Source organism: Rosa chinensis, chromosome 4, assembly GCF_002994745.2.
Source record: "Rosa chinensis cultivar Old Blush chromosome 4, RchiOBHm-V2, whole genome shotgun sequence".
NCBI classification, from domain to species: domain Eukaryota; kingdom Viridiplantae; phylum Streptophyta; class Magnoliopsida; order Rosales; family Rosaceae; genus Rosa; species Rosa chinensis.
In genome coordinates this window covers 63,931,273-64,063,259 of record NC_037091.1, presented here as the reverse complement: position 1 = coordinate 64,063,259, position 131,987 = coordinate 63,931,273, and the positions used below count along the sequence as shown (strand labels likewise).

The following is a 131,987-nucleotide window of genomic DNA, read 5'->3' as shown; positions in this document are numbered from 1 at the left end:
GGAACATATGGATGTCTTAATGAAAATAGAGAATCAAGTACATGCTGTGAGGAGGGGACGAAGTTTGTACTTAATCTGCCTAGGAGGAACAATTCTTAGGTTCATCCCTTGAGTGAATGAGTATTTTCACCATCTCTTGCGATTAAGGCATAATAACTTTATAATTTTCTAATTAAATCATTCATGTTGTATAACGTAATACAAAGATTAGCTATGTAAAAAACCAATTAAATTGAAGATATTTTAGTTATTCATTTCTATGAAATATATGGAGGGTTCATCATAATAGTAATAAGTGTTGTTAGAACCATCTATTTGTTTGATTCAATTAGATAATTAAATGATTTTTGATTCGATTGATTTTTTACAGAGATGATCTTAAACGATATTTAAGATATGGGTTGTTGGATTATAAATTTATTAAGTAAAAGTATGTTAATCGACAATGGGGATGAATATGCTCGTTCACCCTAGGGGTGAACCTAAGAATTGTCCAATCAAGACAAATAGAGGAGTATGATCATGATGATACAACGACAAAAAAATAACGAGCTCAGACCATTCGGTTAATTTCTGCCCAAGTTGCCTTCGGTGAGTGGCTATATAAAGGAGCAGAAACGCCTAATGCAATGAGCGCTTCACAAATATCCTTTCCCTCCGCAAGCTTCGAGCTCAGACAAAAGCTTTACAAACAACCACTATGACCACAGCTCTGAGCTCAAGTACCTCTGCGCCAATGGACGACGAAAGCAACCCAAACACAGAGTCCGGCATCAACCTCCACCTTCCGGTGACTAGACTCACTAGAGGAACCTTGGTCATCTCCATCAAGTTCGTTCCAGCAGCCACTCCGAGCTCCACCTCTGCAAATGCTGGTGTACACATGGTTCCGGCGATCTGAGCATTCTCAGGCTTTGGTTTCAGCCCCTCAGAGGTAAAATTTTGCTTTTTATAGAAATACTCCTCTTTTACAAGTGCCCGCTCAAGCACTGCTACAGTGGAGGCCGACATGGTTCCCGCCACTGGAGCCGTCGCTGACATAGAGAACGGCATCAACCTCCACCTTCCTGTCACCAGAGCAATCTCTGACACCAGAGCTCTCCACTCAAAACAAGTCTCATGATAGAGTCCTCTATAAGTGTGTACACAATAAACATTTTTCAATTTTTACTATTTGAAGACTGTGGGTGATTTGCCTTGTAGATTGCCAATATTATGCCTTTTCGTTTTCTTTTTTGTGATTTTGGATAAAGACAGACAAACATTTGTATTCGTTTTCATTTTTTGGATAACATATAGTTGTAACTGTTCTTTTGATTTTAAAATGAACAGTCACAATCTTTATCTCCAATTGTTTTGTCAAAAGAGTTTTTTTTTTCCCCCTATCTTTTTGTGGTTTCAGATGAAGGCAGACGAACATTTGTGTTCGTTTTCATTTTCATTGCAATTGTTCGTTTGAACAATTGCAATCTTTGTCTCCAGCTGTTCTGTTAAAAGACTTTTTCTTTTTCCTTTTTGTGATTTCGGATAAAGGTACACGAACATTTGTGTTTGTTTTTGTATCTGGTAACATACAGTTACAACTTTTCTTTTGAATTCAAAACAAATAGTTGCAATCTTTATCTCCAAATGTTCTAGTAAAATAGTTTTTCTTTTCCTTTGTGATTCCGGATAATAGAAAATGAACACTTGAGTTCGTTTGAATTCAAAACGAACAGTTACAATCTTTATCTCCAATTATTCTATATTAACTGTATAAAATATCAGCAAAGTTCCTTAATCGATACATCCGTATCAAGACCCACAAGAGGCGGGCTGTGTCTCTGGGTTTGCAAATGAGAAGAAGAAAAAGAAAGAGAGAAACTGAGGAAGAAGAAGAAGAAGAAGAGAGAAAGTAGGCAAGAAGGAGCTCTGAAAATTGAAGAGAGGGCGGTGGCTCTTTTCGTTTCTCTGTACATATCTTAAATATGTGACTTGAGGCGAGCACATGGCCTCAACCAATGGGATCACAAAAAAGCCTCTAGCTTGCCAGCTCTACACCCTTCTAGGCCCTACCCTTATCGTTATTCCGCACGTGCGTTTTTTCAAACCACTTCACAATTCCTCCGAACATTTATTGCTCTTTGACAATGTCGTGATGCAAAGGCCCAACATTTTTTGATAACTGACTTCTTAACAGCCGTCAGATCATGAAGAGGTCCAAATGAATTGACCGCTCCATCACCAAGTGTTTGCTTGGATAGTAAGTTAGAAAACGGACACAACTTTTATCATGCTTCATACTATGTTAGAGTGCTGAAATTGCATATGTATGGATGGATAAATTAATAATTGTATGCTGTGTTTTTAAATCTAATTTAGCGACTTCCAACTCTAAAATTTTAATATTCGGAGATTTACGAAACATTGTTCCAGTTAAGCTTCTTTTTTTTCTTCTTATTATGAGTCATGCTTCTCTTTTAAATTCCTCATTTTTAATCTACTTCTCCACGCAAACACCAACCGTTCAATTATGAAGAGCGATCAATTTTGATATAGACATAAATTTTCGTTATACACTTATACAATCATATGTGCTTTCTAAAGCAGCTAGTCATTACGTTTCTTTATGCTGTAACATACTGTAATTGAGCTGCTTTATTTCTTTTCTGAACTAATTAATTAAATTTCTTAACTAGTAAATTCCTGTCTGGATATTTCATGAAAAGGCTTGGACAGTTGGAAATTATATAAATGAGAATTGATGAATTAATTATTATTTCCGGTGTTTGAACATAAATAATAATTAATTTCGTACCTTAAACTAAGTTACGGATATCCTTATATATATATATTCGGTTCGTTCGTGTAAATTGCAGTTTTGGATGCCTTAACGATCATCAATTGGCTGAAAATTTGCAGAGATGATTTACTCATATATACCTAAAAACTGAACGGTTAAGATGTGAACATGTGATCTAAAAGTTGTCAAAATATGGAAATCCGTACCTTAAACTAAGTTAAAGACTTCCTTAGCAGAGCAAGATTATATATAAATATACACACACACACACACACACAACAAGGTTCCAAAGACGACGTCCGTGATATACTTAATCTGTGGATGGGTCCTTCTCAGCCGTCCATTGCTTTAAATGAAAATGAACGGCTCAGATCGAGATTCTCCATAAACAATCGGGGGGTCGAAGTAAAAAGCCTCAGACACACTGTAGAGTCTCCACTCCCAGCGATGCAGCCAAAGTCTTTAGTTCTCTACCCAAATTCCAGGTCTTCTGGTCTCCACGACAAAACGCTCTGACCCAAAACCATTAACAGTGCCCAAGTGATTCCTCCGGCGACGCCCAATATCAGTGCCCGCCGGACCTCGTCATCTCCTTAGTCCTCCTCACTGCTGCCGTTTGAGTTCGACGATGATGCGGTCAACGAAGCTCATCACCGATGAAGACTCTGATGAAGGTCCCCAAGTCACCGTTTGAGTTTTCTGAGTTTGAAGATTTGAGATTTTTCAGATTTCAAATTTTGTTTCTGGGATTACTGATTTTTCTGCGATTATCTACAGGTGACTCCTGATGCACATTTCCAAAAAGATTTGGGCTTAGATAGCTTGGATAATGTGGAGATTGTAATGGCTCTAGAAGAAGAGTTCAAGCTTGAGATTCCTGACAAGGAAGCTGATAAGATTGATTCTACAAATCTGGATATTGAGTACATCTATAACCATCCAATGGCTTGGTAACTACCTTTAGCAGCAGGCTTGTCTCATTATGTGAGCTGTTGAAACATATTTTTGTTATCGATCATATGACATTTGTAGGAATTTGCTCATCATGTGGGCTGAAAATAATTTGCATTTGTCTGAAAGAGAGTATTCTTCCTGGAACTGTTGTTTAAACATCTTTGCAATGTTTTGATTGTAAACAATGACATGTTCTATCCAATCAGTTTTCAGGATTGGTTGTGTTCCTGCTCATGTTTTAAGTGCTATTTTTCATTATATGGTTGTACTTGCTAGCTTGTGGTTAATGTGTCTTGGAGTTGAATGTGCGTCAACTCCAATTAGAGTTATGGCCTTGGCTGGCCCCAATTTGACTACATTTTTCAAGAGTACTAGATGGACTACTTATGTTGAGTTTTCTAGTGATCCATTGAAGTGTTATTAGAACAGTTGCCAAAACCGTGCATTATGGTCCAGTTTGAGAGAGCTTATAGTTATGTAAAAGTCATTTATTTGTTAGAAGCACATGAAATTTCAATAGAGCTTCTAGGATACTGATTTGGTGTGTGTGATTTTTTAGGTTTTGGATTTGCAAGATGATGTTAGGTTGGCTATTGGCTTGATTGATTAGCTTCTGTGCTGGTTTCGATATTGTTGAGAAATTGTTGCTGTTATTGGTGAATTAGCTTATGAATTTTGTGATGTGTTTGATTTTTCAAGCTTTGGATATGAGTGACGATTTCTATCTGAGCCAGGTGGATTGGTTGCTGCATGATGTATTGGCGGTGGAGTGGGAAAACTGTGTTTAATTGTGGAATGTTTGTAGTAGTAAGGTGACCTCTTAGCTTTACTAAATCAATGTATAGAACATGTGAATGTAATGTGCATTTTCTGGAATCACAAAGCTTTGCTCTTGCTATGCTGGAGAAGGTTCATTTATACAGTCTTTAGGTCCTAATGTATAGATCACTTCTGCAAAATTTCAACCAAATTGATGATCTTTAAGGTATCGAACTCGATTAAACCCATGAACGAACCGAAACTGTTCGTGTTCATTATTGTAAATTGCAGTTTTGAATGCCTTAATGATCATCAATTTGGTTGAAATTTTGCAGAGATAATCTATACATTAGGACCTAAATATTGAACGGTTAAAATGTGAATATATAATCGACAAGTGGTCAAAAACTTGAAATCCGTTCCTAAGATAAGGTAAGAACATCCTTAGCCAAGAAGGATTGATATAATATAATATATATATATATATATATGTACCAAGAGAGAAGACTTGTCTGTCTCTGTGGGCACTAAGCTTCTATGGCCTTGGGCTTTATTTCGACTTGAGCACCATGAAATAAGAAACAAAGATTTGTCGAAATCTGCTAGGAAATCCTAAAAGTATGCCAAATACGGGATGAAATCAGCTGTCCCCATTATTCTATCTCAATTCTGTCACCTCAATATGATTGGTCCACAGAGATTAAAAAAATATTTTCTTAATCTTTTGTTCTCTTTTTTAATCTCTGTGGACCAATCATGTTGAAGAGACATAATTGAGACACAGAAATCTAGGACAGCTGATTTCATCAAGCCAAATACATGGATTTGATTCATCTCTGCTTAACTACAGGAAAAAGCACCACTATGGTTTTGGCCTTTTGGGGTACAAATTAACTCGCAGACTTGCAAACAACAAGGAGTTCAACATTTAGACGGCATATGAGAAATTTGGAATGAAATAACACAGCAAAATGTTTAGGGACATTTCATAATTCCCAAAGATTTAAAAATCATAGATAGTAAACAAGACAAAGCAAGATCCAAAAGCCAGCTTCCTTATCTCCAACAACTTTTTTTTTTTTGAAAAATGAAAATTTTGGCCCAGTTTGGGATTGATTCCCAACCTGCTTTTGAGCCTAAAAGTGCTTTTGGGCCAAAATTTACCAAACACCATGTCCTAAAGCTGATTTTGGGGGAAGTGAATTCTCCGAAAAGCTAGTTTCTGAGAAGCAGCAATTTGCTGCTTTGCAAAATTGCTTCTGCGGAACCTCTCCCAAAAAACACGGAGGGTTTAATGAAACTTATTGAACTGTCTATTTTGTCATTGTTTTTTTCCTAAAAATCACACTGAACCCAGCAGCCTTATCTCTTCCCTTCATTACAGATGGTTTCCTCTCTATCATTCTCCTCTCCTGCTCCTTTCTTTGCTGTCAAATCCTTAACCCTAATCCTCATCGGCACAAATTGGGAGAGAAGCTCTCTACTTCTCCTCCCTTCGTCTCTAAGAAGCATCATCAGAAATACGAGAGGAGCTATTTCTGATTGTCTTCCCATCACGGTCATCTATTCAAGCATTCTTCTGGTCTTCTTCAAAAACTTGGTAGTGCAGCATTGTTCTCCAATTCTAAAGTGTAAGACCTCATACCAACTCTTTTACATAACTATCTTTGTTTGGTTTTAGATTTGAGATTTTTGTTCATAGATCTGTTTGGTAGATTTTGGGCGTATGCTCTGATCCATGGAAAACCATTGTTCTTCGATCTCTTGATGCATGTTTTGAATTATTAGATTGTCATACATCATTTTGCTACGATCCCCATGTCAGGACGCTTGTCTTCAAAAACTGGATATGGATGCTCCAAACCATTTATCAGATTGGTGGTTGTCTGTGTATCACTTTGGTTGCATCTTACCTTTCTCAAAAGCACGTTTCATTTTTATTTTTTAATCCAACTTAGATGGAATGAGGCTATGTCATAATTTGAGTGCTATTTGATAAGGCCAATTTCTGCACAAGGAAGATCTTCATCTTATTGTCACCGACGCATTGACATTTTGATTCAAAAAGCAATGATGGGGTCCTTATTAGGAGGAAGTCTTTCCCTTTTTGGTTGGGTGTCAATTTGAACCAGATTGTATATATGTGTTTGTTTCATGTGAATCACTACTAGAATACCAGCTGAAAGAAACGATTACAAATAGAGAAAGAATATTAATTTATTAGTCTTTTGATTACTTTCATTTTGTAGGCCATTTGAGCTTGACTATTGTTCTCACAATTAATGATCTTTCTCACGATATGAGCTCGACAAAGACACAACACATGAATGCATGGCACGAGTATGAACATATATATGCCACAATTTGTGTAAACCTTAAAAGCAAAAGAGAGTATTTCAAAGACCATTCCGAATAACAGTTTCATAAATAAAAATAATCTGATCAATTAATATTTAGTTAACTTTTCTATATTTGTTTTTATAAAGTTGTAAGAAAACTACAGTAAAATTTGCAGATTCGTACTAGTTGTTGGAGGTGATCATTACCATACGAACTTTATAGAGGAAACAATAATATGTTTGGGGTTTACCATTATCTTTTTGGCTAACTGGGATACCATCATTTTTGAACTGAAGAATATGTAGCTTTCCCCATTTTTGTGTTTACTGTTGTTTCTTCTGTGGGTTTCTATTTTTGGCTTGTTATAATCATGAAATCAAACTGGTAAACCACTAATGGCTCTGTTAAAATGAGTCATGGCTATGTTATTTTTTCTTTTTTCTTTTGTGGTTACCTTGCTGGCAATGAATAGCCTGTATTTGGAGTCTAATGTTTACTTTGTATGTTAATTTTTAGCAGGCTGTACTCGGGTGTTGTTGCTGGAGCTAGGGAGGCATTAATAAGTGGAGTGCCCTCTTTATCTATTTTTCTGAAGTGGTGAGTTTTCAATCCCTTAGAATTGATGCTCAGTTGCTCTTTGCATATAAATATTTAGGTACAAAGTCAAAATTGGGAAAGGGAAAAAGTATTACACAATGATTATATGTGTCTTGCTTGATGTGTGTTCTGGGCCTTAAAATAAAGAATTCCTCGGCATAGCTACTACTCAAGGCTAGACAATTTAGTGCAGATTTCCATTTCAAAGAAAATTACATTAAGAAGTTTTACTGCTTGAAAAGTGTCCAGAAATTTTATGAGTCATCTATATATTATTATACTTATGATGTTTCTTGCAATTTTGATTGGTTTATAATTCTGGAAAGTATACCGTTGTTTTGTATGACTTCTCACTTGTTTAGCGTTTGCCTTTGTATGCAGAATATACTCCAGGAAACCCCAAAATAATGACAAAATGTTCTCATCATTATCATCTTGGTTGTATATATGAGTGGATATGGAGAGAAGTGAAAGTTGTCCTGTTTGTAGCAAGGTAACATTACCAATGTTTTTCCTTAAGCAGACTTTGTTCGTACTCATGAGTCATGATAATATTTCAGCAGTCATAGTTTCTAGTAGGCATGCATTTCTATTATATTGTTATAATGTCCCAGAAATATTTCTTAATTTCCCAGATATATCTTATATGGCCAAATAGTTTCTTAGTTGTAGTTTAGTGTTATTTTGTTATATAATAGGGAAATTCCTTTGCCACAACATATGTGAAGGTTAAATTTAAAAATTGTAACTATATAGTTCTGTCCTGGAGTAGATCTTTCTTTGTCTCACCAACACAATACTCGAGCTGCAAGATCAAGCAATTTGGTTTTATATTGTTGAATATCTATGATTTCTGCTCAATCAAGGTACAATCAAGCAGGCAGATTTACTTGGGATCAAAATTGAAAGTTTTACACTACCCTGCTCTGTCTTGAAACTCTATCGATGTTCTGTAGTGTAGAGGGATGCATGCTGATATCAAGTATCAACTTTAGAAACTAAAAATGCTATTTAAAGCTATATATCTAGGATTTCTTTTGATATCAAGATAGGAATGAAAAATGTCTTTATTCATGAATGCATAGAGTCTAAACTCTAAACTGTGGAATTATCGTTTGGCTTTTGTAGGTCATGGCATTTGATGAAACGACTTAATCTTGATTGATGAATCCAGCAACATCAGGAAGATAGAATACTAAAGAAAGTGATACCAATGTGAATACCGCATGTTAAAAAAATAGTGTCATCGATAGTACATATAAACTTAATTTCTGATAACCGATGTTGTAAGTACAGTTTATCCAAATATTTTTCTCCTTTGGAAATTTTTCTTTGGAAGAAAAAATGTGATAGTTCTTGCAATTTTACTTGCATTTGGCAAAAGTCATTTAAGTATAGCATTGCACCAGTAGAGAGAAAACTTTCTGTACAACTTATTTATGTTACCAGTGTTCTTTCTCTGGGTGTTATTTTGCTGGTTGGTCTTTCAGCCTTTTATATAGATGGAATTTACTCATCGACGCCCTCAAACCCTGTTTAAGTTGAAGTAAGGTTTTGCTCAGCAAAGACTTGTTTCAGAGTCTTGGCAATCATTTTAGTCATTGTAATCTGGGTTATTTTTCATGTAAGCTCTGCAGTTACACTCATGTCCTCTACTTCGGTTTGCAATGAAGTCCAAATTCATATCTCTCATCTATGCAACAGATTTAATATTCTACTCATTTACTATACCATAAAAGGGGTGGTTTTATACTTATATGAACAATGTTCTCCTTTACAAAATTTCTGTTTAATATTCTTGTTAGAGTGAATATATATCAAGGTCATATATGTAGACCTAATTACAATGCTAATTTACATTTTGGTTACACAACAAATTTACACTTAATATACAACAGATGACTTTCTAGCAAAGTTATGTTTACATGTACACAATTACATGAGAAATTTTTTTTATTTGGTATGGTTACATAATCAAAAAACAAAATTATGTATTTTAGTAGCATATCTTAGCATGTATGCCCATTTTGGTAATTATATCTTGCCAAAACACTTTTGCCTTACAACTTACCAAACATCTAGAAATTGCTTTTCGTTCTCACAGCACTTTTAAAAACAGTTTACCAAACACTTCAGCTGCTTCTTCTCATAGCAAGTTCGGAAGTGCTTCATCTCACAGCAAGTTCGAAAGTGCTTATTCTCACAGCACAGCAATCCCAAACTATCTCTAACAACTTACAGCCCATCCACATCTACTTTGGTAGTAGTAGTACAACCAAAGGTCACAAAGACAAATTATTTGCTGCAAAGGTAAGGAAACGACTTGGGTGGTGGTGGTACTAGCTTCAAGAATTCTTCTTCCAAAGAGAGTACTTTCGAGAACATTCTTGAGATTTGATGCCACGTATATTGATTGATAGCATGCCCAATTTCAATGAGTGAGAGGTTGTTATATTCGTTCACGGTAAAAGTGGTAGGCAACCAAGGATCTTTTTTTTTTGAGAATGAATGATTCATTTATTCAAAGGAAACCAGATTACAAAATATGGGAGTAACCGGTGGTGGACATAACATCCCCACTCACCTCCCTACTACCTAAACCAGTTATGGGTCCATCACCAACGATGACTTCCATGAGCCAAGAGGGCCCAACCCCTAACCAAACATGTCGCCCACTATTACGAGCTACAAAACCTGCCACTACATGAGCTGCCACATTAAACCTTCTGGGAACAAAGTGAATACCTTGAATACCCATAGAACCCATTAAGAACCGAATTCTATCAACCACCAATCCTTCAGCAGCAAGGCAACCAAGGATCTTGAAGATCAAGGACATTCATAAAGTGCAACCACTACGGTACGTTCAGAGTTACATAAAGTAAAGAAACAAAATCATGTCTTACATTCATAATTAAGAAAATCAGGTGGGACGCGGACCCACCTAGTCCCAAGGTACAATGATAAAACCAGATTAGTGCTAAAGGTTAAAAACGCAATTCTCAGACGTCGGTGGAAAACCAACTTCCGGTCACCCTGTTTCTTTGTTGCAATTTCTTAGGTAGGGTTTTCCCGTCGCTCCATCGGAAACTCTTTTCCTGAAGTGAGCCATGTTAAGTCTTTTAATTGAGTTTTTTTTTTTTTCTTTTTTTTCTTTTCTACATTCTCTCAAAAAGTCTTTTAATTGGATTTCGCTCTTCATTTTTCTTATATTCAAAGGATTAAGCTTGCTGATATTGTACAAAACTCCAACAACTCAACTAGTGCAATTTAAATTGGTGATTTCAAGGTCAAAGAGAGCAGGTTCTTTGGTGGATTGGTTTACCTTGTGCCAACGCATATTATCTAAAAATAATTTTGCGTTGCTCTTGATGATTGTTTGGAGTCTTCGGAAAGAAAAAGATTATCGGGTCTGGTCTGATAATAAATTTCTCTCCGGCCATGAATCAGATTCTCTTTCAATTGAATTCTTTCTATACGGCTCCACGGGCTGGTTGGCTTAAGGTCAATACAGATGCTGCATTCTCAGGAGGTCTAGGAGTTGGGGCGTTGTGGTGCGTGATAGCAGTCATAGCACTGGTTTGGTTGTTGTAGGAGCCTGCATGTGGTCAACGTGCCTTTGTGCAATTTGCAATGGTGAAGCAAGTAAATGGGTTTCAAGGGTTTGGGTTGAAAGAGGACGCCTGTTTTCTCTGCATTCGAGGGCCTCCGACCTAAAGCACCGAGTGGTTTCCTCGGCCGTGCGAGTACTGAGCACTGGTTTTACAATTCTCTGAGATCGAGCTCCATTTTGATCTTCATTAATTGTGGTCTCACCAATGTATGATCTGTAGGGAGTACGTAATAAGATGCATTTGCAGAGATAGGTGGAAATATTGGAGTATTTATGAGGCAAAATAAGTGACTACATAGGACAATCCCTACCCAAGTTTTGCTCCAACGTACTCCTCCAAGTTTTGTTCATGATTAAGACATGGATATCCTCTTTATTTCGTTGTCAAGAAATGGTCTAGTTTGTTCTTGTTTCTTTGTTTTAGAAAACACCAATATGGGCTAATTGGGCATTCCATGTGTGGGCCTACTTCACTCCACTCCGGGGAAGAAACCGCCATTTTCATATGTAAAGGTAGTGTCAGTGGCTTTCTGAGAATAGTGTTCCACTAACCTCTTCTCCCGCTCTCTCGATTCCAACAGTATAATATATCCTATCGTCTTCCACTGCTCTAGTCTCTTCTATTCTAAAACGCCACCCTCCACCATCAGACTAAAAATAAAAACGATTGCATAAGAAGGGTGTAGAAGAATGCTAAACTTGGAATCGAGGGAGACAGAAAGGGCAATTTTGCAGATCAATGAACAGTAAACCAAGCTTTAGATATATGTATAATTGGCTTTACCCATCAAGGTTAATTAGGCATGCTTATTCAAAGTTTCAAAATTCTTGATGTTCCAATGTTGTCGCTTACAACATATGCATACATGCAACCGTGTTGGTTCTAACTATTCTTATTCTTAATTAGGGTTCTAAATCATTTGAGGAAGATGACAAATTGTCAAATAAGGTTTCCCGGTGTCTTGTTCATGAAGATGATTTAATCATTGATTTTGGGTTTAACTCTTCCAGTCCGTGGAGGATAAGATTTTTGGTTCGTAGTAGCCCCCCAAAAGGATCAAGTTGAAGATTTCTTATTTATACATATATGCATGGCAAAACCTAGCCTATTTACACTGAAATACCTCCTAAATCCTTTTTTTTTGGTCAATCCTATGTCCTAATCCTAGTATGAGTAGTATCGGTGGGAGTTAACAGAACTCTCTATAAACAAAAAACTCGATCGATTTTTCTTTCTTCCGGAACTTCTTGTTAGTCTTCTTCTCAAGCTGAGATGATGGATCGATGTATGTATTTTCACCTTTTTCTTGTTAATTGTTGTTTTTAGCTGGATCATCAATTATACTTAGAATATTGTTCACGTCATATATTTGAAGGCACCAATATCGATGAAAAGGAAAACCAAATACAGATAGATCTGTCGGCCGTCAACACTCACATGTCTGACTTACCCGATCTTGTTATTGACATAATCCTTGGACTCATTCCTACTAAAGCTGCGTTCCAGGTGAGCTTTCTTTGCAAGCAACGGCAAGATGTAGTCTCCTCATTCCCTGTACTCAATTTCAACGAGGATGATGATTTTGACCGCCACAACCTTAATCGTTACCGTCACTACAAACATCAACACAAAAGGTTCATCAATTTCTTGAAGGGCTATTTAGATTATCGTAAAAAGAAGGACCAGAAAGAGCTCCTGAATAAATTAAGTCTTCACATGAGGATGTTTTCGCGTCGAGATTCATCTACCATAACCGAGTGGTTGAAATATGCATGTGAGAGAGGCCTCAAAGAGTTGGATATCAGTCCTAAAATGAGTGTTGACCCAACGAGTTGGATTGTCGGTGAGCGCCCGCCGGAAAGTCTCTACCTCTTCTACATCTTGCCTTGGGTGGCGATTGCTGGTGCAAAATCATCCTTAACTTGTCTAAAGTTGGAGTGTGTGAGAGTTCCGCATCTGCTGCATGTGAGAGTTCCGCACGCTTATGAGCGACTTTTTCCGTCCTTGAAAACTCTATCCCTGAAAACTTCACGGGTTGTTGATCTCGATTCTCTTCTATTTGAGTGCCCATCCATGGAGTACCTGTCATTAACTCAATGTTCGATTGGAAACTCCGAGTTTTATGTTCAATGCTCAAGTCTTAAGTCCTTGGAAATTAAGTATTGCCGTCTTCATGTTATTCGAGTTGATCAAGCCTTCAATCTTGAATCTTTTACATTTCTCTCACCGCCGACATATTCAAGATGTGAAAAGATGATCTTGAAGAATGCCTTCAACTTGAAACATATCAACATTTGTGTTGATTACCTCCGGGAATTTTCTTTATTGGGAAGCCATCGTGAACTAGAGGCCACAATTGACCGATATGTCCATTTGTTCGAGTTCTTTGATGGTTATTTGAATGCCAACGTTTCTGTTAAAGCCTATGAGGCCACAATTTTAGTTGGGGAACTTTTGGACCAAGAATGGTTCTCGTCATATTCGACACATTTTCCGAAGCTGATGACCTTTCTTAGAAAATTTAGAAGCTGCTCGAAAATAAACCTCTACGTTCAGGCTCTCATCATTCCAAAGAATTATAGAAAGATGACCTCCGTTCCACCATTGCCGGAAACTTTCACTTTGCAGGCATGGATGTCGAATCCACCACTAGTGGGAAGTAAAGTCTATTTGGAAATGGAGGACTCCTTGCAATGGATGGCACCACTGGCACAGATATTGATCATGCCGGTGGACGTTGAAGAAGATAGAAAGAAAGTATACGAGCGAGCTAGTCCTGTAGGACATGGACGAATGAGAATGGTATAGAAGATACAAGGTTATGTTCTCCAGTCTGCTTTTGAAGCATTGGTGACTATTTTTAATTTTCCTGTAACACACTGTACTATTGAGCTGCTTATTTCTTTTCTACTCTAGATTTCATGATTCATAACTTCCTGTACTGAAATTGAAGAATAAGAAGCTTAGATATGGTTTGCATGAGAACTTAGTTTTTGTTGATGTGCCCTTTTTATGTTGAATTCCTTTTAATAAAGAAAGAAACCCACTTAAGGATTCTGTTCATAAGATTTTGAGGTGGTATTTTTTTTTTCTTTTTGAAGTGTTAATATTCATCATCCATCATTCCATTGTACCACAGCACAATGCAATTGGTCCTTTTCAGTTCAGATTGGAATACTGAAATCTTGGTTTGTTTCTGGTTGGGGGTATAATAATGTTTATTTATTGAATATTGATTGAATTTGGTATTGACAAGGAATATCACTTTGGTGGTTGCTGGAGGAATGTGATCAAAAGAGATTTGAGGAATCGGTGTGTGTGGAGAAGGTTTGGGAGTGCATTGTGATCATTTTAGCTGCCACTGTGGGCCTCCCTATCAGTTTCTTCTTGCTGGAGGCAACTGCTACTACAAGCTTATGTAGTAGAAGATTGTCTGTGTAGATTTCACTACTGACTAGACTAACAGGACTCACCATTCTTCGGTTTCTCTGCCTTATGTGGTTTTCAGTTCATACCGTTTTTGGAATTTAGATGAATCTCTAGTTCTTTGCACAGGAATTCTTTTTAGATGAAGCTTACACAGCTTGAGTGCTTATCAGCTGTAGTTACTGCCCTATATTTCCTTGTTTAATTCTTTGTTTATGCACATTTCGGATGAAGTGCTCTTGTGTTGGTTTCTGCCTTTCTGGGGGTGTCTTAAGGAATTGCTTTGTAGTAATTATTCAAGGCAACAGGTGGTTTATAAAGATGTCAAGGCGATAGCATTACTTTGTTAATTGTAACTGTTCAAGGTAAATAAATGATCTGTTCTGCAGTGACTTCTTATAAATGTTTCTTTCTTGCTTTATTTTCCTTTTTGTTCTGCTTAAAAATGATTCCTATCCATTATGTTATTAGGAAAAAGAAAAGGATCGGAGCAGCTTATCTTCAACCCATTAGCTATACAAATGGACTTCCTTACGGTGTTCATGCCAAGATAACCATAACTCCGTAAGGCATAAACCATATTCACATATAGGCCTGGGATCGGTTATGAAAATGTCATTTTTTGTCGGAATTGGAACCGGACCGGAAAGCCTATTCCGGTTCGGTTATGATGTTTTTCATAGAAGGAACCGTTATGGAACCGAACCGTTTTGTTCGGTTCGGTTATGAGCTGTTTTCGGTTCCAATTCATTAACAGTTGCTTCTCCTTGCTGTGTTGCAGGTACAATCTCATTTCCAACACTATGAGTACTTGAGCCATATGAAGATGAAGTGACAGATGAGAGTCTGGAATTAAACGAATCGAGTTAAACAGACGCGGATATAACTATATACTAATATACCTAGAAAAGGGACGGGATCGAAAGTTTTCGCATCAACCAAAACCGAAAAATTGAGAGAGAAATTAACTTGAACGAAAAATCAAACTGCCTTACAGTGTTGGGTTCTTGCACCGAAACTTCACCGCCAGAGGAAGAGCGGCAGCTAACAGAAACAGAGAGCCCGAGGGAGGCCTTGTTGTTTCGAAGTGGGGAAAGGGGATTTCGATTTGGGACTTGGGATTTATGATTTCGAAGCACGGAGCGATAGATGAAATGGGATGATTTGATTTTTGCGTTTTTGAATTGAGGAAGAACAATTTTGACTTCGAAAGCTAGGTCTGGAATTGGGGATGAACTAAGGAGCTGTTGAGCTGAGGACCGAGAGAGGAACTGAGGTTTGACTGTTTGAGGTCGTGTTTGATCGAAGTATTGGAACATTAGGTCGAGACGTCGAGTTACAAACGAAACAAGCCTGGGCTTAAGGCAATAGGGCTTTAATTAGTTAAATATATGGGCTTTTATTTGTGGTAGGCCTGCATATCTCAGTTCCTACGGTTCTAATATGTTCACAAACAAGCGAACCGGAAGCGAACCAGAGACATGAAAATGGTCCGGTTCTTGAAAAATGACATGTTTTTAATACTAAAACCCAAACCGAACCGCCGGTTCCGGTTCGATTCGGTCTGGTTCTGTCGGTTCTCGGTGCTAAAGTCCCAGGCCTATTCACATAACACAAATAATTTCATGATTTGCCTGGTGCGAGGGAGCCCCTGTTTTGTATCTTTATAACAAATAATTATGACCATACCATGCAGCTAACATATCGAGAGAGATACGAGGACTGAAAGTAACGTATGTATGAACTCATTTTTTGGTTCCAACTACGATATATCCATATTCAAGATTAATATGTCATGGAAAAGTCACAAAAACTTATGGTAGAACTATACAATAGATCCAGTCACTCTCTCTTCTTCTTATTGCCCAGTTTGCAGGCTCAAACCCATCCATCAGTCACCACCTATGATGCACGGAAATGCAAAAATGCCCGCGTATCCCGTATCGAAACCTGAAAAGGGTACGAAACGCCTCGAAACACGTATCCGGATTTGGAAACGGTTTGGATACGTCCGTATCCAATGCGGAAACGCCAAAATGTAAATAAATCGGAAACGTGGGGGTAATAATGACTTTTTACTCTACAAAAATTGAAAGAAAAAAAATGAGAGAGAGACGCGACCTCAGCCAAAGTTTCTTATGCAAAAATGACCTAGATCGAGATTGTTTCTCTTCTGCAAAAACGAGACCCAGATCGAGATCGCTCTTCTGCAAAAAAGAGACCCAAATCGAGCGACTTCGTCGTTCGATCGTTCCTCTTCTGCTCGGAATCTTTTCTGCTCTTGTTCTGATATTGTTATGCGATGTGTGAATAGCAGCAACCATGGGCTAGCTAGTTCTTATCCTCTTTGCTTTTCTCGATCGATCTGTTTAAAAGCATATAGTTCTTTTAATTGGAACTGTATGCTTTATGTTTCATATATTTTTTTTTCTAATTATATATATATATATATATATATATATTTAATTGGCGTTTCCTTCACGTTTCCGTTTCCTATTACATTTAAGATTTGCCGTTTCCACTTATCCGATCGTATCGTATCCGGGTACTCGTACCCGTTTCGGTGCTTCTTTGGTCACCACCAAGAACCCTAGGCAACCTAGATAACCCGGCCGCTAAAACTTCTCTTCCTCCTACCTATCTCCATCTCGAGCGCCCTTGCCGTCGACTATAATGGCTGGCCATCATCAAGTTCCAGTTCCGGTTCTGCTGGAGGTATTAATTTTACTGCTCCTTTTTTACCCGACTTTCACTGTCAATTTTCTTTTACCAAATGTACGTACGTATCTTGGGCTTGTTTTCCTTTTCTTTCTGACCCGATTAGACCCGACCCGGTTTTTGACCAGGCACAGATCGACGGCTCACGACCATGGGTTTCCCTCTTCAGAAACTAGAGTCAGGTAAATTATATACTGATTTAGGGAGTTTCCAATTTGGGGTTTTCCTTTGCCGTTCGTTTGGATGAGAAAATTATAAAATCCGTAGAAATTTATAAATGATGGAATCTTTAATTCCATCAATCTAAAATTCCATTAATTGCAATTTCTATTGTTTGGTTGCATCTATTTAGGATTTGAAATGTGTAATAAATGAAGAAAGTTTAAAACAAATAAAAAGATTAAATAGAAAAAGTCTTGTTTGGAAATAAAAATTGAATACTGCAAAGGAATTCATAAATGACACATATTTTAGTGGAAATTGAAGTGAGAAATTTAAATAACGAATTCCTTCGTTTTTTTTCATAGAGAAATTTAAAATTTACAATCTGATAATGCCAAACGAGGAAATTGACTTTTACAAATTAAATCTTCACTTTCAATTAAATTCTATCATTTTTTTCCTCATCCAAACACACTATTGGGGTTTTTACATTTTTCTTGTTCTAGGTCCAACTTCATTTGGACGCGAACAATCCTCGACCCCCCACTCCGCGACACCGTGTTGCTCCTCCTGGAATCGACGTACGGTTTTTATCTTGAATTGCGCTTCGTCTCGTGTTGTTACATTTTGCTTGTTCATGCAGATTGAAAATGGGTTCTTACCTTCTGTTCCTGATTGCTTTTTTTCCAGGTCCAAAATGCTCCTCCACGAGGACCCCGACAATTTACACGAATATTCTTCTCGTTTGGGGGTTTCTGGCTTCCTCGGGTTTCTTTATATTTTCTTGTGATTTTGTTGCAGATCGAAATCCAAAACGCTCCTCCTCGAAGATGGGTTGATCTATTCGTGCAATTCAATTTACACCAAACCAAAAAAATTGGGCTCGTTTCTGGTCTCGTTAAATTTTGCTTTCTTCTTGCAGAATGAAAATGCTCGAGGAGGCCCCAGTGTTGCTTCTACCAACGCTCCAATTCAAGCCTCTAAGGTCAAAAACGATGTAAGCCTTTCTTCTGGTTTGGGGGTGTTAGGGGTCTGCCTGGGTTTAGGTTCATTAAGAGACTTTAGATGCTGGCCCTTGGGTCATTTAGGAACCCATTCTAATTACCATATTTTCTTTACTAAATTACAGGAAGAAGTTCCCATGGCATATGTGCTGATGTACAACCATTTGCTTTTTGCTCCTATTGAAGAGTTCTGTACGATTCTTCTGTGTTCATACCGTTTTGGAATTTAGATCATACTCTGCCTTATCTGGTTTTCAGTTCATTCCGTTTTGGAATTTGTATGAAACTTGCACAAACTTGAGTGCTTATCAGCTTTAGTGTACTGCCCTTTAGTTCCTTCATTTGTTCATTTGGAAATTTTTTGAGTTCGGCCTGGTGTAATTCATTTCACAAGGATTCTTCTTTGTTTGTTTTGGCCTATTCAGATGAAGTGCCCATGTGTTCTGTTGGTATTACTTTGTTAATCAACTCTTCAAGGCAATAAATAAAGTTGTTACTATTCTGTTTCTGATGTCTAAGTGCATTTCTTCTTAAAGTGTGTATGACTTAGTTGGATTGGTGTTTCTGCGTTGTAAATTGCTCATTGCTTGTTTGGCGATGAAAGGCAATGATAATCTTCACAGCTAGAGCCTAGAACGATCAAGGTGAGTCACAGATCATGACTTTGATGTATGTAAATATACTATACTTACATCCCTCATGTAGTTTGAATTCCCCTTAAGTTTTATAGTTTAGTATATTTGTTCTCTAGTGGCTTGATTTGTTTCATTGTTGTGAGGTTTTGACTGTTAAATTGTACTTTAGTTGAGTTGTTGGAGTTCTTCCACAATAAAAGTGAATTTGATCCTTTGAATATAACATCATTGAATCTATATGCATATAAGTATTTCTACGTATTCCGGTGTTTCTCCATGTATTTCTTGTTACATTACTAGGAGCAGGGTTCTGACTTTATATATGTGATTATGCTTGAGGTATCCCATATCTGATATGGGTTGTTTTCTCAGTTTGTGTATGTGGAAGAATAATTGAGAAAGCACTGGATTAAGATGTGCATGATCAACCTCCCCTTATTGTCTGAATTGGGCTGATCATCTGGCATCCAATGCTTTGTGGCGCCAATCTTTTCAGTTCTATGCAAATAATCTTTTGATTGGATTAATCAGTTGTAGGTTTTGTGCCTTTGGTCTTGGGGCTTCTAGGAAACTAAAAGATTTAACATGGCTCACTTCAAGAAATCTAGAATCTCCTCTGATGGAGCCACAGAAGGGGAAAAGAGAAGATTTCTTTTGGCTTCACATATGGAATTGGTCCAAAAACAGCTGTCATTTAACTTTTGGAGCGTTTATATATGCTCGTCGTGGTCTTTTGGGGCTTCCCCTTCCTGACTTCATCCGTTGTACCAAGTTCTTGTTATATGTTTCTGCAACTTCTGGGACAGTGCCAGTGCGAGGCCAGCCAGTCTCAGACACCACAATATTCACAACAACCTTTTCGATGATTATGACAATCCGCTAGTGCTATCTGCACCTTTGAACTTAGGATGATTAATCAAAGACATGTGCCATTACTAAACACATCTAAACCAAGTCCATGAAGGAATGAAGGATTATCATTACATTTACATATCACCTCTTCATTGACAATTCTGTCTAGTAGCCATCTCCAAAAGCTCTAATGTACCAGAACAGTTGAAACTACTATGACTTAAAAGTTGGCAACAATTAGAATCTGAAATGCACAAGAGGAACAAACATGAAGCAGTAGAAGGAATAAATAACACTACAAGCCACCAAGGTAACTCTCAATGTCTTTACCGCCCATCTGATGATGTAAACGACTCTGCAAATCCTGAAGGCCGATTAGGAATGCTGGTCTGGGTGGTATCCCCTCTAGGAAAGATTGATGAAGATGAGGATTCATAAATATTGCTTTTGCCCTCAGCAGCCTGCCACATCTATATTGCTTCATTTAACGGCACATCGAAGTTGATTGCATCCATCTCATCAAAATCTTCTTGTTTAGATGGCTTCCACTGCTCAACAAGCGATGAAAGTACATTGACTGCATGACCTATATCAGGCCTTTGGTACGGCTCCCTTGCGCTGCGATGACCAGCAAGCTCAGCAACTGTAGTAATACTAGAAATTGTTTCCTCATTGACATTAATTCTTGGATCAACCATCTCTGGGAGTGCATCTGTTTTAATCATGAGCTTTCTACGAAACCATGTCACTAGGTGACAACTCTCCTCAGTCTGGCTATCGTCAATTGCTTTTCTTCCCGTGATCAACTCCACTAATATTACTCCGAAGCTGTACACATCTACCTTGAGCGTCATCCGTCCAGTTGCTGATACCATGAAAATATTGTGAGTTTATGCCTTGAATATTCATTAATTGACAATACAAGGAAACAAGTAAAACAAACTATATGCACAACTGCGCATTAGCAAGGAAAAAAAAACAGAGTAGAAGAGAGTTTCTAGCATTTGTCTAATACAAAATTTGGACACTTGTTTAGCACACAGGAAGTTCAATGTTTCTATACATTCGAGTTTAATCAAAAGGCGGCGGGAAATGAAAGTGTCCTATAGTCAGTATTTATTTTTACCCACCCAAAGAGAGGCGGGAACCAATTAACCTCAATAACTGACTGAGTACGCGCGGCTTGCATTGAACTCCGAAACGCTTCAACAATATAACGCGGTTTCCAAGGTTAGCCAGCTACAAATACAATCCTTATCGATCATTCTCTGTATTTTTTACATTCCTGATCAAAGTTCTTCACATTCCCTTTGATTATAATTAGTGCATTCTTAACATGCCAAAAGTAGAAAACCTTTCACCGTAGTCCAATACAAGTTAGAAAGCCTTTTACAAATAGGATTTCATTTCCTTTCCTAGCCAAACAAGGAAAGACTATTATAACCACCAAACAATGAAAGCCAACGAAAGGCTAGATTCCTTATTGAAAGGCCTGAACATCGATTGGAAGGGGAAAAAAAAAAACACGTAGCAAACCCCAAATACAGACAGATCTGTCGACCATAACCAAAACGCTAATGGCCATCAGCACATTGGGATCACCTCACATGGCTGACCTTCACAACTTACCTGACCTTGTTATTGACAAAATCCTTCCGACTCCTTCCCACAAAAGCTGCCATCCAGGTGAGCTTTCTTTCCAAGCAATGGCAAGGAGGGGTAGTCTCTTCATTCCCTGAACTAAATTTCAACGAGGATGATGATTTTGACCGCCACAACTTTAATCGTTTCGGTCACTACCAACATCAAGATCAACACAAGAGGTTCATCAACTTTTTGAAGGGGTATTTAGATTATCGTGAGAAATACGACCAGAAAGAGCTCCTAGCTAGATAAACTAAGTCTTCACATGAGGAGGTATGGGCGTCGAGATTCTTCTACCATAACCAAGTGGTTGAAATATGCATGTCAGAGAGGCCTCAAAGAGTTGGATATCAGTCCTAAAATGAGTGTTGACCCAAAACAATATGGGGTTGTCACTAAGCGCCCGGACTTCTACCGCTTGCCTTGGGTGGCCATTGCTACTGCAAAATCTTTAACTAGTCTAAAACTAGAGTCTGTGAGAATCCCGCACGTTCGACTAAGCGATTTTCCAACTCCTGGGCGATTTTTGAAATTTTTTCCGTCTTTGAAAACTCTGTCCTTCAGAACTGCACGGTTTTTTACTGACCAAGCTCTCTATTCTGTTCTATATCAGTGCCCTTCCATCGAGTACCTGTCATTAACTGAATGTTCGATTGGAAACTCCAAGTGTTATGTTTGCTGCTCAAGTCTAAAGTCCTTGGAAGTTAAGTATTGCCGGATTCAAGATATTCGAGTTGATCAGGCCTTCAATCTTGAATCTTTTACATTTGTCTCACCGCGGGATTAAAATGTGAAAAGATGATCTTGAATAATGCCTTCAAGTTGACATATACAAACATTTGTGTTGATTACCTCCAGGAATTTTCTTTATTGGGAAGCCACCGTGCACTAGAGGCCACCATCATTACCCAGTATGTCCAATTCTTCGAGTTCTTTGATGGTTATTTGAGTGCCAACGTTTCTGTTAAAGCCTATGAGGCCACAATTTTAGTTGGGGAACTTTTGGACCAAGAATGGTTATCGTCATATTCAACACATTTTCCTAGGCTGATGAGCTTTATTAGAAGATTTAGCTGCTGCCAGAAAATAAACCTCTACAATCAAGATGTTCATGCTCTCATTGTTCCTAAAAATTATAGGTAGATGGTGATCATGCCGGTGGACGCTGAAGAAGACAGAAAGAAAGTAGACCAGCGAGCTAGTCCTGTAGGCCATAGATGAATGAGAATAGTATAGAAGATACAAGGTTATGTATTATGTTCTCCAGTCTGCTTTCTGAAGCAGCTGGTGACTATTGCTTTTTTTTTTTTATAGTAACACTGTAATATTAAGTAGCTGGTGACCATCTACCATATATAACCAAAACCTTCACCATGTTATCGGAATATGCCTGACCTTCCCTACTCACCTGACCATGTTATTGACAAAATCCTTCAACTCCCTTAAGCTCTTTCTCCCTTTCCCCTTCATTTCGTTTCGTTTTTGGTTTGTGCCAAAATAAGCAACCTCAGTCTTCCACTGTATACCATATAAGTATATATAGGTCACACTTACAGAGAAAGGCATTTAGGGGTTTAGCCCAAGCAGGGCTTTGGGGCATCATAACTCATTCAAAACCAAACACACAAAACCCCAAATAATCAAACCCAAAAGCCCACATACAACTTACTTTAGCAAAGAAGCATTCAGTTTGCACTTTGCAAACCAACCCAAAACCACCAAGTAAGTAATTACGGGAGAAGTGAAACCAAAATGAGAGAATTCATTTGAATAACAAGTCCAAACAGAAAACATATTAGAGAAAAATGCATCAACAGTCCCTCAATTCTTGTGCACCGGCCAGTTTGATATCCAGACTCACAATGGTACAATGTGATACCTAAACTCAAAATTTGCTATCAATGACATACTTCCGTTAAATTTTCATAACGGTTCCGTTAAAGAACTGACGTGGCAAACATGTGAAGAAAACAGAGATGGCAAATGACCAAAATAACCCTCAATTTCTACCAACAACTTAATTATTTAATTAAATGATTTTTTTTTATAATTTTCTCTGTCCTCTTCTTCTTCCTTGGTTCCTGGGTTTGTCGTCTGTGTTTCTCTTTTGTGAAGGTGATGTCAAAGGATGTATCTTGCCATGTGTTTGAATAGCTTAGCTTACTTGCTATGGGATTTAGTTGTGGTTGTTGGATTTGAATGAGGAAATGAGGATGGATTTGACTTCAAAAAAAAAAAAATCCAGACAAAAAGGGCAAAAAAAAAAAAAGAGAATCGAAGCAATAACCCAAATCATCTATCGTCATCCGCTCTGCCTTTCTCTCTCCACAGTCCACACCATCATCTATCATCTTCTTCACAGCTATAACCCAAATGAATTTACATCTGGGTTTAATTCATCGAGGGAGTAGCAGATGTGTAAGGAGCCGTAGCCATGAAAGGAAGAACCTGCAAAACCCAGATTAGTACAAGGTTTCGTTGAGCGGATAGAGAAGAGTCTCCGATGACGCGATGTAGCAGAGGAGGGGGGAAAAGCCATCTAGAAATGGAGGGTCTGGGCAGACCAATTGGGGCTGGAAACAACGAGTGGGGATTTGGAGATGAGGGCTTTGCTGGGTTGATGGGTAGAGATGGGAGGTGGGGTAAAGGTGTGGAATGGAGGATTGACTGAGAGTAGAGCGGAGATGCGGCGATGTGTATTGACCAAGAGTAGGATCAGGATTACTGGATTATCTTAACAGAAGACGTCATCTGGGCTTGGATTTGCCCCTTGTACTAATGGATATCCATTAATGGCTTCTTTTGGAGTTTACTGAATTGAATGGGTTTGAAACCAAAAATAAGGACTCATTCCAGATTAAGCAAGAGCAAAAGAAAGGGCCAAAAAAAAAAAGAGAAAAAAAATATTATCATGATGTGACCAACAAATAATTTTTTTTTAGTGTAATTCAATTTATTTTATTAACAAGTTAAAAACACGTTTTTGCCCCTATCTTTTGCCCTACATATATGCCACGTCATCATATTTGACGGACGATTGACGGAACATTGACGAAAGTATATCGTTGATAGCAAATTTTGAGAATAGGTATCACATTGATACTATTGTGAGTCTGGGTATCACATTGATATCATTGTGAGTCTGGGTATCAAACTGACCGGTGCACAAGAGTTGAGAGACTGTTGGTGCATTTTTCTCAACATATTAACATGGATCAACCAAAGAGAGTTTCTTCTTGGTTGGTAGCTTGCTTTGACATCACCAAACATCTCATCTACCTACGGAAACATCTTATCTACGTACAAAAGAAGCAAGAGATCTCTATCTCTGGGAACCTTATCTCATCTCCATCTTCTGGATTATAGCCAGTGCATGTAACAACTCTCTCTTTTATTACTAAATCTCCTTCATCGTATTCTACCTGATTGGCCTGCTGGGTTTATTATTGTCACCAGCTTCTTTCGTCCTCAAGTGAGTGTGTGGCGAAAATGGCAGCGACGGTCGAATCCACAGGGCTCACCGGCAAGCCAATATCGGCAGACCTTGGTCTTGTAGAGCGGGTGGCGATTCACCGGGCGCAGCTCCTCCATGCCGTGAGCAAATTTGCAGCGGTCTTTGCAACGGCAGTCACCAGTCCTGCCAATTCAAGCAAAGCTCAGTCTTGGGCATACCCTGCTCGTCCACCTCCAGTTCACGTGGCCCCTCCTTTTTTAGCTGCATCACCCCCAATCATCAGAAGGAGCTCCACTGTTTGAAGAACTAATTTACAGAAAGAATCATCACGCATCTCATTCTGGCATTTTGTCTAACAGATCATGTGCTCTAAGCCTAAATGTGTTAAATCAAATAAATCAACAGAGTTTATTAGATCAGGCATATCTCATTTTGGCATTTTCACATCCCGTCAAAAATGTAAAACACTAATCAACAGACGCATGAGAGATCAGAACCAGAAAGAAAGTGCAAGTAACTCACACATGGCATTTCCAATGTACGTACCATCGATTACACCCAGAATAGAGATATTCCAAACGAAACGAGAAGAGTAAACACCAATTTTAGAATCGTAAATTGAAAAGCTTACGTCTTTGTTGACATTTCCAAATGATGCTTGAATGAGTGAGAGGTTGCTATCTTCCTTCACAGTAAAACCGGCAGGCTCAACAACTTGAACACTGCCACTTTCAATTCTGTTCTATATCAGTGCCCTTCCATCGAGTACCTGTCATTAACTTCAAGAATTCTTCTTCCTTCGAGAACATTTTTGAGATTTGATGCCACGTATATTGATTGATATGCATGCCCAATTTCAATGAGTGAGAGGTTGTTATTTTCCTTCACGGTAAAAGCGCGCGGTAGGCAACCAAAGGATCTTGAAGATCAAGGACATTCTTAGAGTGCAACCACTACGGTACGTTCAGACTTCAGATCGAGTTACATAAAGTAAAGAAACAAAATCATATCTTACATTCATAATTAAGAAAATCAGGTGGGACCCGGACCCACCTTGTCCCAAGGTACAATGATAAAACCAGATTAGTGCTAAAGCCAGTAAAAAATGCAATTCTCAGACGTTGGCTTTCTGCAATTCTCAGATTGTTACAATTTCTTAGGTAGGGTTTTCCCCTTTGTCGCTCCATCAGAAGAGTTTTCTAGATTTCCTGAAGTGAGCCATGTTAAGTCTTTTAATTGAGTTTTTTCTCCTTTTTTTCTTTTCTACATTTTTTTGATCTTTTAATTGGATTTCGCTCTTCATTTTTCATATTCAAAGGATTAAGATTACTGATATTGTACAAAACTCCAACAACTCAACTAGTGCAATTTAAATTGGTGATTTCAAGGTCAAACAGAGCAGGTTCTTTGGTGGATTGTTTTACCTTGTGCCAACGCAGATCCTATCTAAAAATAATTTTACGTTGCTCTTGATGATTGTTTGGAGTGTTGAGACAGAAAAAGATTATCGGGTCCGGTCTGATAAATTTCTATCCATGAATCAGATTCTTTTTCAATTGAATTCTTTCTATATGGCTTTCAAGGCATCTAGACATGTACGTGCATGTGAAGGTCACTAGCTAGGAGTGTTAGGGAGTGGCAGGCTCCACAGGTTGGTTGGCTTAAGGTCAATACAGATGCTGCATTCTCAGGAGGTGTAGGAGTTGGGGCGTTGTGGTGCATGATAGCAGTCATAGCACTGGTTTGGTTGTTGTAGGAGCCTGCATGTGGTCAACGTTGTTGACTTGTGAGTCATGTTGTGTAGAACAAGTTTGCTTGCATATAATCTTGTAGAAGAATGAAGATGTGTAATGTAGTAGTGTAGGGCTTGTATATATAACCCCATTTACACCATTGAATCAATATGAGAAAATTCATCACTCACAAATATCTCTTCCTTTTCATTTCATATTTTGACTTGGTATCAAAGCTAAGATCCGAGAGGACTTTGTCTCTTTGTTTTTCCTTCATTCTTCTTTTCTCACACTCTGGGGTAAGATTGTTCCTTCCTCTAATTCGGAGGCTAGGATTGTTCTCTATCTTTTAGAAGGTGAATTTTATCCTTGTAACGTCGAGATTACTAGCCCAACACCACTAGGTCCATCCAATTAATGCGATGTCTAGGCCAAGGATCGAATAAGAGAAAGGTAACCGAAAAGTTGAAAAGTGAGCATTGCTCCACCAAAATCTTAACCCTCCTTATCTGGTCGCATTAAAAGGAGTTACTGAAAGGTTGCACGATAGGCAACACCCAAGGATAAGATTTCTTTTCTCTTTACTTAGGAAGTACTGCTACTTCTTGACTAGTCGATTAATCCCTCTCGACTTGTCAAACATACCTTCTGTCTCAATTCCGTTGCATATTATTTTTTCATCGATATTCCAATGGCTGGCCCTGATGCTCCACTTCTAGAAGGAGGGAATACCAGTAATTCCGGTATTCAAAAAGTTGAAGTCTCAGTTCAAAACCCAGATTCTTCATCAGGTTCATTCGGAGGAGCAAAACTGAATGGACCTGGGAATTATAGGGCATGGAAGAAGATGATTTCCGCTCACCTTCGTGGAATCCATAAGATGGGTCATGTCACCGGTACCATTAAGGCACTGGCGAATGAGGAAAGTGAAGAGTATGTCAAGTGGGAAAATGCTGATGAACTTGTACTGTCAATTCTGTACAAGGTCATGACTGATGAGATGATCAAATTGATCATTGGGTGTGATACTGCTGCAGAAGTTTGGAAGACGCTCAATGATCTCTATCTGAATGAATATGATTTTTCCCAGAACTATGAATTGTTGTGCAAGGCAACAAGGATGAAGCAAGATAGGCAAGCAGTTTCAGTGTTCTACACCTAGCTGAAAAACATTTGGGCCGAGATTGATCAACGGCGACCAAACAAATTGAAGAATGCTGAGGATATTACTTGGTACCAGAAGGAGAAGGAGTTGGAGCGTGTGCACCAGTTTCTAAGTGGATTAGATGCTAGACATGACAGTGCCAAGGGAGAGTTGTTGCGTCGGCAAGAGCCTCCTTCCCTCACTGAGGCTTTTACGTACATCCGCAAGGATGAGTCTTAGCAAGGTAGCACAAAGGAAGCTCATTCTGAAATCTCCAGCCTAACAGTCCAAGCTAAGCCCCCTCGACCTCAAGGTCCACCTCCTGGCTTCAGTACACCACAATCAGGATTACATCCCATGACTCAGGGTTCTTCTCCAGGCAGGTCTGTATGTCAACATTGCAAACTAACTGGACACACCAAGGAGACTTGTTATAAGTTGATTGGGTACCCTGCTGGATACTTCAGCAAACCCAAACCAACTGAACCTCGAGGTAGAGGAAAGGCAGCTGTTCATCTTGTTCAGAGTACTTTGGAGTCGCTGGGCAAGATCATACCACAGGTAGTGACGATCCTCCCTCAATCTCAATGGTTGCTAGAGGTACTGGTAAGATTGGTATGACTTTAAAAATTTCTAACTTTGTAGGTTCAGATACTTGGATTATTGATTCTGGTGCTTTAGATCATATGACCTATGATAAGAAGTATTTCATTACCTTATCCACACCTAATGTGTCATATGTTACAAATGCCAATGGTGAATCATTTCCTGTCTTAGGTATTGGGTCCATAAGAGTCACACCTACCTTAGTATTGCATGATGTATTGTATGTACCAGACTTGTCTCACCACTTAATCTCAGTTCCCCAATTGAATACTCAATCTTTGTGCTCTGTGACATTTTTTCCCATGTATGTGGTGTTTCAGGATCTTCTGACCAGGGAAGTCATTGGCAAGGGGTATATGAGGGGGAGACTGTTTCATCTGGATCAAGCTTATGCCGGGGAGAGACCAAGGAAGAATGTCCCGGTTGCTTTGACTTTGACTTCTAGAGAGCTTAATGAAGTCTGGTTATGGCATAGACGCTTAGGGCATCCTTTATTCAGTGTAATGCGTAAAGCTATGCCCTCTTTATTTGTTGGCATTGATAAGTTGTCCATTCATTGTGAAACTTGTGTTTTGGCGAAAAGTCATAGAGTCAACTACCCATTGAGTCTTTCTAATAAAAGTTATATGCCTTTTGAGATTATTCACTCTAATGTGTGGAGACCTTTCAGAGAACCCACGTACTGTTTCTGGAATGCGTTATTTTGTTTTGTTTATTGATTATTGCACTCGATTATCATGGGTAGCATTGCTTAAATCTAAGGATGCTGTGTTTTCTGCTTTTCAAGCCTTTCAAAAATTGATTCAAACACAGTTCAATGGGCATATCAAAGTTCTTCATTCTGATAATGGGGGGGGGGAGTTTGTTAATCATTATTTTCAGGAATATTTCCAAGAAAAATGTATAATCCATCAAACCACTTGTCCTCAAACACCTGAACAAAATGGTGTGTCTGAGCGTAAAATCGTCATCTTCTAGACATAGCACGAGCATTGCTATTTGGTGCTCACATGCCTAATTATCTTTGGGGTGAGGCGGTTCAGACTGCCTCACATCTTATTAATCGTCTTCCTTCCAGTGTTCTTCAGGGGCGCATTCCCTTTGAAGTCCTGTCAACCCATGTCTTTATTCCTTCCTTCCATAATCTTCCTGCTCTTGTCTTTGGTTGTGTTGCCTTTGTCCATATACCAAAAAATCAGAGGTCAAAGTTGGATGCCCGAGCTCTCAAATGCGTCTTTGTAGGTTATGGTTCTCATCAGAAAGGCTATAAGTGCTATCACCCACCTACACGAAAGTTCTATGTCACCATGGACATGTCATTTTATGAAGATATGTGTTATTTCTCCCCCAACAACACCACTCTTCAGGGGGAGAATGAGTTTTTTGAAGAGATGCTTTTTGGTGAAAAGTTGAAGATGAATAAAGACGCAGAAGAAGAGAGTACTGACATCCCGAAGTTGACTAGTCAAATTTCCCAAATCGACCAGTCGATAGGGGGAGTCGACTAGTCGAACGAGGAAATCGGCGAAATGGGCAGAAGTGTACTAGACCAATCGAAGGAAATTCTCGACCAGTTGATTTCTGAAGAAGACTCTATTCCAGCTTCCCCCTCATCTAATACTTCACCCCCTAATGCTGAACTTTCTGGTCAAGAAACTTCATCTCAGGTATGTCCAATATCTTTACCTGATAACCCTGTAGAGTCTGTATCTTCTACATATGTGTTACCTAGGAGGACTACCCGTAGTCAACCAACAAAAAAGTATGAACCTTCCATAACTGCTAAAGCCAAATATCCAGTAGCTAACTTTTTTTTGAAATAACCAGTAGCAACTTTGTGTCACACCATAGGTTATCTAAACCTCATGCATCATTTGTGAATCAAATATCCTCTGTATCTATTTCTAACAAAGTGCAGGAGGCTTTGGGAGACCCAAAGTGGGTCAAGGCAATGGAGGAAGAAATGGAGGCATTAGAAAAGAATCACACCTGGGAACTTGTACCACTTCCTCGTGGTAAAAAGATTGTTGGGTGTAAATGGATTTTCACTGTCAAACATAATGCAGATGGCACATTAAGTAGGTATAAGGAGAGGTTGGTGGCTAAGGGGTTCACTCAAACATATGGGATTGACTATGATGAGACTTTTGCTCCGGTAGCCAAGATGAATATTGTTCGGATATTGTTGTCACTTGCAGCTAATTTGAATTGGCCACTTCATCAATTTGATGTAAAAAATGCTTTCCTTCATGGGGAGTTAACTAAAGAAGTATACATGGGTCTTCCTCCTGGATATGCATCAAATACAAATTTTGATGTTGTTTGCAGATTGAAGAAATCCCTTTATGGACTTAAACAGTCACCCCGGGCATGGTTTGGCAGATTCACTCAGTCCATGAGATGCTTTGGATGCAAGCAGAGCAATTCAGACCACACCTTATTCTTAAAACACCAAAAGGGAAAGGTAATTGTGCTTATTATATATGTGGATGATATGATAATAACATGGGATGACTTGGTAGAAATTGAAAGTCTTCAGAAGAAGTTGGCTTCTGAGTTTGAGATGAAGAATTTAGGAGATTTGAAGTACTTCTTGGGGATTGAGGTAGCCAGGGGGAGAGATGGCATCTTCTTATGTCAGCGAAAGTATGTGTTGGATCTCTTGGCAGAGACAGGTATGTTGGATTGTTCTCCAATTGACAGTCCAATCGAGCAAAATCACAAACTAGCAGAATATCCTGATCAGGTACCAACTGATAAACCAAGATACCAGAGGTTAGTGGGACGCCTTATATATTTGTCACACACTAGACCTGATGTTGCTTATGCAGTTAGTGTTGTGAGTCGGTTTATGCATAATCCAAGTGAACAGCATATGGAGGCAGTGGTAAGAATCTTGAGGTACTTAAAGTCAGCACCAGGAAAAGGTTTAATGTTTTCTAAATGGCAGCACCTCGATGTTAGTGGATATGCAGATGCAAATTGGGCCGGTTCTATCACAGACAGGAAGTCTACATCTAGGTACTTCACTTTTGTGGGTGGAAACCTTGTTACCTGGAGAAGTAAGAAGCAAAAGGTTGTTGCAAGGTTAAGTGCTGAAGCTGAATATAGAGGTATGGCACATGGAGTGTGTGAACTTCTGTGGCTACGAAATTTACTTCGAAATTTGGGTTTTAAGCCTAAGTCAGCAATGCAATTGTACTGTGATAACAAAGCAGCTATTGACATATCACATAATCCTGTACAACATGACCGAACGAAACATGTGGAAGTTGATCGACACTTCATTAAGCAAAACATGGATGCAAAGTTAATCTCCTTTCCTTTTGTTCCAACAGAGGAGCAATTAGCGGATATACTTACCAAATCTGTATCTAGCAAGTTGTTCCATGACTCACTAGGCAAGTTGGGTCTTCGTGACATTTATGCCCCAAATTGAGGAGGAGTGTTGACTTGTGAGTCATGTTGTGTAGAACAAGTTTGCTTGCATATAATCTTGTAGAAGAAGGAAATTTGGAGGACAAGTACACTTGGAAAACAAGTTTACTTGGAGATCAAGATGTGTAATGTAGTAGTGTAGGGCTTGTATATATAACCTCATTTACACCATTGAATCAATATGAGAAAATTCATCACTCACAAATATCTCTTCCTTTTCATTTCATATTTTGACTAACGTGCCTTCGTGCAATTTGCAATGGTGAGGCAAGTAAATGGGTTTCAAGTGTTTGGGTTGAAAGAGGACGCCTGTTTTTCTGCATTTGAGGGCCTCCGACCTAAAGCACCAAGTGGTTTCCTCGGCCGTGCGAGTACTGAGCACTGGCTTTTACAATTCTCTGAGATCGAGCTCCATTTTGATCTTCATTGTGGTCTCACCAATGTATGATCTGTAGGGAGTACGTAATGAGATGCATTTGCAGAGATAGGTGGAAATATTGGAGTATTCATGAGGCAAAATAAGTGACTACATAGGACAATCCCTACCCAAGTATTGCTGCAACGTACTCCTCCAAGTTTTGTTCATGATTAAGACATGGATATCCTCTTTATTTCATTGTCAAGAAATGGTCTAGTTTGTTCTTGTTTCTTTATTTTAGAAAACGCCAATATGGGCTAATTGGGCATTGCATGTGTGGGCCTACTTCACTCCACTCCGGGTCCGGGGCTCCTTTTCATATGTAAAGGTGGTGTCAGTGGCTTTCTGAGAGTAGTGTTCCACTAACCTCTTCTCCCGCTCTCTCGATTCCAAAAGTATAATATCTCCTATCGTCTTCCACTGCTCTAGTCTTTTCCAGAGGCGGCCCTTGGGGTGTGCATGTGGTGCAGGTGCACAAGGCCTCTGATTTTCTAAGGCCTCCTAATTTCGTAATGCCTTTATATAAATATATATAAATTAAAAGGGTAAAAGTATATGATGAACCATTGTAGTTATTTGATTTGACCTGATATGTCTTAGGTTTGAGTCCCTTGGGCCTTTCTATTTTATGTTTTTTCTTTGATCTTCTTCTATGTTCTTTTGTTTTGTCTTTCTTTGTTCCATGTTTCTTCTAGTAAGGTCTCTCTATTTTTATTTATTTTTCCTTTTCTATTATCTTCATCTCGTTTTTTTTATTTGTTTTCCTTTTTCATTTTCCGTCTTTGTTTTGTTATGTTTTTATCGCTCCACTCTTTTCTTGTTTTATTTATACTAAATATTCTTTTTAGTTCTCCAACTGAGATCTTGTTTTATTTATACTAATTAATAAAGCTTCACTTAAATTTTCGCACTAGGCCTCTTAATTTTCAGGACCGGCCCTGGTCTTTTCTATTCTAAAACGCCACCCTCCACCCTCAGACTAAAAATAAAAACGATTGCATAAGAAGGGTGTAGAAGAATGCTAAACTTGAAATCGAGGGAGACAGAAAGGGCAAAAGCGTCACTTCATTTTGCACATCAATGAACAGTAAACCAAGCTTTAGATATATGCATAATTGGCTTTACCCATCTAGGTTAATTATTCAAAGTTTCAAAATTCTTGATGTTCCAATGTTGTCGCTTACCACATATGCATACATGCAACCGTGTTGGTTCTAACTATTCTTAGGGTTCTAAATCATTTGAGGAAGATGGCAAATTGTCAAATAAGGTTTCCCGGCGTGTTTGTTCATGAAGATGATTTAATCATTGATTTTGGGTTTAACTCTTCCAGTCCGTGGAGGATAAGATTTTTGGTTCGTAGTAGCCCAAAAGGATCAAGTTGAAGATTTCTTATTTAAACATATATATATGCATGGTCTACACTGAAATACCTCCTAAATCCTTTTTTTTTTTTTGGTCAATCCTAAGTCGTAATCCTAGTATGAGTAGTATCGGTGGGAACAGAACTCTCTATAAACAAAAAACTCGATCGATCTTTCTTTCTTCCGGAACTTCTTGTTAGTCTTCTTCTCAAGCTGAGATGATGGATCGATGTATGTATTTTCACCTTTTTCTTGTTAATTGTTGTTTTTAGCTGGATCATCAATTATACTTAGATTGTTCACGTCATATATTTGAAGGCACCAATATCGATGAACAGGAAAACCAAAAACAGATAGATCTGTCGGCCGTCAACACTCACATGTCTGACTTACCCGATCTTGTTATTGACAAAATCCTTGGACTCATTCCTACTAAAGCTGCGTTCCAGGTGAGCTTTCTTTGCAAGCAACGGCAAGATGTAGTCTCCTCATTCCCTGTACTCAATTTCAACGAGGATGATGATTTTGACCGCCACAACCTTAATCGCTACCGTCACTACAAACATCAACACAAAAGGTTCATCAATTTCTTGAAGGGCTATTTAGATTATCGTAAAAAGAAGGACCAGCAGAAAGAGCTCCTGAATAAATTAAGTCTTCACATGAGGATGTTTTCGCGTCGAGATTCATCTACCATAACCGAGTGGTTGAAATATGCATGTGAGAGAGGCCTCAAAGAGTTGGATATCAGTCCTAAAATGAGTGTTGACCCAACGAGTTGGATTGTCGGTGAGCGCCCGCCGGAAAGTCTCTACCTCTTCTACATCTTGCCTTGGGTGGCGATTGCTAGTGCAAAATCATCCTTAACTTGTCTAAAGTTGGAGTGTGTGAGAGTTCCGCATCTGCTGCATGTGAGAGTTCCGCACGCTTATGAGCGACTTTTTCCGTCCTTGAAAACTCTGTCCCTGAAAACTTCACGGGTTGTTGATCTCGATTCTCTTCTATTTGAGTGCCCATCCATGGAGTCCCTGTCATTAACTCAATGTTCTATTGGAAACTCCGAGTTTTATGTTCAATGCTCAAGTCTTAAGTCCTTGGAAATTAAGTATTGCCGTCTTCATGTTATTCAAGTTGATCAAGCCTTCAATCTTGAATCTTTTACATTTCTCTCACCGCCGACATATTCAAGATGTGAAAAGATGATCTTGAAGAATGCCTTCAACTTGAAACATATCAACATTTGTGTTGATTACGTCCGGGAATTTTTTTTATTGGGAAGCCATCGTGCACTAGAGGCCACAATTGACCGATATGTCCATTTGTTCGAGTTCTTTGATGGTTATTTGAATGCCAACGTTTCTGTTAAAGCCTATGAGGCCACAATTTTAGTTGGGGAACTTTTGGACCAAGAATGGTTCTCGTCATATTCGACACATTTTCCGAAGCTGATGACCTTTCTTAGAAAATTTAGAAGCTGCTCGAAAATAAACCTCTACGTTCAGGCTCTCATCATTCCAAAGAATTATAGAAAGATGACCTCCGTTCCACCATTGCCGGAAACTTTCACTTTGCAGGCATGGATGTCGAATCCACCACTAGTGGGAAGTATAGTCTATTTGGAAATGGAGGACTCCTTGCAATGGATTGCACCACTGGCACAGATATTGATCATGCCGGTGGACGTTGAAGAAGATAGAAAGAAGTATACGAGCAAGCTAGTCCTGTAGGACATGGACGAATGAGAATGGTACAGAAGATACAAGGTTATGTTCTCCAGTCTGCTTTTGAAGCATTGGTGACTATTTTTTTTTTCCTGTAACACACTGTACTATTGAGCTGCTTATTTCTTTTCTACTCTAGATTTCATGATTCATAACTTCCTGTACTGAAATTGAAGTATAAGAAGCTTAGATATGGTTTGCATGAGAACTTAGTTTTTGTTGATGTGCCCTTTTTATGTTGAATTCCTTTTAATAAAGAAAGAAACCCACTTAAGGTTTCTGTTCATAAGATTTTGAGGTGGCATTTTTTTTTCTTTTTGAAGTGTTAATATTCATCATCCATCATTCCATTGTACCACAGCACAATGCAATTGGTCCTTTTCAGTTCAGATTGGAGTACTGAAATATTGGTTTGTTTCTGGTTGGGGGTATAATAATTATTTTCTGGTTGATATTTATTGAATATTGATTGAATTTGGTATTGACAAGAAATATCACTTTGGTGGTTGCTGGAGGATTGTGATCAAAAGAGATTTGAGGAATCAGTGTGTGTGGAGACGGTTTGGGAGTGCATTGTGATCATTTCAGCTGCCACTGTGGGCCTCCCTATCAGTTTCTTCTTGCTGGAGGCAACTGCTACTACAAGCTTATGTAGTAGAAGACTGTCTCTGTAGATTTCACTACTGACTTGACTAATAGGACTCACCATTCTTCGGTTTCTCTGCCTTATCTGGTTTTCAGTTCATATCGTTTTTGGAATTTAGATGAAGCTCTAGTTCTTTGTGTTAGGAAGCGTTGTGGTATGGGGCACCCAATTACAACTGAAGTATAAACTATGAAAATGAGTGAAGCACAAGATGATAGGCAAATTGTAGAAGGATTTCACTATAGCAAAAGGATACAACAATTTCTCTTCTGCAATAAGGAGAGCAACAATTGAGAATACCCTCTCTCTTATAACAGGAGGAAATACACACTAACAAAGGAAAGACACTTCAGTTTTAGGAGAAATCTCCATTTTCTCTCTAAACTCGACTCCCTCTCTCTCTTTGTTTTCAGTACTCACCACAACATGGGATTCCAACTCTATAACTCAAGACCTCTATTTATATTAGATAGAAGAGGTTACAACTAGTTTCTTAAAGCTTAAGAAACTTAGCTATAGATGAGTTGTAAATGCAATCTTTACAACTATCATATGTTGGAAAGTAGCCACAATCTTTGACCTATCAACAACTTAAGTATGAAGTAAGTCACAATATTTGACCTATCAACAACTTAAGCATGAAGTAATTAAGTCACAATCTTTGACTTATCAAAAATACCATGCTTATCAAGAACTTAAGCATGAAGCAAGCCTCCATTTTTGACTAATCAAGAAGATCATGCTTATCAAGAACTTAAGCATGAAGTAAGATGCACAAGTGGCTTTACTTCCACATATCTCCCACTTAAAGTCACTTTTGCAATTCTTCTATCCTTTCTACTTTGCCATGTCCACACTGCTTATGTTTCTGCTAGGCCAATAGAGGATCGACACCAAACTGATCCTTCATAACATAATGCAGCATTTGACATATCCCAGGATCCTCTTCACAGCATTCCAATGCTCTCTACCAGGATTCGCCATGTATCGACTAACCGCTCCCACTGCTTGTGCAATGTCTGGTCTTGTGCATACCATAGCGAACATTAAGCTACCCACTGCTGATGCATACGGTACTCGAGACATTTCCATCCTCTCTGCTTCGTTGCTAGGGCTCATACTTAAGGATAACTTGAAATTAATAGGAAGAGGGGTAGAGATTGACTCACAATCTTGCATGTTGAAGCGACACAAGATTTTCTTTAAGTAGTTTTTCTGAGAGAGCCAAATCTTCCTACTATTTCTGTCTCGGTAAATTTGCATCCCTAGAATCTTGTTTGCTGGTCCCAAGTCCTTCATTTCAAACTCCCTAGCCAACTGTGCCTTCAATTCTTTAATACGATCTTTGTTGGGGCCTGCTACCAACATGTCGTCAACATACAACAGTAGAATAATGAAATCACCATCACCAAATCTCTTGTAGTAAGCACAAGGATCTGGACTGAGTCTGTTGTATCCAAGGCTCATGATGAAGGAATCAAATCTCTTATACCAACATCTCAGCGCCTGTTTGAGACCGTACAGAGATTTGTTCAACCTGCAAACCAAGTTCTCTTTTTCTTTTTCTTCAAATCCATCTGGTTGGAGCATGTAAATCTCTTCTTCAAGTTCTCCATGAAGAAACGCAGTTTTCACATCTAACTGCTCTAAGCACAAGTCAAATGTAGCACACATCACCAGGACTACTCGAACTATTGTAGTCACTAGTTTCTCTTTTGAAGTGCTATCATTTTCTTTTCCTTGTACCTTATCTTCTACATCTCTGCTGATTATCACCTTGTGGGCAGTGGGATCCCACAGGCTGTACCCTTTAACTCCATCAGCATACCCTAAGAAAATGCATTTTCTGGATTTTGGATCCAGTTTTGATGTTTCTTGGGCGTTGTACATAACATACACAGGACTTCCAAATGTATGTAAGCGAGAATAATCAGCTGGCTTACCAGTCCACATCTCCATTGGCGTCTTCAGATCAATTGCGGTTGATGGTGACTGATTGATCACATAACAGGTGGTCTTCACTGCTTCTGCCCAAAATGACTTGGCCATCTCCGCAGTCCTCAACATCGCTCTTGTCCGTTCTAACAAGGTTCTGTTCATCCGCTCTGCTACTCCATTTTGTTGTGGAGTGTATGCCACTGTGAACTGCCTCTTGATACCTTCTTGTTTACAGAAGTTATCAAATTCATTACTGGTATATTCTCCTCCATTGTCCGTCCTCAAACACTTGATCTTCTTTTCAGATTCAAGCTCCACACGCGCTTTGAATACTTTGAAAACTGGGAACACGTCCGCCTTCACTTTGATTGGATACACCCAACATCTCCTGGAGTAATCATCAATAAAAGACACAAAGTATCTTGCACCTCCTAGGGATAGAACTGGTGCTTGCCAAACATCAGAATGGATCATTTCTAAGATAGCTTTGCTTCTAGCATTAGAACTGCTGAACTTTAATCTGTGCTGCTTACTAGTGACACAATGCTCACAAAAGGGTAATGAAACCTTTTTGAGCCCTGGAAGAAGCTTTTGTTCAGCGAGAATCTTCAAACCTCTTTCTGACATGTGGCCAAGCTTACGGTGCCACATCATCGTTGATTCTTCTAAAGATCTTACTGACACTATAGATGCTTCTCCTTCTTGTTGTGTTTCTCCTTTAAGCATGTACAGATTTGCAGCTATCTTTTCCGTTTTCATCACCACAAGCGCACCTTTAACTATTTTCATGATCTCATGTTGACCATGGATTTGGTATCCGCTACTATCTAATTGTCCCCAAGACAATAGATTTTTCTTCAGGCCTTATCATACATCTTCACTTTGATGGTACCAATACCAGCGATCTCATAGGGATAATCATCTCCCATGAACACAGTTCCTCTTCAGATAGGTTCATATTGGTGGAACCATTCTCTCCGGGGAGTCATATGCCATGTTGCTCCTGAGTCTATAAGCCAGATATCAACAAACTTTCTCCTCCCTTCAGTAACTGTTGTTGCCTCGCTGTATAAGACTTCACCATCATCTGAGATATTTGCTACACAACCCTGAGCTCTTGATGACTCAGGACCTTTTCCTTTGGTTTCTTCATTCTTCTTGAGAAGCCAACACTCCCTTTTGTAGTGCCCTTTCTTGCCACAGTGATGATACATGACATTCTTCTTACTTCTGGATTTTGATCTACTCTGACTTTGACTCCCACTGGGGCCATGTTTCGTTGATCTCCCTCTCGTTATCATCAAAGCTTCGGCCTGCTGTGAGCCACCCAATCTATCTTCTTTGCTCTTGCGCCGACTTTCTTCTTCAAGAACCGCAGCTACAATATCATCGAAGACTAGTATTTCTAGATTGTTGGTTAAGTTGATGATGAGTTGATCATACGAATCAGGTAGACTTTGAAGTAGAATTTCAGCACGTTCACCCGTCTCTATGTTATGCCCCATTGCTGTGAGAACAAGGTGTTGAGTGTGTTGATGTGGTCGGTCATTGTCGTCGACTCCATTATCCGAAGGGTGTAAAGATTTCTCTTCAAGAAGATTTTGTTGTGTAGTGATTTGGCCTCGTACAATTTTGTGAGTGTATCCCATCTCTTTTGCCGTATTCTTCTCCGCCACACTTGACAATACTTCATCGGCTAGTGCTAGATGCAGATTAGCAATCGCATTGCCATCCATCTCGTTCCACTTGCCATCGTCAGTGATCTCCTCAGGCCTATCTCCAATTGTTGCCAAGTAGTTATCTTTTCTCAAGACTGCTTTTATCCTCATTTTCCACAATGAGAAATTGTTCCCATTGAACTTCTCTATTTCGTACTTCGTCGCCATTGTTGAAGATGCCTCCTTTCCACTAACTGGATCTCACTTTAGCACGAAAACCGGCTATAAACCTGGAGCTCTGATACCACTGTTAGGAAGCGTTGTGGTATGGGGCACCCAATTACAACTGAAGCAGAAACTATGAAAATGAGTGAAGCACAAGATGATAGGCAAATTGTAGAAGGATTTCACTATAGCAAAAGGATACAACAATTTCTCTTCTGCAATAAGGAGAGCAACAATTGAGAATACCCTCTCTCTTATAACATGAGGAAATACACACTAACAAAGGAAAGACACTTGAGTTTTAGGAGAAATCTCCATTTTCTCTCTAAACTCCACTCCCTCTCTCTCTTTGTTTTCACTCACCACAACATGGGATTCCAACTCTATAACTCAAGACCTCTATTTATACTAGATAGAGGAGGTTACAACTAGCTTCTTAAAGCTTAAGAAACTTAGCTATAGATTGCATTGAAAGTAGCCACAATCTTTGACCTATCAACAACTTAAGACCTATCAACAACTTAAGCATGAAGTAAGTCACAATTTTTGACTTATCAAAAATACCATGCTTATCAAGAACTTAAGCATGAAGCAAGCCTCCATTTTTGACTAATCAAGAAGATCATGCTTATCAAGAACTTAAGCATGAAGCAAGCCTCCATTTTTGACTAAGCAAGAAGATCATGCTTATCAAGAACTTAAGCATGAAGTAAGATGCACAAGTGGCTTTACTTCCACACTTTGCACAACAGCTTGAGTGCTTATCAGCTGTAGTTACTGTCCTATATTTCCTTGTTTAATTCTTTGTTTATGCACAGTTCGGATGAAGTGCCCTTGTGTTGGTTTCTGCCTTTCTGGGGGTGTCTTAAGGAATTGCTTTGTTGTAACTATTCAAGGCAACAGATGGTTTATAAAGATGTCAAGGCAATAGTGCACATTACTTTGTTAATTGTAACTCTTCAAAGTAAATAGATGATCTGTTCTGCAGTGACTTCTTATAAATGTTTCTTTCTTGCTTTATTTTCCTTTTTGTTCTGCGTACAAATGATTCCTATCCATTATGTTATTAGGAAAAAGAAAAGGATCGGAGCAGCTTATCTTCAACCCATTACAAATGGACTTCCTTACGGTGTTCATGCCAAGATAACCATAACTCCGTAAGGCATAAACCATATTCACAAAACACAAATAATTTCATGTTTTGCCTGGTTCGAGGGAGCCCATGTTTTGTATCTTTATAACAAATAATTATGACCATACCACGCAGCTAACATATCGAGAGAGATACGAGGACTGAAAGCAACGTATGTATGAACTCATTTTTTGGTTCCAACTACGATATTCAAGATTAATATGTCATGGAAAAGTCCCAAAAACTTAATGGTAGAACTATACAATTGACGCAGTCGGATTGATAACTAGGTTTACCAGCAATAAATCTAAGCAAAAGATTCTGGAGTCCACCAGAGATAAAAGAGAATAATCTCAATTTAATTGATAAAAGATGAAAGATAGTTCTGTAGCCGTTTAAGGTTGCTTATATATGGGAAAGAAACCATAGGGCGACTAACAATGAAACCCTAAAGCCCACGGATTAAAACAAAACAAATCCAAAATAAACTAGAAAACCTAAAATAAAAAGAATGTAAAACTAGCCTAAAAATATGAAATCACGAATCGGATAATTAAGACGATACATTTTGGCCTAAATCTGATAGGGCTCACTAAAGTGAGTCTTGAAGATCTCGTCGTTCCCATTCTGGAAAGCTATCATGCATCTCAAACGGACATTCTGGCCAAAAGTTAGTCAAATCTGATTCAAAATCAAAACCTAACTTTTCACACGAGAAACCTGAAAAGTCCAAAACCAAATTTTCTTGGATATTGCAGTGGCTAGTAACCTCATCATGCGTGAATTACCTATTTTCCAATCACTCTTCTTAATTCCACGCTGCTTCTTTATTTTTTCTAATTTTCCGGCTAAACCAGGTCCATTCTCGTCCTACATCATTCTCCTCCACTATGAAAGAACTCGCCCTCGAGTTCCTCTTGAATAAAGGACAAGAATAGGTAGACAAAAGACTCGAGAAAAAATTAGACAATTGAACCTGTGGATTATTGGCCTGATCCTCTGCAAATTTTGATGGCACAATCATGAACCCAACGCCAAAGATGAGTCTGTCATATGCATTTTGGCTCTCATACACAACCTTCGTAGATTCGTCTCGGCTCTCAAGGTTGCATTCTTGAATGATATCTGGTTCTGAGTGATTTATTTCAGGCTCCAAGACTTCTTCATTATTAATAACCATGTCTACATGAACAATTTCATCTTTAACCTCTTCTTGGTCATGATGGATGATTTCTTGTGGAGCATCTTCCATTAGAAATTCTTCTGACTTTTCTTCAGATAAACTATTAATGTCAACGGGCAAAGAAAACTCATTGGACTTTAACTTCTTCTCAAAAACCTTAGGAGGGTAATTCTTGATCGAAAAATCTCTAGGCAAAAATTTTTAGTTAAGAAGACCTTTCATCTTCCTCCATGTTTGAACACGCTCTTTTCCTTGCCTCTGACGAGAACTCTGCAATTGATCCCACCAATAAGCAGCATCTTTTTTTAGTTTCCGAGAAACCATCTTAGCCTGCTTGTGTTTTGGAACCTCCATGATCTCAAAGAAGTTATCCACTTCAACCTGCCAATCCAGAAAATCTTCTACACCCAAGTTGCCCGAAAAGAAAGGAATTTCGGCCTTGACTTTGTAATCCTGGTCAGCTTGTCCCTGTTGTTCATGTTGCAAAATTTCTTCTTCAGACTCAGATTCTGAAGTATTAACAACAACTTCACCACGTGGAGCCCTAACTCGCTGGCCTCCTTCCCTACCTCTATTCCGATCGTTGTTGTTGTGGTTGTTTCTCTCTCCCAACAACCCACGAATTTCTCCAATCTGCTCGTCCACCCGATTGTTCATGGTGTTGATGGCAGCGGTAAACGCTGCCGTGAGAGCTTCGATATCTGATTTTGTAACTTCACCCATTGCTACGAAGGCAAATAAAAGAGACAGGGAAGACCTGCTCTGATACCATGTAACGTCCTGGACCTAAATTTTACCGTTTACTAGTCATTTGGACGGGAAACGACAATTTCTTTCACTTTTTACTTGTTTAGATACTTTTAGTGGCCCTAAAAGTTGACTTTTCGTTTGGGTCAAAATTTGAGGAAACTTCCTTCATGAAAATTGTAGAGGACGTTAAACCGAGCGCGTGCATATGTGGTGCGTAAAAATTGGGGTTCGTATGTGAAAGTTATAAGCGAAAGATTAAAGTTACTATTTACGGTTACTGTTCATGGTAAGTTTCTATAAATAGCCGAGTTACTGTGGTAAGTTTCCATTTTTGGAAACCTACCCGGCTCTATCTCTCTCCTCCCCCGACATTTCCTTCCTCTTCGGCCCGATTCTTCCTCCTCCGATTTCTCCCTCCTCCGGCTGACCCACGGCGAAATCCGGCCATCCCCGAGCTTGCCTCCTCCCCCTTGACGCATCTGTGGTGGTATTTTGGGGAGATTTGGCCGGAGGAGCTCGATTTCTTGCTGGGAAGGTTACTGTAGCAACTTGCGTGTTTTGCCGATTTCCGGCGATTCCGGCCGTCTCCGGCCACCAAACCGGCGTCGAAGGTTCGGTTTTTGACATAGATCATTTCCCCTAAGGTCTTTCATTTCAATTTGCAGTGTAGAGGTCGAATTAACGATTTGAAATTTCTAGGGTTCTTGGAGTTTTCTGGAAAAATTTCACCGGCAGGTTTCGACTGTTTAAAGGTAAAATTGGGATGTGTTGTAGTTGAGAAAATTGATCAGTGTGTTGAGTAGGTGCTACTGTCAAAATATGGTGGCCATCGGAGGTAGTGGCCGCCGGCGAGTGGGGCCCACGCGCTGCCACTGTTGGCGGCGCGTGGAGGCGTGTGTGGGCAGTGTTTTAATTTCAGTTTTTAGCCCTTTAAATTGTATAATTGTTGTGGAGCTTGTATGTGAAGTTTGGTGAATTTTGGAAGAGTTTGGATATGTTTGTGAATTCCCGAAGTTTGGAAGTTTTGGTTGTCGAATTGTGGGAATCCGACCTTCGGGTTTCCTTTGTTCCGATATGGAATACTTTAATCGACGGAGATAGATTAATGGTGAAGTTTGGATTGAATCCGGAAAGAAATGGAGATGTGGAATTTCGTAGGGTTTTGGGATTCATTATAGAATCGTACTTGTTTATCGAATTATTGTTTACGGAATATAATTGTGTACAGGACGAGGTACCGACCCTTCGCTTGACGAGGATCCTTACGCTTGGGTACCACGTTAGCCGCATACTGTGAGTGGACTTTTGTTTTAAATAAGGATGCATGCATTTATTTCTTAAAATAATGCTCTAGTTATTAATTATATTACATTTTGAGCAAATGAATTGATTTTCGGAATTTGATTTCGGTTTATCTTGTGGATTTGCTTTCAATAATGAGTTTCAAAGGTTGGTTATGATTTATAATATTATTTGACTAATTACTTATTTCCTAGATAAGAATCTATGGTTAATTTCGGACATTATTTTTGCTATGCGCGGATTCAGAATTTATACTCTACTTTATTTTCAAAATATCCGCCAAAGTGAAATATTGGCTATTATGGTTTTTTCTTACTTACTATTTTGAGATTGAGAGAAATCTTGGCGTGCGGGGTCACGTCTTTGCACACTTGGATTCTTATCTCGTGAGAAATGTGGGGAAGCTATACGGATTTATTGGTTTTCGACGATTTTCTTCCTCACCATACGCAGGTCATGTGATTCGGTCTCCTCCTCACTTACTTTGTGTTTGTGAGTGGCAGTGGAGGTAGCTTTTCTCCTCCTCACGTGGGTGGCAGTCGAGGTAATGTTCTCCTCGCACAATCTATGTGTGAGTGGCAGTCGAGGTTATTAGTTCTCCTCCTCACACAATCTATGTGTGAGTGGCAGTTGAGGGTAGGTTGAGCCTAAGGGGCTCCTTTACCCGTATGGTGACATCTCTTCCCCTTATCCTTTTATTTGTTACTTGACTAGCGGGGCTAGTCCGATTCTTTTAGCCAGCGGGGACTGGTATGTTTTCATGAGACTCCGAGTTTTAAAGACATACGTTTTATAAACGTTGCATGCATCGAAGTTTTTACGAATTTAAATACGTGGGAAAGTATAAACTTCTTTTATTTTGTAATTATTTATTTTGCCCACTCACGCTAACGTTTTTATGTACTTTCCCCTGGGCCCTTCGGTTTCAAATGCCCAGTTCGCAGTGTAGCTGTTCGGCTTTAGGAGTTGAGGCTTAGCACCACCGCTGTCATCTATCCCTCGTAGGTTACTTGCTAACCTACTTTGTATATCGTTGTTCTTTTGGTTTTAGACTGTTCTGATAACCTTGAGATTTTTGTATTAATATTGTAACCTATGACTTGGTTGTAATTTGAGTTAATTGGATAATTTGATATTCTAAATTGTGGAGTTGTGCGGTTTTGGGAGCAGGGTGGCTCCAGGAGTTTTGGAGGGTTGTTTAGAAGTGAAATTGAAATTCTACAGGTTTTGGGTTGCCCATTTTTAAGGGAGGTTATGCCGAAATTTTTGATAAACCTTCTTTAAATGTGGGTCCCGCGGGGCCACTTCGGATTCCACCCGGACCCTGTCATACCACCTGACGCAGTCGGATTGATAACTAGGTTTACCAGCAATAAACCTAAGCAAAAGATTATGGAGTCCACCAGAGATAAAAGAGAATAATCTCAATTTAATTGATAAAAGATGAAAAATAGTTCTGCAGCCATTTAAGGTTGCTTATATATGGGAAAGAAACCATAGGGCGATTAACAATGAAACCCTAAAGCCCACGGAAATATGAAATCACGAATCGGATAATTAAGACGATACATTTTGGCCTAAATCTGATAGGGCTCACTAAAGTGAGTCTTGAAGATCTCGTCATTCCCATTCTGGAAAGCTATCATGCATATCAAACGGACATTCTGGCCAAAAGTTAGTCAAATCTGATTCAAAATCAAAACATAACTTTTCACACGAGAAACCTGAAAAGTCCAAAACCAAATTTTCTTGGATATTGCAGCGGCTAGTAACCTCATCATGCGTGAATTACCTATTTTCCAATCACTCTTCTTAATTCCACGCTGCTTCTTTATTTTTCTAATTTTCAGGCTAAACCAGGTCCATTCTCGTCCTACATCAACAATAGATTAAACAACAAAAAAGTCATGAGGTGCTGGCTGTTCTCCCTCATTTACCAGTTTTTCAGGCCTTGGCAACCAATCTACTCCTTCAGGAGGCAAATCATTTTAGTAATCTGTGTGAGCAACCATACTGAATCATTTTAGCAGGATTCACTTTAAGCCGCATCCTATGCTGTCAACTCCCTTTAGCCAATGTGAGGATATACATTATTGTGGTGCCACCTACAAAATAAGCATTCGGAATAGGATACAATTGAGGGGAAGTGTGTGTGGGACTTGTATCCTAATACTCCCCCTCAATTGTATCATATTCCGACTTGTACCAAAACTATTTTTCTGAACTAATTTCTTGATTCATAAGTTCCTGTATAGAAATTTCATGAAGAGGCTTGGACAATAGAGATGTACGATTCAGAAGCTCCGTCGACACATGTTCCATCATCGGCCTACATTTTGGTTTGGAGCATAGGCACGCCAAGGCTAATGTGGCTAGCATAACCACACTAGAAGCTACCGGTTGAAGGCTGGGAGGAGATAGCCGTGAATCCAACACATCTTTCAGCATAATTTGTAAAACCAAGGATGGCTTTGTCGACATTAAGGAAGATGTTGCAATCAAGGAAATCAAATTTTTTTTTTTTGAATGAGAGAGGAAAAGGAAATCAGTTCTCCAGGATGTCTTCCAATGATTATTTCTAGGGCCACCACTCCAAAACCATAAACATCGCATTTCTCAGTCACGGCCATGGTGAATGCAAGTTCTGGTTTACCAAAAACAACAGATATTAAGAAGCATGGAAGCATAAAAGAATGAGAAACAAGGGAGGCAGAGAAGTTTAAAAAGATAAGTTCACCTGGAGCAACATATCCAGGAGTACCAACTAGCATTGTTCTATTAAAGGAATTAGGATATAGGAGTCGTGCTGTGCCAAACTCAGATAAAGACGCCACCATTTCGGAGTTAAGAAGAATATTGCTGCTTGTCACATCGGTGAATGATCGGTACAGTGCAGTTTTAGTGCATGTGTTAGGCCTTCAATGATATGTACTCTCTTGATCCAATCCAATTCTGCAGCTTCAATATCGTTGCTTAGAACACTACATAAGCTTCCTCCTTCCTTGTATTTATAGACCAAGAACATACAACGCTTGTGCAAACAAAAACCATGAAGCTTCACAATGTTTCTATGTCTGATCTCTGATAACATTTTTGCTTGATTGCTGAATCATTTGAACGCAGCTGGCTCCTCCGCTTCCCAATGGTGAAGCTTCTTCAAGGCAACTACTTTGCCGCTTGGTAGCTGTAGATGCAATGGATGTATTAAGAACCTTAAGCTCCCAGAACAGTATATCAGTAAGGCATCTGTGCAAGGGTGTTGGAGCCAGAATGCGGTTCAAGTCACAAATGCCTGGCTCAGAGAGGGGCTTAGGCAACGCTGCATTACGAGGGATCTCAAGTGGGGGGTTCAGGTTCCGCATGATGGCTTCAGGGACAAGGTATTCTACGTGTGGTTCGATGCGCCGATTGGATACATCTCCATCACCAAGTGTTACGCTCCTGATCACTAGGACAAGTGGTGGAAGAATCCTGAGGATGTCGAATTGTATCAGTTTATGGGCAAGGACAATGTGCCATTCTACACAGTCATGTTTCCCTCCGCGCTTCTTGGAACTGGAGAGAATTGGACATTGATGAAGAATATTAGCGTGACTGAGTACTTGAACTATGAAAAAGGCAAGTTTTCCAAGAGTAGAGGCATTGGAGTTTTTGGAAATGATGTAAAAGGAACGGGTATTCCGGTTGAAGTTTGGCGCTATTACCTGCTGACTAATAGGCCTGAGGTATCGGACACATTGTTTACTTGGGCCGATTTACAAGCAAAACTCAAAAGTGAGTTGGTGGGCAATTTGGGCAACTTCATCAACCGAGTTTTGAGTTTTGTTGCCAAACCTTCAGGCAAAGGAGGATATGGTGACACCATCCCTGATGCTCCTCATGCAGACTCTGATGCTTTGACACTTCAATTAGCAGAAAAGGTCAGCAGGTACGTCGAGCAGTACATAGAAGCAATGGAGAAGCTCAAACTAAAGATAGCGCTGAAAATAGCAATGAGCATCTCTACCGAGGGGAATGCATATCTCCAAGAAACCAAGTTCTGGAAGCTTTACAAGGATCGAAGGACCGACCTTGGTGCTCCATTGTCACCAAAACTTCAGTAGGGCTAGTGCATCTTCTTGCTTGCTTATTGGAACCGTACATGCCCTCATTTTCTGCTAGAGTACTTGAGCAGTTAAAATTGTATCCTGCTTCACTTTGTGATGTCAGTAGAGCGAAACGGCCTTGGGAGCTTGTACCTGATGGTCACAAGATTGGCAAACCGGAACTATTGTTCAGGGAATGGAAAGATGAAGAAGTTGAATCCTTAAAGAAGAAGTTTGGTGGAGGCTAAGCTGACAGGAAGAACGAAAGAATTTTATTTTTTTTGCATGGGTGCAGGCTTCGTTATCCCCCTTTTGTTTTCTGGAAAAGCAAATGTTATGTCATTTGATTTGCTCGTGTTCCTTTTCTGTCCTAGCCAGAATTTTTGTGGGGAGTTAGGCCCTTCGTCCCCTCCTCACAGCATGTACTTGATTCTTTTTTTTCATTGAGACATCCATTTGTTCCAGTAAGTACCTATGTCCTACAGTTGGCCCAGACTTTTATTGCTTAAAATGAAACAAACGCGTTGTTGACTTGTGCAATTTAGATGAAGGTTGAGCTAAGCAAATAATAGGGTAGTTGTGGCCGAAAATATTAGAGTGCATCACTACATTTCATGTTACAACATGCATCTTTCTGTTTTTTATCAAAGAAACAAAGTCAACAACATAAATAGCAATAGAATTCCAACTAGTGACAAATAAAAATTAAGCACCTACTCTTCTTTTTCATCTCTAGCCAGCGACAACTCAATTCTGGCACAGCTTTCCAACTAATACTAATAAAAAACTTACAATACAAAATTATCGACACAGTGATAATAAATGAATATTTATTTTCTCCTGGCAACTAATTCCACAGAAATCTACAGTACGCGGCCCGACATTGCTTGTGGGAGCTGAGAGGCAGGAAATATGACATTGCTTTGCTCGGTCCAACATGTATGATGTTTGTACAGATATCATAATCCAAGAAATTTTCCCTAATTCAACGAGAAAGCTCCGCCGCAGTACCTGCACAACTCAGAGAAAATGCAAGCCTGTAAGTATGCTCTAGTGCATTCAGATCATGAGTGATCTGCAAATCGTGGAAAAGCAATTAATGTGTTTACAAAGGGAAGAGAGAAATGAAAAGCTCAAATAAAAGTTCAAAGAGGCTTCCATATAATACTTATTATTGAAGGAAATTAATAGTGACGATCACGACAACTATTGCAAACGCTACTTGCAACTTCAAAAAGGAATATGCAGTACCTGTTGCTGAACTTTTCAACAGCATCGGAGGCGTAAAGAAGTGTTTCATTGGCTTTTTCCAGAACCATGTAAAGCTCCTTCCCTCTTGTTACCCGAGCAATAACCCAAGCATTGTTTTTTGCCCTGATGCTAACTTCCAACTCTTTTTCATGACCGGGGCTATCCCACTGTGCTCTACTCTTTTCTCTATCAACTTCTTCTCTAAGCTTACTTAAGGCAAGTAAGGACTCCTGCCACAGAGCTTGAAAATCGTTAGATAGAGCACAAATTGAAGATGCAACCTAGCCTAGCTGGTATATGGCACCAGTAACATAAATAGAAAAGATGAAAGTACAGAATTAGAGGAAAGAAGAGAGCAACCCAAAATGTGGTGAAATGTTCTACCTTACTAAGCGTTGTGACCTTTCCTGTTGGAGAAGCCCTGGATACGTTTCTGTCTCCATCCACTAGTAAATACCGATATCCACTAACATGATATGCGTTCTCACCGCCCCATCCTTTTGATAGTTTTTCTTCTACTTTCAACAGCTTTAGGGATACCTGAAAAATAGTAAATATACCTCAAGTTCAATCGATGTTATTCCAGTTTCGTCGCAAGAAAAAGCTAAAACTCGGCAAATAACATAAATCAAAATCACCGTTACAGTTAGGTGGATAACTCTGACAAGCATAACATATAACCTCTATTTGATTTAGACATCAGATTGCATCATGGCAATGCTGACAACAAGCACAAACTTCAAATAAACTGCATGTTTTCATAGAATAAAACATTATAGCTACTAGAGAGAATAGAAAACTAACATTCTCAAGAACTTGCTGCTTCACTGTAGAAAGACCTTGCTCCCCATTCAGTACTGAAGAAACAGGAATGAGAAAAAGTAAGGTGAGGCTTTTATGCTGATGGGCACACAGATACATCCTTTCCTCTGACTGATGGAGAAATACTGTTGGAGTGGCCGACACCCCGGTACTAGGCTCTGCACCCCAAATATCAGTGGCAAGAAAACCATCGTTCCCTTTGGACCACTTGTCCAGCTTCAATGGCCGTATGACGCGAGAACTGTTGTCTCCAGCAGAAGAATTGTTGTGTGAGCCATGATACTGCTCAGGAACAGTACCAGAATCGGACAAGATAGAACTTGAGGAAACGTTAGCTGTAGCTCCTTTGCGTAAATAAGACCAGGAACTTGCTCCAGAGGACAAAACATGGGGTGTCAACCTTAAAACAGCATATGCAAATAGGTTTACGGTGTCATCCTAACAAAAATAGAAAAAACACAAAGTTAGTGGTTTACGAAATAAAAGCACCCAGGACTCTGCTATGAAAATTCTAGGATAAAAAGTGTAATTCAGTTTCTAAGCACATCAAATAATTACAAAACATGAAAATTAATAGGCTGAGAAGATCAAACCATACAGGAGAAAGTGTTGTGGATACCAACAGGTCCTGAAACAAGATTAGTGAATGACAGGGCAAGTTCCCAGCACTAGATTCAAGTACCCTGACAAGTGACTGCAAAGACAAATGAAACCGTTCAAAACATGTATACAGGTATGCAGTTACATTTATTTAAGGACTAGTAGGATTTTCATATACAACATAAAAGCCAGGTCAAAAGGAGGATTTCACTAATAGAATAGTTGGGGCGTATAGGTAGTGTTACAATTTAAGGTTAAAAATACGTAAGGGATCAAGGGCAACCGATTCTGGCATCAAAAGATGATGTCTATACATCTTAGTAGTAAACATGATAAGAAAAGTATAGAGTTGACACAACAACAGTACATAAATCTAGAACAATCCTTGAGTAATGCACCTAACCTATTTCAAGAACAAGTCTAGAACACTAAGCTGAAAGTTTTATCACAACTAGTCAGGGAACAATATGAAAAAGAAGAATTATTCCACAAATTTATGACCAGATATATATTCTGAAAACAAACCTGAACTTCAATTGCGGCTTCCCGCCCTACAGTAAGCATCTGCACAGTTCCACGCTCCTTTAAAGAGTCACGGAATGATGGCATCAGTAGCTTCTTCCCAACAAGAAAATCTGCCTCAGAGAGCAAAACTATACATATGAGATTCAGCAACTGCGGCATTACTTAGGCAGAATAATCCAATTTGAGAGGATATGACACAGCAACTTGAGTATTACCCCAGCAGCACTCATCGAATGGAGACCGCTTTTCAAATGCTGGCAATTAGTGACTTTACAATGAAATTTTAACCAAAAGACAATGTAAAACCAGACTTCAATATAAAAGTAAGAACACAACTATTTCATAACTTACCACCAAGATAATCCATGACGAAAGAGTACAAATGAGATCTAGCTAGCACTCCCCCCGGGTCTTTATCAAGCATCGCTCTTACAGAACCATGAAACATTACAAAAAGAGAATGCACTTCCTTAAGAACCTTTCTTAATGCATCAGTTCTCCATTTCGCTTCGTACTCCATGCTTTTCTCCACTACCTAACCACAATGTGGATCAATTCTCTTACCCTCCTCAAAATTCAGCAATAGCACACTTTACTCATGATAATCTATGTGCTGAAAATGAGTGACAAATGTTACCATAACCATCCAGATATCGGGTTCGGCCTCGTAAAAAACATGTGAATGCCTATCTGCTTCTATGGCCTCACAAGCCGCCTCCGGAGAGAAGATTCTGCATTATAAACCACGAAATTTTCAACCAATTCTACTCATCAAAATCCTCCAGAGCTTAAAATGAACAGAAAGCAAAATACCTGGTAAATGTGATGAGTCCTTCACTGAGCCCAATCACAGAGAACTGAGCTGAGAAAGGCAAATCAGCAGGATAGAAAAACAGTATCTTATCCAACTCTTGGCCTTCGTTTTGACCCCTCCGCAAATCAAATATGCACAATTGCATAGCTTCTGGGCCAGTAGTGGCAGTACTAGCGGATGCCAAACCCATAGCTATGCCCCTAGGTTAGATTGAACAATCAAAACACTGGTATTAGAAAACTGAAACCCTAATTTCTTCAGCTTAGGAATCGAGAAGTGAATGATCGGATTAGAATGGCTTACTTGAGCCGGAGGCCGGAACGAAGCTTCGTGCAGGGATTTGATCTTGAGTTGGTATGAGATGCTCGGCGATTTGAGAGAGACGAAGGGCTTTGAAAAATTTGAACGGTAGGTAAATCGGTGGGGGTGTTTCAGTAATCACTGCTGCGCCTATAACAGAATCTCTGGTCCTTCTCTAACTAAATGTTCCCACGAGCACGAGGGCCTGTATTTTCTTTTCTGTTTTTTGAGAAATGGAGGGCGTGTATTTTTAAAGGAAAAATAGTTTTTCTTAAAAATAAAAAGAAAAATTCTACGGGTGAGACTTTTTACCCAACAAGCTGATTTCAATTGTGCTTCACTTACATCATTTTGTGAATCAAATACAAATATGCTAGTCGTAATGTGCAAATCTAACCGCTGATAATGGTGTCAGAATTAGTTTCTATTTTAATAAATCATCATCCGCCACACTAAAAGAATTTCGAAATCATTACATTAAATTGTAATGCTTCTTCTTCTCTAGTCATTCGCTTTCTTATCTTTCATTTTAGACACACTGTTTATCCTTCTTCTTTTTTTTTTCTTTTTTTGGGCACCCATGCAATTTTTAAAGTTAAAAATCTTCAAGCTTAAGCTCCTTCACCGTACAATTATCATTTCTAAACTTTCATCTTTGAACTTATAACCAGTTTGAAAATACAAAACCATCATTATCTTCACCTTGAAACTCAAATCAATTGTGGTGTTGAAAAACCAATTGTCAATTCTTGAATTGTGGAACCTATATCTTACCTAGAAATGTCACACCTACTTCAATTTCTTTTCTTTCATGGTCGAAAACCTAAAATTGTACCAAAGAAAACTACATTGTCTTATCAGTTTGTGTTTGTCGAAACTAAATAGCGTATTCAGTGTGTGATTATGAGAAGAATACAAAACTAACAGATCGTACCCACCCCTAGGCTAACGATGACTGTTGCAACAAAGTGAGGGTAAGCACACTAAAATCTCCCTACTGGTAAATTATGGTTTCTTAACAATTCTATAACTATCGAACTTCACAATTTTCAACTCGATTATTTCTTATGCAGTTAAAAAAAAAAAAACTCGATTATTTCTTATGATTTTTCAAATTTGTTATAATTCATACGGTCCGTTTCTAGTAAACCTGAAGTGGGCGGCCCAAATGCAACTTGAAGCCCAACCCGCAATCCTTGCCAAAAAGGCCGAAAAGAACGTGGCCCCACAAAGTACGGAAACTTTACGTTCATCGAATCACGAAAAGACCATCGAGGACCCCCTGGCCTAAACTCCCATAACTGCTTTTACTTGAACACTCACTCCTCCACTCATTCTGGCCAAGCTCCATTCCTCAATCTCCTCCTCTCTCTCTCTCTCTCTCTCTAAACCGAACTGAACCTCAAAGCCTTTCACACTCTCCTCTCACAATTCAAAACTTCGAAAATCAAATTTCCGTTACGAAATGAAATTCCGATCGATCCGAGCGATACAGAGCCTCGAAATGGCGCCGGCTCGCCTGAAGACAACGAAGAAGCTCCGGTCGGAGCTACCTCGCCGGAGGCGAACTCAGATCTCTCCGATTCTCTACTCGTCGCAGAAACCGAATGCTCGCTGCAGTGAGGCCTCTGGTTTCTCTGTGAACTCGTACTTCGGCGGCGAAATTTCGTGCGAGTCGAGCAGAGTTTCCGTTGGATCGGAGAGTGAGGTGAGGTCGAGTTTGAAGAAGAGAAGCTTCGGCGAAACCGAAGCGCCTTCTCGGAAAGTTACTCGATCGAGTTATGGAGGAAAGGCGGTGAAGATACCGGCCGCCGGAGACGGTGAAGTTGAGGCTTCGGAGTCGTCGTGCGTGGAGTCTAATTCCGGAGCTGATTTTGGAGGCTTCGTTGAGAGAAAGTTGAAGCTGAAGACTAAGAGCGGAATTGCGAAGGTAATGGGAGGTTCTGAAGCAGTTACCGAATCAGCGATTTCCGAGTCCGATAAGGTCTCACTGAAATTCAAGGAGCAAGAGGTCATTTCACTCAACTCTGGCTTGCAATTGTGCTCGGAAGCGACAGTATCGGAGAGTAAGACGGCGAAAGACGGCGGTAACAGAGCACCGGAATTTGAATTCCACGGAGCGTCGAGCAACTACTTCGGTGAGAATTTCGCCGTTTCAAACTCGGAATCGACCATAGAGCAGAGGCCACAGAGCTTTGGATTGGACTCCGATTTCGCTTGTACCGAGCAGTTCTGTTATGACGACGGCTCCGAGTACTCTTCCAGTCAGACACTCTCGGATTTCCAATCGGATCCTTTCCAGGAAAACTCGGAAATAGAATTCTCCGATTACACGCCGTCGTTTTTCACCGATTCTGGAAGCCAATTCTCTCAGGGTTCAGTCGGAGACTCACCGTCACCTACTTTCGCCTTGCTTCTAAAATACAGAGAAAAGTTTTCGAGATCAGTCACTGCTTTAGATCTCAACGCAGCTCCACGCGTTAACGAAGCGTATAAGCATGAATCCACAGTAAGATTTATCAATTCCAGAATTACGATTTCAGTAGACGTTTGATTTGTGCATTTGTTTCTCTTAATTTCTCTATAATCACTCGTTAATTTGGTGATTTTGATTTATCAGTTTCTCAAGTTCGGAGACGATGAGGTGGAAGAGAGCTATCAGATGCTGAGGAATAGAGAGAGGCTGAAAGTGTTTCTGCGTGACTACACCGAGGACTACTCTTCCACGACGGAGTACGGCGGCCTGATTCTCCAGCAACGGTCGTACATGGTCCGGTGGATCATTGAGGTACTGAAATGCACGTTTCAATTAATCGTCGCAGTTGGTTTTTAATTTTTTGTGTTCGTGTGTGGGCTTAAATGTGGTGCACACTAATCTACGTTGAGTATATTCTATGACCGTTTTTTACACCCAATCGGTTGTTGCCACGTCAAGGCTTTATCATAGCACGCACGTCACTACTTTTCTATTGGCCAAGTAGGTGATACAACAAATTAGCGACATGTAGTGTAATCCTTCTTAGCTTTTCACATGCATTTATTGGAAGGGTACCTCGATTTTGTTGAGACACGTCCCGATTTTTCGCGTTTTATGCGGTGTCCATTTCCCCATTCATAGTTACAGAGATACCCAACAGTTATTTTGAAAACGACGTGATCATTATTATTACTATTATTATTATTTAATTAATGGAACACGTGGTATTTAAATTTCATTTATTTTCTGAAATGTTGGAGCTAGGAGTGACACCTGACTCTGTTCAAACAAGAGATTAACGCTGTTTTGGTTAAAACTAATTATTTAATTAATGGAACACGTGGCATTTAAATTTCATTTATTTTCTGATTATTTGTTGGAGCTAGGATTGGCACCTGGCTTTGTTCAAACAAGGGAGTAATACTGTTTTGATTAAAAAGAAATGTAGTGTTCCATTTTAAATTCCTATTTGATGCTTAAATTCCAGGTGCAGGCATTGGGCTGTGATTTTAAGATAGTAATGATTTTTGTGCTTTCTGCTTATGTGGGTAGTAAGAAAATGACTCGTTGAAGTAAATATCATCATATATACCACCATGATTATAGTGGGTGTGTGAGAGTGTGGGTTAGCTGATTGTCATTTGTGTTGCTCATAATGTGTTTGTTAAATTGCCTGACTGGGTTACAACTACAGATATCTACTGCAACTGGACTACAGCAGGAGACCAAGTTTCTAGGTGTGAACCTCCTTGACCGATTTTTAAGCAAAGGATTTTTCAAGAGCAAAAGGATCCTTCAGATTGTTGGAATTGCCTGTCTAACATTGGCCACCAGGATAGAAGAAAATCAGCCCTACAACAGGTACATATATTCTCAAACTTTGTATCTTGTCTCGTTCCTTACGAACTTGATGATATGGTGCTTTTAGTTATTTTCTGTTATTAAGGAAGTTTATAACGTTCTGAGAGTTACTTATCTGAAAATGGATTGAGAAGAAAAACTAGCTTGGTGTCAGAGTTCAAAGTCAAAGCTAACACTCAACTTGTTTAATTAGTACTTCAATAACAATTGAAATTGAGACGGTCAAAGCAGTACTCGTCATGATTGCTTTCTAAAACACCTTTCTGATCGGCTTTTCAGTGTGCGGGAAAAGAGTTTCTATGTAGGAAGCAATTTGTACAGCAGATGTGAAGTGGTGGCAATGGAATGGCTAGTGCTGGAGGTCCTCAACTTCCAGTGCTTTCTGCCCACCATCTATAACTTCTTATGGTAACTCTCAGTCTATTTTTTTCTCATATAAATTAGACAAACCCACGCTGCTTCTGTTGCATTCAACACATGGCATACTCTGGCTCATGATCTTATTTGTTCTTTATATCTATCTTAGGTTTAATATATTGTTCTTCCTCTAAGCACGGAAATTGTTTCTTGGTTGAGAGGTTCTTGCCATCTTTATTCGTCGAACTACATTACTAATGTACAACTCAAAATAATATGTACAGGTTCTACCTGAAAGCTGCTGAAGCTGATGAAGAGGTGGAGACGAGGGCCAAGTACCTGGCAGGGCTGCAGCTTTCGGACCCTGTGCAGTTATGCTACTGGCCCTCAACAGTTGCAGCTGCACTCGTCATCCTGGCTTCTTTACAAGGAAATGATGCATCCCCCCAACAAGTCCTAGACGTAAGAGCGAACATTACTTCTAACTATATTGAACAATCATAGTGCCTGTGGGAATGGTCAAATGGAGCTAACTTGAGCTGCCTGATATAAAATTAAAGAAAGCATCAAGAATGGCCTGTATCTTTTTCTTTTCTTCTCTTGTCATGGACTTGATTCTCTTTAAGTTTCATAAATCATGCTGTAATGTTGTATGTAGTGTTATGCTACCATGCAAAATATATCTAGATTCTCATTAATGTGAACTTGTGGTTGTGCAGACTCATGTGAGAACAGACGGTGATGATTTACATGAATGCATAGAGGTATGAAAAAAAAAATTACTATTTTAATGTCTCTTATTACAGTTTCATTTCTCAATTAAGTCAGTAGGATTTTAGGTTGCAAATCAACTATCATGCCAGCAACTCGATTGTATTTTAATTTGGTTGATAGATGCCTGATGATCTTTTATATTTAACAGAGCCTAGAGCGGTTTTTGAGGCGTTTGATAGCATGCTAAGATGTACACGCACACCGACATCACTATTCTGATTGCTGACTCTCCCCTCAAGCAAAGCCATATCGGGAAGGTAGATCGCGGATAACTCTTCTAAGGCCTGATCACTAGGTAAAACATATCTGATCCTTTTGTCAATAATAGGACAGTGTTGCTAGAATTACACTTTTCTTAAAAGTTGTAGACAGAGTTTGTAAATGTTGATGGCCTGCTAAGGACCGTAAGTTGATTGAAACTCTTCTGTGTTGAAAAGTTCATCAGCGCTCAATGACTACTCATTACAAAAGAAATTACCGGGTGGTTCAGGAAAACAAAACGTTTTCGCTGTTCAGTTTCTCAAGTTTCCTTATCGTTTAGAGGAGATGTCTTAGGTTGTTTAGCATGTATCACATTCTATCATATACTGGCTGCTTTGCTAAGGATTGAAGCGATGATACTAACTTTAACAATGGAAACATTAATACCTTGCATGTCTATGTTATTTTTTTTCTTTCTGAAATAGTATGTCATAAGGGCATTGAAATATCAAACATGCCACCTAAAGTTTTGAAAGTTTGTATGTCTTTTGCGAGCAAAGAAGTCAGCTTTACACTTCTGTAACCAGTTGTGAATAGTAACATGTCCTTTTAATTTTCCCGACCAGAAAAATGCCCTTTTTATTTTCGACCAACTTCTTTGCAAGGTGTTCCTCTTTGAATTTAGAAGTGTTAGCATCATGTCCATCCTCTTTGGAGATGGACCAGTCCTTTCCTCACTAAAGAGCTGATCATGGATAGTAAAGCGCAGTCAGCAACCATTTCACCATGCTCCCTCTTCCTTCATTTTCCACTAGTCCAACCATAAATGAATCTTATTTCAAGTTTCAACAATACCATTCATCTCTCGTAGCCTATCTCTTCAATCCTCTCAAGTACACCTCTCCAGTCATTCTTGGAGTCACATTAGCATTTGCACTAGCTTTCTTGCAAATAAATAAAGCCATGTCCATGATTGCACTAGGTAACAGTTTCTAGTTCTTTCTTTCTTTTCTGAATCTATTGATGCCTTAGCCTTCAAATTCCAAAACCTCATACTGATATATGACAGCAGAATTTCAAGAAGCTCAAATCCAATGCCAAGGTATTTAACTGCGACTAAAACCATACGTATGACTCGTGGTTGTATTTATGCTTTAACAACAGCTGTGTTTGTATAACAGGCAATTTATAGCATATAATCCCTTGTATGTCACACAGAAAATGATATGATACAGCAAATTGAACATAGTTCATTCGTCTTTGAAGAAATTTAAATCAAAAATCAAAAGAACAAGACCAAAAAATTGAATTGAGTTATACAAGTCCAGGCCCTGTGTCATCAGCAGATTTTGTTTGAACTACCGGAAGCTCATTTCCAGACGGTTCATCAAGATGGTTCTGTGCAAAGTCATTGATGATCGCTGTCCTCTGCCTGATCATGGTCTCCTGTTTCTCCTCCTCGGCCCTAACAACCTTCTCCTTGGTTTTCGTGGTCACATCCTCAGCTGCCTTTGCAAATACACTCAGTGCATTCGAAACCCACGAAGCTCCACTAATTACGTAAGGGTTGCTCATTATAGCAGATCCTGCACTGCTTGCCGTCTGCTCAGCAACAGCAAAGACAGATTTGGTCTTTTCAGAGACCAAGAACCGTTCATCCATCTGTTTCACCTTTTCATTGACAACAGCTCTTCCCATGCTTATTTTCTCCATCAGACCGATCCTCTGATCAATGGTACCAACCGTGGCTGATGCCTTGGACGTCAAGTTATGTTGCTCGTCGAATGCTTTTGCCTTGCTAAGGGCATCCTTTCCCAAGATGTAACCCTTGGCAGCCATAGTGCTGACCACATCTTCTGCCTTCTCTAGAGCAGAACTAGTTACTGCTGGCTTTTTCAACTACAAAGTGGAATACACAATATCTAGTAAGAAACAATATCTATTTTCAACTCAAGACCATAAACAACAAGAAATCGATTCATGTGTGGAAACATCACAAGATTGAAAGGTCGAAAGATAAGTACAACTATTTGTGTATGTATGTACTTTATGTAATGTAATCGTATGCATTGCTCAATATATACCGAGCTTGATGGGATGAGAGCTTCCGGTGGCAGCTGGTATTCCTTAGCAGGTGCAATAGTGACAGGCAGATTACCTATGGTGGCTCCCTGAATTGATATTAGACACGACACTTAGTAGTAAAAGTTAACAATTCGGCAACAATCTACTGCAGTAGACCTGATTACGTTTTACTGCAGTGAGATTCCAAGCAGAAAATGAACAACTTGATCAGCATTGTCAAAGTTAAACATACCGATAGAAGAATCGCTGTATCTGCACCTTGTGCATCATTAAAGGTGACATAAGAAAGTTGGGTGTTTTCGGTTTCTCTAACAAAAAAAATTACCAAACAAATGTGAGAATGACTGAAATCTAGTTACAGTGCCGCCACGTGATCAAACAATGTTCACCTTTGCATTTCAACATATCTAATTTCTCCAGAAAATGAAAAGAATTCTCTGATATCTCTGTCGTTAACAATTCGTGAAATGTTGCCAACTTTAATCGTCTTCACCTGTAAAAACAAATGGAGTTGAGTGATATGCATACTTAAACCAAGGCTAGCAGAGAACATATATGCATATACTTTAATGTTCTTGTTCATTTTAGAAGTTAGAACAAAGACCATGATCAACACTCTAAACAAAAAAGATGTAATTTTCTCACATCTGAAACATCAATTGTGCTGTTGGGTGTGGCAGCTGACTGGGGAGCTTCTCCGATCCCCTGATTTACATTGTCCACTGGAGCCTGCACCGAATCTTTTCGATTGATTACTTGAAATTGAAGCAAAACCTCCAGATTAACAATAGTAAATGCATTTTAGATCTTTACTCCTAAAATCAAAAGGAAAAGGACACAGAAATGCAATGCAACGTCTTCGATAATTGAAGATATATCAAAGCCTGATTTATATTGGACGTAACATTAATTTCCAAACAACAAAGCCAAAGATGTACGTCGGCTCCAACATCATGATCAAACAGATTATCAATCAATCAAAGTTATGTCTATTATTGAATACCAATCGATCTAACACAAAGAATTTTAAGAAGTATATACATGTCCTTTAATGAGAAAACTCACCGACATTTGGATTGAGATTTGAGAATAAATGGCAGTGATATTTTCTTTGAAAGGCAATGCACTTCTTTCAATTGCAGTATTTTCTTTGTTCTCGTTGATCTTGATTTTCTGGATTTATGTTTTCATTTTCCCTCAGCGGTAAATTCGCTAATCGCGTTTTGATTGTTGATTTTGGGCTTTTAAGTGGCCAACTCGATTTTCAATTCAGCAACTCCAACAATTTTTTTTTTTTTTTCTCATTCAGTATTTTTAGATTATTCAAAAGAAATATTACCATCTAACGTTCAACTTATCTTCTTACGATGAATCAATCATATTAAAAGGATAATAAAATAAAAAATTATTTAATTATCTGTACAATGTTCAAACACTTTTTCACAGATCTTTTACCCGAATAATTCTTGCATGGACACCAAGAATAAGAGTAAACAGATACGATCATTACATTGAAAAAGAGGACATCTCCTCCCTGAAGGGACCTGTGTAAACCAACTCAAAATCCTAGATTTTTAACCTATAAAATGTTGATGCAAAAGCAAATCCTCGAGGGCATCAACTACTTTTCACATCAAGAAGCCGCAAATCTATTAGCCTATGGTTATGAGTACTGACCATCCCAAACAAATATAAAAGAGCAAAAGTTGGTCATCCATGTGCATCATGTATACAATATAGCAATCACTCTGTCACAGCATGACATATTTCAGCCTGCTACATCCATAGGATTACATAAACAAAAGATTGCTCCCATAATTTAAAGTAAAGAGGGCCATGAGGAACATGAGGGCCATCACCATAATTTAAACCTATCAATCTTCGGCGGCCAACAACAAAGAAACATAAAATGCTGATATACATTCCTATCAAGAATATGAACCTCAATGTAAAGATTATCAAGCATTAACTGAAAGTTTTATAGTGCTCCGGAGCTGGACCTTTCAATTTTTAAGTATTCAAATCTAAATTTGTAAAGGTTATATTTTAACCATGAGAAAATCAAAAGAATCATACACTATCAACATTCAGGCATTTGCACAAGAAAGAAGAGAGTAATATCTTGTGCTGTACAACTTCAAACACTTATATGAGAAAATGTGGGAACTTAGATGATACAGTAGCTGTGGTTTTATGGTTTTAATTGTTGGATATAAACCAAGAATTCAAAGGGCAGGCAAAGACAATATCATGGATCTCATTTGGGGATCAACATAAAGGAGACCTGTGCGGGATGCCTTTCCTCTTGTGCAAATGCCTCCTTGGCTTCAGTGCTGAACTTACCCAAGCATTCATCTCCTCAGACGAGATAGAGGATTCCATTTCACTCATATATGTTTCCGAATTGTTATTCCCTTGAGGTGAATAGCCACCACATTCTGGAATTCCAAAGGCGATGAATTCGTGACTTTGGTGTTTAGGCTTCACTGATTCTACAGAGGCCTGAAAAAGTTTAATCACTTGAGTGATCACTGAGATTGATGAACAAGAAGTAAAGGATTGAGTTTAAAATTTGGGATTTATTTTAATTACCTTACAAGCAATGGAGCAGAAGCGATTTGGCATGTCTTGTAGATATCTACCACAAACATCACAAGCAGAACCAAACTTTGCTTTTGTTGATGGTTTGGCATCCTTGGACATTGGACGAGGATTTAGATGCACAGCTTTGTCACCATTGATTTTATATGTCTGTAAACAGCTAGTTGTCATTATTTGAGATAAGAACACTCAATTCCGTTGTAGGATGTAATATCAGGAGGAACTAAACCTAAGAAAGAAACAAAGCTAGAAAATGGTCCATGTGATAAACATAACCATGTGATCAAGCAACTATACTAGGATCGCAGCTACGAACATGACCAACACCATAAGAGAAACAGAGTTGATGAATTTATGATGCTGACAAACTGAAGTGCATTCAAGATGAGCTTCTGGATTTATACCATATGATTCATAATGTTGTGACTTTTTGTTCCTTTTGACTTGTATTATTAATTGAATCATGAAACTATGCTTCCCTAGTCCAAAAACTTCATCAACTACTGAAAATAGAAGGGCTCTAATGTAAGATTTCAAATTACAAGGTTTACAATCACAAAACCTTGAATTGATTTAAGAACTCAAAATTATGCAAGCATATCCGTGATTGATGCTATGATAAGAGAAAAGAGTGAGCAAACTTCATCAAACAGCCAGATCAAAAAATCATATAGTCTAATTAAGCCAATGACATTGATAGAAGAGATTAGTAACAATAGTTGACATTGATAGATGAGATTAATAACAATAGTTTTTGATTGGAAACAACAAAACAGACACAACTTACAACAAACCAGACGCATTTTCATCTAGCATGCTGCTAATCACAAACTTGGTAAGAGGTGCATTATTGAAGATAGAGAGTAGGAAAGAGAACCTGAATTCTAGCACAATCAACATGCTTCTGAATTTCTTGAAGGCGAAGTACATCATGATATACATATTTGCAGATTTGAAGCTTTGTATGGAGACAATGAGCTTTCATACAGTGCCTACAGAGCCGGAGACTACAGTCAATGCAAAACACATTCTTCTCGTTTTTGCGAAGATCTTGATGAACACCACAGGAACCAAAGAACTTGCTGTGCAAAAGGGTATTAAGCCAATCTGTTTTCTTTGTCTTTTCAGAAAGTTCACAGCCTACCTACAAAAGTACACAACCAACCCAAAGAACATTACAGCACTACTAAATTCATCAAAACTTCATCATCATTCAAGATTCAATTTTGATTGTCAGGCCTTCAAACACAAAAACCCACAATCAAAGATCACAAATTTATCACTTCACAGTAAAATTCATGCACAGAATCCAATGAAACTCAACACAGTCAATATCAAAAACACCTAGCACACAATCTTGAGACATTCCTATTCTTACCAATTCATCAATTCACTTCCAAATTTCAATATCTTGGCCTCCCAACTCAAAACCATAACCATTCAAATAAACACACAAGACCCACAATCAAAGATCACAAATTTCATCATTTCTACATTAAACCACAAACCAAAGACTAGTGCACAGAATCCAATGAAACCTCATCCAATCAAAAACACTACCAAGATTGAACAACATCCAAATTACCATTGTTTAATCCACTAATGAACTGGGTTTCCTGGGATTACAATTACAGTAGCTGATACAATAACAGAGAAAAGGAGAAGAATTTGCAGAAAAGTCCAGAAGGGTTGTGAGCAAAGTGAAAAAGGATGAGAGTCACTAAAGTTGTATACTATGGGAAACCCAATTATTCCCAAAGAGCTGTCTCCAATTCCTCGCTTAATTATTATTGAAAAAATAAATATATCAAAACTATCCGCGGGAAGCTTAATGCTTCGTCACCGTCCGATTAAACTCAAACGTAATCGGACGGCTCTGGAGATTTAGCTAACTATTGCAGACAATATATTAATAAAATATCTAGGTGGGTGGGATTTTCTTGCTGTGGGGCCCAGTCCCGCAAAACCCTAATTTTGCATAAAGGTTAGTGGCGATCCTCCTTTTCCCGCCGAAATAAGCGGGATTTTCGGAGCTGTTTTTTTTGTTTTTGTCTATTAATTTTTTTTTTCCTTTTATGTTGTGGCTATTAAATTATTAATAAGTGTTCTCTGACTTGGTTATAATTACATTTAAAGTTTTTTTTTTTTTTTTTTTTTAAGTTTTTGGTGTAATCTGGTTTATCGAAAAAATCCAAAAATCAAATGCTTAATTGAGAGAAAATCTTGGTTCATGGAATGTCGGTCAATATTCAACATTGGTACACTATAATCTTCGAGGAAAGAATCTGTCTTTGACAGAACTTGACTTATGTGGCCTAAACATTTTTCAAAAAGTAGAAATGAAATTTGGAATTTTATTGGTAATTTCTTTTAATGCTGTTAAATTTATTCCGACAATACATGTTACTTGTCTGATGAAAACTCCAGTATCTGAATTTGATAAGTTAAACTTAATAGATAAGATTACAGGAAGAGATAAATACAAATATAAACTAAATCAACGAGCCTCAATTCAACTCAGGATGACGGAAAGTCACGTGACCCATGTATATCTGTCATGAAATGGACAAATCTTTATATTATCTTCTGAATTACTCAAACCAACAGAGGACAAAAAACAATGTGCAATTCACTTACTTTGAAGTACACAAAATTGAATCAATCGGGTGCACAACAATTTCTTTAGCACGGGAAAGGTTCGATAGTCCAATTTTCAATCAAAATCCATGTGCGCATGGGTTCTTTAGCAAGGCTTAGAATGCTTTGCACAAAACGTGTACAAATCGAATCTCATTTCATTTTTACATCCAATGAGCGAGGTTCCCACATTTCATTTACGTGCCCAAGAGAAATGTTGCTCGTTAGCGGAAAAAATAATTTGTTGTTCTTTCCTTTAAAAAAAGAGAAAATTAAAAAAAAAATTATTTGTAGTAATAGTCCCACTAAAAAAATGGGAGGTAAAAAATAAACAAAGACATAAGAGAAAAAACTGGTAAAGAATAAGGTTAGTTTCTGGTTTCTGACCGAATCGATTCTGCTATGTCGTGTTTTTAGCCGAATTATGTACAAACCGTAACCATCTTGTTTAAGTCAGGAATAGATTTTCCAGTATCTAGGCCCAATCGGTCCGCGCAGCCTAACTAGCCCAGAATCTCCCCATTCAACCATGTAACCGTGACATCCTTGTTTCTTATTTTCTTAATGATGGTTGATCGTTATATAAATGGAAGCATAATGAAACTACATTTGTTATACACATTGGAGTTCTGAATTATCAGGTAACCCTTTTTGTATCAAAATTGGATAATTAAACTATAAGACCACATCATGTTTTAGCCAAAATGAGATACTAGAAAATGCGTTTCTCTAGCTTATGCTGTCCTAAACGCTATCTATGCACGGCACCCCTCTGTTGGTCTAACTCATAATTTCAGCACCTCAATTTTCAACTTGTTGGTTGAGGTTCCTTGAGCAGAATTCTTCGGCTGCGAGCAAAGCTGAACCTGGTATGTGTAAAAGAAATGTGCTTCCCTTCTTTGAAATTAATCATAATGTAGATGATGTTTCCTCTTTCTGCACCTATTAACGTACCAACTGGCATGTTTCTGGAGGCCCATGCCTATCAACACCTTGAGGCTTGTCAGCATAACATAGTTCATTGCAAAGAGGACAAGAATCCAAAAGAGTTTCCATGGTAAGGGACTGCATGGAAGGTGCGCGGCATATACTGGAGTAAGCACTCGGATGACCTAAAACGAAGAGGACAATACCGATAAGATTGATTGTATAAATACTAACAATTAATAGTCACAACAGTTCAAGAAAACTCCATTTCAGGAGCTTGTTCACAATTCTCATCAAGATATATTGCATACAGTGATTGCCTTCCTAATTTTCAGCACAGCTAAAATCTTATATCAGATCCGAGCATGGGATCTTGTCAGCAAGTAGAGAACTTTTTACATGAAATATAGCATTTCCAAGTTGAATAATTGTGTGTTGATTTTTAAATGCAAGGCAAAGGCCACATTGACTCATAAGCCCCGTTTTGTTCTATGAGTAACAATGTTCTGCCTTATCAATACAGATATACAGATAGATGTTACCAACCATATAAAGTTAGCAATGTCTTGAAGCAATGAAATCAAAGTGAAGAAAAGTAATACAAGTAGCTTACCACACAGGCCGGTGCTAGGGGAATAAATGTGAGATTTTTCTTTGCAGTCTCTGGTTGTATATTTAAAGTCTAAGGACAAGAAAACAAAGGGTCAGTTTTTTAAAACACAAATATCCAAAGGGAAGATAGTACTTGAGGTACTATGTAGTAATGATCTTCATCAATATGTTTATATATGGTTCACTGCACAGCAACAAAACATTCTCAAGAGTCAAGACGCATATATGTGCATGCATGGACATATGCATGTGTATTTGCTATCAATGGAAGTGCTGTGGACCTAAAGTACTTCCACCCAGACAGAGATTGGGTAGCCCCAAAGATGTGGAAAGTATCTATACTTAACTGAAATTTTTGTATTGATCATAAAGCCACCCAAATCCAAACCACATCAAACCTTATCCTCAACCCCCACATTCCTACCAAGAAGGATGCATATCTAAAATCAACCATGAAACTTATTTGTGAAGCACAAGAACCTACTATAATCAAATATAAAAACGAGAAGACATTTATTGGACATTAATAGCCAAATCATTTGTACTTCCTTGGCGTACAAAACTTGGACTGTTCTAGCTTTCAAGGTAAGTCAGTTTACATCCAAACTACACCTGGATGAAGCATATACTACTGCAGTGTCACACTGCAGACTAATCAACTCTATGTCAGTACAAGTTCATGCCCTATTCCTCTGCACTCATTGGTTTATTATCTAGACATACTAAATTTTGCTGAACTGATCTAAACTCAAGAGATAATATTAGAAAGCTATCCACACTTTGAACAAAACAGTACCTGCTTACATAGGTCTTCAAGAAACTCAGAGTATGCAATGGGCTTTATGTCATTGAACTTAGCAATGAACGAGTGCTTTACGATATCAATAATCATTTCACAGACGAAAACCACACCAGCGTTCTGCAGTACCCAAATGTTAAAACAGTTTCCCATCAAATGTTTCCTGTGATAGAATAATTTTTTCTTTCTAAAAGAATAACTTCCAACATAAGTGTTTGGAGAAACTTACAAAAAGAAAACTTTCAAACCAGGGACCCTCAGCCTCCAGAATGTTTTGAGCTAGGATGAATATAATAAATGCAGAAATGTGGAATCTCTCCACTGAATCTGGTCACAAGCAAAAAATAAAATAAAATAAAAGAGGATTTAAGACCATCTGAAAAGACTATAAGACTAATCTAATTTAATTCATAGGACACAGAACCACATCTAGTTTAATTGATATAGAGGCTATAAGCCAATAATAAGAAGCAAACTCACCAAAGTATACCAGGCTATGAATGTTTTCCTTACTATATCGCTTGAACACGTTGCTTTTTATCTCGGCAAAGTTATTGGACACCAGCAAAGCAAACAAGGCATTATTGTGAGCAACAATGCAGGTTGACAAAGTAATCGCCTGAGCTAAGAGGATAAACGAATGAATAAGTACGTAGAGTCAAGGATCCCAATGACATTGAAGGAAAAATAATAGAACAAAAATCATAAATTTTCAAAGGAAGGATATTTGAGGCAGTCACGGCTAAAGCTTGGTCACAAGTAAATCTCCAAATCCAGAATCTCATGTTTTCTGTTGGACAGCTAGCAAGTCCGTCTGCCGAGTTAAATAGAGTTTGCAATACATCTCCATTAAAACTTTGACATAGTTTGTCAAATATCTGTATGGAGGGGCAAGAATCAGTAACATGAGTGTCAGCTAAAACACTGTAACAAAGTAGTGCAATCACAACATATCAAACTGATGGACTGATACTAGAGCATCCACCCATTGTCTGTTCATCATAAGTGAACCATTCTAACATGAATGAGTAATATTACAATAAGCCAGACTTTTGACACTTGATTATGATAATAACCTTTCACTAGTCGGTGTAAAAATTGTTTTTGATAAAGTTTTGTTTCTTCATCTATTTTCCTCTTTTTAAGTCTGAATTGCAAAGTATAGAAAAAGTAACTGTTTATAGACACTGGTGCCAACAGCAATGCTTCAAAATGAATATTTGAGTTATATTTTACTTCTGCCTCAGGCCTTCTGCCTTCTAAAAGGGTCAAGTATACATATTTATATATTTCTGAAGAGGAAAAAGAATTCAACAAGGGTATAACATAAATTAGATCATAGGTTCAAAATCTTAATTACCTCCAAGACATTGTACACCACATACAATTTGATTGTTCCTTGACCACGAATCATGTGATATATTAAGCTGATATCTGAAACAAGCCAATGAATAGATGAAAAGACCAGTTAGTACAGTGATCCAACTCGTGTTCTAATTGATGGGAATTGGGATCACATTCTAATAATTCCGGCAAACTGGCTTTAGTTAGATGCTACATGAATATTGAACACAACTATTTTTGGAAAGAGCACATTTTTTAAGTTCCTCCTAACCTGTTTGCTCCAAAAGAATGACACCACAAGCCATTATCGTAAAACACCCAAAATCAGACAGCTCTGCTGCAGATGGCCTCTTAAACTGCCTGCCACAAGTATGGTTAGGTTTTGTTGTAAAATTTCACAATTGTTGTCATTTAACGACAAAAAAGGCCCAAGAGCAGAGTGACAACTGAATTCATGACGGTGGTTTGAGCTGGAAAGCACCCAATTTTGATCAAAACACTAAAGCAAGAAAACTAACCTTGTTTGCACAAGCCTCCAAAGGGTCATCAAAATTCTTGTTGGCATGATAGTCAACAGCGAGAGAAACGAATCAAGACACACGAAAAAGCCAACATCTATCAGCTGCAACAAAACTTTAGTCATTGATCACACTCTGAAATCAAAGCTTCATACACACTTTAAATTTCAAATGGGGTCATAGCTGCTGAGATTACCAATTCACATCTCCAAGGTAAGCGAAAGATAGTATCATAAACCCTCTCTCTTTCTTTCTCATTTCCAAGGGTTGTTGTGCTCCTTAATGAATTCCCATTAGACATTTCTTCCATGAAGTACTTCAGTGGAGACTTGTCCACTGAAAACATATCTGACCCCCAAAAAAAAATTAAAAAAAATTGATGAATTGTTATGAATCGAAATTGAAAATGCACACATTGCATGAGTAAGAAGACTCACAATTCGGATCTTCGGCCATGACCCGTTGCCAATCTAACGACTTGGCGCTCTGCAATTTCGGAACCACACTGCCGTTCAGCTTGGCCACCGGAGCCGCCGCGGCCTCGACGCCACTCTCCTCCTTTGCATTGGCCTCACCTTCTAAAGCACCGGAAGGCGTCGTTTCGCCCACAACTCCTCCTCCGGCGCCGGCATTGACAGTCCTCTGCCTCAATTCGGGCGCGCCAAAATTATTCTGAAACTCCGGGTCGCTGACGACCTCCGTCGTGACGGAGCACAGCACCGTCTGGCTATAATTGAATTCCAATCCGTTAGTCACGTCGTTCTTAACGGCGTCGTCCTCCGCGGCGGTCGGGCTCTCCGGTATGGAGCAGTTCGCGACGGTCCTCTTCTTCTTCTTGCGTTTTCTTCGCGCGGCGGCCGGCTTGTGATCGTCGGTGGCGTCGTGGCTCGATCGGATTGGATCTGAGTTGGATCGGTAGAAGAGTCCGGCTTCTTCTTCTTCGGGGGAGCTGTTCCTGCTCAGAATCTCGAACGAGAGCTTCCGGCCGCCCGATCTTAACGCCGCCATGACACTTGTTCGGAGCTTAAAGGCTTCGCCTAGCTTTGCCGGAATCGGAGATTCATATCGTGAATTTGAGTGAAGGAAAAGAATGAACGAATGAATGAAAGAACGAATGACACTGGTTTTCTTCTTTGATTGGTTTTGTCAATAGTCCTCTCTTCTGGCCCCTTTGACACTGCAACACTATACTATACAATCAAACGACGCGTCGCATGGTATATGCTATTCAGCTATTGGTTAATTAATTTTGGGCCTTGTTGTTCCCAAGTGATTTGTGATCCATTTAATTATGACCAATATTATATTATTATTGGATTGGACCATAAATCCAATGTTTCAATGGAAATCAATTTTCTATATGCTTCTACAAATCAAAAATGGGTGATGAGTGTTGAGTGAAAGAAAATTGTTTATGAGGTGAAGCCTAGGTTAGTTTAATTATGTGTTAGAAGAATCAAGTTCATTTCTAAATAATTTTCTTGTATACGCGACCTAATTTATATGATTTCTTTATAAGTTTCAATTCACCTCGATTTTATGTGTAAATAAAAGAACAAAGACCATCAATGTTATTTGTGTCAATCTTACATTGGATTGTTAATCATTATCTTATAATATATACTGTGTTAATCTTTTCATATTGTTTCTTCATTTCTAGAGTTTCTTCATCCACAATAATTTGGGATTATGTACTTACACTTCTACAAATATAGCTTCTTCTTCTTCTACATTTTAATATTTCCATACTGAATATGTGACCATAAGTCCATAGTGTCTATCTTCGGCCATTATTGGACTTTAAAGTAGTTTTATTCCTTGATTGGCAGCCCAACATATTTTGGATTGGGAGGGCATTAGTCCAATGCCAAAAGTACAAGATAACACACGCCTATTAACAAAAGTCGTGTGTAAAACAGAAAAATATGACGGGCCGCCACCAAAGAGCACATCGTTATTGTATTAGGGGTGCTACTTTGCAGCCTTGTTTTTTTCTATTATCCAAAAAAAAAAAAATTCACATTATTATAGTAATAGACATTCTAGTCGTCGGTAAGGAAAAATATAGTGGGCTTTTTAGGTTCCGTGATATCCACCGTCCCTTCCAACATCTTAGCCACCTTCCCCATCGACGGCCTCATCTCCGGCCGGTCCTGAAGGCACCACATCGCCGTCTTCACCATTCGGTTCACCGTATCAAAATGCGCCCTGCTATCGTAGCAATGCATGATCCGGCGGTCAAGAATGTCCTCCACGTTCATCTCCTTAAACACCTTATCAAACGCCCACCTCGGAAAATACCAATCCTCGCTCTCTATCATCGACCCTTGAATCTCGTTATTCCGGACCCCACTCACAAGCTCCAACAACACCATTCCGAAGCTGTACACGTCAGCCTTGGGCGTGATCGGGTCCATCTTGACCCACTCGGGCGCCATGTACCCGCGGGTCCCCTGCATCCGCGATATGCTCACCATGTCCTCCTTCTTCTTCAGCTTGGCCAACCCGAAGTCCGATATTTTCGGGCAAAAGTCGTCGCCGAGAAGTATATTTTCCGGCTTAATATCACAATGCAAAACCCATTCGAGACACTCCTCGTGCAAATAAGCAATTGATCTCGCCACGCCCAGCGCAATTCGGTACCTTATTCCCCAATCAAGAATCGGTTTCTCTGCATCTGCCACCGGGGCTACATTTTCCGAGTCCTGATCCGTTGACAAAACCCGACCCGGTTGGAAAAGGTACTTGTCTAGGGACCCATTAGGAACATACTCATAGACTAGTATTCTCTGACCTTTCTCCGCGCAGAAGCCCCACAACCTGACCAAATTGAGGTGGTGCATCCGTGCAATGATTGTCACCTCCGCCCAAAACTCGGCGTCGCCGCCGGCCACGTGTTTCAAACACTTGACCGCCACCACCCTCTGATCCGTCAGCTCTCCTTTGTAAACATCCCCAAACCCACCTTTCCCGATCAGATTCGAGAAGTCTTTGGTGGCTGCTTTCAGCTCGGCGTACGAAAACCGCTTGGGCCCGCCGGCCGGAAGAAACTCAAGCCCAAGCGTCCGAGCCATGTCTCTGTACTTTATGTACTTCTTGATAAAAGCCCAGAAGAACAGCACCCCAGAAATCAACTCAGCAGCAAACAGAGTGCATATAATAATTATGTTCCTGGTGGTAGCGTTCGACTCTTGCGGCGGCAGAGGGAGGCTAATCTGCACCGGACACGTCGTCTCCAGCAGCTCCGTCATGCCTGTGAAATTGGTCTGATCCTTTTCGGCTCCGTCCACCCGGAGAAACATAGCGGTTTCGGTTCCCGGCGACCAGTACCCGTACAGCAACCGATCCAGCTGCAGCACACAGTAGCCTTTGCCGTCGTATTTGAACATGAATCCCTCACAGTTAGCTCTTCTCAGACATCTTGACTCGCATATGCTGAAGTTAGTTGCGGGCCAATTCGTCTGGTTTGACCCGCCGGTAAAGTTGACGTAATCAAGCTTTAGAAATTTGGTATTTTTGGAAAGAGGGATTTTCCTCTGACATCCTTGGTCTTCAATGGCTCCCGGTGCTGGTTGAAACCCAGGCGGGCAGACGCAGTCATAACTAGAGCTAGTACCGTCGCTGACGCAAATGGCGTTGGGTCCGCACGTGCCGTGCACCTGACAGAGCTCGTAGCCGGATTGCCAGACAACTGTCCAGTCCGCGATACTCGGATCGAAGCTGTAAATGCGGAGGTTGCCGTCGTTGTCGAGGGTGAGTCTGCGTGAGCGGTTGAGCCCGAAGTCGGAGACGATGAACGACTTGCCGTTTGCCTGCGTCATCTTGCCGTCGAAGTCGAGGTTCTTGAAGGCGTCGGTCAGGTCCTGGTACTGTTCGGTGAGGTTGAAGACGAGCTTGGTCGAGTTGGTGAACCGGAACTTGCCGTTTTTGGAGACGAGCGTGATGTTTCCTTCCATGGATTGGTTTGGTAATACGGTGTCGGTCGGGAAGGCGAAGCTGTCCCAAGCACCGTAGAATAAGTTACCGTCGTTTCGGAGCTTGAGTTGGGTGGTGTTTCGAGCGGCGGAGGTGTTTCCTGGCAAGAGGTTTTGACCGGAGGAAGAGTTGGAGAGGTGGAGGGCTCCGGTGGAGGTGATGGAGAGAGTAGCGGAGGGGCCCAGCGGGGGGTTGGTGGACCAGACAACGTTTGGGGCGGAGGTGCTGCGGAACCAGATGGAGAAGTTGAAGAGGTTTGGGGAAGAAGGGAGGGGGCGGAAGCCGGCGGCGAAGTGGGAGTTGGGGGAGAGGAGGGTGAGATTGCTTTGTGGGGTCCATGGAGAGTTGGAGACGGAGAAGGAGAGGGTTTGTTCGGCGAAGGAGGGTGGCGGGTTTGAGATGGTGAAGATGAAGAGGAGGAGGAAGAGGAAGAAGGTAGACATGGTTTTGGGGATTGAGTAGAATCTGGAGATGGTAGGCAGATTTGGTTTTGTATATTAACTCGGGAAGGTGAGGCTGATACGATCGCATTGTTGGGTGGTGATTTTTAATGACGGCCAACCCGGGTTTGAATGACTAGTCTGGGCTTGACTTCTCAAGTCTTCTGTTGACTTGGAACCTGGCTGAGCAGAGAGGAATGGCGGGAGGCCCCTCGATCTGTTCTTGGATGAATAATGAATATCCATATTTATGTGTGGCGTAAAGCTTACGGGGTGCCACGCAGTGCCTTGTTGGCTGGGCAAAATGAAGCAAGAGGACAAAGAGAGCAGAAGCCCTAGTTGCCACTAGTATAGTACTAGCAGAACAGAATTAAAAAAGATGACACTGCGAATATAAATAGATGAAGTCTTGCTGATTTGAGGGACGAACAGTACCAAGTTTCCAAGACCACATATTTTTAGAGAATATTGTCTTATATATAGCAAGCGGATATGGTGGTATCACTAATCACTGGTATGGCTCCCAAATTTTCCATACCATCAATTAGGCGGCCATACGAAAATCCATTGCCCGTTGGATCACAAATGCATAAGTTGTTTTCATTCTTGTCGGCTACATCTTCTCATAAAAAGGTTTTGAAAAATCAAGTCAAAGGTGATTCTAAATTATGTTGGATCAATGGCGTCAGTGGTGATACACAAGTCTATTAGCATGTCAAATTTATTGTGAGAGACGTGTCTTTTAGAAGAGCTAATTAATTGTTTAGTTGATGCCATTGCAAATATGAACATGAAGTCGATGTTGTAGTTTGGAATTACTTTCGTTGCTAATGCTCTTCATTTAGGTTTAAGATGTAGTTCTCTTTTGTTTTCCTTTCTTTACAAAAAAGAAGATAGGCACATCTAGCTGGATGTTATCTTTCATTTGCAATTGAAGGGTAAAATTTATCTCGTGCAATTTTCCACATTCCCACACTAGCGTGAAAGACACTTCAAACTGAGGGATATAAGTCGGAAATAGGGGGAAAAAAACCACCTTCAAGACTAGAGGTCGGATTGGACTTGATTGGATGTAGGTCTGAACTTAATTTGAATAATAGCTGTCTAGATTGTAAGTAGAAATATTGAAGTCAATGGAAGGTGCTCCACATTCTCAAGACTTTGTGCAACCCGGCTGGCGGCATCCCTTTCAATTCTCTATTCTGTTTTCCCATCATAGTCGACTGAGGCGAATGAAAGAGCACTTAACAAACATCAACTACATTTAACAAATAGGAAAGTAGAAAGCTACAGAAGATTTAAAAAGTAGTAGTATTTCATTCTTTCATCTAGGCCTAAATATATGATTTACGCAAACCGACAAATCACAGCAAGTCTTGCCTTGGATCATGAGTTCTACCAAGTAGTTGCATTGAAAACAAAGTTAAATTGATAATACCAAAGAAAGAAAGTTGAAGATCATATTGATTGAATATGCAGAACTTTTAAGGCACCCTATGAACTCTGTTTGGATCATTTTCCTCCTGAATCATCACACAAAAAGTAATTAATGAGGGCCTATACAACACTAGGAAAAAATGAAGTAAATAATATTTCAATGTAATTAATTCCTAACATGATCTAATTAAATTGTAGCCCTCAGTGGCTAATTTATTCCTTAAATTTTCCATGCCATGCCATGAATATGAGATTGATACTCCTTGCACTGTTCAGCTAAGCTAGATTAAGGAAGGAATGGCGTTGTTGGTTGTAACAAATCCATGGTGATAGAAAGGATTAACGACGTTCGGATTGTACAAGCACAACATATTGTTTTGTTGATAAGAAGGTGAGACATTGATGGAAGCTTCCAGAATGCTCTCCCAGCTCTCCTCCACTTCTTCAAACTGAATCAACATCTTCTCCTCCGCATCTTTCCCAAACAGAATTAAGGCCTTTTCGTTCTCGTGATCCCCACCGAACTGAATCAATGGCTTCTCCCATTTTGTACTAACAAGAATGCTGTCGTCCTCCGTTACAGTTTCACTAGAGCACTCCACCAAAGAAGAGGATGACGATGAGGTCGGCGTGGAAGAGGACTGATCTGTCAACTGCCACATTCCATGGAGGAAGTTCTCTAGAGCATGGATTTGAATATGTGGGATTCGATCGATAAATGGATACTCATATGCACCACACAATCCCATTGCCTTACACCAGTCGTAGAATTCACAAAGGTCATTTGCTTGCACTGCTGCCTTCTTGTAAATCTCAAAAGCTGATATGCAGTTCCGATAAGGCATCTGAAAGAGGCTATCAAGAACCATAACAATTTCCCTCCTAAAGATTGTGTAAAACACAAAGCTGTCTCGAATGAGAAGTTTCATGGCCATTTGGACCAAGAAGCTTTTAGCTGCCGGCCCAGTTGGCCGGCAGTCCATGACTCGATCAGTTAGGCTTTGTAGCTGCGGCAACATTTCAAGCATTCGACTAATTTCTTCCATTTTGGTTGATAAGCTCTGAAATTGCGGTTCATCATCTTCTTCCTCTTGTTCATCTTCTCCTTCTCCTTCTTCTCCTTCCTCTTGATATTGTTTTTGTGGTTCTTCGGGTGCCTCGTTATCCAAGCAAAAGCAATGAAGAGCTTCGTCAAGGAGCTGAGCATAGGATCTCACAAAGGCTGTGTAGTCTGCTGAAGCCGAGGAGGAATCGTCACGGAAGCGACAGTCGTTGAGGGACAGCAAGCCAATGGAACGTGTCCAAAGGAGCTCACTCCTAAACTCACTGTCGTCGGGCACTGCACGGAGCAGACGGTGGAGGAGGATCAAGCACTTGAGTGCAACTCTCCAGCATCGAGTCTTGCCGAAGCGGCGAGAGAAGCTGAGTGAGAAGTCACTCAGGGTGGATGGAGAGATGGAGAAGATTTTCAAGAGCTCTTGAATGTACTTTTCCGGCAACGGTAAGTCATCCGGAGCTGTTGCTTTTATGATGATGAACTCCACGTTGCAGAACCCTCCAACCGTGGCGATCTTGGCGTAGCTCACGGAGCTGTGCTCTTTTAGAGCGGTGAAGACTTGCCGGAATCGCCTCTGCATTTTCGAGAGACAGAGGCAGAAGAAGAAGAGTAGTAGAACTAGTATGATGTGTCTAGGAACTCTAGGCAAATGAAGTGGGATGAGTTTCTTAGTTGCTTTAAGTGTATACAATGACAATGTAGTGGCTTTGATAAGATCGAAGCTACAACTGCACAAAGTCTGTAACTACAAGAAAACTAAGTACAATGTTGATGAATCAGCCAACAAGAAGGAGGCTAGCTATTGCCAATCAATTTGTTAAGGAGGCTACTAGCTAATGAGGACAGATGTATATGAGTCTAATCAGATAAATATATACAAATGGGTTCATTGGTTTCATCGTTCTTTGGTTAAAGTACTGCACGAAATTCTTCTCAAGAGCATTTGGAAACGTTTAGGTGCCAAAGCACTTGGCTTATTGTGGTTTTTTTTTTTTTTCCTTCATGAAACTTGGTTTATTGTGGTTGTCTCGGGGAGATAAGTCACAGTTCACAAAATATCAAATCCACAGTTCACATTCGGAATTGATCCTGATATTTTGGATCTGCATGCAACCCTAACCCTTAATATATACATACTGCAAAGTTAAGACCTACGCAGTATATCACAATTGCACTGTTGGCTAGGAATAGGTAACTATTCTAAACCTTCAGTTTCGATATTAAGAAACTTACCCTCAACAGTTCTTATCTCAGCATATATTCACCAAATAATGGTTTGTATTTTATCTCTTGTGATAACACAATGGATGATCGTCGGGGGTTGGCAGGATTGGCAAGGTCCGTACTTAATGGAATTCCCACTCAAGTTTGAGCCCCAATAATTTCAAAAAGTTCCTATTAGTACGTAACCGGGTTAACACTTGTACAGTCATTATCAGGGAATACACGATGGACCTATATGTACATGTCCACCAATATGCTAACGAGCATATTTTTTTTTTTTTTTTGGTTAAAAGCTAGCATCAATTAACAAGGCTCAAAGCCAAACAACAGTACAAGACAGACGAAGTCTGCAAAGCATGATCCACATGGTCATCTGCCAGAACAAGCAAGACCATAGAAATCAACATACAAGAAAGAAAACAGCAGAAAACAAAAAGGCCAAAGCAGTCCAAAAAACCCAAATCTTAATCAAAGCTTCTTCTTCATCTCTAACTTGCAGCCACCATAGCAGATTCGACTCCGGAGCTCCGACGGAAGTCATGAGCAAGGGATGGTAACCAAGGGTGGTCGGCAGAGGTGAGGAGGACAGAGCCTCCGTACATTCTCCAATTGACCGATTACGAGAAGATCTCGCATAAAAGGATAACAACAACCAAACCAAGATAGATCTTAGCAAAGAGAGCTGAGATCTGAAGAGGTGGTTGCAGAGGAGGTGGAACTCTTCCATGGCAGAGCAAGGTAGACAAGAAGAAGGAGATCTGTTCACGGTTTGGACATCTTGAGGAGCAAAGGCAGAACAAAAACTGAGAATGACCATGAGAACAAAACTGAGAATAAATCTTAGAGATTCAGATCTAAGATCTAAAAGCAGATTTGAAACAGTGAGGACAAAATCAGATGCAAAAGAAGAGGAAAACAAGGAAATCAAAACACCACTTGGGTGAGGAATCACCACAGAGGATGAGGAATCACCACAAAGGATGAGGAATCACCACATGGGTGAGGAAAATTTGGGGAAGAAAGGTTGTTGCAGAGAGGGGAGAGCCTGGGTAAGAGAGAAGCAGGAGCTTCTCTAACTAAAATAAACAGTACTCAACTCTCATTCAAATTTATCTTTTTAACGAGCATATCACTTGTCCAAAAGCGGCCATCACAGTGGATGGCTGCGGCGGGCTTTTCAAGCCTTAGGACGAGCTGGGTCTATCCACTCCCATAATCTGTTAGAATCAAATATGAATTTGTCACACATTAATATTAAGTATATTGATAATTAGCTAAATGTCAAATCTAGTTTAACATGGACACAAACTCAAATCAATACTTGACTACTTGTAACTTAATGAAAGAGTGTATCAATTCATTAAGGTAAGTAATCCAGTTCTTGGTCGGTAAGAAAGACTACAATGAAGTGTTACATTAAGAATCTAACTAGGAAACCTAAACCAATATGGATTGCTTTAATGGGAAGCTTCTTGAGGGTTAAGTCACCTATATAAATAAGATGAATTGGTCCATGTTGCCACCACGATTATTGCATTAGTTCTGTCCATTGAGAAGCAAGGTTGGTAAGCAACAGAATGCTATATTCTAGTGATCGTCGTTGTGCAGTTGTAGAGATGAAATCCATGCCAGTAATTGCTAAAGGTAAGGCTTGATTCTTATTTGATTATTGTCAAGCTTGTATGCATATGATTGTGAGCATGTATATGGTTTTACATAATTTACATGTTGTCAGCTGCTGGATTAGAAGTTGGACTCTTACATCACGAACCTTGGTGGTTGTTCAAAGGAGCCTTATTGAGCAGAGGCTGCTCTAACCTAAACTTTTCATGATAATAAAAAATAAAAAATAAAAAATAATAATAATAATAATGGATTGTCAATGAACTATACTACAATAGCTTCAAATGATACAGTTACAGTGACATCGCAAAAACAATTGATTAACTAAAACCCTGATGATCTAGGGCTAGCTAGCTTGCCTCCTAATAACATGTACAGTTATAATCAAAATATGCGTTTATTCAAAAAAATAATAATAATCGAAATATGTGCAAAAGGTGAAATCCAACGCAAGGTGAATTTCTTATAAATCGTCCATCATTCTCAGCCAATATTGACGTGTGACTTAGCAAAATCGGGTTAGTTTTTGGGTTTCAACAATTTGGTCAAGATTTTACATCAGGGTTTTGAACATATCGGTTGTAAGCTTTTTCAAAATCTGCGACGGATGACTAGGGTTTTTTCATAGCCAGATGTATCTTTTTCTTTTTTTTTAATAGAGTTGATTTTATTAATAACCACTCTGTGACAAAAACAAGCCAGAGTCTAATAGAACTTACATAAGAAATTCCGGGACAAACCAGATAACCTATCTAAGCTATAACTAAACTCATTAGAATCCAAAGGGACGTACGCTGAACAACAAGCTTAATCTAATAAAATAACTTCGCTCTCTAAGGAAAAATATTCATCTAGTCTAATATGCCAAACACTCAATTGTGGTACAGATATCAACTAGAAACGTCTTAGGAAAGCATATAGAAATTACCCCTGCTTCAAAGACTCGAGTCCAGAATGTCTTGTTGTGTTGAAACCCTAAACATGTACCTTATTCGTCCCCTTGGGGTCGGAGTTAGCATCTGTCTCAGGCTCTGCAGCATCCAACAATCTTGGCTTCAGGTTGCTCTTTTTGCCTTCCAACGCTCCATCTGGAAACTTAGGCTTGTTCTGATAACCCTTTGGCCGACCCTTTTTCTTCAGAGTTGTACCAACAGTAACTGGAACCTCCACAAGATCTCCAAGATGGAACTCACTAGGTATTATCGCCAAGCTAGGTTTCTGCCTCTTCTCCATACGCCATTCTTCATGGCACCATTTGTGCACCCCTAAAACTCCTGGGATTGCAGCATCAGGCCCAATGTTCGACATAGAAGCTAGCCCATCCGTGTCCTTCTCCATCAACCGAATTGACTCAGAAACGAGCCCCCCTCCAGAGTTGGGCCCAGTAGCCTTACCAAGCCCACCATGTATCCCAATCAACCCTAGCCCAGTAGCCTTTCAGCAACCGCCTGTCCTACCTCCGGCCTAGCCTTTATCTCCGGCCGATCATTCACCGCCTCTATTCTAGGAGATACCATCACAGTCTCTGAGGCCTGTGAACCCAAACTCGGATCCAGTTGCAATGCCTCGACATCCGGCACCAGCGACAACGACAACAGCCCCTTATCACAGGCACCACCGCCATGTCCAAACCAACCACACTCTAGGCATATACCATGACATTTCTCGTACCTGAACTCTAGCAAAACAGAAAGTTCTGGCAAGCAGCAGTACGTACGTCGAGCCCAAATCCTCAGACGCACATCATTGACAACCCGGATCCGATGGATCCTTTGGACCGGATCCTTCCACTTCAACGCCACCGTATCGACCTTTACCAAGGCCCCCAGATCATTCCCGATTAGAGTTAGAGATCGCTCGTTGATCATAGCAACCCGGAGTCCGGTCACGGCTACCCAGAGTTCCAAGGATTAAAGGGAGAAATCCTCCACTGATCCAATACCGTCATAGTCGGCCAGAACAAGCATGGAACCGCTGAAGAACCAAGGACCACCGTGAAGGACGTGATCCTTCTCCTCCTGTGTCTTGAACTGAAACACAAAGACTCCTGCCATCTCTTCACGAATCAAAACCCGTTCCTTGAGCCTCCACACTCCTAAGATCGCTGCTACAAATGATGTGATCGCCATAGGACGTTGCAGAGCTAACAGTCGGTCACACGGATAAAAGTAGGGATCATGGAGTGCATCTCCGCCCCCAACTTCCCCTGCCGCTATTACGAAACTGTTCTCGATCAGTTTCTCAGCCAAAGAGAAACCCCAACAGAGAGAAAAAGTCGACATTTTAGTCAGATGTATCTTGCTACTTCCTCTCTCTCTCTCTCTCTCTCTCTCTCTCTCTCTCTACAAGGCCTCTTGGCAGAGTTTGTTTCAATTCTCTGTACGTTATGCAAGTTGGGACATGCGCTTGCAAAAATAGCAGCCTAGTTCTGATCTAGGGTTTATCATGGCTACAGTCTCTCCGCAGCTCACATCTACCATGGGCGAACCCCAGGCAATCTGTCCATGGGGTTTTCTCGATGGCCTCTCTCTTGTGCCTTCTTGGTCAGACCTAAAGCTGCCTTCTTCATGGTGTACATGCTAAAATCTCTACTCTAGGGCCTTCGGAGGATAGGTTTAACCAGGATGCTGCGCAAGCACTCTTTTAGGCAAAGCTTTCATTGCAACATAAACTGCTTTGAGATAATTAAGTCTCGTGTGAGATGGCTCAAAGACGATGATAGCAATACATTTGTTCATAACTTGGTGAGGGGGTCCGCTGATCAAATAAATCCATCACTTCTCTTTATGATGGGAGAGCTACTTTGCATGATCATGACTCCATTGCCAGTTACATTGTGCAACACTATACGAACATGTTTACTAGAGATCAAGGCATCATTGATACAGGTCTTGTGGAAAAGACCGTCCCACTCCTAGTCACGGCTAGGAATGGGCAAACGGGGGCGGGGTTTCCCATTACCCATATGGGTTCCCCAATTTTTATTATTATTATTTTTTTCAACCAGGGCATTTTTATAATTTTTCTTATTCTAAAAAAACAAAAAACCTATACACGGGTTGTTTTTCTTTCCCACCTTCAAGTCTTCAAGTCTTGAACGAGACGAGCCGCCATGACTGGAGGTGTTGTGCAGCCAAAAGGCCATCCGTGAGGATCCGACTGTTGTAATGACCAAGATTTTTGGTATTAATTCTTGTTTGGCCTAAATTTTATAAAGTCTCAGTTGTTACGAAATGTAGTTTTGATATATTGGCGTAAATGGGTTTTGATCCGTGAGGATCTGACCGTCGGATCAATGTATAATGATGAAATGAAGATTCAAAAGGCAATCCATGAGGATTGATTGTTGGATCATCGTATAATTTTGTGAGGAATATTCTAAAGGCGATCCGGGACGATCCAACCGTTGGATCTTCGTATAATTTTGAGATGATGATCCTAAGGGCGATCCGTGAGGATCCTACCGTTGGATTATAGTATAAATTGGTAAATATGATTCTCTAGGCGATCCGTGAGGATCCGACTGTTGGATCATTGTATAAATTGGTAAAGACTCTAGGCGATCCGTGAGGATTCGGCCGTTGGATCGTTGTATAATTTTGTGAGGATGATTCTAAAGGCGATCTGGGAAGATTCAACCGTTGGATCTTCGTATAATTTTGAGAGGATGATCCTAAGGGCGATCCGTGAGGATCCAACCGTTGGATCATCGAATAAATTGGTAAAGATGATCCTCTAGACGATCCGTGAGGATCCGACCGTTGGATCGTCATGTAATTTGTGGTTTGTGAATTGTATGCTAAGTTGAGATCGTATGTGATTAGGTGCTTGACAGAATTGCATTGACCCATCATTTGTGATTTTGTGATCGTATGCTATTTTGAAATTTTCAATTTTCTTTCTTTAAAAAATAGAAAATTTCAAAATAGAAAAACAAAAAAGTTCATATAGAGAAAATGACAAATGCAGGTGCGGGGGCGGGGCGGGGAATCCTCCATTTGAAAATATCCCCAGATGGGGAATGGGGGCACGAGGGAAATTTGGGGCAGGGGCGGGGATGGGGGAATCCCCCGTTTGCCCATTTCTAGTCGAGGCAGCAGATAATGAGGCTCTTATTGCAATTCCTACGGATGAGGAGATTGGGTTAGCAGTTCAATCCATGGATGGCACCAACTCCCGGGGCCAGGACGGGTTTGGTGGCGACTTGTTTAAGTTCTACTGGGATGTGATTAATATATATGTGATTAATGCAATTTGCAACTTCTTTGGAACATGGATCATAATTCCCCATTTCAACTCCAATCTTTTAACTCTAATACTGAAAGTTCTTGAAGCAGAGGGATTTTAGATTACCGTCCGGTTGCTCCAGCAAATTTCCCCTTTAAAATTATTACTAAAATAATGGATGATCGTCTGGGTCCTGTTGCTTCAAGGGTTGTCTCGAGCAATCAGAGTGCTTGCATCAGGGGAAGATCGATTGTCGATCCTATAATTCTAACATCTGAATGCATGAATCTCCTTGACCATTGATGTAAACAAGGAAATATTGCAAAGGCATTTGATACGATTGATTGGCAATTTCTCTTGTGAGTTCTTGAGCTTTTGGTTTTGGTCTAGTTTTTGTGAAGTGGGTGCATTGTATTCTTCAGTCTACACATCTATCCATACTAGTAAATAGTCAGTCTTGTGGTTTCTTTTCTTGTTCACTGGGAGTGCGTTAGGGCGACCCTTTATCACCGATTCTTTTTTTGCCTTACGGAAGAGGTGTTAAGCAAGGGCCTGCCTTTGCTTGTCTCTCAAAATGAGTTGGATTGTATTGCAGCTCCTGGTGTGTGTAGTCCTCCTTCACATGTCCTATTTGCCGATGATGTGATGGTTTTTATGCAGGCTAGCTCGGAGGGCATTCATGCCATAACACAATTCACGGATGAGTATGCAGCTAATTCGGGCCAAGTTGTGAACAAAAACAAGTCTATACTGTTTTTAGGGGCTTCAAAACATCGGATACAATTATTAATTGATCGAATCCTATTTATGAGATTTTAATACTCTGAAACACCATGAAGCATGATTTAAATTTTATGTCGTGTCTTTTTTTTAAAGTTAATTTGGTCATGTCACTAACCCCCATTGAAATGAAATTGCCTAAAAAGAAAAAGAGAATAGAAATTAAAAACGTTAGCCGTCATTCCATTTCCGGCCGCTCGGGAATAATGTAACGGTTTCTGTTTGTCGTTGGGAGTCAGTTAGTTATATAAAGTGGGTCCGTCTGGTGATGTGGTCAAAAAGAGCAAGAAATGTGTGAAATATCCGCACGTGAGCTGGCAAGCTGGATGTATTTCTCTACTCCTATTGGTTGTGGGCGTGTGCTTCAAACCAGAAGTTGCATATTACTACGATTACGATCACAGTGAACACCAGAAAACTCTCCCTTCAATCTTGACACAGAGTCTTCATCTTCTCCTCCTCCTCCTCATTTCCAAAGCCAAATCCAAAAAATCCAGCTTCTTCTTCTTCCTCAGTCTCTCTCTCTCTCTCTCCTGCTTCCTCTTCTTCTGGTCATAACCAAACCCAAAAAAGACACCCAGAAAAACCGACGTCCTCCCTTAACCCAATTCTTCTTGTTCTTCTTCTTCTTGAAACCCATTTACTTCCTTCAACGCAAACCCTAGCTTCCGTCAAAACCTCAAACTCATCAAGAACCCTAGCTCCAATCTCTCCCTCCTACGTACTCTGCATTTCTCCATTGTCGACCTTTCGTCAAGAAACTCCAAGAAACCCAGACTAGCCGGAAGTCCAAGACCCTTTCCGTCGACGATCATGGCGAAGCAGCCACCCATAGGGCCAAAGCGTCCGGTATTAATTAATTACCTCAACTTTGGGTGGTTGGTTTTACTTTTCAGTACGTACGTCTTTGACAGACAGTGAGTCAATTGTTTTTCCTCGGTTTTTAACCCGGTTTTTGTTTTGACCCGGCCCAGGACCAGGCCCAGAACAAGAAGGGCCAGCCTTCCAATTGGGTCTCCGGGACAGATCCCTCAGACGCGTCGCGAAGATGGATGGGAGTGGGCCCATTCGATGTTTGCTCCTACGTCAGCCAAATCCCAAGCGGGGGGAGCTTCTTCACCAACGAGGTCCAACTTCATGTGGGTCTGCGAAACGACGACGTAAAGCTTTTTTAGGGTTTTGTCGATCTCTTCAATTTTGGGGGTTTTTGGTTGGCTTCGTCGTCTCGTGTCATCCTTACATTTTGCTTGTGATTATTTCTTGCAGCAGATTGGAAATGCTCATGGCGGTGTTGTTGCCACAAACCCAATTCAAGCATTGGTTGGAAATGCTCATGGAGGAGGCTCCGGCGCTACAAACCCAATTCAAGCATCGGTTGGAAATGCTCATGGCGGTGTTGCTGCTACAAACCCAATTCAAGAATCGTTTGGAAAATTGGTCAACAAAGACGTAAGCTTTTCAATTTACGATTGGGGACTTTCTTTGTGGTTCTGATCTCTCATGGATTAGTGTTTTACATTTTTGAACGGGCGCATGTGAAAATGCCAGAATGAGATAAACTGTGTTGATTTAGGCTTACATTCATGACCTGTTTGTGAAAATGCCAGAATGCCACAAAGGTTGAAAAGCTCCGCCCAGACATGTCGGATGTCACTCTCACTGTAAAGGTTGTTAGTACTACGATAGTAGGTCGGAAGGGACGTCCTGGTGGCCCTCGAAGCCACATGCAATTTGCTGACTGCTTGGTTGGCGATGAAACTGGAGTGATAATCTTCAGAGCTACAAACGATCAAGGTGACTTTACTTTGAGATCTAGTTTGAATTCCCCTTATGTTTTATAGTTTACGTTTCTTCTCTAGTTTTCATATATTTTGACCTTTTGACTGTTAAATTGCACTTTAGTTGAGGTTCTGAATTGGGCCGATCAGCCATAATGTATTGTCTCAGAATTGCATCTTTAAATGATCTGGTTTTACCGTTTTGCATGGCAAGGCTGCTGCATTATATGTAATGTAGTTACATAGTTTTAATTCCCTGTGATGTACTGTGCAGTGGACTTGATGAAAGTGGGTTTGACTGTAACTCTGCAAAATGCCAAAGTTGACATGTTCAAAGATTCAATGAGGCTTGTTGTCGACAAAAGTGGCAGTGTTCTAGTTGCTGAGCCGGCCAGTTTTACTGTGAAGGAAGATAGCAACCTCTCACTCATTCAAGCATCGATTGGAAATGTCAACAAAGATGTAAGCTTTTCAATTTACGATTCTAAAATTGGTGTTTGCTCTTCTTGTTTTGTTTGGAATATCTCTATTCTGGGTGTCATCGATGGTACGTACATTGGAAATGCCATGTGTGAGTTACTTGCACTTTCTTTCTGGTTCTGATCTCTCATGCGTCTGTTGATTAGTGTTTTACATTTTTGATGGGATGTGAAAATACCAAAATGAGATATGCCTGATCTAATAAACTGTGTTGATTTATTTGATTTAACACATTTAGGCTTACATTCATGACCTGCTTGTGAAAATGCCAGAATGCCATAAAGGTTGAAAAGCTCCGCCCAGACATGTCGGATGTCACTCTCACTGTAAAGGTTGTTAGTACTAAGATAGTAGGTATTCAATTTGCTGAGTGCTTGGTTGGCGATGAAACTGGAATGATAGTCTTCAGAGCTACAAACGATCAAGGTGAGTCAGAGATCATGACTTTACTTTGATCTAGTTTGAATTCCCCTTATGTTTTATAGTTTATGTTTCTTCTCTAGTTTTCATATATTGTGAGGTTTTGACTGTTAAATTGCACTTTAGTTGAGGTTCTGAATTGGGCTGATCAGCCATAATGTATTGTCTGAGAATTGCATCTTTAAATGGCTCTAGCATTGATCTGGTTTTACTGTTTTGCATCGGAAGACTGCTGCATTATATGTAATGTAGTCACATAGTTTTCATTCCCTGTGATGTACTGTGCAGTGGACTTGATGAAAGAGGGTTTGACTGTAACTCTGCAAAATGCCAAAGTTGACATGTCCGAAGATTCAATGAGGCTTGTTGTCGACGAAAGTGGCAGTGTTGAAGTTGCTGAGCCTGCCGGTTTTACTGTGAAGGAAGATAACAACCTCTCACTCATTGAATTTGAACGTGTCGATGTCGATATATGAGGCATCAAATCTCCAAAATGTTCTCGAAAGTGCCCTCTTAGGAAGAAGAAATCTTGAAGCTAGTACCACCCAAGTCGTTTCCTTACCTTACCTGTGTGCAGCTGATAGTCTATGACCTTTGGTTGTACTGCCAAAATAGATGTTGATGGCTGTGAGTCCTTGAAGATAAGGAAGCTGGTTGCTTTATCATGTTTACTATCTGATTTGTAAATCTTTGGGAATTATCAAATGTCCCTAAGAATTTTGCTGTGTTACTTCACTTCAAATTTCTTATGCTGTGAAGTGTTGAACTCCTTGCATTGTTTGTAGTCTTAGGAATTAACTTCTACCCCAAACCCTAGTGGTGCTTATTCTGGGTAGTTAAGCAGAGATCAAGTGTAAATGTCAGTTGGTGACTCAAATCCATGTATTTGGCTTACTTGTTTGGATTTCCTAGCAGGTTTCAACAACTGTTTATTTCTTATGTCATTGTGCTTGTAATGCTCAAGTCACCTGCTCCTCATTCTTATGTTCTTCGTGTTTCTGGAAGCAGTTAGAGTCCCAGCACATGTATTACATTAAACGAGTAATGCTATGCCTTTCAGCATTAGGCGGATCACACACTAAATTTGTCATTAGCTGTACACAAACGTATTAGAGTATCAGAATGGGAGCTTAAGGTTCTTAATACATCGACTGCTTCTATAGTTCTATGTTTAAATATGGGATATTTGAACATCCTAAATCCTCCAGTCTTCTCCATCCAATTCTAGTAACATAAACGTGCTGCTGCACATGAAAACCTTTGTTTCGGGCACCATCATCTTAGCCCTTTTCCGTTTCAGGTGTTTAGATGTGACTCTATGTCGACGTGCTAGGAAGAAGTAAAACCAATCTAATTTCAGACTAGCACCAAAGAATGGTGATTTATTCTCAATATGGAATTTTGATGGGAAAATTCATATCAGGATATCATCGAAGCAACAGAGGATTTTAATATCAGGTACTGTATTGGAACCGGAACTTTGGTAGTGTTTACAAAGCACGGCTACCAAGCGGCAAAGTAGTTGCCTTGAAGAAGCTTCACCATTGGGAAGCTGAGGAGCGAGCTCTGTTCAAAAGTTTCAGAAATGAAGCAACAATGCTATCGGAAGTCAGACATTGAAACAGTGTGAAGCTTCATGGTTTTTGTTTGCTCAAAAGTTGTATGTTCTTGGTCTATGAATACAAGGAAAAAGGAAGCTTATTTAGTGTTCTAAGCAACGATATTGAAGCTGCAGAATTGGATTGGAACAAGAGAGTACATATCACATGCATTATAATACATGCATCAAAACTGCACTATACCAGTCATTCACGGAAATGTAACAAGCAGCAATATTCTTCACAACTCTGAGATGGTGGCGTCTTTATCCGACTTTGGCACAGCCCGACTTAGGATATAAGGTTCCTCAAACAGAACAATGTTAGCTGGCACTCCTGGATATGTTGCTCCAGGTGTACTTATCTTTCTCAGCTTCTCTGCCTCACTTGTTTCTCATTCTGTTATGCTTCCATGCTTCCATGCTTCTTAATATCTGTTGTTTTTGGTAAACCAGAACTTGCATCACCGTGGCCGTGACTGAGAAATGCGATTTTTATGGTTTTGGTGTGGCGGCCCTAGAAATAATCATGGGAAGACATCCTGGAGAACTGATTTTCTTGACTGCAACATCTTCCTTGATGTCGACAAAGTCACCCTTGGTTTTACAAATTATGCTGAAAGATGTGTTGGATCCACGGCTATCTCCTCCCAGCATTCAACCGGTAGCTTCTAGTGTGGTTATGCTAGCCACATTAGCCTTGACATGCCTACGCTCCAAACCAAACTGTAGGCCAACAATGGAACATTTGTCGAAGGAGCTTCTGAATCGTACACCTTGATTGTCCAAGCCTCTTCGTGAAATTTCCATACGGGAACTTTTGAACCAAGAAATTAGTTAATAAGCAGCTGATGCAGTATGTCATAGCATAAGGAATAAAGGAAATTTAATGACTAGCTGCTTCAGAAAGCAGAATGTATTACAAAAATTGATAAGGTTGAAACACAGTTGAAGAATTACAGCATCTGCCCCATTTAGTAATAGGATACAAATCATGCATTGCAAATTTCCCACAAAATATGCTAGTTGCGAAAAATGTATGTTCCTTTGGTGTTACAAAATTTGGTGAGTAATTATATAACATTAGGGTATTACATTTTTGGTACAATTCCTATTAGGATACAATTGAAGGAAGTATTAGGATACAAAGTCCTAATAGGATACGAGTCTCACATATACTTCTCCTTGACCCCTCCTTATTTGTAGGGCTCTGTAAATATAAGCATGTATCTACTGATAGTTTTTAAATTTATTACTCTGTGTCCCATCCATCTCCCCAGTTGTTTGAGCCAGACTCATAAGGTGACCTCTAACCTTAATTCACCGGATCCGTAATTCTCCTTTGTTATATTTGCATGGAAAAGTTGTCTCATAATTCATCGCGATCGTTTCAATATCAAATATTTTGTGATCTTGTTAAATTGTTGTCTATTTCTAGGAAATTTGTAAAGGTTCTGATCTCTCATATAATATGTTCTCTCTGATCTCTACTCTAAATCTAAGATTGAAATTTTTTTTTCTGACCTGTTTACAATATACGACTATTTCAGATTACAAGTTTAAGGATTTTTTTTTTTTTTTGGATATTTTACATTCAATTTGACATATCTATTCTGGTATTTTGTTTTGTGAATCTGATTTTGGTTCTTTCAGCTCCTTGATGAATGTCTTTGAATTCCATACTACAAGAGGAAAAATAAGAAAAACGAAGCTTGAAGACTTTGTCATAGTTCTTATCGTCCCAAATTATTGCATGTTGACCACTACCTGCTTAATAGAGTCGTTATTTGTTGATTTAGTGCTAAATAGTTTTGTGGTTTGGATTCTGGTAGGTCTTTTCTCAAATGGCAGACTCGAAACAAGCACCGAGCAAACCAACCTTCACAAAGGTTATGCAGCTCCGCCCAATGACCTCTGGTGTCACTCTCACTGTAAAGGTTGTTAATACTAAGATAGTATGCCCGAAGGGACGTGCTGGTGGGCCTCGAGGCCAAATGCGAATTGCTGATTGCTTGGTTGGCGATGAAACGGCAATGATAATCTTCACGGCTAGAAACGATCAAGGTGATTCAGAGATCATTACTTTGATATATGTAAACTATAACTACATCTGTCCTGCTTGCTAAATGAGCTCTTTCCATTCTCATGTAGTTTGAATTCCCCTTATATTTTATTGTTTAAGTTTGTTCTCTTGTGGCTTGTTTAGTTTCCATATTGTGAGGTCTTGACTGTCAAAGTTGCACGTTAGGTCTTTAGTCGAGTTTGTTGGAGTTCTGTACAGTAAAGTGACTTTGATCCTTTGAGTATAAGAAAATTGAAGAGCGAAGCCCAATTAAAAGACATAACATGGCTCACTTCAAGAAATATAGAAATCTCCTTTGATAGAGCGACAGTATGGGAAAACCTACCTAAGATATTGCAGCAATGAAAGAAGGTGACTGGAACTGTAGAAACCTATATCTGAGAATTGGATCTTTAACTGACATTACCATTGATCTGGTTTTACTGTTTTGCATCTGAAGACCGCTGCGTTATATGTAATGTAGTTGCATAGTTTTAATTGCCTTAATTTGATGTTGTGCAGTGGACTTGATGAAAGAGGGTTCGACTGTAACCCTGAGAAATGCCAAAATTGACATGTTTAAAGGATCAATGAGGCTTGCTGTGGACAAAAGTGGCCGTATTGAAGTTGCTGAGCCTGCCAATTTTACCGTGATGGAAAATAACAACCTCTCACTCATTGAATTTGACCGTGTCGATGTCGTTATATGAGGCATCAAATCTCCAAAATGTTCTCGAAAGTGCCCTCTTAGGAAGAAGAAATCTTGAAGCTAGTACCACCCAAGTCGTTTCCTTACCTTTGCAGCAAATAGTTTATGACCTTCGGTCGTTGTTCTGCCGAAATAGATGTTGATGGCTGTAAGTTGTTGAAGATAAGAAGCTGGCTTTTGGATTTTGTTTTGTCTTTTTTACAATCTATTTTAAATATTTGGGAATTACGAAATGTCTTTAAACATTTTGCTGTGTTATTCACTTCAAATTTCTTAAGCTGTTTAGTGTATGTTGAACTCCTTGCACTGTTTGCAATTTTAGGAGTTAACTTCTACCCCAAACCCTAGTGGTGCTTTTTCTGTAGTTAAGCAGAGATGAAGTATAGATGTCAATTGGTGGCTCAATCCATGTATTTGACATACTTGTTTGGATTTCCTAGCAGGTTTCAGCAAATCTTTATTTCTTATGTCATGGTGCTTGTAATGCTCAAGTCACCTATGCTTCTCATTCTTTTGTTCTTTTTGTTTCTTGAAGCAGCTGGTCATTAAACTAATACTGCTATTCCTTCAGCATTTGGTGGATCACGCACTAAATTTGTCATTAGCTGAACACAAACTTATTATGGAATATCGATCAGAATGGGAGCTTAAGGTTCTTAAATCCATTGCACGTACGACAAAATTCGACATCACATGAAAATTCCAAGAAGAAGAAGCCATAATTGATAGCTTATCCACTGTGCAATATGTACATGCTCTCTGGGATTGGATAATTCGTGGATGACTTTTAGTAAATGGTTAGTTGTAGTTGACTAGTTGTCACTGGCAACAGTACCTCTCGCTATTTATGTATACGGATTTGGTCTTAATTTAAACGATTTTAATTGCTTTTTGTTGATGTTTTAACTGATGCCCCTATGGTAGAAACGATGCAAGATGATGGTTGGGGTAGTTGATGGCGATGGTGACGATGGGCTGGGTTGGGAGTGGTTGCCGTCGCCGATAAATGGATAAATGGAGAGAGAGAGAGAGAAGGGAGAGAAAGAGTCCAAGTCTGCTTCGTCTCTGTGTTTTGATTGAAAAAAAAAAAAAAATGCACCATCAGTGTCTCAACTCTTGTGCACCGGCCAAGTTGATACCCAGACTCTCAGTGCTACCAATGTGATACCTGAACTTATATTTCGCTATCGATGAGATACTTAGGTCAGATTTCGCTGACGGCTCCATTAGATGTGTGACGTGACAAGCACGTGGGCCCCAAAAATGTCATGAAATGACCTAAATGACCCCAGATTTTTTTTTTTTTCAATTTTCTCTCTCCTCTTCTTCTTCCTCTTCCTTCTTTTGTTTAGTTGTTGCTGTGATCTCATTCTTTCTAGAAAGAAAATTCAGACTGCCCCCAAAATCAGGAAACAAGCAAATAATCCCTTGTCAACTAACTCGTCGTATAAATAAATTCTTAGCCTGATTTCGCCTCTAATCCAACTCAACACGCTCTTCTTCTCGAGCTGGAAATACACCAAACCCTCTGCAGCTGAGGTGGCTGCTGCGGTTGCAGTGATTCTGGTTGTGGCTGTGGCTGCTGGGGTTGGGAGTGGGAGTGTAGGGGTGGGGCTGAAACGACACCGTTCCGGTCGTGGTGTCATTGACCTAGAGCAGGACATCGGCGGTGCGGGTCGGGTGAGGCGGGTCAAGGGAGGAGGATCGTCGCCGCGACTGGGCATCATGTTAAGATTTCCTTAAGGGTTGCCATGGGTGATACTACACTCTCTGCTCTGCTTTTGATGATAGATGATTTGGGTTACTGGTTCATTATGATGGATGATTTGGATTGGATTCAAGGACATGAACATGACATCACAGTATCAACCTTCTCACATTCCATTCTATACATTCTTGCCGCTTTAAATATCGAATAATGTGTATCCCTCGAAGCATACAAAATCCCATCTGGAAGCACTTCTCTCCTGCAAGAAATTTTTGTGATGCCGCACCTGTCCCATTGTGAAAATTGTCGCCAGCTGTAGTGAATGGTACACTATAGGCTTTGTAATTCTGGGATTTTGTTGTTGCGTTCTGGAATTTGGTGAAAAATCAAGGCCTTGAAACCCTTCCCTGAACATTGTCACCAGCCGCAGTGAACGGTACCATGTAGGCATTCTAGAATTTGGACAAAACTCAAGGCTTTGAAACCCAATGAAACTAGTAGTGGTGGGAGTATCTGTACCCATGTTTTTGTATTAGTTCTTTAATGGGAGTGAAAGGTTAATCTGTCTATTTGTGTTGCAAATCGGATAATTAAGTGGGAGAGATTTTGAATCTTGAATGTAGGATCAGATTGATTAACAACCCACCAATGGATATCATTGTTCTCGAGCTAGAATCCAGTCCATCCATCAATCACATTACTTAAACCAATCCCAGAGTAAAAGAGATGAACTAATCTTTTGGTAGAAATTTTAGAGAAGAATATTTGGAAGAAGATTGAGATCGTAGCAACAATTGAACAAAAGGAGGAGGAAGAAGAAGCAGAGGAGAGAGAAAATTCTAAATAAATAAAAAATAAATTCTGGGGTCATTTAGGTCATTTCATGGTATTTTTGGGGCCCACGTGATTACCACGTCACACATCTAACAAAGTCATCAGTGAAATCTAACGGAAGTATCTCATCGATAGCAAAATATAAGTTTAGGTATCACATTGGTAGCACTGAGAGTCTGGGTATCAACTTGGCCGGTGCACAAGAGTTGAGGCACTGATGGTGCATTTTTCTCAAAAAAAAAAAAATTGAGTTCAAGCAATAGCAGCCATTAGATGCAGTTTTATACATGTGGCATCTTGTCTTCAAAAGCTTAGGAAGCTCAGGTGATTAGTTTGCTCAGGAGAGGATCCTCTTTCTATAAAGATACAATCCCTGCAGATAATGCGGTTGGAACCTGCAACGGGCTGGTATGCTTTACTGATTATACACTTGCAACTAGCCACATAATCGTTTGGAACCCTTCGATTAGAAAGTTTGTGTTTTTGCCAAGTCCTACTCTAGAAAGCAAAATTCACTTTTGGCTACGATTCACTGAACAACGATTACAAGGTCTTGAGACTTGTGCTGAAAGGGTTTAGTAGACAAACGGTCCGTGGGCTAATATTCGGTTTTTAACAAGCTTGGAAGAGCCTTTGTTCGGAGACATTAGTTAAATTCCATTATCCTTTTGAGTTGGGAAAAGTTCGTGTCAATGGTGGTCTGCAATAGGTTCAAATTGAAGATTTCTCACCCGCCAACTTCATAGTTACATTCGACTTGGTTAACGAATCAATTATTCTACTCGAACTGTATAAAATGAAAACAAAGTTCCTTAATAGACATGATATACAGTTTGAGTAGAATAATTGGAGATAAAGATTGTCTAGCGGCGCAATGCAGAGCGTCGAGGCAACCAAGCACTGCCATGGTCGCCGCTTCCCTACTCCCCATCATCACAGGCAAATTTGCTTGCCTTTGTTGGTGGTGCACATGAGGAGGCCTTGGGGCTTCCTTGTCCTTCAAGATGTTCGATTTTTTTAGGCAAAAGCAACCTTTTCCTTTCTCTCCTTCCATCTGATTTCGATGTTGGCTTTTCTTACCGAGATGTGGATGCCGGTCTTGTTCGGTATAATTGCTCGAAGAATTTTGTGGGATCCAGGGGTGATCGCGTGGAATCTGGTTGGCTTATAAGTTGGAGAACTCTGCTGGCTGCGCTGGATCGAGACGACCTTGATGCAGACGACACCGACATCACTTTTTAGGCTGGTCAGTTTCTGGGTTGATATGCTATTCCAAGGAGGAAGTTGGCGATGGCTGTGTCACAGACAGACGACGCTAGTGTTGGGCAGTGGTCGATGGCAGCCATATGGAAGCTGTGAGTTGGTGTGCTGGGTGCCCAGATCAAACCTAGCTAAGGAGTTGGACTGCTACTGGGCCCAAGTTAGGGATCATATGTTGGGCTTCACTTATCCAAGAATCTGGATTTGGGACCCGGGAGGTTGGCCTAAGGATAAGGGCAAAGGAATGCTCTATGCTTTCTTTCTTCAGTACCTAGCATTTGAAGCTTCAAGTCTGTTGCTATTTAAGTTTAGTTTCTCTAATTGTACACCAATTGAGGTCTCTAGGCGATTAGGATTACTCTAGCCAGGATTTAGGTAGTTTTGGATTTGCCTTCATATGACTAGGTCTAAATATTATGCTCACTTTGTTCACAGTGAGGGTTACCTGTCATGTGCTTGGTAGCTTAGACCATCTAGGTTTTATTTGGTGTAAGACAGCATATGATGTACGTGTCTTCTGACCATAGATAAGTTAATGAAATTATCCCTTTCTAAAAAAAAAATTGGAGATAAAGATTGCAACTGTTCGTTTTGAATCCAAACGAACTCAATTGTTCATTTTCCATTATCCGAAATCACAAAAAGGAAAAGAAAAACTCTTTCAATAAGATAGTTGGAGATAAAGATTGCAACTATTCGTTTTGAATTCAAAAGAACAATTGTAATTGTACGTTATCCAGAAACAAAAACTAACACATATGTTTGTCTGCCTTTATTTGAAATCACAAGAAGGAAAAAGAAAAACTCTTTTAACAGAACAGTTGGAGATAAAGATTGCAATTATTCGCTTTAAATTCAAAAGAACAATTGCAATTGTCCATTATCCAGAAAACGAAAACGAACACAAATGTTCGTCTGCCTTTTTCCGAAATCACAAAAAGGAAAAAGAAAAACTCTTTTAACAGAACAACTAGAGATAAAGATTGCACCTATTTGTTTTGAATTCAAAAGAACAGTTGCAATTGTATGTTATCCTAAAAATGAAAAAGAAAAACTCTCTTAACAGAATAGTTGGAGATAAAGATTAATTGCAATTGTTCATTTTAAATTCAGAAAAATAATTGCAACTGTATGTTATCCAGAAAATGAAAACGAACACAAATGTTCGCCTGTCTTCATCCGAAATCACAAAAAGGAAAATGAAAATTGTATGTTATCCATAAAACAAAAACGAACACAAATGTTCGTCTATCTTTATCCAAAATCACAAAAAGAAAAACAAAAACTGTATGATATCCAGAAAATGAAAACGAACACAAATATTCGTCTGTCTTCATCTGAAATCACAAAAAGGAAAACGAAAAAAAGAGCTTTCAGTTTTTGCACCCAATCTTTGCGATCTACAAGGCATCTAAGGCAAATCACCCAAGGGCCTTGCCTTAAAAGACTCTGTCATGAGATTTGTTTCCAATGTGGGATCACAAATTCAAAACAAAGTTCTGACATAGCCTTCTCTTGCTTGACCGAGCCATGCTCAACCAACCACTGAAAGGAGCAGCAACCAGGACAGCAAAACAACCTTGGGAGACTTGTTTGGCTCCAAAACCAGTTGGCTTGCAAACTGTCTCTTTTGAGCGTGTGATTGCGCAGGCGTACCAGCACCGTGGGGTGCAGTCGTCGGGGAGTCCCTTGACCTGACTTCTTGATCAAACGATGTGGACGAGGAGAGCACCAACCTCGTCACAAGGTTCTTTTCTTGCCTTTCGGAAAAGGACTTTTCGCCTTACTGGTAAGGACTTTGGTTGTGATCTCTTCGCGACACCGAATCGATACTCAAACGTTGCAGGTTGAGCAGAGCAATCACTGGGAAGTTTGGAGAAAACACGGGTTTGCTAAAGTGTGACTTTAGCTTCACTGGGTTGCGAGGGCGTTACCCTTGCTTCGCTGGTCGAGATAGTCTCGGTGGCAGTAGTACTGGCAGTCGACTCCTGGGGGAGACTTGGGCTGGAAGTACGGTCGCCGGGTTGGTTTGGTGGCACTGACAGTAGGCTCTTGAAGAGACTGGGACTGGAGTGTGGTCACCGGTAAGAGAGGTTGCTCCAGGGAGACTTGGGTAATCGTAGAGATTAATTGGAGAGTTGGTTGTTTTTTCTATATCGTCTTTAGCCTCTATATATAGGCTACTCGTAGATTCTCCTTCCTAATAAGAATGAAATACTATATTCTAGGCCACAGTTATTGGCCTTGAATCTAATCAAAACTCTTAATAGTTTTGATAATTATCGTTTAGATTAACTCTGTCGTAGCAATCTTCTAGGCAAGGTTAATTATCTTTTGGAATCGTGGACGTAATCTTCCTCTTGGATGCGGTGGTAGGATATGCACGTATCTTATATTGATATATATCTTCGCGAGGATTCTGTAGCTCGCGCCTCGCGGCATGTAATCAAAAAGGATATATATATATATATTATTGCAATTAAAGGTGATGGTACTTTCCTTCCATCTGACGTACATCCAACTTCATTCCTTGATTGCCACGTATGTGGGAGACCTTGATTCCTTGCTTAATTGGTCCACCATAGGACTTAATTGCATGGACTATCTCGAAGTAGAGGAGGACAACATGTCTGCCATGTTTATTGCATATACACATCATATCTACATATATGTTCCTTTTTGACCGCACGCTTCCATATATATATATTCATGCAATTATGGATGAAAGCTTCATTAATTCACCTACCCTGCATGCCAATGTGTGAGTATACCGGCATCCTTCATGCAACTAAGGAGAATCAAGGGAGATTCACCTTCCTTAATTGATAAAGCCATGACATGCACGTAACTAGGACTCCTCTTGTTGATCTTTTGCCAAATATGTCCATTAGAATCCTAGCCAAACAAAATTATGAGGCCATCTTTAATGCAAAGATCTTTCCATATGCTCCGTCTTCTCAACTGAGTAAACCACTATTAATTATCAAATATCTTGATTATTAATAGTAAACCGATACGATCACGATTTGCCTTAAGATCACTTGGTCTTCAAGTAGGCTTTACTTAGCATCTAAACAATATATTCCGAGCTTGTCAGAAATAAATAACCCGTGGCCCGGAAAAAATGTTAATTTTGAGTTCAAACAAGACTATCAGATATAGTCACAAGATTGAAAGATGAATTAGTGGGCCGGTACTTTTGTTCAAGGAATGGAAAGACGAAGAAGTTGAATCCTTAAAGAAGAAGTTTGGTGGAGGCTAAGTTGATAGGAAGGATGTAGTGTTTTTTCATGGGTGCAAGCTCCGTTAAACTTCTGTTTTCTGGAAGAGCAAGTGTTATTACATTTGATTTGCTTGAGTTCCTTTTTTGTCCTACACCCCTAGGCAACTCCTAGATTCAGTAAAAACTAAAAACTTCGTCTCCTCCCTCACAGCATGTACTTGATTCTCTATTTTCATTAAGACATCCATATGTTCCAATAAGCCCTCTAGCAAGCATATTCTGTTTCATCAATGTCTGAGTTCAACTTTGAACTGTTGTGTACAATCTGTTTTGTCTATTTGAGATTTTTTGCGTTTCCTCTTATTAGTGGATTAAAGCAAATATATTGGATTATTACACTCTCAACAAATTGATTATTTTCTGCCTTTGACTTGATGAGTCCTCTTAGTCAAGTCAGTAGTGAAATCTACACATCCAGAGTCTACTACTACACGAGTTTGTAGTAGCAGTTGCCTCCAGGAACCACCAAACTGATATTTCTTGTCAAGTACCAAATTCAATCAATAAGTATCAACCAGAGAATCATTAGTACCCCCCAACCAGAAACAAGCTAGCCAAGATTTCAGTACCCCAACCTGAACTGAAAAGGTGAAACACTAAAAAATTACTCCCTCAAAATCTTATGAACAGAAACCTTAAGTGGGTTTCTTTCTTTTAAGTTGAATTCAATATAAAAAGGGCAACATCCATAAAAATTAATTTCTCATGCAAACCATATCTTCTTATTGATAGACCTCATTTGCTGAAGCTGCTTCTTCAATTTTAATACAGGAAGTAATGAATCACGAAATCTAGTAGAAAGGTAATAAGCAACTAAAATAGTACAGTGTTTTACAGGAAAAGAAAAATAATAATAGTCACCTGCAGCCGCTTCAGAAAACAGACTGGAGAACATAACCTTGTATCTTCTATACCATTCTCATTCATCTATAGCTGCAGGACTACCTCGCTGGCCTACTTTCTTTCTGTCTTCTTCAACGTCCACCGGCATGATCAGTATTTGTGCAAAAGGTGCAATCCATTGCAAGGAGTCCTTCAATTCCAAATACTCTCTACTTCCCACTATTGGTGGATTCGGCATCCACGCCTGCAAATTGGAAGTATTAGGCAATAGTTCAAAGGAGGTCTTTCTGTAATTCTTAGGAACAATGAGTGCATGGACATCTTGATTGTAGAGGTTTATTTTAAAGCAGCAGCTAAATCTTCCAAAAAAGCTCATCAGACTAGGAAAATGTGTCGAATATGACGAGAACCATTCTGGATCGAAAAGTTCCCCAACTAAAATTGTGGCCTCATAGGCTTTAACAGAAACATTGGCACTCAAATAACCATCAAAGAACTCGAAGAATTCGACATATTGGTTAATGATTTTGGCCTCTAGTGCACGATGGCTTCCCAATAAAGAAAATTCCCCGAGGTAATCAACACAAATGTTTATATATTTCAAGTTGAAGGAATTATTCAAGATCATCTTTTCACATTTTGAATCCGGCAGTGAGACAAATGTAAAAGATTCAAGATTGAAGGCATGAACAACTCGAATATCATCAAGCTGGCAATACTTGACTTCCAAGGACTTGAGACTTGAGCAGCAAACATAACACTTGGAGTTTCCAATCGAACAATCAGTTAATGACAGGTACTCAATGGAAGGGCACTCAAATAAAACAGAATAGAGTTCTTGGTCAGTAAAAAACCGTGCAGTTTTGAAGGACAGAATTTTCAAAGACGGAAAAAATCGCCCAGGAGTTGAAAAACCTCTTGCTCGAACGTCCGGGATTCTCACGTACGCTAGTTTTAGACTAGTTAAAGATTTTGCACTAGCATTAATGGCCACCCAAGGCATGCGGTAGAAGCGGTTGTAGTCAAAATAACTTTCCACGGCGTGCTCACTGACAATCCCATATTGTTTTGGATTCATTTTAGGACTGATATCCAACTCTTTGAGGCCTCTCTCACATGCATATTTCAACCACTTAGTTATGGTAGAATAATCTCCAAGCCCATACATCCTCATGTGAAGACTTAGTTTATCTAGGAGCTCTTTACGGTCGTATTTCTCACGATAATCTAAATACCCCTCCAAAAAGTTGATGAACCTCTTGTGTTGATCTTGATGTTGGTAGTGACCGAAACGATTAAGGTTGTGGCGGTCAAAATCATCATCCTCGTTAAAATTTAGTTCAGGTAATGAAGAGACTGCAGCTTGCCATTGCTTGGAAAGAAAGCTCACCTGGATGGCAGCTTTAGTGGGAAGGAGTCGAAGGATTTTGTCAATAACAAGGTCAGGTAAGTTGTGAAGGTCAGCCATGTGAGGTGATCCCAATGTGCTGATGGCCATTAGCGTTTTGGTTATGGTCGACATATCTGATCGATGTTGGTGCCTTTAAATAAGGAATCTAGTCTTTCATTGTTTGTCAAGGAAAGGAATTGAAATCTTACTTGTAAAAGGTTTTAAGGGAAAATGCACGAACAATGTCTGGACATTCGGAGGATTGTCAAAGTGATACCTAGATTTTAAAACTTATCAATGTGATACCTGGACTTATATTTTTTTGTCAATGTAGTATCTATGCCAATTTTCCCTCACTGCTCCGTCAAGTTGACCACGTATGATGCATGTGAGGCCGAAATGAGGACAAAATGACTAATATGCCCTCAAATTATTATTTTTTTTATCTAAACCATGATTTAATATAAATAATATAAATAAAATAATTAATTCAAATAAGTTTCAAAATTAAGAGAGAGAAATAAAGGAAGAATTAAAAAAAATTCTTCTTCTCTCTCATTCATCATCAGTTACCCATAATCGATTGGCCTCCAGTTTCACTCTCAATTCTCTGGCCTACAATTGCAATTCCTCTGATCAAGAGCTTACATTCAAGTTGACCACACTGTCCTTAAATCCGTGGCTATCTTTTCCATTATCTTTTGTGGAAATCGAAACCTAGTACTGCATTTGGTGAAGATTGAAGAAAGGGGGAAGACTTTAGAGCCTAAATCAGCTCCATTGAGATTGATCAGTTTCTCAAAAGTCAAAACCCTAATAGAGAGGAGAGGAGATTGAACGAGGACTTCGAAAGCTTGTTTCTTTGAAATTGAATTGGGGTTGGTGTTTGGGAAATTGAAAACTTTATTTTCTTGGGCCAGAGGCCGAAGTTGTCGGCGGGGTCTGAGTTTCCGATCAATGGTGTATACAAGGGGGTTGGAGGAGAGAACGAGTGGTGGTGGCTAAGTCGTCCTCAAGGGCGGTTGGACGACAGTGACGAGGAACCCTGAGGCTGTGGGGGTGGAGGAGGGGGATCGTGCCGGTGGTGTTGTGCATTCAACTTTTATTTTTTTATTTATTTTTTTTAGGAGATTCAACTTTTATTTTCATTATAATAATTTTTTCAATTTTAAATTTATTCATTTAAGGTTTGATGGAGTGAAAAAGTCTTTTTTGCCCTCATTATCGACCTCACATGCGTCACACATGGTGAAACTTGATAATGCCGTGACGGAAAGTTGACATAGATACTAAGTTAATGAGAAAACATAAGTCCAAGTATCACATGAATAAGTTTTAAAGTTCATGTATCACTTTGACAGTCCAATTCTCAGAGTGTCCAGACACTGTTCGTGTACATTTTTCCCTACCTTTTAATCCGAATATTTGGACTGTTCTCCTTCTCATAAAGAAATAAAATAAAAGAGATTTGAAGTTTTTGGATTTTCAAAAAGATGCTCTGCGCCAGGATAATTTTACTTACTAACTGTACAATTGTGGACACTTTTAAGGAATTTACAATGGTACACTCGAAATAAGAATGAGCGTCTATCACTACCCAATTATGGGATTGTACAAATTAACGACTAATTAGCCATGAATATATTCTTTTACAACAAATCTGTTACAAAACCAAGAACACTGGACAAGTACTCTGGATGCATAGTGTACATCTAACCAGCATTCTGAAATGTTCTAATTCTTCCGATGCCTTCGTTTCTGTTCACCTCTTTGCCTTTTATCGTCGTCCCAGTCGTACATCCTGCAACATGGTCAAGGACTCACAATACACTTGCACAGAACTGAACTGACCTACAACATATATACATACATATATGCACGCACAGCAATGCTCATGATAGATCTCAACATAGTTGTGAAAATAGGATTCCATTCAGCACTAGCGGATAATATGAAACCTATCGCATTGCATTAAACCAGGCTACACCTTGCTTCGACATGAAATAAGTCAACCAGAGCACGAACATCAAATGCCAAAATAAGAATGCTTTATTTGTACGAAGTTGCATATTCCATAAATGCACATGCAAGCAAACAGTTGATAGATTCAGGCAGGACAGAAGAAAATATAACTGAAAATAAGCATTTAAGGATACGGGTCTGTATCACGGCGGGTCATCTTGCTGGATACTTCTTTACCATGAATCCTCAGACTTGATTCCTCCATGTAACCTGTGCGCGTGACAATGGGTCCTTTCCGTTCTCCCCTATCTCTTCCATCGTATGACTGGGACAAGTTAATAGAGAGGGGAGGGGGAGGGTGAACTGGTGAGTACTCACCAGCTTCCCCAGAAGCCAGATGTTCTCGTTTAAGTTTCCGCCTCTTAGAAGCTGCAATTGAGTCTGAATCCTCCTTCAAGAGGTTGGCTTTCTCCCTTTCTTTCTCCCTCTCCCTTTCCCTCTCCCTGTCCCTCTCTTCCACCTATATAAGCAAAAGACAGTGAGTTATTTAATTTCTAAGCAGCAAATCAGTACAAAACTTGCAAATTAACAGAAAAGCAAGGTTTATCTTGATGGAAAACTCATAGCGTGTGGGCATAAAGCCACAATGAAACAGAACAGTATCATGTATAAACTCACAAGTCATCGGGTTTTATACCAGCTGGCATGATGAAGTTACCAAAGGTGATTGTCCCAAAGACTAAATATTCATAATGAAAAAAGGAAATAAAGATGGCCCTTCGGGTAGCTAGAAAGAATGTCATCCCATCAGTTAAACAGTTAAGACAGACAATTAAACTGACAGTGTAGCAATTTTGAAACAGTAGGTTGGTATGTGGCGAAAGTAGAATCAAAGGACAAGATGAAAATGACTGTGAGGAGCTCTTATTGGTGTCATGGTCTCATTGATGCCACATCATTATTCAACAGTCAAACTGACAATTAAGTACAAGAGGTATAAAATTCTTAAAATTTTAAAACAACCAACCCAAAACAATAGGGTAGTAATGTCATTTCCCATGAATATATATGCAATACGAGCAGACAACCATTATCAAAAATTATTTTCATCACCAAGATATTGCTTAAATTCATTGGTTTAAGACAACATTGTCAATATAACGTATTCTAAACACTACATACCTTTATTATAACTGCACAGCTAAATTGTAAAAACTAGTACCAATACATACCTTTACCGAGGTCCCCTCACGATCATCACGCTTTCTCTCTCGAAAATCATCTTCTCTTCTACGCTTTGAATCATCTTGAGAAATTGAGGAATTTTCTTCAGATCGTCTACGTTCCTTCTCATCATGTCTCGGAGAAAGCCTTTGAGTATGCCTTGTAGTTGCAGTCCTTCTATCTGAATCTTCGTCTCTTCTTCCAGAACTAACAGATTGAGGAACAATGTGAGGAGGTAAGGGCGGTGGTGGAGGTAAGCTTTGCCCGTGATATCGATCATCAACATGAGATTTTTCAGCAGAAATATCACTGTAACGCCCTTTACCTTTCTCATCCTTAGATTTGTCAGGCAGTCTATCAAAACTCCTATCTGTACCCCTCTCTTGCAATTTCTCAGCTGAATGATCCCTTCCATGTCTCTCCATTGACCTATCTCTGGATCTCTCAACTAAATCATCTCCGCGTGACTTATCAGGACGGTCCAATCTTTCCCTGTGATCCTTATCATGTCTTTCACTTCCTTTATCTTTAGACCGATCTGAAGCCTTTTCAGTGGCCTTATATACACTTCTATCATCGCTTCCTGATTTGTCAAGATCCAACAGTCTAGCATCAACGGACCTCTCTCGGTCAGACAAGCGAGCTTCACCCTCAAAATCTTTCATTTCAGCCTCCCCTTTCCGGCGTTTACTTTGTCTATCTGTTTCTTCTGCAGGGCTGGTTCTTTTTTGAAGTTTATCACTGGACTTTGAGAGTGTAGCAGAACTATCATGTCTAGGAGAATGAACAAATCGAGAAGAAGGGGGCCTTGCTGCATCAGAAACCTCAGCACCCTCTTCCTTTGAAGAAGGGATCCTTGTATTGGAAAACTTTGCAGATCCAGCCTCCACTTTTGATTCAATACCTAACGAAGCTGAACCTTTGCCCGAGGATGATACCGTGCTACCATTTGCGGTGATGGAAGAAGCATTAGTAGCTCCAGCTGCTTTTCCAGATCTACTTTCATCCTTCGCAAGATCTTGTTTCAATGGCTTAGCCCCAGCAGGAACAGACCGTTTTGCTTGGGCCCTCAACTGTCAGCAGAGGAAAACAGATTTTAAGAAAACAGAACGTTTCAATGATGTCATTTAATAATGAAACCCACTAAAATGAAATGCTTAGAGTGGGAGAAGGATGACAAAGCCAATCTCTATCAATCACGACAAATCTACACATTTAACTCTGTTCTGGCAATGAAAATTTACAAACAATTCTTAAACTAATGTGTCCAAGTAATCAGGAAATTCTTTGGAAACTCAAATGGTAAAGATCAATATACGGGTGGAGATGCATAGGGGAAAAGAATGTGATAGCACTGGCAACATCTTGTAACTAAGCATGATCATGAGGTGCCTCAAGTGCTTCCATGGAAAAATAACAGCAAGTGATGCCTAAACAACAGCTTGAGTGTAATGAAATATTCGAACACAAGAGACAGTTGTTTCTCCCAAAAATAATACCTCAGATTCTGAAGTGTTCTTTGCAGCAAGTTTTCCCATATTTTCATCTGCCGTTCGATTTGAGATTTCGTTCACTTGTACTTGATTTTCGATAGGCCTTGATGTTCCAGATTGTAAAGTAGCTGATGGCACGGATGCCTGAGCATCTGAGCCATTCACCAATGAGGCACCTTTCAGTTTTAGATGCCCTTGGTCAGATTTTGCAGTTGAGATACTTTCTGCTCTTTCCAACCTCCCATCTGCAGGTTTGGTTTTTGACACGTGGTCTCTGGCTGAGTTTATTAATTCTGAGTGTTGGGAGACAAGGTTTCCTGCTCTTCCGCCAACAGGTTCGGTTTGAGAATTATTAACGGCAGGACCACTCTGTATAGCTCCTGAATTACTGGCTGAAGGCTTTGAAGATGCTGTCGACTTTAATTCAACGTATCCCATACAAAATTCTTCATCCGAAACCAATGAAGGCTGTAAAGTATTAACAAAGTTATGAATAAAAGTAGAAATCTAAGGTAGGGATGGTAAAAGAACCCAATGGATACCCCGCCAGCAACCCCCAACCTCAATGGTTGCTCGCAGGGAATTCAGTTTTTTTTTTTTTTTTTCTCATTCCCTATGCTAAGCTGAAAAATATGCCCCAATAGGTAACAAACCTTTCTAGCAGCCAAAGAAGCACCAACACTTGTTGCCAACACCTTGAGGTCCTCTCTCCCATCACCTTTGATCTTGGACACCTGCAAGTATACGGGCAAGAACATTCACAATAATGCCACTGCAATTAAAAACCACAGAAATTGTTATTAGAAACAGTTCTTACCCGTCTTTCGAGGTTCATCCCACTCTTTTTAGTAACCGGGAAAACACTAGAAATTCTTGATAAGATTATGAGAGCGTTTCGAATTTCCATGTACTCCGGAGATTCCAGACACTGACCCAATAATCTCGTGATCCTTTGACTCCATTTCCAGTGCACCTATAAGAAATTTAAAACACTAACATATTAGAGAAAATATATGACTTGCAAGTAAGTCCAAGGAAGGACTTCATAACATGGTCATAAACAAATGGCATGCAATATTTATGGTTACAAGACCATTAAGAAAGAATCATGCTATTGGAATAGGTTCAAGTATACGGCTGAACCACAGACTATGCGTTATACAGATGTTTGTGCATGAGTAAAAAGGAAGCAGAAAATTTGAATCGTGTAACAAAAACTCAAAAAACCAGCACATGAGCACAGAACTGGAGATGCCAGCACATCTGGGAGAGTTCATGGGCATTTTTTAATGATTACAATAAGCTACCGCTATAAAGATCCCAGGAGTACATGAACTGGCCAAATGTACTGACCTTGATTAGTTATTTATTTATGAGATTGGTCCTGCAAGCTTAGTGCAAGTTAACATTAAATAAAGAGATGCCCATGAACTCACCTTCACAAACTGGCCATATCGGACCCGCTGGCTATCTGGAAACCTATAGTAGACAGCAAATCCTGGCATGTTTCCGCACTCGCGCTCATAAATAGATTCATCACTCTGTTAAAGAAGAATGATACCATAAATCCAATCAAAAATGGGAAAAGAATATACGAGAGTTTCAAGTACTATCAAAAGACCCTTTTATATGACACATAACTCGTAAGATTAATGCGCATGAATGAAAAGAAATAAATTATCACCTTCCAATAGTAAGCAATTTTCAAGGTCTCACAGAGAAACTTCCCCAGTCTACCAACTTCAGATTCAGTGCAGCAGCATATCATAGGCTGTAAGGTTCTACATATAAGAACATCCATGTGGTTGACTGTGTTAAAAAATGGTGTCCCCAGGGAATGAAGAGTGTGCACAAACATGGCACAATAGACAGCATCTGGCATGCTGAAAGTACAGCGAGGAAATATACAACGCTGAAGGAATTCCATGTTGATCTTTAAAGTATCAAGACAAGAACTCAACCATTTGTCCTTCTCACGCGATAAGCGTTTACGAACAGATGCAACATGTTCCTCATGTTTACGGAGTTCACTAGTCAGGCGATCTATGGTATCTTGAATTCTTTCCTTCTCTTTCTTCCTTTTGGTTATTGCAGAAATTGAATTATCAGGCTGCTCTTCCAGAACTTTAAGAGAAGCCTGCTGTTTCGCAATTTCAGATTCATAACAATTTCTAGGGACATAAAGATCATAGAGTGTGAGCCCCCAAAATGTAGCATAAAGATCAGGGGACAAACTATTCCAGGCTCTTGCAGGCAACATAGCTTTAGCAGTATGAAGAAGATCCAACCACCTGATTAAAATCATATACATATTGCAAGGGAACGGAAGTCAATTAGAAAAGAGAGTATGTCAATGTATGTGTAAAAGAAAAAAACTGTATCATCTCAACTGAATACAAAACCATTTTGTGCCAACTATTGCTAAAATAAAAGCGAAATAGATCAAAAACTAAAATGCATCTGGGCGTACATATAGATATGACTGAAAAAAAAAAAAATATATATATATATATATATATATATATTGTGTGTGTGAATCTGTAATGCAAAAACTACTAAATGATACATAACCAACCATTTGCATCAAAATCACCTCAATATACAATAAGACAAAAGGCCAAAAAGTATTTTTTGGGACAATTACGTTATAGGGTTCCATGTAGACCCGAGATCCAGAACCACGTTGCCAGAGTTCTGTACAGCTTCAGACTCTGAATTTGCAGATGTGATACTTTGAGCATCATTATTGTCTAGAGGCCAGAAGACATCAGAACTCGCGGGGCTCTTGAAGAGCCTCATTACTGGGCGATAAATTAAGAAAGCAACCTATGTCACAGAAACAATACTAAGATATGAGTGTAAAAAGAGTGACTATAAAGCACAGAGAATTCTTTGGGAGGGAGGGGGAGAGAGAGAGAGAGAGAGAGAGAGAGAGAGAGGAACCTCAGGATCAAGGTGGTATTTATGGACAAGATCATCAAGTGAAGGAATTAGCTGAGCATAAGCTGATGCCGATGGCATGGCACTGCAAAGAAATTCCACATACTGAAGGAGTGCTCCGTGACATCTATCAAACTGCTCGCTAACCATCTTAATATAAGGCGCATCTGCATCTATTATGACCCTGCAGAAAGCATGATAATCTAGTCAGGTATCTGACTCACTTGACTTGCATAAAATAGTATTCCTTGTGCATGAAGAAAATCATATCTAGGTGCAAAGAGAGATGTTTTATCAGGATGTTATTTCTGGGCAAGATTGTCATATAGCAACACAATGCTAAACAAGAAACAATAACTAAATAAAATAAGCTCTATGGCTTACAAAGAACGATGCTGAGCAAGATGTAACAAAAGAGGGATTGCCAGCTTGGTTTCATCCTTTGGAAGCAGTGAGTCCCTTAGCCTGTTTGTGGACTTGAGTAGTTGCTGTTCACAAATAGAAAACCATCATTATTATCTTTCCCAGTTAGGTAAGTGAAAAAACCATAACATGTTTTTATAAGCAAGAAATACTGCTCAATATTTTAAACACGCCAAATATTAAAAAAAAAATAAAAAAAATCTACTCCTTATACAATCAAACATTACAAGGCACCTTGTTATGTCGAGTAACACCAAAACCAGTGGCGTGATGACGGAGAGTCTCACCCCCTGCCATGGCATCCAGCTGATCTTCAGTAAGATCCTCTGTGTGATGGACATTTGCCATTTGCTGAATAAGCTCCTGATGTAATCAGAAAATACCAATTCAATCATTGCAATCCTTAAACACCTTAAAAACTAATCATGTGACACAACCGGTATACACTGTGAACCTGAAAACTACCTGAAGAACAACAAGCTCAATTCCTTGGCCCTTTTTCAACTGATTTACAAGATACTGGAAAAGGCCTCTCAATTCCATAGATGGATATTTTTTACACCTAAAGAAAATGAAAAATTCAGGTGGTTAGTTTTCTTAAAATCTAAAAGCACATATTCCAAACTGAATTTTCAATGATAAAAGGGAAAACAAGGATACTAAAACAATATCCATAAAGCCTCAGGATATGAAAGGAAAAGAAAAAGAAATAACAAACAAACGGGAAAACAAAGTTCAAGTACAATAAAGGTTACCAAAATTCTGACAAATATCTAACAAGTTGACATATTCAACATGGGGTTAACAAGTTTCTTACAGAAAACAAATACTTCAGATTTCAAACCAAAGACCATAATACTTCTCTCTTTTCAGACAATCTAGAACGTAATATCTTTAGACTTCATAGTTTCATCTAATCAACGAACCATTGTCTGGACAATCTAGAGTTGGCTGTTCTAAAAGTTGGTGCATCGCCCACAAGGCCATCATAAGGACAAGAGTAATTCAGTACATTTGTAGTTTTGTTTTTATTTTCCACTCCATCGGCTCATTTTATTTTTAGAATCTGAAAGCAATCTAAGACACCACCCACAGGCCTGAAAAACCTAGTGACTATCCAGGCTAAGCAACAGAGGAACACTGCCGGACTCCAACCTAGGGCACCAGGCTGTGCATCCATTGGGGCTCTTTGATACATAACGTACCATTTAGCTTTACGAAAGCTATCAAGTGTATATAAATGCAAATAAAAAAAATTTAAAGAAATGAGAACTAATATAAGACACACACAGGCAATGAGTAAAATTTATCCAAGTAAAGATGGAATAATACACAATTAGTCCCAAACAGACAAATTTATGTGAACCATAAGTGTAACTCTCAGCTTCCAGGATTTCAAAAAGTCTAGAGGAAAAGTTATTCAAATATGAATGCAAACCAAAAGAAGAGCCAAGCATCACAACACCCTAAAGATTTTATAAAATTATTATACGTCAAGACTGGCATCGAAAAGGAATAATAACAGCCATCTCTTAAAATACTATAACCATTAAACACTGGCCTTATATGGCATGATTAGATAGAAAAACCAAAATAAAAACCTCCCCATTTATGCATCAGCCACCTCTGGTGAAAAGTAATTTCCCCACTTGCCGTGCAATTGAAAAGCCCAAAAACTCTTGTTTGACACAATGCTGCCGAACTTCTTATCATTCCTTCTAGAGGTTATAAGTTCCTCGTAGGCTGCTCTTTGATGCCTTACGATGTGCAGCACTGCCTTTTCTTTTTCGGTAGAAAAGGACAATATACCACCCATATAAATTGTAAATTGGACATAAAACATCCTGAACTACCAGTGATCTGACGTCAAACAAACCAATGAAGATACAATCAACCAGAAAAGGGGGTCAGCAGATTGCACCTCTTCTTTCTGAGAACAACCTCTGGTTTTTGAAGATCTAGTAATAGAGATACAGACAGATACCTAACTGAACCAAAACAAGTCTCAGGGATTTACGGAGTCATCAGAGGAGACAAGGACCATTAACTGAAAGCTTGTCAATCAAAACCTTCAACACATAACAATACCAATTCCACCCTCAGCACCCCACCTAACAATTCCTGAGACAACTAGGAATCATTACTGAAAGCTCCATCACATAGAATGAGAATGTCAATCAAAATCTGAACCCATAACAAAACCCCAATCCAACTTCAGTGACCCACCAAACAGTAATCTCTTCAGGAGGTTAGCGAGAAAGTCAAACAAGAACAGCAATTCATCAACTTTATAAATTAGATAAGGACATAACAATTAGCTGTTCAGAGGATGTCTTTTAATCAGCGTTCAAATTCAGTAATTGCATCACCAAGTTCTGCCAATTCATCATACATCTCACCATAATGTTAAGAGCAGCGTTGATTATTGAATCCTCCCTGTTTTCAAAAGCAAACCATCTTTATGTTCCTTCTAATCTACTAATCTTCTATTTAACAAGTGCTCAAACATCCTGAAACTCATTCCAAAATGCTATACTTCTCCATTCTACCTTGTTTAACCTCCTCTAGCCTGAAAAGAGGAAAGAGGAACCTATGATAAACATCGCTTCAACATTCTGCATAACCCAATTTACTTCATAAATACCAACTCAGAATTATCCCAAATCTATCATTAAATGGGTGGCTGAATCACACAGAACTCAAGTACACTTTGTCATATTTTGCACGCCAACTATTCTGACTTCCTTATAAATGACACAAAATATTCAATGTCAATAGCATCCCTCCCAGCAACAGAATCTTTCATTCAACTAGTGCTCAAACAGCTTAAAATTCTTCCCAAAAAGCTATAATGGTCCTTAGTACTCGTCTAACATTCTACCACCTGAAAAGAGGTCAAAGGTACCAAAGATTAACATCACCTCAACAATCCGACCGGCCCTTTTCTACTTCATTAAATATGATATCAGCATAACGCCAATCCATCAACAAGTTTCTGTTGTGAATCTCACAGTACTCAAGTATGCTGAACCTCGGCCAGCAGCTGGAACTGATCACACCTTGCAAATAAAGGACACAAAATCTCCAATGTCCTTTACATCCATCCCCAGCTTCAGTCAAAAGGGCCATTTGCTCAGGCTAATCTGCAACCCGGAAACTGAAGTGAAGTATCCAAGAATATATCTAGATTCTATAGAACGGTGTGTACGTTAAAAGTTGACTCTAGTTAATGTCATATCAATGCTAGAAAAAGGTCGGGAGAAAAAAAAAATGAAGAACAGAAATAGACAACCAAGTCCAATGTAACTCATTTGTACCAAACTGCTAGAAAAAGGTTGGAAAAAAAACATGAAGAAATAGGCAACTAAGCCCAATGTAAATCAATTGTACGAAACTAAAATAACTGATCAACTGAGGCCAAAGCATATGACTAGCATGATAATTTTCCATGCACAAAAACGCTACTATTCCCTGAACAAAAACGCTAATTTTCCTTGAACAAGAAACAAATAAGCTGATGACATATGACATTGCTTCTTAATATATGATTGGGGATGGCAAATACACACACGCATGCGCGCGCGCGCGCACACAGCATAATTTTGTCAAGGAGAAAAGAAAGGTGCATACAAGTGACCCCAAAATGAAGCCAAAGATTGAAGCCAGTCTGACAAGTTAAGCCCATCCTCTTTTAGCTTATCACGCCCTCCTTGCGCCAGACGTTCAATCACAACATATTCCAGGACATCATACTCCAGCTGAACAAAAATAACAACAAAAGATCAATGGGTTTAACACAACATATGCAAATAGACTGACGGCCATTCTATAAAGAAACCCCATGAATTATCTGATTAAATTCCTGTACAACACAAGTCCACAATGATCCCATTTAAAAATAAACTTCTGATTATATTAGTGCTACGGTGTTGAACTACAAGAGAACTTTCCTTTTCTATTTCTTACACAAGAAAGACCAGGTCCTGTATGTCCCTCTCTGGTAAAAACCACAATTCAATTTTTTTTTTTCTCAGGAGGCACCAAAGTTAAGAAGACATGGTCATTCAGTATCTTTCCGGATAAGTAACTTAAAGGTTAGTCAGTTCCTAAACCTATGCTAAACTTAGATTTACCGATTCTACTCCATAAAGAATCTTCTGAAAAACTTCAAGCAAGATATTCTTTAAAGTAAGAAAACTCTGAGTAAGACAAATCAGAGGAAATAAAAAAAAACACACACACACATTTGATATATAACTCAATTACCACCTTCTAGCAGTACTCACGGAGAGAAGAGCAAAATGAAACTGACAACAAAATGAAAATCCGCACCTGAGTCAAATACTTAAATGCATCTACAACAGGAGCAATCATATCTTTGTACGCCTCAATCTGCAGTAGTACCAACCCATTAATTGTTTGCACACACAAACTAGAAAGCCAAAAAATTGAAAACAGAATGTGAGTATGATCACTTATTAATCTTGACCTGATGAACAATTGTTCGAAGTACAGTCATTGGATTTGCATGAGCTAATTTTGCAACCATCCTACCCTGCTGCTTTAAATTTTCTTTTGCAAGCCGCTTCAAAATTCTTCTAGTGTCCAACTATAAAGAGGACAAAAAAAAAAGGTATAACACAACAATGCTTTTACAGAATACAAGATGAAAAGAAGGTTAAGGCAAGTATAATAAAGAAGCCAATGAGACTAGAGAAAAGTATATTTTTGATACCTTGGCTGTTTGCCTTGCAGCTAAAACCATAGGAATCCGTTCATCTTCTTTCTCCCATTCACCATATAAACGATACCTCACCTAAAGAACAAGATTCATATAGCAAGACTACTATGAGAAAATAAATTTTCAAAGTAAAGAATTGTTTATCCCTGATATAATACCAACCTCATAAGGAAGTAGACTCATCACTTCCCAAATCTCCATTCCAACAGCTGGATTTGCAGGTACTAACTGTAAAGATGGAAGTAGACATGTCCGGAAGGCTTCCTCTACCCTTGACATTGCAACCTGACGGGGGGACCTAGCTTCCTTTAGAGGCAAACGAGGATTACTGGCAGAAACAGCTACTTCACCAGTCCTTCCAAGATCCGGAGCAGACAAGTAATAACCTCTTAATACTCTGCAAACCTACTCCAAGAACCAGACAGAAACAGTCCTTAATGTTTTTGAAGATAAAATAAAGACAAAAGATTCCATAATATCAGATAAAAGTAATGCACCTTCTGTAGCAGCAAAGTATCACGATAAAGATAAGGCCCAACAATAGCAAGCATCTGAAAAAGTTCTTTTTTAAGTTCTATAAAAGAACCACTAGCTGATGAGTTTTCTGTGGTCATCACACCAACACTGGTTCCTGAGGATGACCCCAAGTTATTGAGACGTGCTTGACGAACCATGTCATATGCAGAAGAGATTGACTTTTCAATCAATCTGGACACAGGTATCAGAACAAATTAGAAAGCAAAAAAAAAAAGGTAGAAGCACACCCCTGCCAAAGCTACTAATAGCCAGGCACCGAAAGTAATAACAAGGCTAGACAGAGCAAAGCTAATAAGTTTCAAATGCATTCAGAGATATCATGCACCTATTCTGCTTGTGTGATATTGTTTCTTTATACATAAATGTGTACGAAAGGGCATTGGACAAGTGAATATAACAGAAAAAGATCATACATAGCATAAGAAAAAAGAAGGGTGGAAGAAGTACCTAAACAAGCTATTACAGATTTGGATATGTTCAACAGGATTTAGGGGTGACAGACGGTCAAATAGTACGTGTGCATGATACCTGAGGTGCAAATATTAAAAAACCAGTTCAGACGATATAATCAACACCAAATAAAAGCTATTAAAGAAAGGTAAACCTCAGTTTAAATAACTTCATCTGGAATTCATTTAGCTGGAAAAGGTCAGAACCAAAATGAGTACTTAGAATCATACCAGTCATCTACAGAAAGAAAACCAGTAAGCAAGCCCAAAGTTTGATTATTTTCAAACTCTGCAGATCTTTCTCCTACTGCCTCTGAATCCATGTCTAAAGATGCAAAGAGATCTATTGTCACGTCTCCTTGTTTCTCATCTTCCATTAGATCCTTCCCAGTAGCAGCAAGATTAATTTTACCAATTTTATTAGCCTGAAAATATTAACAAATTTTCAGGTAACAATTAACGGATAAGCTAGACTTTTTAGAACTTATAAATAGACAAAAGAAAAGAAGAGAGATCATATAACGAAGTTTTCAGCCATTTAATACCCATTTAAGATGATTATACCTCATCAAGTTGCTTGGAGGAGAAAGAGCTGTAGTGCTCAAATGCCTCATCGTCCTTTGGAAGTAAATGAGCACATCTGTTGGAAGCATAAACTAATAAATATCAGGAGACCCAGAATACAGCAACCATGAAGGTCACAAAAACTAATGTCAACCACATAAAAGTGCACATAAGTTAACAAGCTACAGTTATGCAAAATGTCAAACATGGATATAAAAATGAACTAATTCAAAAGCAGCAATATCTTAAACATTATTAATACTCCTCTAACTCCATGTAGTTTTTACCAATTAGGATAATCTCACTCACGCAATAATGCAACTGCCTAAGTATAATGCCAAAAGAAGTCAGCATCATTAGGCTCAACCATCAATAACTAAATACTCTTAATAGAATTTGTTATGCAAAATGTCAAACATGGATATAAAAATGAACTAATTCAAAAGCAGCTATATCTTAAACATTCTTAATACTCCTCTAACTCCATGTAGTTTTTACCAATTAGGATAATCTCACTCATGCAATAATGCAACTGCCTAAGTATAATGCCAAAAGAAGTCAGCATCATTAGGTTCGACCATCAATAACTAAATACTCTTAATAGAATTTGTTATGCAAAATGTCAAACATGGATATAAAAAGGAACTAATTCAAGAGCAGCAATATCTTAAACATTCTTAATACTCCTCTAACTCCATGTAGTTTTTACCAATTAGGATGATCTCATCACGCAATAATGCAACTGCCTAAGTATAATGCAAAAAGAAGTCAGCATCATTAGGTTCGACCATCAATAACTAAATACTCTTAATAGAATTTGTTTTATTTATCTGTTACTGACAGGGACTCTTAGTCTGCAATGAAGATTCCACCATCAATGAAAGAAGGGCAAGTTTCGGAGCTCGCCCAATTGGCAAAATCTTCGGCTTCCAAAGTGGGTACTTCTTTTCTAACCAAGTTGTGGCTAGTGCCAATGGTCCCACATAACTGGCATTCACATTGCCTCTCAAAAAGTTCAAAGAGGAGTCTTACAAGAATCATTTAAGAAACTTACAAAGTAAAAATAGTTTTCCTATCAAAGAACATACTCATCAAAGGGAAACTCACATGCTATCAAGATCAATAAAATTCTCCTTCACCAGCAAAGCCGTAAGCTTATAAAGTCCAAATGGTACAGGATCATTTACTTCCAAACGCTGGTAATGTTGAAATTTAAAACCAAGTATTTGTGAAGCATGAGACTGCAAAATAAGACGTTATGAGTCAACTAGAAGTTATCAAAATAAACCTTCCAACATAAACTTAAACAATATAATATCTGCCACCTTTGGAAAAATCGGTATCAACTCCAAAAAGACATTGTTGTCTGGCAGAAGTTCGAAACACTCCAAAACCTAATCAAACAAGGTAGTGTAAAGAAAATAGTGAATCATAAGACATCATTTAAGTCCAAACAGGTAGAAACAAATTACAGGATATAAAGTATAATGCGTATGAAGACTTACGATATCAAAAACATGATTTGGGTCCAGATCAAAATGTCCGATCAATGACTGCAACAGAAAAATAAAACATATATAAGGATATGCAATGATGCACGGACAAAAAAAAATAAAAATAAAACATGATACCTTTATAATGCCTATTGTTGCTCCTGCATTGTGTGACGTATTTTCTGAATTTTGGCAAAGAAGTGTAACCTGCAAGTGCAAAAGGCAGTGAATACACATAATCAGTTCTCCCAAACATGAAACATGAATTCCCATTAATGCAGCACATTGAGCAAACTTCCGAAAGATAATTTCAGTAGTAATCATACCAGCTTGGCATATCCCTCACTCTCTTCTCGAAGAAGATTAAACTTTGTTTGCTGATATAGAAGACGGGTGTTTACTCTAACCTGCAATTAAAAGCCCACATCACTTCCAAAAGTATATCAGCCTACTGCATTTAGATATTCCTTTCCTACTCGCTTTGTTGTAAGTTGTAACGAACTATTTCATTTAGATTACCCTATACCAATCACGGTCACATTTCACACATCTTTAGTTAGTGAATTTATGTATGCATTATACTCAAGTTCAAACTCGCTGTGTTGTAACAAATTATTTCATTTAGATTGCCCTATCCAATCATGATCATATTTCACTATCTAAAGTTTGTGAATAATGAGAAGTCTACGAGCAATAATGTGGTATTTTCGCCAAGGTCACCACCAAATGAGCACATAGCTACAAACTAATGACCTTCTTACCTCTTTACTCTTCAGTTCTTGAGCCTTTATCTTGATCATTTCAGCCTCCCACAAAAATTCTTCCTGCAATTTATAAAGCGTGTATACGTGAGTTCTGTTTTATACAAGAAAAGAGAGAGGAGGTGGAGGAGGGGGGAATGGTGCACGCCAACAGAGGAAAAAACATGACCAGATAACCGCCAGTCAAGTTTATTAGGACAAGGATCAGTATCAACCTCACAGCGCTCCTGAAAAAGCCTTAATGGAACTAAAGAAGATTCCACCAACCATTTGGCCTGTAAAAGGGAAACCCACTAAACAATAAGTAGCCAGATCAAACAAACAAAATAACCACACCAAATCAAAAATAGAACAAGAATGGGCAGTGCGGACAAATGGAAAAAAGATTTCTAGTCTTTACTAGGCATCATCAATTATATAAAAATGATAAGAATGTTCTGTTTTACTAGAATGAAGTAGCAAGAGGACAATGAACACCAGTAACTAAGTTCAAGGCCCCTTTTTCTAATTTAGTGACTTTTAAAACCAATAACTAACCAGTTTTGTGAGACGAGCTCGATGCTCTCCGGGCATGGTAAGCTGCAAATAAATGAGTTTCTACATGTCAGGAAGAATAGGAAGAAAAACAACAACAACAATAGTAGGTTAATGATAAAAACATGAAGAACACTATGCTCGGAACATATAATCAATGTCAAAGGCATCTCCAAAGGCACTGTAATATGTCCTCCCACCATAGTAAGCCATACTCAAGCATGGAAGTAGTTTGAAGCAATCTTAAGAACATTCTACTTCCTAGTAGTTGCTTTAGAGCATGCAATCACCACGCTCTGATTAACTTCACTCATTATCGTAAACCATCTCCATACATTTCTCCAATATGTAACAGCAAGGCTCAATTTGATTAAAGCAACTGAATGTTATGCATTACGATCCCCACCACTAACAGTAACATCAAAACCCTCGCCGAAACGAATGCACTTAACAAATTCCAAGCATGAAAATCCATTCACAGAACTCACATCTTGAGACATTTGAGTGACAATATCTGCCAAGCTTGAAGCCAGCTCTTGCTCCGAAACCTTTTCGGAAAACTCCACCGAATCCAAAGCGGCTCTGCACTTCTGAAACGGCAATTCTCCACGAACCTGAAAGCAATCAGACGCACAATTCAAATCTCCAATCCAAAAACACTCCTCCATGTACATATGAACACAACACACAATCTTATCGAAAAAGAAGAAGAAACAAATTGCTTTGTGAGCTCTCACCATGGTGGAGCAGAGCTCGTAGAGGAACCGAAGCATCGGAACGGGCTCCGGGAGCTTGAAGCTAGGGTTTCCGCTCTTCCATTCACGGAGGTGGTCCTCCTTAATGTGTGAGCGCTCTACGGGCGGGAGAGACATGGTCGGAGAGATGAACACGCCGGTGGGGTGAATCAGAGGAGGGGCAATGTCGTAATTGTAGGGTTTTTCATGAGAAATTTAGGGTTTTCAGGGTGATCTGAAAGCAGAGAATTGAGAGGGGTTTGGCCAAACGGAGATGCTTGCAGTGTTTTCTTCTCCGCTTCTTTGTTGTGACGTTGTCTTTGTGGGGATGGATATGGGCTTCTGTGGATATTCTTGGGCTTCGGTTTGGGTTGGGTGTTGTGTTTATTGACGACGGCCCACATATAAAGCCCGCGGCCCAAATAACAATATCTTCTAATTGACAAAGTTCTTCGCAAAACAATGTCTTCGTGGAGACAAAACAATAAAAGAAGCAAATAATACCAAATCAGCAACAGGGTAAGATCCAACCTACAACACGAGATAGGGGATACCTATGATGCAGTCTCTTAAAAATTGGTGATTTTGGATTGGTTGACGAAGACATGAAATAATTTGGGAAACACAAGTAATATATGGTTGTTGTACACATTGCGTTGGTATAAGCATGAATTTAACCTTAATAGTGTAGCCTAACAATTACGATTATAAACTCTTATCGATAGTAAAACTACCAGCGAAAAACTATTTTTCAAATCTAGAGCGGCGCCGCCCTTTCGGCTGGAATCTATAGCGTTTTAACGACACTAACCGTTAAGAGACTTTCGTCAGAGGAGTGCAACGTGTTTTGCTGGGTCGAGATTTCCTTTATCAGATTTCGTGAGGAGTGGAGTTGTGGGATCGGGTCCCGGTGCTTATCAATCGGCGTCAGCGTAGAGTGGTGGTGCATTAGTCGGTGATCGCACTCGATCTTTGTTTGGTTGGGCTGCATTGTGGTACCTTGCAGTTTTAGGTGCTCGGATGCTGAGTCGTTGGGTGCAGCGGCCTTTATCAAAGGTTGAGTAGTGGCGGGGATGGCAGTCTGAGGTGGACGTCCTCCGGACGATGCGGCAATTTCAAGCGGCGCAGGGTGCTAACCTGTAGAGCAACTGGGCTTAGGATTTATGGGGGCATCCTTTGGGCCTTTATGAGTTGGTTTGATTCTTTATAGAATTGGGCCATGTGGGAGAGTGTCTTGCCACCCTTACATGATACGTGTTAGGTTAGCCTAACCTGAGAATGACCTACTTGGGTGGTTGGGCTTTTCTACAGTAACAAAGTGCCAGTTTAATTCAGATCATGATTCCGGTGGAATTGGTAATTACCTCGAGTTGGATTGGAGAAAGTGACTTATGGATAAGGACTTGCTCCTATTAATTTGTTTGCTAGGAAGTGGCTCTCTGTTGTTCAGCAATTGTGCCGCTGGCTAATGGGGATGCTAGTCAATGATTTTGCTCTAGAAGACACAGAGTTATTTTTTGTCTATAGGTTCGCTTTACAAAGCGGGATCAATTTGACTTGTAATGAGTTTACATTACTTAGATAGGAACTTAGTTATTTATGTCTTTAAGTGTATATTAGATTCTGGATTTTTGACTAGTCATCTAATGTAATGAATCTTTATTTCAAAAATAATAATAATAATAATAAGGGAAAATGCTCATTTACCCAATTTTAGCTTAAAATTTGCCCACTTGCTCCACTAACAGTTTTTTAACCCCGTTTACCCAAAACACTCTAAGGGATTATTTCCCCATTACCCAATTAATTCTTTTTTTCTTCTTTTTATTTATTTTTGAGACTTTTTTGCCCTCTCTCTCTCTCTCTCTCTCCAGACGACATCAGATTTCTCTCTCCCTCCCTTCATCCCTCCAGTAGGTCGCCCACGACGCCTGCTCTCGCCATCGCGGCGCCGAAACTCGTCGTCGTGCTCTCTGCGACCAGGCTCGACGCCAAGCCAACGGTCCTCGTCACTTAGAAGATCGGCGAGGCCGGGGTTGACCTTCTGAAGGAATCGACGACGGACTGAAAACTGCTATCTGCTATTGTGCAGTCATAACCATAAAAGTTGTTACATTAGTGCCCCCTAGTAGACTTTGTATTGGGGGCCAATGATGACTGCTTTATTTATTGACGGACTGAAAACTGCTATTCCAAAGTAAATGTAGTGTTAAATTGCAGTAGTCGATAAATGAAAAAAATTGTGTGGTTTGTGTCAGTCTAGTGGGGGGCAGTAGACAGAATATTGACCCTCAAAATGTGGGTTTTTAGACATTATCTGTTGTTTTGAGTGTGAATAACTTCTATAATCTATGAAACATAGGAAGCGATGTAATGTTTGATGGTCTATTGGGGGGCAGTAAACACATTAGTGCCACCCAATAATGTCTTTCTTAGGAGACAGTAATCATCTCTTGTTGATTTGTTTGTGATAAAGTGCAATACACTGTGAATCCTTGAAACTGATGCAAGTTTTAATGGTTTAGTGGGGGCAGTAGACACATTACTGCCCCCAAATAATGTCTTCATACGAAGTCAGAACCCTTCACTTAACTGGTGCAAGTTTTAATGGTTTAGTGGGGGGCAGTAGACACATTACTGCCCCCAAATAATGTCTTCGTTTTAAGTCAGAACCCTTCACTTAACTATCATTGACAGATTATTGTACTTTAATAAACTCAAAACAACATAAGACTTATCAAAACTCTAATTTCAGTGATTAATTAACCACAGTTAAGAAATTAGTGGGGGGCAATAATCTGTCTATTACCCCCCAATAGCCCACAGTTTTGACGTCGTCCGAGACCTGCAAGGGAAGCCCAGACCCGATTCCGGCGTGGAGAGCTTCCCGGACATCTGATGAACAAAACCGGCGAAGCCCAGAAGGGTTGGGATCGTGGAGTTAGATGGCGTCATCCTCTAGTGGTCCGACGGTGGGACGGAGCGGCGGCGGTGGAGGCCGACATTGACGATGGAGTGGTGGGCGTGGTGGCTCAAAGAGAGAGAGAAAGAGAGCCTGAGACGAGGTTAGAGAAAGAGAGAGAAAGAGAAATCGATGAGGGGGAGGAGAGAGAGATATGAGTTTAATTTGTTAATTAAAATGAGGGCAATACTGTCAAACACTGTTAGATTGGGTAAATGGGGTTAAAAAACTCTTGGTGGAGTAAGTGGGCAATTTTTGGCCAAAAATTGGGTAAGTGGTCACAACCCCTAATAATAATAACCTTAACGCAATAATCATGTTGTGATATTAATAATTTGAAGACGAAATTAACTCTTTTTTTTATTTATTTTATGAAATGAGTGATAGCAGAGGAGTAACCTCTGTAGCAAGTTATTAATCCAAAGAAAAGGTGAATAGCAACGGAGGAGGAATATACAAAATTTTGGTGCTTGCCCTCGTCATCTATACTTTCCCTCGTCATGTTCTCTTGCCAAGGATTTGTTTAGTCTCCATTGCTATATACTGTTTTATTATATTATTAATAAATTCGATTAAGGACATGGAGTTAGCCCTTGCTCCGCTTCTTTAGGAAAAAAAAGAGAGGAGGAAATATACAAAATGAACACGAAATGAACTCATTTTCAAACTTCTTTCAAAAGCATACTTTATTCTTTCTTTTTTTTTCTTTTTTAAGGACGGTGCTCTTTTTTAAAATTATAATGCATGTTTTGAATATTTGATGATTTCTAGTATATATTTATGTATTTCTTTTCTACAATAGTTAGTGGGTTGAGTGAGTGTCTTGAAGTGAAATTTTCAGTGATTTGCATTGTGTAAAATGTTCCAACAAAAACATCCTCATTGAGAAATTCAAACAGAATAACAGATTATGGGAAAATTTTCAAATTTATCCTTTTAGGCACTTTTTTTTAACAATAAATGGTTACACTGATGGCCCTAGTATACTCATGAATTCAACCTTAACACAATAATCATATTTGTGGAATGAATCATCTGAACACGAGATGAACTCATTTTCAAACTTCTTTCAATAATGTACTTTATTCTTTACATTTTTCTCTCGACACTGTTTTTTTCTTTCTTCTAAATTCTAATGCGTGTTTTGAATATTTGATGATTTCTATTATATATATGTTTGTATTTATGTTGTATAGTAGTAAGTCAAGTGAGTGTCTAGAAGAGCAATTTTCTGTGATTTGCATTATTATAAAGTGAGCTGTTCAATCAAATGGGCATAGATTTAGCTAGAAGAGTCCAAAAGAGTCTTGTTTGCTACTGTAGAAAGTCTTCGATTTATAGCTTTTCCTTTTTGTGGTTACTAGACAGTCTTCTAGTTCTGGATACGTTGCTCGTGTTCAAACTTCAAAGGCGTGGAATGAGGAGAACGAGGGATGACAATCGATTAAGTAGTCCACAAACACATGTTCGTGATTTGATTTTTGGAGATTACTATATTAAGGGGGTGTATTCATTTAAGGGTCTACAAGATTTTTTTATATTTTAAAAGTCTATGGGCATTTAATTAAGATTTTAAACAATCTTTTAAAATCTTGATCTATTCAATAAAGATTTAAAATTATCCACTCAAATATGTCGATATTTATAGATTTTTAAGGATTTCATTAAATATTGGATTTTGGAGTATTTTATAGTGTTTTTTATACATATTGAGACTCAAAAACAATCCAACCACTTCCCAAGAGATTTTGAAGGATTCTATCTCACTTAAAAAAAAAAAAAAAAAAAATTGAAGAAGCAACCCTCAATAGGTGACACTCATTCATTTTACCATAGACTTATTTTCCCACTATCATCCTCCGCCTCTGCTCTAATCTAATAATTTTTTTTCTCACTATAGCTCTAGACGCCTTAATCCTTCTACCTAATTAAGCTCACTTCCAATGGTATTGTTAAGATAATACATATACACATGTTTCTTTTGTAAATTAGATATGAAATAAATTATGATATTAGTTTACTACTTTATTTTTTGTCTAACATTTTGGCTGGTTAGTTTTCTCTTACTGTTCATATATCATTATACAAAACGTAAAGAATGGTAGACTGCATACTTTTTTGTCATTGATATAGTATTATAATTGGATCCATACATCCATTGCTTAAATATTAAAGAAGAAGAAAAAAAATTAACCTACCAAAAACATCATAAAGAATTGTAAAATCTAAACAAATACTAGTAAATCAATCATTTAGAATCAATCAGAGTCCATATAGAATTTAAACAATCCGTAGATTTACTTAATCCACGGATTATAAAAACTCAAAGAAAATCTTTTAAAATATAAATTGAATACACCTTCCTAAATTTCTTCTCATTATATTCCTTTTTACGCTTATTTAGAAAGAAAAAAAAATTGACTTGTGACTACTGCTAAAGTAAAGGACAGGGAAAATGATGCATGCTTTACAACTTATTGTCCTCGACAATGGAATTGGAGAATTAATGAACAAGCAATCCAAATATTTTTTCTTTTATAAGAAAATATAGGTCCAAGTACTTGTTTTCTAAGTTTTACACACTCTTTTAGCCTAATTGTCGATCAAATGTCTTTGAATAGAAAAACCAAACTCAACTGTCGTGAAGAGGCCAAAGTATAAAGTACTACTCGCGTGCAATTGTAGCCGTTTTTAAAGAAAGGCATTAGGTTTGGGAAATCTCTTATTTGACTAACCTAGCTAATATTAATTTTTAATAGAAAAAAAAATAGGAATATTAAATATGACTGATGGCAATTGCTGGTCTATAACAATGAGGATGACAACTGGGGCAATATTAATGGTGACTGTGATGATGATAGCAATATATACTTGGGGCATTAATTGATTGGCACTGATGGCGATAATTAATAATGGTTTATCCGTTGAAAATCAACGAATTAAGTGTGGTACGAACAATAATAACGATGATGGTTGTGAAAAATCATGAATTTTTCTTCATGTATGCGATGAGCTCTTAAAATGTCCGAGCGATGGTGGAATACCAACACAGATAAAATGTGCAGAAATTAAGTAAAGCTAGCCAAATTAAACAGTGGAAAGACAAGGAGTAGTGATGGAAGGTAGTTAAAACAACATTAGCCAGCATGCGTATCGATCAACCTTAGTGGCTCATTATCCTACTTTTTAATCACAAAGAGATGTATGGGTAGCTTGTCATCAAAAAAAAAAAAGGTATCCACGTAAAGAATGCTTTTTTTTTTTTTAAATACGTAAAGAATGCTTTTTAATCACAAAGAGATGTATAGGTAGCCACGTAAATAATGTGCGCCATTTTGTCTTTGAGACTGCTATGACTATAAGCTCGAGAAAAAGTCGCAGACAGGAAATAGGCAGAAGATATGGAAGATGTGACGGGCTAGCAATAGTACTCTCTTTTGTTTTATTTTTAAGGAAGGATCAGTCAATTCAGGCTCCTAGAAGCTTGCTGACCGGCCAGACCCAGCATTCCATCAAGACTGGGTTGCTCTCAAGCTAATTAATATGAGTAACCGTTTTCCATATTGAATTGCACCGAAAATTTGAAGTACTAGATCACTTCTAGACCCCATGCATATATGACTTGTGGCTCGCAGTGAGTATTAATCCAACTGCCACCTCCAAACCATATTTTGAAGTTTGAACTATTCAATCCATGCCTCCATTGTGTTGTGTGGAAGCGTCAAACAAGTATGAAGTATCAGAAATATGAAAAGATAAATTAATAGAAAAAATTTAGAAGACTAAAGATTTACGTGGTTCACCCCAAAATCAAAGAGTTACATCTACGGGCGGAAACGATAAGAAGATTCCACTAATATTAAAAGGAGATTACAAAGTGTTCAACACTCAAACCCAAAACCTGATTACACCCGAATACACTCACGGAAAGAGAAAGACCAAATAGAATAACAACTACCTCAAATATATATCGTTGCTCACAAGAACATAAGCAACAAGGCAAAAGGTAATTTTCTATAGAACCCCAAAATTGCGGCTACTTCTCAATAACCCTAAGTTGCAGCTTTTTCTTCTCTCTCACACCTTAATTGGTGACAGAAAGCATATATTTATATGTGCATGAGGCATACTCCAAAACCTCAGATTTGCTCACTTAAGGGACAGTTTTAAGGGACTGTGAGGACAAATGCATCTCAACCACATGTATTACATATAAAAGCAGAATTTATAACAACTTAAAACTGTGCATTTATTTTCAGCCGTCAGATTCACTTGTCCCTCACAGTCCCTTAAAAACTGTCCCTTAAGTGAGCAAGCCTTTCCAAAACCTAATAGAATTAGGTTAATCATGTGGGTTTAGTCCAAAAGATAATTGATGGGCTTATTAATTAAGCCACAAACCAACACATTGATTCTTGAATGCAATACCAAAAGCATTGTAACTCAAACATGTATATTAAGGTAGCACACTCAAAATACCAATTATTTAACACAGATTCAATAGCCAAATATAGTGATCGCTCATGTACCAATAGTATGTAAAAGTTGTATTTTTTGTACAGTATTTGGAACTGTGAAAAAAGGGTATAGATATATAACAAACCCTTATTTATCGATCTCTCTCTCTAACCTAAGATCAAAACTAATTAGAATGGTTTGTAAGTTGAATCAAAAGGGCCTCTTGAGCTCCTTAAAATCCATGGACTCAATGCACTCCAACCTCGCCCTGTGAAGATTCAACAACTTCAACAACTCGGTCGCCTTCTCTTTAGTCCTCTCCCCACACCCAACTTGCAACAGCAACAACAGCTTCTGAAAAGCTCCCACTTGGAGCACCTCTAGAACAAGACCTCCCTCGTCGTCTTCCCTCTCGTCCTTCTTGCAAAGCTTCCAAAGAATGGACACAGCAAACTCGGTAGCTAAATCCGAAACCCTAAGCATCTTCTTGACTACGACCGGCATGATTAGGGCATTGTCGCGGGTCTCTTCCCTCCCTTGCTTGCTTCCACAAATCGCATCGAGAACCCCCAACGCCTTTTCGCAAATGCTCCTCTCGGCATCCACAACTAATTCCGATAGCATGGACACCAATCCCATTTGCACAAATTTTCCTTTGACGCTCTCTCTTGAGCTAGAAGACGTGGAATTAAGCATGTGGTAAATGATGACCAACGAAGCTTTAGTAGAAGTAGGGCAAATTGGCTCTTTGATCAGCTTCACTAGGGCTTCCAATGCTCCTTCAATCTCTTCCAAAGCATCAGTCTTTTGCTTATCAGCTGAAAGAGCCTCTTTTAGAACCAAGACTGCGTTCCTTCTCTGTGACAAATCTCCACCGTCCAAAAACCTCACCATGCAATGCAACGAATCTGTGGATCCAAGATATACGTTGGCCTCCGAACGAAGCGGGAAAATCAACGTCAGAGCAGACAATATCTCCTCCAAAACGCCGACGTTTTCATGAAAAGAACCCGCCGTTGAAAAAGCACCAAACGCCGCCGCTAAAGAACTCGCCGCTCCGTTAGCGACAATGCACCGCTTGTTGCGCTCGCTTTCTTTAGTCAACGCCTTGACCTTCTGCACCAGCTCTCTGCAGCCGGCTTCGTCCTTCTTTTCCGCCGACGAACTAATCCTCGAGAGAATCTCGGCGACTTCAACAGAACTCACCGGAATCCGTGGCGTGGGGATACGCTCCACGCCGAAGGACTTCTTCTCCACGCACCAGTCTTGTATCATTTTCCTCATGGTATGATTCGGAATCGGCTCCAAAGTTGTGAGTACCTGGTTGGTAGTAGGGCAAGTCACGTTTCCGGCTTCGATCCATTTCTCAATGCTCTGCCGATCGTATGTGATCCCGGTAGACAACGTGACGGGATCTTTCATCAAGTCCAACGAGATCGGGCACCGGAAGTGGCTCGGTATCGTCAGCTCAATGTCGCCGCCGGCCTCGCCATGCCGTGAATGTTTCGCGGAGTGACGGCCGGGCCTCAGCCTTCTCCATGACAAAGTCATATTAGTCGATTTGATCTGGTTGAAGTTCAATGTAGAACAACGAAATTTGGAGGTTTGTGTTTGTGTTTGTGTTTTTGTTTTTGTTTTTGTTTGAGTTGAATGAGATATGGGGTTGGTTGGGTTATATATATATATATAGAGTTGTTTGAACGTTTATAATATGTACGCGGCTGAAGTTTGAAAAAAAAAAAAAAAAATTGGGACAAAGTATTTAAGAAATCAAAGAAAGATGGGATAGAGGGGGTGATGGATTTTGAATATTTGACCGTTGAATGTTTGAAATGGTAAACGGAATACCGTCAAAGCTAGTGGGGAGTAGTACGTAGTGTTTGGAATTGATCAAAAATCAAAGGTTTGACGCCGAAAGCCGTCAACGAAAGGAAAGGTCGGTGGACTGACCGACTCTTAGGATTAGCTTAATTAATTAGACTCTTAAGAGTCTTGACATGGAGGACTGGTCATTATATTAGGGTTTTGAACTACACGCCCACGGAACGACGTCGTAAGGGTAGTGGCTTACGCGTAGGAGGAGGTGCATGCTGGACTGGGTCTTAGAATTTGAGGATGGTCGAAGGAATGAACCCGGCATCGACGGCATGCATGAATATTATGAAATACGTAGTGAAACTACCTTGAAAATTTCCTCACACGCAATTCTTGGCCATGTCTACGACTATGCAGAGCGTTCGTCAAGCATAGATTTTTAATCGAATGAGAAATTTTGTTAAAGAGAAAACGAAAAAAAAAAATGAAAGTTGAAACGAAGGGTGTTGGCTCATTGAAAATGCATGCACATCAAAGACATAAAATTGTGTTTAACTTCTATAACTCAAATAAGCCGTCTAACTGCCTTCCATGATCGAGGGAGCAGCAAACATGGAGCAAAATGCTGAAGGAGGAATAAACACTACAAGCCCACTTCAATGTCACCTGAGTTTCTTTCTCTATCTTCAGCTTTCTATGGTTTTCAAATTTCGGGATGCGCGCCAAGCGACTGTTAAGAGCTAGCAAACTAATTAAGCCAAGGAAAGTATTTATACTAAGAGAAAAATTCAGTTACCGTCCCCAAATTATTCTGCCAAGACTAATTTGATACCCGAACTCTCAAAAGTATCAATGTGATACCTAAAGACCTAAATTGGCATCAACGTGATACTTCCGTCCAAAATTTCTGACCGCGCCGTTTGTTTGCTAACGTGGCAAGCACGTGGGTCCAAAAAAATGGCAAAATCGACTTTTTACCCTTTTTTTTTGCTAATTCCTAAAAAAAGAAAATTTCAGCTACCATCCCCAAACTATGCTGCCAAGGCCAATTTGATACCCGAACTTTCAAAAGTATCAATGTGATACCTAAAGACGTATTTTGACATCGAAGTGATACTTCGGTCAAAAATCTCTAACGGCGTCGTCTGTTTGCTGACACGCACAAAATGAGCGTCAATCCCCAGCAACGGCGCCAAAAATTGACACGCTCAAAATGAGTGTCAATCCCTGACAATGGCGCCAAAAATTGACACGCACAAAATGAGCGCGTAATTTAACCCTGTAAAATGTCATCGTTAGTATAAAATAAGTAGGGATCGTTCTAACCGAGGATTGAGGGTACACCTGTAATTGTGTAAACAAATAAAGAAAAGTATTATTTACAAAAATAAAATAAAGAATATAAATATATACAATTGTGTAAACAAATGAAGAATTAAAATAATAAAGTATTATTTACAAAAATAAAATAAAGAATATAAATATATACAAGTAAACACAAATAAGGGGTTTTAAGATTTATAAAATTGAAAATTAAAATTAAATGAAATAAAGAAAATATAAAAACATATATACAAGGATGAAATGTAAGAAACAAATATCAAAACCAATTCCATATGATTAAACTCAATTCAAATCCTATAATTGATCATTTAAGTCATGAGAAAGAAGTCGATCATGTGAAACATTTGAAGCAAATGATTTCTCATATTTTACTTTCCTTTACTAATTAACCTAAGTGAAAGCACCTAGATCAATCCTATTAAATGATAGGAGCATTTTTTTTCTTTTCATTTTTCTTCTTCTTCTTCTTCTTCTTCTTCTTCTTCTTCTGGGATTTTGTTCTAGCCAAACCACCGCAAGCTCCGCTCCTTCTCCTCCACCCAAGAATCAAAGAAAAATGGCTTCTGCTTCTTCTTCAAACTCAGTCCTCTTCTTCTTCTCTCTCCTCCTCCTCTCTCTCATCTCCTTCCCCTCCGCCCAAACCATCACCAACGCTGCCATCATCCTCTCTAATTCCTGCTACAAATCCATGTTCTTCGCATTCAACTCCCAGCAGACGGACCCAAAACGAAAGTTTGGTGACACTATTAACAAAAAAAAAAAATCAAATCTTTCTGCACCCAGAAAACTGCTCTGGGCACCCAGAGACACCCATGTCTTCTTTTCCGCCAAAACCGATTTCCTTCTTCTCCGCTCAGCAGCTTTCCTCTTCCGGGGCAACCAACTGGAAAACTGGTTCGCTGCACACCAAATTTTGGTGAACCTTAGCTCCACCAACCATCTTCTTTCTTCACAGAGACTGTCACCCATTCACTAATAGAACCTCAATTCATCAAACCCCCTCCTCCACCGCCACAACCTCAGCATCCTCCTCCTCCACTGTCATCGTCATGTTAGTAACAACATATACCAAATACTCCGATCAAAATCACAATCATAAGGCCAAAGCAACTTATAACATGAATTCATGTATATAAGAACTAAAAACAAACCCAGCATAAACCAAAAAAGCAAAACCAACCCAGATAGCAATTGAGCACAATTAGATCAAGAAAAAGACTTGCCAGCTGGTACTTGGTACCTTTGGCTTCTCCCACACACTGTCAATTGCTCGATTTGGGTAAATTGATCGTTTCACTTTTTTTTGGGACCCACGTGCTTGCCACATCAGCAAACAAACGGCGCTGTCAGAAATTTTGAACGGAAGTATCACGTTGATGCCAATTTAGGTCTTTGGGTATCACATTGATACTTTTGAGAGTTCGGGTATCAAATTGGCCTTGGCAGAATAGTTTGGGGACGGTAGCTGAATTTTTCTCCAAAAAAAAAAGGGTAAATGGCTCATTTCACTTTTTTTTTTTGACCCACGTGCTTGCCATGTCAGCAAACAAACGGCGCCGTCAGAAATTTTAGACGGAAGTATCACGTTGATGCCAATTTAGGTCTTTAGGTATCACATTGATACTTTTGAGAGTTCGGGTATCAAATTGGCCTTGACAGAATAGTTTAGGGACGGTAACTGAATTTTTCTCTTATACTAATGTGTGGCACCTTTTTGTAATTAGAAAAACTTAGGGTGGAGATATCAAGTAATACGATAGGGGTGGGTCGGGTGACATTAACCCGATAGCCATGAGGCTGCCCTGACAATAACACAATTAAGATATGTTCCACGAGTCCATGGCCAATAACCATGGTTGCCTATCTATAATTGGTTTGGAAGCTAGAAGATCTGAAGATGTGTTTATGCACCGTCACTGCACTAACACTGACACATCTGAGCCCTTGATTTTGATCCAGATTCCATCTAGCCATTAATTGCACGTTATGATCTATTAGTCCAGTTAGTTTGGTAAAAATGTGTTTATTGGGTAAAAATAGCTTGGGCAAGTTACTTGGTCATAACCAACAGAGAGCGAGAGCTCTGTTCTCCAACAACAATTAACCTCAGACCTCAGCAGCCTCATCGGTCATAGCCTCACCGCCACCAAACAGCTAAAGGGCGTTGATATTCCTCCGCCAAAACCCTCTTGCTCGCCAGAAACCAAATAACCAAGTCCGCTACCTTACCGTAGAAGCCAGAGATTGTGATTTTACATAAGTTGCTCACATGATGTGTAAGATTATTAGAACAAAGCCCACAGATGGGAGAAATCTGATACCCAGAATATCAATTAGATCAAAACTCAATGAAATTGAAAACCAATTATAGCAACGAGTAGAGCTTGATGAGTCGACGAAGTTTCTCATCTCATGCTTCCTCAATAGTCACCGGAAAATGCCGAAAACCCCTTCAGAAAGCCTGAAGCTTTCGGGATTCAGTTCTCTCTCCAAGATCCACGAATGGGTGAACTGGTCCCACGAGAATGTCAGCGATAAGAGGGTGAACATAACAGCACCGTTTCGAAGCAGTGAAGTAGCCGGACGGCGAAATTCCGACCGGGTCGTTTTCTCGGGTCATCGGGTCGAGAACATGGTCGATTGCGTTGGACCAATTTTCTGGATATATGGACCGCTCAGATTGCGTTGCACTAATTTTTTTTTTTAAATTAATTTCTATAATTCTAAAATTTCGAAAAATTGTAATAAATAGCTTGAATGCCCAAAAATTTCTCGAAAAAGTCTCACGACCTCGTCGCTTTGTGTACTTTATTACCAAACCTTCAAATTGTAGATTTTACCTTAAGAAAAATTCAGGAAAAGACTCCCGAGCATTGATAATCTTTACAAAGGTTGAGAAATAAATCTCGAACAACCTCATCTTAGCAACTTTAATCTTTTTGGAGCTTGTGTTTAAAAATTTCCTTCTGAAATTTTTTCCTCATGATTCGGTTCTCCTTATGCGCGCAAGTTGCAAGTATAAGTGAATATAGGATTGATAGTTTTGGTCGATGTCGTGTTTCTCCAAATTCATTTTCCACGTTGCTGTTGCTTTTGAAAGGTCCAGATCACTTCATATGCGATGTACAAATTATACA

The 131,987-nt window shown here is 39.3% G+C and overlaps 13 protein-coding genes and 2 long non-coding RNA genes across 18 annotated transcripts; 6 read left to right on the top strand and 9 right to left on the bottom strand.

Moving 5' to 3' along the window:
* Positions 1-5,677: 5,677 nt before the first annotated feature.
* On the top strand, positions 5,678-8,901 carry LOC112198415. The gene is made up of 4 exons (XR_002935970.2): positions 5,678-6,126; positions 7,355-7,432; positions 7,814-7,925; positions 8,561-8,901. It is a non-coding gene; the product is annotated as an uncharacterized LOC112198415 (long non-coding RNA).
* Positions 8,902-17,776: 8,875 nt separating this feature from the next.
* On the top strand, positions 17,777-18,874 carry LOC112200762. The gene is made up of 3 exons (XR_002936444.2): positions 17,777-17,933; positions 18,043-18,349; positions 18,482-18,874. It is a non-coding gene; the product is annotated as an uncharacterized LOC112200762 (long non-coding RNA).
* Positions 18,875-33,783: 14,909 nt separating this feature from the next.
* On the top strand, positions 33,784-35,371 carry LOC121052887. The gene is made up of 2 exons (XM_040518829.1): positions 33,784-33,875; positions 33,963-35,371. Exons 1-2 carry the CDS (start codon positions 33,863-33,865, stop codon positions 35,369-35,371), a joined length of 1,422 nt encoding a protein of 473 aa, XP_040374763.1. The 5' UTR covers positions 33,784-33,862.
* Positions 35,372-46,500: 11,129 nt separating this feature from the next.
* LOC121052937 lies at positions 46,501-48,852 on the bottom strand. The gene is made up of 3 exons (XM_040519065.1): positions 47,904-48,852; positions 46,937-47,754; positions 46,501-46,843 (listed from the first exon to the last, which is right to left on the bottom strand). Exons 1-2 carry the CDS (start codon positions 48,062-48,064, stop codon positions 47,268-47,270), a joined length of 648 nt encoding a protein of 215 aa, XP_040374999.1. The 5' UTR covers positions 48,065-48,852; the 3' UTR covers positions 46,501-46,843; positions 46,937-47,267.
* Positions 48,853-48,894: 42 nt separating this feature from the next.
* LOC112200499 (vacuolar fusion protein CCZ1 homolog B) lies at positions 48,895-52,814 on the bottom strand. 3 transcript variants are annotated; one of them, XM_040519064.1, is made up of 11 exons: positions 52,600-52,814; positions 52,296-52,496; positions 52,120-52,213; positions 51,834-52,017; positions 51,698-51,736; positions 51,483-51,610; positions 50,956-51,051; positions 50,340-50,795; positions 49,920-50,075; positions 49,536-49,765; positions 48,895-49,295 (listed from the first exon to the last, which is right to left on the bottom strand). In XM_040519064.1, exons 2-11 carry the CDS (start codon positions 52,484-52,486, stop codon positions 49,265-49,267), a joined length of 1,605 nt encoding a protein of 534 aa, XP_040374998.1. In that variant the 5' UTR covers positions 52,487-52,496; positions 52,600-52,814; the 3' UTR covers positions 48,895-49,264. The 3 variants fall into 3 exon arrangements, with proteins under 3 accessions (XP_040374998.1, XP_024197306.1, XP_024197307.1); XM_024341538.2 differs by having other exon boundaries at positions 51,483-51,592; positions 52,600-52,813; XM_024341539.2 differs by lacking the exon at positions 51,698-51,736 and having other exon boundaries at positions 51,483-51,592; positions 52,600-52,812.
* A 1,100-nt stretch (positions 52,815-53,914) lies between these two features.
* On the top strand, positions 53,915-58,796 carry LOC112199986 (cyclin-SDS). Its single transcript, XM_024340984.2, has 7 exons — positions 53,915-55,105; positions 55,217-55,384; positions 56,268-56,434; positions 56,714-56,842; positions 57,076-57,253; positions 57,511-57,555; positions 57,714-58,796. Exons 1-7 carry the CDS (start codon positions 54,062-54,064, stop codon positions 57,750-57,752), a joined length of 1,770 nt encoding a protein of 589 aa, XP_024196752.1. The 5' UTR covers positions 53,915-54,061; the 3' UTR covers positions 57,753-58,796.
* A 108-nt stretch (positions 58,797-58,904) lies between these two features.
* On the bottom strand, positions 58,905-61,137 carry LOC112201093 (binding partner of ACD11 1). 2 transcript variants are annotated; one of them, XM_040517496.1, is made up of 6 exons: positions 60,917-61,137; positions 60,497-60,625; positions 60,241-60,344; positions 60,084-60,159; positions 59,851-59,937; positions 58,905-59,665 (listed from the first exon to the last, which is right to left on the bottom strand). In XM_040517496.1, the coding sequence occupies exons 1-6, from the start codon at positions 60,920-60,922 to the stop codon at positions 59,081-59,083; spliced, it is 987 nt and encodes a 328-aa protein (XP_040373430.1). In that variant the 5' UTR covers positions 60,923-61,137; the 3' UTR covers positions 58,905-59,080. The 2 variants fall into 2 exon arrangements, with proteins under 2 accessions (XP_040373430.1, XP_024197879.1); XM_024342111.2 differs by having other exon boundaries at positions 58,920-59,665; positions 60,497-60,580; positions 60,917-61,133.
* Positions 61,138-61,976: 839 nt separating this feature from the next.
* On the bottom strand, positions 61,977-64,230 carry LOC112198825 (protein RGF1 INDUCIBLE TRANSCRIPTION FACTOR 1). The gene is made up of 4 exons (XM_024339929.2): positions 64,038-64,230; positions 63,330-63,596; positions 62,444-62,602; positions 61,977-62,353 (listed from the first exon to the last, which is right to left on the bottom strand). The coding sequence occupies exons 1-4, from the start codon at positions 64,038-64,040 to the stop codon at positions 62,120-62,122; spliced, it is 663 nt and encodes a 220-aa protein (XP_024195697.1). The 5' UTR covers positions 64,041-64,230; the 3' UTR covers positions 61,977-62,119.
* A 1,449-nt stretch (positions 64,231-65,679) lies between these two features.
* Positions 65,680-70,467, bottom strand: LOC112199989 (protein POLLEN DEFECTIVE IN GUIDANCE 1). Its single transcript, XM_024340986.2, has 11 exons — positions 69,727-70,467; positions 69,486-69,637; positions 69,290-69,393; positions 69,043-69,131; positions 68,788-68,861; positions 68,155-68,305; positions 67,908-68,075; positions 67,657-67,754; positions 67,425-67,547; positions 66,630-66,698; positions 65,680-66,201 (listed from the first exon to the last, which is right to left on the bottom strand). The coding sequence occupies exons 1-11, from the start codon at positions 70,295-70,297 to the stop codon at positions 65,995-65,997; spliced, it is 1,806 nt and encodes a 601-aa protein (XP_024196754.1). The 5' UTR covers positions 70,298-70,467; the 3' UTR covers positions 65,680-65,994.
* A 598-nt stretch (positions 70,468-71,065) lies between these two features.
* Positions 71,066-74,029, bottom strand: LOC112197167 (G-type lectin S-receptor-like serine/threonine-protein kinase At1g34300). The gene has a single exon (XM_024337745.2). The coding sequence runs from the start codon at positions 73,705-73,707 to the stop codon at positions 71,332-71,334; it is 2,376 nt and encodes a 791-aa protein (XP_024193513.1). The 5' UTR covers positions 73,708-74,029; the 3' UTR covers positions 71,066-71,331.
* A 1,393-nt stretch (positions 74,030-75,422) lies between these two features.
* Positions 75,423-76,778, bottom strand: LOC112200628 (probable clathrin assembly protein At4g32285). Its single transcript, XM_024341651.2, has one exon. The coding sequence runs from the start codon at positions 76,776-76,778 to the stop codon at positions 75,423-75,425; it is 1,356 nt and encodes a 451-aa protein (XP_024197419.1).
* An 8,414-nt stretch (positions 76,779-85,192) lies between these two features.
* LOC112198585 (uncharacterized protein At4g28440) lies at positions 85,193-87,669 on the top strand. Its single transcript, XM_024339737.2, has 6 exons — positions 85,193-85,422; positions 85,474-85,501; positions 85,660-85,846; positions 86,105-86,292; positions 86,583-86,736; positions 87,019-87,669. Exons 3-6 carry the CDS (start codon positions 85,693-85,695, stop codon positions 87,204-87,206), a joined length of 684 nt encoding a protein of 227 aa, XP_024195505.1. The 5' UTR covers positions 85,193-85,422; positions 85,474-85,501; positions 85,660-85,692; the 3' UTR covers positions 87,207-87,669.
* A 1,856-nt stretch (positions 87,670-89,525) lies between these two features.
* On the top strand, positions 89,526-91,519 carry LOC112201059 (uncharacterized protein At4g28440). The gene is made up of 3 exons (XM_024342062.2): positions 89,526-89,629; positions 90,160-90,391; positions 90,912-91,519. Exons 1-3 carry the CDS (start codon positions 89,552-89,554, stop codon positions 91,097-91,099), a joined length of 498 nt encoding a protein of 165 aa, XP_024197830.2. The 5' UTR covers positions 89,526-89,551; the 3' UTR covers positions 91,100-91,519.
* Positions 91,520-101,898: 10,379 nt separating this feature from the next.
* LOC112200367 (THO complex subunit 2) lies at positions 101,899-118,574 on the bottom strand. The gene is made up of 32 exons (XM_024341392.2): positions 118,275-118,574; positions 118,026-118,151; positions 117,541-117,582; positions 117,219-117,278; positions 117,004-117,066; positions 116,569-116,649; positions 116,381-116,449; positions 116,255-116,302; positions 116,075-116,143; positions 115,857-115,990; positions 114,750-114,825; positions 114,417-114,610; positions 114,184-114,264; positions 113,697-113,907; positions 113,362-113,604; positions 113,194-113,274; positions 112,948-113,067; positions 112,791-112,850; positions 112,089-112,216; positions 108,924-109,020; positions 108,693-108,821; positions 108,420-108,523; positions 108,039-108,219; positions 107,740-107,921; positions 106,780-107,386; positions 106,532-106,636; positions 105,913-106,068; positions 105,749-105,829; positions 105,102-105,563; positions 103,611-104,675; positions 102,573-102,898; positions 101,899-102,217 (listed from the first exon to the last, which is right to left on the bottom strand). The coding sequence occupies exons 1-32, from the start codon at positions 118,407-118,409 to the stop codon at positions 102,151-102,153; spliced, it is 5,583 nt and encodes a 1,860-aa protein (XP_024197160.1). The 5' UTR covers positions 118,410-118,574; the 3' UTR covers positions 101,899-102,150.
* A 7,141-nt stretch (positions 118,575-125,715) lies between these two features.
* LOC112200542 (U-box domain-containing protein 21) lies at positions 125,716-127,348 on the bottom strand. Its single transcript, XM_024341577.2, has one exon. It carries the CDS (start codon positions 127,240-127,242, stop codon positions 125,902-125,904), a length of 1,341 nt encoding a protein of 446 aa, XP_024197345.1. The 5' UTR covers positions 127,243-127,348; the 3' UTR covers positions 125,716-125,901.
* Positions 127,349-131,987: the final 4,639 nt, after the last annotated feature.

Excerpts from the sequence above, each read along its gene's own strand:
- LOC121052937 (XM_040519065.1), bottom strand. The coding sequence starts at position 48,064 with ATGGTGTCACCATATCCTCCTTTGCCTGAAGGTTTGGCAACAAAACTC. Across the intron at positions 47,755-47,903 it reads TCAGGCCTATTAGTCAGCAG|TTCCAAGAAGCGCGGAGGGA; the intron begins GTAATAGCGCCA and ends AATTCTCTCCAG.
- LOC112200499 (XM_040519064.1), bottom strand. The coding sequence starts at position 52,486 with ATGGGTTTGGCATCCGCTAGTACTGCCACTACTGGCCCAGAAGCTATG. Across the intron at positions 50,076-50,339 it reads AGCAGCAAGTTCTTGAGAAT|GTATCCCTAAAGCTGTTGAA; the intron begins GTTAGTTTTCTA and ends ACTATTTTTCAG. Across the intron at positions 49,766-49,919 it reads AGGTCACAACGCTTAGTAAG|GAGTCCTTACTTGCCTTAAG; the intron begins GTAGAACATTTC and ends GCTCTGTGGCAG.
- LOC112199986 (XM_024340984.2), top strand. The coding sequence starts at position 54,062 with ATGAAATTCCGATCGATCCGAGCGATACAGAGCCTCGAAATGGCGCCG. Across the intron at positions 55,106-55,216 it reads CGTATAAGCATGAATCCACA|TTTCTCAAGTTCGGAGACGA; the intron begins GTAAGATTTATC and ends TTGATTTATCAG. Across the intron at positions 56,435-56,713 it reads GAAAATCAGCCCTACAACAG|TGTGCGGGAAAAGAGTTTCT; the intron begins GTACATATATTC and ends TCGGCTTTTCAG.
- LOC112201093 (XM_040517496.1), bottom strand. Across the intron at positions 60,160-60,240 it reads AGATATGTTGAAATGCAAAG|AGAAACCGAAAACACCCAAC; the intron begins GTGAACATTGTT and ends TTTTTTTGTTAG. Across the intron at positions 59,666-59,850 it reads CTCTCATCCCATCAAGCTCG|TTGAAAAAGCCAGCAGTAAC; the intron begins GTATATATTGAG and ends TCCACTTTGTAG.
- LOC112198825 (XM_024339929.2), bottom strand. Across the intron at positions 62,603-63,329 it reads TTGATTGTGCTAGAATTCAG|ACATATAAAATCAATGGTGA; the intron begins GTTCTCTTTCCT and ends AGCTGTTTACAG. Across the intron at positions 62,354-62,443 it reads TCTGCTCCATTGCTTGTAAG|GCCTCTGTAGAATCAGTGAA; the intron begins GTAATTAAAATA and ends AAACTTTTTCAG.
- LOC112199989 (XM_024340986.2), bottom strand. The coding sequence starts at position 70,297 with ATGGCGGCGTTAAGATCGGGCGGCCGGAAGCTCTCGTTCGAGATTCTG. Across the intron at positions 68,862-69,042 it reads CATTCTTTTGGAGCAAACAG|ATATCAGCTTAATATATCAC; the intron begins GTTAGGAGGAAC and ends GGCTTGTTTCAG. Across the intron at positions 67,755-67,907 it reads TCATAGCCTGGTATACTTTG|ATTCAGTGGAGAGATTCCAC; the intron begins GTGAGTTTGCTT and ends GCTTGTGACCAG.
- LOC112197167 (XM_024337745.2), bottom strand. The coding sequence starts at position 73,707 with ATGTCTACCTTCTTCCTCTTCCTCCTCCTCTTCATCTTCACCATCTCA.
- LOC112200628 (XM_024341651.2), bottom strand. The coding sequence starts at position 76,778 with ATGCAGAGGCGATTCCGGCAAGTCTTCACCGCTCTAAAAGAGCACAGC.
- LOC112198585 (XM_024339737.2), top strand. The coding sequence starts at position 85,693 with ATGTCGGATGTCACTCTCACTGTAAAGGTTGTTAGTACTACGATAGTA. Across the intron at positions 85,847-86,104 it reads CAGAGCTACAAACGATCAAG|TGGACTTGATGAAAGTGGGT; the intron begins GTGACTTTACTT and ends TGTACTGTGCAG. Across the intron at positions 86,293-86,582 it reads TTGGAAATGTCAACAAAGAT|AATGCCATAAAGGTTGAAAA; the intron begins GTAAGCTTTTCA and ends TGAAAATGCCAG.
- LOC112201059 (XM_024342062.2), top strand. The coding sequence starts at position 89,552 with ATGTATCTACTGATAGTTTTTAAATTTATTACTCTGTGTCCCATCCAT. Across the intron at positions 89,630-90,159 it reads GTTTGAGCCAGACTCATAAG|GTCTTTTCTCAAATGGCAGA; the intron begins GTGACCTCTAAC and ends GGATTCTGGTAG. Across the intron at positions 90,392-90,911 it reads CACGGCTAGAAACGATCAAG|TGGACTTGATGAAAGAGGGT; the intron begins GTGATTCAGAGA and ends GATGTTGTGCAG.
- LOC112200367 (XM_024341392.2), bottom strand. The coding sequence starts at position 118,409 with ATGTCTCTCCCGCCCGTAGAGCGCTCACACATTAAGGAGGACCACCTC. Across the intron at positions 114,611-114,749 it reads CCTCCAAGCAACTTGATGAG|GCTAATAAAATTGGTAAAAT; the intron begins GTATAATCATCT and ends TAATATTTTCAG. Across the intron at positions 108,220-108,419 it reads CTTGCTCAGCATCGTTCTTT|GGTCATAATAGATGCAGATG; the intron begins GTAAGCCATAGA and ends TGCTTTCTGCAG.
- LOC112200542 (XM_024341577.2), bottom strand. The coding sequence starts at position 127,242 with ATGACTTTGTCATGGAGAAGGCTGAGGCCCGGCCGTCACTCCGCGAAA.